Genomic DNA, 107,893 nt, shown 5'->3' with positions numbered 1-107,893 from the left:
CTCTAAAACCGGTTGAGGTGTGCAATAAGACATAGTTGGTGCACATGTTTTGACACCCAATTAAGAATTTTATATTCACCATTGGCGCGCGTACGGGTAATAGTCTAAAATTTTTGAAACAAAAAAAATAGTACACCACTGAGATATTTCAAATTAAAAATTATTTTTGAATTCCCTGTTCAATTTTTGACAAACAATCTATCTTCATGTTTGTTCATACGATGCTTCGATTTCATGCAAAATTGCTACCATTAATTACAAGTGAAATTTAATAAAAAATTATCTTCTTGGTAAAAGGTATATTAGTTGATACTAATATACATTTATACAATGACAATGTAGGTAATAACTATTAACACCAATATAAAATAAAATTTTAAACCTTTCACTGCAGGAAACCACCCCTTCAGTAACAGTAAATAATGTTTGTGTCTAATAAACGCATAGACGAGAAGGAAAAAATACTCAAGTCAAATACATAATCATAATTCATAGATTTTTGGTTTCATTAAGGGTAATTATCATAAATTCGAGTAAAAGATTCACTTTAAACGGGCTCCACACTCGTGGCGAAGTTACTTCGCCAAAGTTGACCGAAGTCCGAAGTACCTCTCTACACACCGGTTCTACTTCGCGAGGAACACTTCGCGAAGATCCCTTTGACTCGGACGCGCCAGACCGACAGAGAATGGAAGTAGAACGAAGTGAGGTAAAGTTGCACAAGGTGGCCGTCTACACTCCCGTACTTGTTGAACCTCGATCGACTTCTGCGCGAGTGTGGAGCTAAAATTATACGAGTAAAACTGCTTGATCCAGCAAGTTGTGTATCATCATGGGTGAGGGATGGGCCGCGAATATGAAAAACATCAGAAAGTGGGTCGCCAGACATATAAGGTTGGGAACCACTGGTTTACAACATAAAATCGATTGGATGGTATGCCAAGCGTCATTCAATCTACTTCAAAGAAAAAAATTAGGAAGGAACAACAAAATGTAATATATTTTTGATGGAGTAAGTTCAACATTTCAGGACGGGAATAATTATATTTTCAGTAATAACACAATATTTGATTTTTGAGATTTCTCTAGCTGTTCATGAAATAATTAAAATTGTATTTAAAAAATGATTATCTCATTTAAAATAAATATTTCTTATTTACCAAACCTTCGGTTTGGCGCCCCTTTGGGGTTACGCCCGCGTGCGCCGCACGCGTTACACGCCCGGTTACGGGGGCCCTGAGCATATGAATGTAAATGTCGATATTTTATCTCCTAAACATCTAGATTGATATTTTGAATCACGATCTTTATCCGAATGTGTTATATCACAATAAAGCATAATAACTGTGTGACAATTTTATTTAGGTGAAACATCAAGACCATTAAACGTTAGAATAAGTGAACATCAGTCTTATATTAAAAATACAGAATTTGATAGATCTCAAATATGTCAACACGCATGGGATAATGAACATAGAGTTCAGTGGAGAGATTTAAGTATAGTCCTGAAAGAATCAGATAGTAAAAAGAGAAAAATCAAAGAAGCGGCTCTAATGATGCTAAATGAAACCAATTGTGTCGCAAATTCCTCGGTAGAATGCTGTAGGATATGGTTACCCATACTGAAAGAGGAAGTCAATAGAAAGAAAATACCACGATTAGTAAGTCAATAACATATCGAGTTAGTAAAAATTTTGTATTTTATTATTACTTATTGTGTATCTATGTATTATTAATATTATTTATAATTTAAACATATTAAAGTCAGAATTTTGTATTAGTTTTTTGAAAGTCAATTAAATGTAAGACCAAATACTTACGATGTCGGGATAGTATCACGAGGTTTTTTCCTGGTTTTCCCTCGTGATTTACTATGGAATCTCTAACGCGAGAATTTTACTGTCATCGTTGCATTTGGTTGTCTTTTTAAAGACAGATCACATGCTATGATTTTTTTGTGACCGATATTCTTGAGTTGGGATTGATTTCATGTAATCGAATGAACTATCTTTTAGTAAAGTCGTCCCAGGAACGCAACTCATAAATATGGGCGATATCCTTTTAAAGTCTTCTACTTTAAAATGTATAATATACGTCTGAATTGCCAATATAAATGAGTCAGATTAAATAAATTATTAGAAGAATTTTTTTACTTAGCAACAACATTTTTGTTTATTTTAGTAGTATTTTGTATTTTGACAACGAAACCCGATTTGGGCTTCGAAACGTTAATAAAATAATTTTTTTGGTAAAATTGTGGCTTATTTCCCATTGAAAATAGTTGATTATAAAAATGCCACAAGGAAATAGCTTCAGAACAACATTTCTGACAAAATTTGGTATCATGGCTTAAAGCATCAATTCTGCTGGACCAGCGTGTATTAGATAAATGATTTAAAGCCAGACTTGCAAAGTGTTGTTTTGTGATATCCCAACGTTTGGTAGAAAGTGTAAAAAAAATGGGTAAGTGTTATTTTGGCCCGCCTAAAATTTTTGTGAAAACTCTAGTGGCGCCCCTTAATTGCTGGCGCCTGTGTGCGCCGCACACATTGCACACGTGGACGGCGCGGCCCTGGTTGTACAAGTCATGTGATGATAGTGATCAAATGTCAGCTGTTATTTAACAAGTGGTGACTGATAGGTAATATACCCAACAGAGCATCCGGGTCTTGACTCGCAATACGGAAGTAAGCCGTACAATTGCTATCAGATCCTTCTTCATATTTAGCACTTGAAAATCAAAAATTAACTGAATACGCAAAAGAGATTATAATTAGCAACTCGAGTACCGTAGCGCACGAAATGGCAGGGGGCAGGGGAATGACAACTTGGGCTTGAACGCATCAATCACAGGGAAGCATCGCATTAAGCATCCACGTAAAAACAAATTTATTTGATTTTCAAAAGCATCGATGTAAACCTCCTCTACTAAATTTACAATCAAGATGCAGTAGAAATAAACAAACCAAGACACGTTAAATGCTACTAGCAGTACTCCCGAATCATAATTTACAGTGTATAAACTTCGGAAATCATGATTTGGGATTTGAAATGTGTATACATTGTAAATTATGATTCGGGAGTGTTTCTAGTAGCGTTTAACGTATCTTGGTTTGTTTATTTCTACTGCATCTTGATTGTAAATTTAGTATAGATGGCATCGCATTAAACCTCCACCGCGACTTATGTGCTCTGTTCTCTTCCATTCACTACAATGTGCTTGTTTTACATAAATGTCGACATCAACCACGACCACGACATCCACCTCCACCGTGACCCACTTGTTCTTTTCTTAACCTTACACACTTAAATATTTTGAATACGCATAAAAAATTAAAAGTAGCAACTCGAGTACCGTAGCGCACGAAATGGCAGGGGGCAGGGGAATGACAACTTGGGCTTGAACGCATCAATTACAGGGAAGCATATCATTAGGCATCCACGTAAAAACAAATTTATTTGATTTTCAAAAGCATCGATGTAAACCTCCTCTACTAAATTTACAATCAAGATGCAGTAGAAATAAACAAAACAAGATACGTTAAATGCTACTAGGAGTAATCCCATTCATAATTTAGAATGTATAAACTTCGGAAATCATGATTTTAGATTTAAAATGTGTATACATTGTAAATTATGATTCGGGAGTGTTTCTAGTAGCGTTTAACGTATCTTAGTTTGTTTATTTCTACTGCATCCTGATTGTAAATTTAGTATAGACGGCATCGCATTAAACCTCCACCGCGACTTATCTACTCTGTTCTCTTCCATTCACTACAATGTGTTTGTTTTACATAAATGTCGACATCAACCACGACCACGACATCCACCTCCACCGTGACCCACTTGTTCTTTTCTTATCCTTACACACTTAAATATTTTGAAGAGTTCAGAGATTTTTCTGCAAAAATGTTCTTGAAAATAATGATGTGAAGTAGATTGAAATACTTTATATCAGCTGCTTCTTTATGGCTTTTTTAGGTGCCGTTCGGTCTAGATCAGATCATCTTCAGTGCATAGAACGAAGTATTTCCACGTTAGAATGAATTTAACCTTTTGCATTCATTCTAACGTGGAAATACTTCGTTCTAGGCACTGAAGATGATCTGATCTAGATCGAAATCGTTTTGCGAATATTTTTGGATGATTTTTTAATAGTTCTTTGATAAACTTTTTATACCATTTTACAAACGAAGTTTTTACTTCTGTATGATTTTTAATTATGGTATAATATACCACTGCTAATGCTATAATATATATTATAGCCAGCTACTGGGATTTTCCCATTGATTTTGTTAATTTTATATTACTTGTTCATGATCGACATTATCAAATGCTTTTTTAAAATCCACAAAGCACAAATACTACTCTCGTTTCAACTGCTTCCGAAATCGAAAACTGACATATATCGATATTTATCTCACAATTATTATCATATTATTGATCTTTTAATGATCTTGGTGAACTACTCGGTGGTTATCACAGAGTTGTACATTTAGTTTCTTCTAAATTGTAACAAATGTCGATTGCAGCCAGTCCTCCGGGATTTTACAGCTATTATAATATGTTGCTAACAATAGTATGTATGATAGAATTGATCCAAAAGATGGCATAACCCAGACATCCAAAGTGAAAGTTATCCTCCAACACCAAATTGTTCTATATGGTCCACATAATGTTCAGAAAAAAGTCACACCATTTTGAGCGTCGGGTAATCGGTAAATTCGTAGTTTTTTAAGTTTTTCGTCAATATTTCTAAAACTATGCGGTTTAGCATGAACAACCTTTTATACAAAAATGTTCTACATTAAATTTGAAATAAAAAAGGCCCTATGCATAATCCTTCTAAAATGAACGGTTCCAAAGTTACGGAGGTAGTATTGTATAATTGGTCCAAAAAAAGGCCTAACCCAGACATCTAAAGTAAAAGTTTTTCTCCAACACCAAATTGTTCTATATGGTCCGGTCCACATATTGTTCAGTAAAAAGTTACACCATTTTCAGCGTCTGGTTTGGGGGGGGGGGGGAGATGGGGGAGAAGTCGGTAAATTAGTAGTTTTTTTACGTCTTTCGTCAATATTTCTAAAACTATGCTGTAGCGTAAACAATGTTCTATAATATAATATAAATGAGTCAGATTATAGTTATTTATGTACCAAGTCAGTAAAGTTACTCTTTATCCAACGAGTCTGATATTATGAGCAGAGCGAGCGTTAGCGAGCAAGGCGAATAACAGACGAGTTCGATAAAAAGTCTTTACTGACGTAGTGCATACAAAATTTTATCGCCAATCATAAAAAACATTAACACTTACTTAATTACATCCTAATGAAAAAAGAGTCTGTGTACTCGGTACGCACGTAAGACGTTATATTTCTATTATTAAAATTTCAACGAAATAAATATATTTTAAACAGTTTAATCGTATTTTTATTTATATTTTAAACCAATTTTAACACTTAAAATAAAATACCAAAAATTAAAAATACCGTTAATAGTTACGTTATTGTTTATGAAGTGTAGCCTTCACAGCGCAGTTGCTTTTCCCTTGATGAATAGTAGAAAATCTAAATAAATATATTTGCTAACAAATTATCATTAATATCTGTCACCGTCCTATATATAATCGAGTTAACAGACACACCATTTCATAATATATTTGCATTAATACAAAACTGAAAAGATTTAAGAATTTTATTAATTTTAGACGAAATAAAAATTTCGTATGACAGTAATGACGAGGACAGAATGCTTTTGCATGATGGCCGATTTCGATGTTTAATCGATAGTTTTTCAAGTAATCAATATTGAATAAGTACCTAACTACTAAATCTGTAAAATTTTGATTTATATTTTATGAATATAACTGCAAAATACTACAGAATATCACTTTCGGACATAAATTTAATTAATAATAACGTAAATTTTGTACAATATTTTTAATAATTAACGTAAATAAATTTTAAGTTCAAACAAATAAATAATCGATTACTGACATCGACCGCTTACATTCAATCGCAGTTACTTTGATTAATCGCGGCAGGTAAAGTAAAATTCTTCTTTCAGTGGAATAAAGTGTTACTTTACTGCCGCAAATGGCGTCAAATGAGTACCATAATGAATGACTTTAGTGACGGTTGGCGATAAAGAATTTTTTACTTAGCAACAACATTTTTGTTTAATTTAGTATTATTTTGTATTTTGACAACGAAACCCGATTTGGGCTTCGAAACGTTATTAAAATTTTTTTCCAATTTAATTGTGGCTTATTTCCCATCTAAATAGTTAACAATGTTGTATACACAAATGTTCTATGTACATAAAAATTAAAATAAAAAAGGTCCTATATATAAAAGGGCTGCACTCCACTTGTGATTTGTAGTCGCGGCGACTAAAAAATCGCTGTCGCAGAAAATCTGATGGGAGTGGTGGGTGCCTCCACTTGCGATTTTTAAGTCGCAGAATTAGAATTACATCAGTCTTGCAATGGATAACATCGAAACTACTTGTGTTATCGCTCTTTTGCTTCGGGAGAGAAGTAAACGGTAAACATTAATATAATTATTTATACATGGTGTCCAAAAAATGTTTTTTTTAATTAAATTAATTGGTACAAAAAGATGCATGTATGTAATTTGTTTAACTCTAAATATATTTTATTCGTGCCAGAAAACATAAAAATGTTTTATTTAAAAAATAAACATTGATTTTCGTTTAAGCGTAATGTCACAGCCTCCTATAAACTTTAGGAGGCTGTGGTAATGTTAAACTTCCAAGAGGCAGGTGGGTGGCAGCTCTAACATTGAATTTAAGCGAAAAGAAATATTTATTATTTGTCAAATAAACATATGCACATCTATTCCTGTTTTCTGACAAAAGTAAAACGAATTTTGAATGAAATAAGTTACATACATTCTTCTTTTTGTCTCAATTAATTGAATTAAAAAAGTATTTTTGGACACCCTCTACAAATAATTATGTTATTGTTTGTATTAATAAATAGAGAATTACATACCTTTCCAAATGAGCTATCACATTACCCCTATTCTCATTTAAAAAAATTCATCGATTACGTTATCAAGCCCAGATGGATGACGTCACTAGTATGATATATATGCCAAAATATTGTAATTTAAAAATAAAAGTCGACCTGTTTCGGAATTTTTCCTTAAAGTCGCCGGTTTAGGAAATAATGAATTTGTCCGTTACTTTATGGACGCACTGTACATTTAAAACACATTCAAATTTTGACAGGCGACATTTTGCGCCTTTCCTTTGAGTGAATAGAACAATTGTTTTAGTCAAAATGCATTAATTTTGGAATAAAAATTTTTAAAATCCCATTGTTTTTTATTTATACGCCGAATCCACTTATTAAAAAATTGACGGACATTTGTCTCGTTTGCGAGATCGTATACATTTGTATCTTGTTCCAAAAATTGTAGAATTGCTAAATTTATCTGAACTCATTTAACAAGTCTGGACAAAATATTTATATTAACAATATCATGTAACAGTGTTTCTATGAATCAACTGTCACTTCTGCTGATTAGAAGTAGAAGTTAACTGGTAGTGGTATATGGTATATAAATAGGTATGAAATAATTATGACGAATGCCTATGCTGGTCCGTATGATCCATTTCGATCGAGTGGCAATCGCGTCGCGGTAAAAAGCGTTTTTTTAATCGCTGTGATTATTTAGTCGCAAATGGATTGACTCGTATTTGAAATAATGTGTTTAATATTCGCGACAAAACAATCGCGCGACTAAAATCGCAAGTGGAGTGCAGCCCTTTACGGAGGTAGTATAGTATAATTGGTCCAAAAACAAACATCCTAACCCAAACATCCAAAGTAAAAGTTTTCTTTCAACACCAAATTGTTCTCTATGTTTCATATATATTGTTCAGCAAAAAGTTACACCATTTTGAGCGTCCGGTTTGGGGGGGAGATGGGGAAGAAGTTCGTAAATTGGTAGTTTTTTTACGTTTTTCGTCAATATTTCTAAAACTATGCTTTAGTAAAAATGTTCTATACAAAAATTTTCTACACAAAATTTAAAACCAAAAAAGTAATATACATAACTGTTATAAAATCAACGGTTCCAGAGTTACGGAGGGTGAAAAGTGGAGGTTTTCGATACTTTATATTTTCTGGGCAAATTTTTAATATTTTTACTGATGAAAGAAATTTTCATTGACAGGATTGTGTTTTGTAAATAAAATTTGCTATTTCAGTGGCCGATGGTATGTTAGTGATAAGCCCTTGAAGGTACGTCAACATCACCACCCAAAATCATCATCAATTGAACAAATAGTATAAAAAGTATCGAAAACCTCCACTTTTCACCCTCCATAACTCTGGAACCGTTGATTTCATAAAGGGCTGCACTCCACTTGCGATTTTAGTCGCGCGATTGTTTTGTCGCGAATATTAAACACATTATTTCAAATACGAGTCAATCCATTTGCGACTAAATAATCACAGCGATTAAAAAAACGGTTTTTACCGCGACGCGATTGCCACTCGATCGAAATGGATCATACGGACCAGCATAGGCATGCGTCATAATTATTTCATATACCTATTTATATACCATATACCAGTTAACTTCTACTTCTAATCAGCAGAAGTGACAGTTGATTCATAGAAACACTGTTACATGATATTGTTAATATAAATATTTTGTCCAGACTTGTTAAATGAGTTCAGATAAATTTAGCAATTCTACAGTTTTGGAACAAGATACAAATGTATACGATCTCGCAAACGAGACAAATGTCCGTCAATTTTTTAATAAGTGGATTCGGCGTATAAATAAAAAACAATGGAATTTTAAAAATTTTTATTCCAAAATTAATGCATTTTGACTAAAACAATTGTTCTATTCACTCAGAGGAAAGGCGCAAAATGTCGCCTGTCAAAATTTTGAATGTGTTTTAAATGTACAGTGCGTCCATAAAGTAACGGACAAATTCATTATTTCCTAAACCGGCGACTTTAAGGAAAAATTCCGAAACAGGTCGACTTTTATTTTTAAATTACAATATTTTGGCATATATATCATACTAGTGACGTCATCCATCTGGGCTTGATAACGTAATCGATGAATTTTTTTAAATGAGAATAGGGCTAATGTGATAGCTCATTTGCAAAGGTATGTAATTCTCTATTTATTAATACAAACAATAACATAATTATTTGTAGAGGGTGTCCAAAAATACTTTTTTAATTCAATTAATGGAGACAAAAAGAAGAATGTATGTAACTTATTTCATTCAAAATTCGTTTTACTTTTTTTCAGAAAACAGGAATAGATGTGCATATGTTTATTTGACAAATAATAAATATTTCTTTTCGCTTAAATTCAATGTTAGAGCTGCCACCCACCTGCCTCTTGGAAGTTTAACATTACCACAGCCTCCTAAAGTTTATAGGAGGCTGTGACATTACGCTTAAACGAAAATCAATGTTTATTTTTTAAATAAAACATTTTTATGTTTTCTGTCACGAATAAAATATATTTAGAGTTAAACAAATTACATACATGCATCTTTTTATACCAATTAATTTAATTAAAAAAAACATTTTTTGGACACCCTGTATAAATAATTATATTAATGTTTACCGTTTACTTCTCTCCCGAAGCAAAAGAGCGATAACACAAGTAGTTTCGATGTTATCCATTGCAAGACTGATGTAATTCTGCGACTTAAAAATCGCAAGTGGAGGCACCCACCACTCCCACCAGATTTTCTGCGACAGCGATATTTTAGTCGCCGCGACTACAAATCGCAAGTGGAGTGCAGCCCTAACTTTGGAACCGTTCATTTTAGAACGATTATGCATAGGGCCATTTTTTATTTCAAATTTAATGTAGAACATTTTTGTATATGTATAAGGTTATTCATGCTAAACCGCATAGTTTTAAAAATATTGACTAGTTTATCAAAGAATTGTTTGTTTGATTCACTCATAGGATCTATAGTATTTCACAGTGTACGGATCTACTGCTTTTTTATTTTTTAGTGCTGCAGTGGCATATGGAATGAATAAAAGTTTAGCCAATAAAAACATTGTATTTATATACGTAATAATCTAACTAATATATAATATATTACATTATATTTAATAACATCAATTTGGCCTAATATTGTTATTTTTGCATGTTTTTTTTTTAATTTTTAAAACTATTTAAAAAAAATATATAAATAAATAAAATATGTAGTGTGCTTAATAATTTCTAGTTCACGGTTTTGGTTTTAATATCAATGCTTCATTTCCATTTAAAGTTAAGGATTTTCCATCAACAACATCTCTGAAAATAAAAAAAAATATTTTAATAAACAAACATAATTGATTTTAGGTACATACTTGAAAGAATGCATTATTAGTAGGTCAAAATGTATTAGTAATGCAGTATTAGTAGGTCAAAAATTTTGACCTACGTAATAACGTTTTTGTAGTAAAAATACTATACATTATATTTATAAGGTTTTCCATTTGTTTCTTTTCGGCTATTGCAAATTGTACAGCTCTAAATAAATATTATATGGGTAGGCGCCAAAACTTGGTCCATTGCTATTTAAATGCATTCATTTTTTTTCGAATCCTGAGAAAACAAATAAGTATTTTTGAAAAATTTAAACGCAGAATGAAAGGTTACATTATTGCCAAGGACCGAAAGTCACTGAAAACTTCTATAATATTTAATACAGGGAAACGAGAAAAAATGTATTGTGATTTTTAATTTTAAATATTTCAAAATATTTTTTATTTATTCTAAGAAACTTTCGGTCCTCGGTAATAATGTAATCTTTCATTATGCATTTATATTCTTCATAAATATTTATTACTTTTTTTAGGATTAAAAAAAATGAATGCAGTTAAATAGCATTGGAACAAAATTTTGGGCCTACCCCCTTAACAGCTATTTTTTTAGTAATTGCATCACTTTTAATGAATACTAGAAGCTGTTTGAACATTAAAAATGGAAAACATAATAACCGTATAACGTAAACATTATTACACGATGGCAATTGGCGAGACAATTGTCAGAAGACAACTGACTGGCATGAAATTATTGTCTTCGTGTAAACACTTCAGGCCAATTGCCTTGCCAACTGCCCTCACAATTGGCCCAAAATTCAGTTGTCTCCGGGAGTAGACTGAGGACAATGAGCTGCGCCCAGTGAGCCCCCCACCACTCGAAATCTCAATTGTCGCGACAATTGGCGCCGTGTGAACGGTGTAGGCCAGTAGTGCTGTCTTGTTTGTTGCCAGTTCCCTCTAGATGACGAGCAGTCGGCCATGTTTTAGCTGTCTACTGCCATGGCAGTAGTTGGCCCCGTGTAAACATCTTCTCTTTCAACTGGACTGGCCTCCGACAATCCGCAACCACGTGATGACAATTGTCCAATGACAATTGTCTCGCCAATTGCCATCGTGTAAACGCGACTTAAACCAGGATTCTCCTGGATATACCAAATCAATACTGTGAGGGTAATAATAATAATGTAATAATCAGTTGAATGGAACACACCCTTAAGTCGCGTTTACACGATGGCAATTGGCGAGACAATTGTCAGAAGACAACTGACTGGCATGAAATTATTGGGTGCGTTCGGACGACCACAGCGGCTGAACAGCTGAGCCAGCAGTAGCTGTCAGACGTCACCGCTGGAAGTCAGCCGCTGAGAGATTTACTAAACTTTCCCTATCACGGCTGGATACAATCACTCAGCCGATTTCTGCTGACAGTCAGCCGCTATGGTCCTCCGAACGCACCCATTGTCTTCGTGTAAACACTTCAGGCCAATTGCCTTGCCAACTGCCCTCACAATTGGCCCAAAATTCAGTTGTCTCCGGGAGTAGACTGAGGACAATGAGCTGCGCCCAGTGAACCCCCCACTACTCGAAATCTCAATTGTCGCGACAATTGGCGCCGTGTGCACGGTGTAGGCCAGTGATAGTGCTGTCTTGTTTTTTGCCAGTTCCCTCTAGATGACGAGCAGTCGGCCATGTTTTAGTTGTCTACTGCCATGGCAATAGTTGGCCCCGTGTAAACATCTTCTCTTTCAACTGGACTGGCCTCCGACAATCCGCAACCACGTGATGATAATTGTCCAATGACAATTGTCTCGCCAATTGCCATCGTGTAAACGCGACTTTAGGTACAGTTGAGTCCGGGAATCTTTACCCGTGCGTCATCATTTAAAGCATAAGAAAGAAGTCGATGATAAGTCGGAAATTGAAATTTACTAAACGCAACAGCAAGTGATAGTAAGTGACTTGCTGTTGGGTTTAGTAAATTTCAATTTCCGACTTATCATCGAGTTATTTCGTATGCTTTAAATGATGACGCACGGGTAAAGATTCAGGGACTCAACTGTATACATGGTTTTGTCGATTTCCAGCGTGCATTTGATAGCCTATCTCATGCTGCTATATGGAAAATTTTAGAGCTAAGAAACATCCCACAAAAAAGCATTTCCATTATAAAGTCACTGCACAATGAGCCGAAATGCAGCGTGGCACGCAATAGGAACAATATTGATGAATTTAAAATACTTATTGGAGTCAGACAGGGATACGTACTTTCTCCGTTGTTTTTTAACATAGCTGTATACTATATCATCTATAAACTAGACTCCAATAGAGTCTATAGATGAGATATATAATGAAGGTTAAACACACTCTCAAGAGATCCAAAATACGCTGATGATATATTTGCCTCTTAGGACAAAGGTTCCAATAAGTGACTGACCAAATGGAAACACTCTCCACTGAACCAAATAAAATTGGTTTGAAAATTAATATAAATAAAACCAAATTCCTGACAATAAATGCAAGGAACATCTTATAGTCTAAGAGCTAGTGAACCCTCCGACTAACGGTCGTCCTGTAATTCTAGAAATTTGTCTAGTGATAATTCATAGCATACCAAGACTAAAAACCATGACCTGGCAGGCATCAGCCGTGCACGTGTATCTACCAGGTGAATCGAAAAGTGCAAATTTAGGGGGTAAAATAAATTTTCTCCTGTAAAGTTTAAATTTAAGTATGTGTTTGAGTAAGTTATTTAGAAGAAATGTGTACAATGACAGGCGATTCTGAAGAGCATAAGACCTTGCCAGGCGAGGGGAAAGATTAGGGGTTTTTCCTAAAATTATCTTTTTTGCATCGAACAAAGTTTTTTTTAGGTTTTTTGAATCATTCCAAACAGAAAAGGTCTTCGGTGACTTTTCTCTTAGGATAATAGTTTTTGTTATATAAGCGATTAAAAATTTTGAAAATTGCGAAATCGGTCATTTTTAACCCCAAATCGGACATTTAACTAAAAATTTCAATGTTGCCAAGGTAGGTAGATATTCTTTAAACATTGATTGATGAAATCCCGAAGAGTTTTCTGCCATACAATATCGAAAACCACTTTGTTTTTTAATTGCTAATCAAGCGGGCGCGACACTGTAGTATAAATGAGGACGTTTGAATTTGCATAAATTCATTATCTCGAGAATGGGCAAATTTAAAGAGAAATCCTCGGACAAGTCGATTTTTATTTTTAAATTAGGACTTTTTGGCATATATATAATACTAGTGACGTCATCCATCTGGGTTTGATGACGTAATCGATGATTTTTTAAATGAGAGTAGGGGTTGTGTGATTGCTCATTTAAAAGGTTATTTAATTCTCTATTCAGTAATATAAACCTTAAGAGAATTATTTATACACGATGTACAAACAAATTTTTTCTTCTTTTTGTCTAAATTAATTTAATAAAAAAAATTTTTTTGTACACCCTGTATAAATAATCATGTTAATGTCTATATTACTGAATAGAAAATTAAATAAACTTTCAAATGAGCTATCACACAACCCCTATTCTCATTTAAAAAATCATCGATTACATCATCACGCCCAGACGGATGACGTCACTAGTATTATATATATGCCAAAAAGTCCTAATTTAAGAATAAAAATCGACCTGTCTACAGAATTCTCTTTAAATTTGCCCTTTCTCGAGATAATGAATTTATGCAAACTCAAACGTCCTCACTTATACAACAGTGTCTCGCCCGCTTGATTAGCAATTAAAAAACAAAGGGGTTTTCGATTTTGTATTGCAAAAAACTCTTCGGGATTTCATCAATCAATGTTTAAAGAATATCTACCTACCTTGGCAACATTGAAATTTTTAGTTAAATGTCCGATTTAGAGTTAAAAATATGGCCGATTTCGCAATTTTCAAAATTTTTAATCGCTTATATAACAAAAACTGTTAAGAGAAAAATCAGAAAAGACCTTTTCTGTTTGGAATGATTCAAAAAAGCTAATAGCCTAATAAAATAAAAAAAAGTCAAAATGTAAATTCGTACAGGTTAAAATAAATTTTATATCAAAGTTTAGGTGGGTACAAAAGATATTTTCAAGAAAGTATCCAAATCATACAAGGGGATCATTGTTTAAATAATTAAAAAGGGGTCATTTTTGCAAAAAAAAATACTTTTTTAACTGCTGAGGTAATTCACTTCTTAATGAAGGTCTATGGGATTTTTTTCTGCAAAGCTGAAGGGTAAATCTTTCATGTAAGACTTACTAAATTAAATTTGACCCCCTATTTATTTAAATAATTGTATATAAAACTTTAAAAACAAATTTGCAAAAAATTATTTTTAGCGTTTTAAATAAGCACTATAAAATATCTTATTTTACAGACTAAGTTGCGATATATGTTACTAGTATTAAGCAAAAAAAAATTGGTCAGAAAATATTTAATATTTTTTGAGATATTGAATTTGTTTATTAAATGTTACTATATTTTCAATGGCAAAAACGCGGTTGTTGCCAAAGAAATATTCACCTGCTTAAGATCTCATTATTTTTATTTTTATGTAAGTTTTTGATAAATGTATTGATAAATTCAAATTTCAATTAAACTCCCCCCTAAAATGGCATTTGAAAATTATTCAAATTTGTTTATAATTTGTTTTTTTAATAACGTCGCAAGGATTAAGTATTTTGAAATGCCGTTTCGATAATTGGGTTCCTGGGAAATTTTTACTAATTAACAAAATTTTTTGTCGTTTTTTCTTCTTCTTTTTTCTTAGATATTACTACGGGCCCTTGTAGGGTTAAATTTTATTAAGAATGTCGAATCTCTGAGTTGTAGATTCTAGACCTAAAAATATTAAGATTTAACTAAAATCTCTTAAATAAAATGTGGCTACTTATTGAGTTACAGGGTGTTTTATTTAAAAATTTAAAAATTATTGTTACCAAGTACTTTAAAACTATTTGACGTATCCTTATCATACTTGGCAGAAAGTGTGGCAATTATACACCCTACTAAATTGTGATTAATAAACGTTTCTAGCTAGTGCCAGAGGCGTGCGACAGGGGATAGTGAATGATTGACCCTTTCCAAATTCTACGCCACTGAGTGAATTACTATTGTAGCGAAATTTTTCGATTCTCCAATACTTTGTATGTAAATAACTTTATTGGTATCGATAAAGTCATCAGTTTGAGAGATATTGGAAGTTTAAAATGAATGAATGGATGAATCAAAATAACTATGCCGTTTCATTTTTAACGTCCAATATCTCGAAAACAAATGACTTAATCGTTACCAGTAAGGAGTATATTATTTACATAGAAAGTATTGGAGAATCGAAAAATTTCGCTAAAATAGTCATTTCCTCAGTGGCGTAGAATTTGGGAAGGGTCAACCATAAACTGTCTCCTGTCGTACGCCTCTGGTGGTAGCTAGAAACTTTTATTTATCACAATTTAGTAGACTGTATAGTACTCACACTTTCTGTCAAGTATGATAAGGATAAGTCAAATAGTTTGAAAGTTCTTGGTAACAATAATTTTTAAATTTTTAAATAAAACACCCTGTAACTCAGTAAGTAGTCACATTTTATTTAAGTGATTTTAGACCGATCTTAATATTTTTAGGTTTAGAATCTATAACTTAGAGATTCGACATTCTTAATGAAACTTAACCCAAAAAGGGCCCGTAGTAATATAATTCCAAGAGAAAAAAAGAAGAGGAAAAAAAGACAAAAAATGGGTTCCTGGAAAAATTTCCAGGAACCCAATTATCGAAACGGCATTTCAAAATATTTAATTCTCGCGGCGCTATTAAAAAAACAAGTTATAAACAAATTTGAATAATTTTCAAATGCCATTTTAGGGGGAAGTTTAATTGAAATTTGAATTTATCAATACATTTATCGAAAATATACATAAAAATAAAAATAATAAGATTTAATACAGGTTAATATTTCTTTGGCAACAACCGCGTTTTTGCAATTGAAAATAGAGTAATATTTAAAAAACAAATTCAGTATCTCAAAAAATATTAAATATTTTTGCAACAATTTTTTTTTATTAATACTGATAACATAGCGCAACTTATCCTGTAAAATAAGATATTTTATAGTGCTTATTTAAAACGCTAAAAATAATTTTTTGTAAATTTGTTTTTAAAGATTTATGTATAATTATTTAAATAAATAGGAGGCCAAATTTAATTTAGTAAGTCTTATATGAAAGATTCACCCTTCATCTTTAAAGAAAACAATCCTATAGACCTTCACTAGTAATTGGATGACCTCAGCAGTTAAAAAAGTAATTTTTATGCAAAAATGACCCCTTTTTAATTATTTAAACAATGATCCCCTTGTATGATTTGGATACTTTTTGAAAATATCTTTTGTTCCCACCTAAACTTTGATATAAAATTTGTTTCAATCTGTACGAATTTACATTTTGATTTACATGTAGTGTAATTTTATTTTACTAGACTATAAAAAAACTTTGTTCGATGCCAAAAAAATAATTTTAGGAAAAACCCATAATTATTCCCCTCGCCTGGCAAGGTCCTATGCTCTTCAGAATCGCCTGTCATTGTACACATTTCTTCTAAATGACTTACTCAAACACATACTTAAATTTAAACTTTACAGGAGAAAGTTTATTTTACCACCTAAATTTGCATTTTTCGATTCACCTGGTAGATACACTTGCACGGCTGATGCCTGCCAGGTCATGGTTTTTAGCCTTGGTCGGCTATTAATTATCACTCTACAAATTTCTAGCCTCACAGGACGACCGTTACTCGGAGGGTTCACTAGTTCTTCGACTATTATTTACTATCGACAACATGCAGATTGAAAATGTGGAAAAAGCGGAGGTACAGAAGACGATATTCGTATGAGGATACGAAAAGCTCAACAAGCATTCAGCATTCTCAACTCCATTTTAAGGTCTTACAGTATACTGGCTAAGGAAAAAGAAGAAGAGGTCACCCATCACAAACTTGAGGAAGGTCAGCTGAAGGATTGGATCAACAATAGCAAAAATATGTACACACCCGTTGATTATTAATCTTTGAAGAAGCCGCAAAAATAATTAAAATTAAAAAACTTACCCATCATTCTTTGGTGAATTACCACTGCTTATAACTACTTCGTAAGATTTTTCTCTATTAAGATCAATACTTTTAACTGGTTCAGATCCATAGTTAAATACAAATTGTACTTCATTAGTTCCCCCTTTGTTATACCGAAGTGCTTGAAGTACATTCTTTGAATTGTCCAAAGTTTTTATTTCGTATTCACTTTGACGCCATTGAGGTCGCAGCCTTTGGAGTTTTTTATATATATTCAAATGGCTTCTTTCGTCATTAATTTGATCAGCCACATTGCATTTAGTCTTTTTCGAACTGACAGGCAACCATGTTTTATTTCCACTGGTAAATCCTGCAAACTCACTGCTGTCCCATTGGAATGGTGTCCTTTGGAAATCTCTGGAGATCCTGTAATAATCTGAGCAATTTTCAGCGTGATCTAGACCTTGTGTTTCGCAGTTTACTTCTCCGTTTTCCATTCCAATTTCTTCTCCGTTGTACGTGATTTGAATGCCAGGGAGGAAAGCCATCAACATATTTAGACCATCCACTTTTTCTGTACCGACTTTTGTTGCTATCCTGTGTTGATCGTGATTTCCTAGCTAAAAAAGTTTTATGCATTAAACATTTATGGTAGGGAAGGCAAAGCGGGGATTTTTGCAGTTACTCGAGCGCGTAGGATTATCACATGGGGAGAAATCTTGTACCCTGTAATTGTACCTCTACCATATATTGGCTCTTAATCCAGGGGGTTCGTTAAGAGGGGCCCGAAAAAAAATCTATCCTTAGAAAAACTCGAAATTGTTAGATTAAGATAGGGTAAGTTAACTACATGCAGAACAGTATATATTTCAAAAATTTGACGGTTTGAGCGGGGCGTAAGGAAATGGGTGAGTCAAAAATTTCACAAGAAAAAAGCGAATATTTCGAGAAATAAACTTCAGATCGAAAAAATAAAAAATACGTGTTTAATACTTTTTAAAAATCTATCGAATTATACACACACGACCACCCACGGAGAGGGATGGGGGATACATTTAAAATTTTAAATAGGAACCCCGCAAAATTTGGCGAAATAAACATAAAATCGATCGAAAAACTAAAAAATACACGTATTAAATATTTTTGAAAAAACTATGGAATGACAATAAACACGATCCCCCACGGAGGTGGGGTGGGGGGTTACTTAAAAATAATAAGTAGGAGCCCCCATTTTTTATTGCAGATTTGCATTCCTTACGTAAAAATAAGTAACTTTTATTCGAGAGATTTTTTCGCATTATTTTTTTCAACCTTAGTCAATATTTAAATGTTGCTGTAATTTATTAGGTTGTTCAGCATTGATGATGATTTGTAATCAGATCGAAAACGTTCTGTATATGCGATGTAGCACTTTTTAGGAAATTTTAATAAATTATTATACCTTTTATAAAGGATTTTACTTAAATTTTTTGCTGAAAAATTATTTCGCTAATTTTGGCTGTGTTTAGTTTTGGTCCGGTCACCCTGTATATAAATTTACATTCTTTTATGTTTGTCTAGAAGGATAGGATAAGTTAAAAAAGTCTGCTCTTTTAATACTTAACCGTGTGTTTTTTACGCTTCAACCTTTTTTATGATAAGACTAATTAGTCCAGAAAGCCACTGCGCATCCGCTAGGGAAAATATTCTAATTCAAATTTTTTGCACAATCTTACTCAAAAAGGACCCCTTTTAACAAATTTGCATGTTGCCAGGACCAAAAGGTGGTCAAAAATTTTTTAAACGTTTTTTTTTGTTTTTTTCCTAAAATTATTTTTTTTGCATGGAAAAAAGTTTTTTTTAGGTTTTTTGGATCAATCCAAACAGAAAAGGCCTTTAGTGACTTTTCTCTAAAAATGTTAGTTTTTGACATATAAGCGATTAAAAATTGAAAAATTGCGAAATCGGCCATTTTTAACCCTCAAGAACTATGTGAAAAACTGAAAATTTGAATGTTGCCAAGGTAAGTAGATATTCTTTAAACATCGATTGATGAAATCCCGAAGAGTTTTTTCAATACCATATTCAAAACTAGTTTGTTTTTTAATTGGTAATCAAGCGTGCGCGACACTATTTTCCACCGACAGTATGGTGCAAATGAAAGGAATAAATTCGTTATTTCGTAAACCGACGACTTTAAGGAAAAATCCCGAAACAGGTCGATTTTTATTTTTAAGTTATGATATTGTGGCGTATATCGTATACTAGTGACGTCATCCGTCTGGGCGTGATGACGTAATCGATGATTTTTTTAAATGAAAATAGGGGTCGTGTGGTAGCTCATTTGAATGGTTCTTCAATTTTCTATTCAGTAATGTAAACATTTACATAATTATTTATACAGGGTATCCTTCTACTTACTTTTTGGTCAAATAATTTATTTTAATAAAAATTTTTTGGACACCCTGTATAAATAATTATGTAAATGTTTATATTACTGAATAGAGTTGAAGAACCTTTCAAATGAGCTAGCACACGACCCCTATTCTCATTTAAAAAAATCATCGATTACGTCATCACGTCCAGATTGATGACGTCACTAGTATACCATATATGCCACAATATCATAACTTAAAAATAAAAATCGACCTGTTTCGGGATTTTTCCTTAAAGCCGCCGGTTGACGAAATAATGAATTTATTCCTTTCATTTGCACCATACTGTCGGTGGAAAATAGTGTCGCACACGCTTGATTGGCAATTAAAAAACAAAGGAGTTTTGAATATTGTATTGCAAAAAACTCTTCGGGATTTCATCAATCGATGCTTAAAGAATATCTACCTTCCTTGGCAACATTCAAATGTTCAGTTTTTCACATAGTTTTTGAGGGTTAAAAATGGCCGATTTCGCAATTTTTCAATTTTTAATCGCTTATATGTCAAAAACTATCATTTTTAGAGAAAAGTGACTAAAGACCTTTTCTGTTTGGAATGATCCAAAAAACCTAAAAAAACTTTTTTCCATGCAAAAAAAATAATTTTAGGAAAAAACAAAAAAAAAAAAACGTTTAAAAAATTTTTGACCACCTTTTAGTCCTGGCAACATGCAAATTTGTTAAAAGGAGTCCTTTTTGAGTAAGATTGTGCAAAAAATCTGAATTAGAATATATTCCTTCAAAATTGAACAAAATGAATTTTGATATAATACTTTTGTGTAAAATAACCAATAGGAAAATCTTTATCATCAGAATGTTTTCTCTGTTTCTTGATCTTTCAGAAGTTTCAGAAGAAAGATAACATTAATAAGATAGTGTTGAAATCAATATTCAATTTTTAACAAATATCTTGTTAGGATTGAACTATTGATCATCATGGTCAGTATATTTGTCTTTATTTATATGCTTCCCTATTTAAGGTATTCTGTATATGTTTATATCTTAAACCACACCATATTAATATTTTTCAAACCAACGTCTTATCTAGCTCTCTCCCAGTGGCGCACTCAGAATTTTCCTCTAGGGGAGTTGGCTTGGGCGGGGCTCGGACAAATAATCCCTGACAAAAAATCTCCACAAATTATCCCTGGACAAAAAATCCCCAGACAAAAAATCCTCGGCAAAATAATCCACGGGCAAAAAATCCCCACAAAAAATCCCGGACAAATAATCCCCACAAATTGTTTTCGACAAAATATCTCAACAAAAAATTCCCATGAAATATTTGCTACCGAATAGTTCTCTAAAATTTTCCCGGGAACGCAATCAACTCAAATGTTTTTCAGCCTCAGTGCATAAGAGTTATAGGCAATGGCCATGAAACCGCTTTTCGGCATGACGATAATGATTATTAATTATGATTAAGCATGAATTGTAATTTCGATTAACAAAATTTCATGCCGAAAACTTCAAAGTTTACATGACAAACGAGTGTGAGTTTTTTCAAAAATCGTGGAAGATATGGGGAATGAGCTAAGGCTGTGGGAATCATGTTGTAATTATTCGCTTAAATCTTTTGCTCACTCTGCCTTGAATAACTAAGTTCAAAACATTGCCTATTATCTGTGTGCATCGATGAAAAAATTTTGCGCTATTAAGGATGTTTACCTTTGTTATGAACACTCAGAACACAGGTTTTGACATAGCTTTTGAAAGCTGTTGAAGCAGGTTTCTAAAATGTTGCTTGCAGTGAATTGAAACTGATGACAAAATATTTTCGTTATGTATTACTACAAAGATTACTACCATACGCCGAAGAAATAGTTGGTGACTACCAGTGTGATTTCAGGCCCTGAAGATCGATTGTTGATCAAATATTTTCTATTAGATAAATGCTTGAAAGGACTGGGAGTATAATCAAGACGTGCATCAGATCTTTATAGATTTCAAACAGGCTTACGATTCAGTTAATCATCCTACACTATAGCATACAATGGTCTAGCTGAGCGTACTTAAGAAACTAACTGCGGTAACGCAAATGTGTGTAAGTAACTTCTTTGCACAAGTTAGAAGAGGTGGGGAAATATCAAATGCTTTCTGCGTAAATTCTGGACAGAGACAGGGAGATCCGTTGTCCCCATTTTAGTCTTAGAATATGTCATGCGAAAAATTAATCCAAAAATCAAACCAGACATAGCTGCTCGGGGAGAGGCCAGATGGGAGAAAGTCTGTAGGACGGCCTAGAAAAAGGTGGAAAGAGGCAGTCTGAGATGATTTGGAGAAAATGGGAGTGAGGCAATGGAACAGGACCAACAAACATGGAAGGCACTAGTAAACCACTCGCAAAGACACTCGAAGAGTTATAACGCCATTGATAATGATAATGACTAAATATTTTTGACGTTAAATTTACAAAAAAGAAACAGGTTTTCTTGCATTACAATCAAGATTATCGTTTTCAGGACCAGAATTATCATCAAGAATAGGCAATATTTTTAACATAGTTCTTTAAAGCAGGGTGTAAAAGATTTAAGCGAATAATTACAACATGGTTCCCTTTATTGCCAATCATTATTTTCGTGCCGAAAAGCGGTTTCATGGCGATTGCTATAGATCTCAGGCACTGAGGCTGAAAAACATTTAAGTCTATTGCATTCACGGGAAAATTTTTAGAGAGCTATTCGGCAGCAAATATTTTTTGTCCGGGGATTTTTTGTCTGGGGATTGTTTGTCCAGGTATAATTTGTGGAGATTTTTTGTCCACGGATTATTTCTCCTAGCATCGCTTGGGCACCGAAATTTTTTTGTATTGTTTCTGAAAGACAAGTTACATTTTTCTAATATTCTTTATATTTTTTTATATGCCACGGGAAGGGTTTTAACGCCCAACCCCCCCTGCGTCTCTGCTTTAGAGCAAAAAAGGCGAGCCACTCTGCAGCGCTACTGAGTGGATCCACAAAGTGGCTTAAACAGGCGATTTCGTAGCCCCAATGATGTTGTAATGGACGCCACAATGGCGAGGATCGGCGACAGTGGCTGGCGCCGATCCTCGCCACTATGGCGTCCATTACAAAATCATTGGCGCTACACAATCGCCTGTTTAAGCCACTTTGTAGATACACAGAGTAGCGCTGCGGAGTGGTTTGTCTGTTTCTGCGCTTAGTGTTTCTATCCTACTTCTTCCAGGAACTTAACACTCAGCAATTACTTACATTGGATGATTATTATTTCAGCGTAAAACGGGATCTAACTTATTTAACACATTCACGGATACGACTGCATATGAAGTCACTTTCTCCATAAGAACACGTGTCTATATCTGAAGCGTGTCCGCAAATATATTATGATTGCAATGATATTATGTTTTGATTTTCAATTTCATTAGCATTTTTATTTATAAAATCCCAAAATCGCATTCTCTTTTTTATCTATTTCTCCATTTTTAAATGATAGGGAAGTAACCTTATATTTTGGTTCTGCTAAGTTCTCAACCCTTTAGTTTAAAGTACTTACCACCCAATTAGATGTGTATATTTTAGGGAGACTATCCATCCATAAGTTTATTAAGGTAGAAAGGTCACTTGCTGTGGAAGTAGTGTTCAACACAAGCAAGATGAAATTAAACGAGAAATGAGCACCTAGTTTTGAACCATCAGGTGTTCCGTAATATGGTATTATGTGCTTCAGGTCAACCACAGCTTCTGTCATGCATACTCTGCAAATAATAAATAAGTAGATATAAAAATACATAAAACACATAAAAAAGAAAAGGGATGACACTAGCTTTCAGAATAAGCAACCTAAGCAAATATATTAGAAACAACAAGAGGCAAAAGAAAATGCATTTACACAGGGATGTGTACGTGTACAAATTAACATATGGTGACTTTTCAAAAGCATACATCGGTCAAACTGGTAGAACTTTTAACAAACGTATAGCAGAACACAAAAGGGCTTTCAATAATGGAAAAACACATTTTACGTACGCACCTCACCTTCTATTCTTCTTCTTAAGGTACCGAGACCGCTTGTCGATCGTTGGCTCTCATGTTGCGCAGCATATTAACAATCATTGTCTTATTTACAGCCGCACGAAATAGTTCAGTGCTAGTTTTCCCAAACCATTGGCGTAGGTTTTTAAGCCAAGAAGTTGTACGGCGGCCCACACTTCTTTTTCCCATTATTTTACCTTGCATGACAAGGTGAAGTATGTCATATTTTTCTGGGTGACGCATTATATGACCAAAGTATTCCAATTTGCGCCTTTTAACCGTGTTCACTACTTCGCAACTTTTATTCAAACGTTGCAAAACCCTTTCGTTTGTGACTCTTTCTACCCAACTGATCTTCAGAATACGGCGGTAGACCCACATTTCAAATGCTTCTAGGTTTTTTAAAAGCGATTCTGTCAGTGTCCATGCTTAACCCCGTAAACTAGTACTGGGAATATATAACATCGGACCATTCTTATGCGAAGTTCCAAATTTAGATCATTACTGCACAGGATTTTCTTAAATTTCATAAAACTTGTTCTTGCTTTGGCACTTCTACTTTTTATTTCTGTACTAGGGTTCCAGCTTTCATTAATATGAGTACCCAGATATACAAGTTTACTTACTCGTTCAATTGAGTCATTACCGATTGTTACGTTATAGTTATTATTATTTACGGCTGCCTGTTTACTAATAACCATAAACTTTGTTTTTCTTGCGTTGAGTTTGAGTCCATATATCGCGCAGAATGCCACCATTCGATTCAATAACGCTTGAAGATGTTTAATTGATCCATTCAGCAACAAGGTGTCATCTGCGTATCTGATATTGTTCATAAGCATACCATTAATGAGTATTCCCTCTTTTGCGTTTTCCAAGACTTCATTTAAGATTGTTTCAGCGTAAAGATTAAACAACATTGGTGACAATATACAGCCTTGTCGAACTCCGCGCTTGATTTTTATTTCTTCAGAGCACTGATTCGCAACCCTAATATATGCAGCCTGGCCCCAATACAAATTTGCGATTATTCTAATGTCCCTACCGTCCAGACCGGTAGTTTTGAGAATATGTAGCATTTTTTCATGGCGAACTTTATCAAAGGCCTTTTCAAAATCAATCGCGCGCATGAAAACGTCATGATTTACATCTCTGCATCTTTGAATTAAAACTTGGGTTGCGAATAGTGCATCACGCGTTCCAAGGCCACAGCGAAAACCGAATTGAGTACTTGAGATTCTTTCCTCAATTTTTCTGTATGTTCTTTGATGAATGATTCTAAGAAACGTTTTCAATACAGGACTCATTAGGCTGATGGTGCGATAGTCGCTGCATTTTGTGGCTCTGTGTTTTTTTGGTAGTACAACAAATGAGGATTTAAGCCAATCTTTAGGAATTTTTCCGCTTTCATAGATTAAGTTGAACAATTTCGTAAGTATCTTAATGCCCTCGACACCTAAAAGCTTTAGTGTTTCTACGTAAATCCCATCTGGTTCGATCGTCTTCCCGTTTTTTGCGTTCTTTATAGCGTATTGCACTTGTTCCTTAGTTATTGGAGGACCGCTTATGTCATTTAGCGTTTCTAGTTCGCTTCTTTCATCATCGAATAATTTTTTTATATTTATATTCTGTCCATCGTATTAGTTGACCTTCGATATCGATTATAATTTTTCCGTTTTTATCTTCGATTAGTGGAGGATTACATTTTTTATTCAGTCCTGCAACTTCTTTCAGTTTTTTGTGCATATTGAATGCGTCATAGATACGCTCGTAGTTCTCAATTTCTTTACATTGTTGTTTATGCCACTCTGATTTAGCTGATCTTATTTTTCTTCGAATCATACTGTTTAGCGTTTTGTAGTCTGTCAGATTAGCATTCTTATATTTTCTTCTTGCATCCATTAAATTCAATATCTCTTCTGTCATCCACTGTTGCTTATTCCTACGCTGATTTTCCATTAGATGGTCTTCTTGGACTTTTTCCAATGTTTCTTTGCATGACTCCCATAATTGTTTTTCTGAATTTTTATTTCCCAATTTCTGAAACTGATCTTCTAATTTATCGGTTACTATTTATTTCATTTCCGCATTTGAAAGTTTATCTTTGCTGATCCTAGGAGATATTTTGGGTTTTTTAATCTTTTTAAATTTAAGTAATACTTTAGCTGCTAGTAAGTTGTGGTTGGAGGGTACATCCGCTCCTGAATATGTTTTGGAGGACAAGAGAGCATTTCTATATCTTTTTGATATACAGATATAATCAATTTGATTTCTTACTATTCTTCCATAAGTGTCCATAGGAGATTTCCAGGTGTAAAGTCGTCGCTTAGGCAAGTCAAAAAAAGTGCTGGATATTACTAATTGTTTTTCTACACAAAATCTAATCATTCTATCTCCACGGTCGTTTTTCGTTCCTAAACCAAACTTGCCAACGACATCTTCTTCACTACCTCTTCCAAACTTGGCATTGAAATCCCCCAATACAATGTTTATATCTTGGCTTCCTGTGAGTGATAATAAATAGTCTAGATCTGAATAAAAGCTTTCGACAACTTCATCGTCATATTGTTGTGTAGGTGCATATACCTGAATGATGTTTAAGTCTGTACGATTTGTTTTTATTTGTAACATTATTAACCTATCTGAGTATAGCACGATATTTTTTACTGATTTTGCGACATTTTGTTCTAAAATAAATGCCACACCATTTCTATGTTGCGGACCTTCTTCACCAGAGTAGTAAATTTCATAATTATCTATCGTCATATGGCCAGAACCCGGCCACCTTATCTCGCTTATACCTAAGATATTTATATTTAACCTTCGCATTTGCTTGATCGTATTGTGAATCTTTCCAGATTCAAACATACTTGTAATATTCCAAGTCGCTATTAAACATTCCTTATCTATTACCAAATTTGATGAATTACAGGGAATTCGCTTGCTGACGACTGGGGAAACCCTGCTGTTTCCCACGCCGAATCTTGGATTCCGAGTCCCATGATTAGTAAATATATTTACATTATTAATATCTGTCATCATGAGTTACTAGGGAAGTTATAATCAGGTAGTTTCCCGTTGCTTTTCTGATTCCACTGCCGTTGACTGAATTTTCAGCTCATCCGCCTTCGGGGCCAATTTCTCAACCCCAGGACAATAGAGTGCCCTTCCGTACCTCCTGGTAACGGTTGATTGCTTATACCGGCGCACATTCGGTTTTTATTTAGGTTTAGGTTCGCAGTATCGCAGCCGGTTAAATCATTATTTGATTGTCGCCTGCGACTTTATGGCACCGCACCTGGTAGGAATTGTATTCCTTAGCCGCGAGCCATTAATGACACAGCTGCTGTCCTCTGTCATGTCCTCAGTTGATCCGCCGGTACTTATTTGGCGAAGCCTTATTCGTACCTGTCCTGTATATCTACAGGAACGTGCCCTATCAGCCATTGGGACGCGCTTTGTTGGGGTTAAGGACTTCCCCATCCAGGTCTGTCTTTCACAAAGTACTGAAAAACCCCTACCCAATTCAGAGCTCTTCCTCCATGCAAACTAGACCTAGCACAGGACCTTCTATAAAAGGACTTAAACTATCTTTATTAGAATCTATGATTATTAATAAATAACAAAATATAATTCTGATTGACCAACTTCAATAAAGAGTGAATGCACAGTAAAAATACATCAATAGAGAAAGATACACTGCTGAAATAGCTGTAGTAAAAGCAAATTGTAATAAATTCTGTAGAAGCACAGAAAACAAAAGTTTTAATTTTTTTTTATCAGAAAACAATAGAGTAGGTTGCGAATCTAATGTTGCTTTTTTATTTGAAACCTTTGAAAACAAGAAGATGAATCCAAAATTAAAATAACTATGATGTTAGCTAACGTCCGAAGAAAGTAACTGACGAAGAAAAGGAAGAGAACCCATTTCTATTTTGTTATTTTGAATACAATGACTGTTGTCTAGTAAGTCGCCTACCACGATCAGGATATAATAATAAAAAAGACCAGAACTTAACTACAAGGGACAAATAAAATAAGATATTGCAATTTTACAAATGTTAAGATGCGAAAGGCGAAATGCCCTCAATCCAAAAATTCAATTTTTTAATTTTTTCCTAGTTCTATGTGATTAAACTCAATTTTAACCCTCCACCCCTTCCCCCTCACTCCACCACTAAAAAACGGTATTTTTTCGTTTTTATTTTAGTTTGTTAAAAAATATGTCTATTTTTTATATATAGACCCGTAGGTTGAGTGTACGTATGTAACATCAAAATGCAGTCTCGTTTTTTATTTGGAAAAAAGGATATAATAACTTATTTTTAAAAATGGCTGCGGGTCTAATTTTTTTATTTTGTGTATTTTATCAAAAACTATTTTTCAATTTTATTCAGATTTTTCCGTAACATGATCACCTTTAAAAATCCTAAAAATTGATTTTTAAGAGGAGTTTTGGGAATTTTCCCCATTTTGGGGACAAATTAAAAAAATTGAATTCTGGTTTTTAGGGCATTTTGCTTATCTTGACGGGGATACCCTTTCAGCTCATTAAGATAAATGAGAATGACATTAATTAGAAAAAAAAATAATTACTTGGTGTTCGACGTATTTTTAGATATACCATCAATGTGTCTTCTCCAGTCGTAGATTATGTCATAGCTTTCCTTTTGACTTCGTGAATAGATGTGATCCAAATATTCATATTCATCTTCGGATGCGCTTGGATCATATGATCTAGGTTCATCTGGCCAAGTTTGGTTTTCAACCAAGTAAGGCATAGAATCTATTCTGATCCCATCTATACCGTATTCTTCCAACCAGTAGTTGATAATATCCTAAAATAAGTAATATATGTATATATGTATATATGTAACAATAACGTAAATTTAAACACATGTATAAATAACCTTTTCAAGCTTAGTGGTTAAACATAAGAAAGGATAATAAGGCATAATGTTCTCAGCTCTGTAAATAGTAAGAGTAGTAGCATACATAACAACTTTCAAAACAACTAATAGACGGAGATCTATTCTGTTTAACACCAAACCAAACAGCACTCAGGAGGGATCAAAGAACTGTATCTATAGAGTACCTTATTAATGTAATAAATATTTTTCCGGAACTAGCCGCAAGACCGCAAGTAAAAAGATAAACGAGCGTGAAGTAAAGGTACGTCAAAAATGGACAAATCCAAAGTATGCAATCATACTTGGATCTAGAGCATAAGCATATATTGTAATCGAAAGATACATCAAAGGTAATAAAAGAACAAAAAGAGAAAAATCATAGAAGCAGCCCCATCTTACTTGCCGAAAAAAATATAGCAGACTCTAATTGTCAATACTAAAAGAAAAAGTCAGCAACAACAATATACCAACATGAATTGATTAATAGAAGGTTCGAAACAAATCACTTACAAGTATTTATACTTAATACATAAACATGATACATAATTTATTTTTTCTTTGTTTTTTGGATTTGGTTTGAAATCTTTAGCCATACATAAATTAATCATTATCATCATCATCATCATCATCATCATCATCAACATCATCATCATCATCATCATCATCATCAGTAGCTCGACAACCCTTTTGGGGTCCTGGCTTGTTCTGGATTTCCGCCATTCTGTTCTGTTCCTTGCTCTGTTCTTCCAGTGGGTAATCTCAAGTGTTTTCAGATCCTGTTCCACTTGTTCCATGTATCTAAGTTTGGGTCTTCCCTTTGACCTTCTCCCTACTGGTGTTTGTCTCATTATATGTTTTGGTGTTTCGGTCTCTGTTAAGGGCCATATTGAACATCCGTTCAATATGGCCCTTCCAGCGCAGACGTCCGATCTTTATGAATGTTATGACGTTGGGTTCGTTGTATGCTGCGTATAGTGTATAGTTCAAAATTATACCTTCTGCGCCATACGTCATTTTCTTTCACCCCCTTATATATGAGGATTTTTCGTTCAAACGTACCTAGTAAGTTCTCATCGCTTTTTGACAGTGTCCATGTCTCTGATCCATATATAAGGACCGGTTTTATCAGGGTTTTGTATATTTTGCATTTGGTTTTTCTCGTGATGTTGTTAGATCTTAGATGGTTAATTAGTCCATTATATAATTGATGGATTCGACCGTTACTTGATGGAAGTTCATTTTATCTCACAATAAAACACTGAAAAACGTTTGTTTTCTATACTTTCTATATGTAGGTGGAAGTAGAAAACAAACCTTTTTCAGTGTTTTATTGTGAGTCCATTATATATTTTATTAGCAATATGTATTCTTCTCTTAACTTCTTCGCTGACATTGTTATCTGTGGTAACTAGTGAACCTAGATATGTAAAAGTTTTTACGCTTTCGATGTTATAGTCTCCTATTGTCAGATTATGTAGGTTTCTTTGGCCTGTCGATTTGCTGGCCTTCATGTATTTGGTTTTAATTTCATTAATATTTAGGCCACTGTTTTGTGCCGCTCTTTCTATCGTACCAAATGCTTCTATCATTTCTCTTTTGCTTCTAGCTATGATATCAACATCATCTGCAAATGCCAATATTTGTACACTTATTGTTATTATTGTTCCTCTGGTGTTGACTTTTACTCTCTAATTATTTTTTCCAATGTGATGTTGAATAGAATACAGGATAGTGCATCTCCCTGTCGTAGGGCCGTTCTAACATGGATTGTATCTGTTAGTGCGTTTTGAATTCGAATTTTGCTTTGTACTTTAAGTGTTTCTTTTACTATATCAATGAGTTAAGTTGGAATATTAAACTCTTTCAGGGCGTGGATCAGAAATTCTCGATGGAACTATCATAGGCACTCTCAAAATCAATGAAGAGATGATGTGTGTCTATATTAAATTCACTAGTCTTTTCCAAGATTTGCCTCAAGAGGAAGATCTGATCTATTGTGGACTTCTGCCTGCAGAAACCACATTGATATCCCCCAACTATTTGTTCCGCATAATAGGTCTCAATCGCTTATACAAAATATTTGACAGTATTTTATATGTCACAGTGAGTAGCGTTATTGCCCGGTAGTTTTTACATTCAAGCTGATCTCCATTTTTATGTAGTGGAATACTCGCGGTATTCCAGTCTTGTTTCAGTTGTTTATTATTCCTTATATTCACTATTAGTTCGTGAATCGCGTTCAATAGAGAGTATCCGCATTCTTTTATTAATTCTGCGCTAATATTGTCTACTCCTATACTGATTACTATACTGCTATACTGTCTAATGTATAATAGTCTGGTAACTGCTTCTTGCATTTCAGCTACTGAAGGGGGGGGGGTTGTTTCTCTGGTATCCGTTTGATCCAGTATAATTCCATCGTATAGTGGATCTCCGTTTTGTGCAAACTTTTCTTTGAAGAATTCTCAGTCCATCTTAGTAGTATTTCACTCTGTTGAGTTACTATATCTCCTTCTTTGTCTCTACACATCATTGTTCTTGGTTTAAATTCTTTCTGCTTTTGTTTCTGGTAGAATTTTCTGGTTTCTATTGGTTTATTTAATTCTTCAATTTCTTGGAGTTCTTTTTCTATATGTTCTCTTTTTTTTCTGCGATGTATTTTCTTCTCTTCCCTCTTTAGCATTCTATATTCCTCCTCTGCCTATCTTGCTCCATGTCTAAACTTTTCTTTGAAGAATTCAGTCTATCTTTGTAGTATTTTACTCTGTCGAGTTACTATATCTCCTTCTTTGTCTCTACACATCATTGTTCTTGGTTTAAATTCTTTTCTGCTTTTGTTTTTGGTAGAATTTTCAGGTTTCTGTTGGTTTATTTAATTCTTCAATTTCTTGGAGAGTTCTTTTTCTATATGTTCTCTTTTTTTTCTGCGATTATTTTCTTTTCTTCTCTCTTTAGCGTTGTTTTAATCGTTGATATGCATTATTTTTTCTCTCTGTTATATTACGACATTCTTCATCGAACCACTTCCCTTCAATTGATTTGACCTTTTTTTGTACACGCAAGGTCTCTTTGGCAGCGTCTTGTATGATGTCTTTACAAGCTTCCCATTCTCATCAGATTCATCTGATTCACATCAGATTTCAATAAAGAGAAATATATTGGTTAGAAAAAAAAAAATAAACGGTAAATGATGGCCAAAGAGTATACATACTCACCTATATTCTGAGATAAAAAATGGAACAAGGGAGACCAAAAAAGTGGATCTTGCTATCCAGAAAAAATGCATGAAGGATAATGATTGTAGAATTAGATCAAGATCTGTTTATTTACATAAATGGCTGAGATTCTTTAAAACTTTTACATGGGAGATTAAAAGTACATTTCAAATCGTTAACGATCAATTTGCTCTTCATTTTCTTGTTAAGTACGAATATTTTTTGTACATTTCTAGTGATAAAATATCTGTAGACGGATATATTCTTACCTTCATTTCTTTCTGGACTTGATCATTAAAAAAGTTAAGATCTGGCTGTTGCTTGAAGAACTGGTGTAGGTAAAATTGCTTTCGTTTATCGCTCCATTCCCACGCTGAATTTTTAAAGACACTGCGCTGTGAAAAGAAAAAGATTAAAAAACATGTACCTACTATGCATCACATCATTATTAGATTTTTTTAGTTCATCTATAAGTTTACGTACTAAAGTCGCCGTGCAGTCTAAGTCCTGGTATATTTAGTGTACCTACCAAAGTACCGGAAATAAACCTTTAATTTATTGAAGTTATACTTCTTTAGGCACGAGGGTGAATTTTTACATTCCCTGGCGCATGCGCACACCGAGAGTATGGTATTAGTCGCTACATCTTTATGTAGCGCAAATAAGGTGTGCGTGAAAAGAATATATTATTAGTGTTTTTAGTAAATATATTTATTATAATTTTTGTGTCTTTGGATTTGTCTTCCTCGGGAATAAGATATTTTATAATAATAGTAAGTATATTTAAAGTATTTTTGTATACTTCACTTGGTCTATTAAATTTGTCAGTACGTATGAGAAATCTTGTAACCTGTCAAAGAAAAGGAAATATAGCTCAGTGGTAGAGCGTGTGACCGGAAATCGAGAGGTCCCCGGTTCGAATCCCCGTGTGTTTTCTATTTTTTTTTATTTTTGGTATTGTTTTAATAAAAATTTTTGGAAAGTAGTAAGTAAAAATTAGTTTAATCTTTAAATAAAATACAAATAACCTGTTGAAAGTACATTTATTTCGTTGAAATCATATAATAGAAGTATAACTTCTTACGTGCGTACAAAGTACACACACATTATTTTTTAAACGCTTTTCTTTACTTCAATAGTTTGCATCAAATCTTTAGACGTTAATTTGACTGACTTTTCTTCAATGCAAATGAATGAAAATTTGCAGACATACAAATACACGAATAGTCAATAAAAAATATTTTTTTTGTTTATTAATTGTTGAAATAAAAAAAAAACGATTTTAATGGAAAATGCTTAAATTATCCTGTTTTTACAATGTAGGAACTTGAAACTTTTACAGATTGTAGCTAATGATATAAACTATACATAATTTCACTTTTTACGTTAATCGTTTACGTTATGCTTCATAAATAAACAATAAAATTTCAAATTTTGAACGCTCATATATTTGTTTATACAGGGTGTTTCATTAATAATTGTCCATATAGTAACTGGAGAAACCTTAGCTCAAAATACGACGATTTAACCTAAAACAATTAAATAAAATGTGGTTCCTTACTGAGTTACAGGGTGTTTTATCTAAAAATTTAAAAATTATTTTTGCTCAGCATTTGAAAACTATTCGACATATCCTTTTCATACTTGGCAAAAAGTGCGATTACTACACACCCTACTAAATTATGATACACAAACGTTTCTAGCTACTACCAGAGGCGTACGACAGGGCATAGTAAATGGTTGATCCTTCTCAAATTCTATGCCACTGGAGGAATTACTATTTTAGTGTCATTTTTAGATTCATCAATACTTTCTACGTAAATAATACACTCTTAATTGGTAACGATAAAGTCATTATTTTTCGAGATATTTGAAGTTAAATATGAAACGGCACAGTTATTTTGATTAATTTATGATATGATTCATATGATTAAAATTTAAAAACTATTTGTAGCCAGAACTTTAAAACTATTTGGCCTATTCTTATCATACTTGGCAGAAAGTGTCGGCACTGTACACCCTACTAAATTAAGATAAATAAACGTTTCTAGCTACTACCAGAGGCGTACGACAGGGGATAGTGGCTGGTTGACACTTCCCAAATTCTACGCCACTGACGAAATTGCTATTTTAGTGTAATTATTTGATTTTCCAATACTTTTTACGTAAATAATATACTCTTCATTCGTAACGATAAAATGATTAGTTTTAGAGATATTTGAACTTAAAAATGAAGGGATACACTACATTAATCAAAATAACCGTGTCGTTTCATTTTTAACTTCAAAGATCTCGAAAACTAATGACTTTATCGTTACGAATAAAGAGGATATTATTTTCATAGAAAATATTGGAGAATCTAAAAATTAAACTAAAATAGCAATTCCGCCAGTCGCGTAGAATTTGGAAAGGGTCAACCTTTCACTTTCCCCCGTCGTACGCCTCTGGAAACAGCCAGAAACGTTTTTTTTAACATAATTTAGTAGTTTGTACAGTACCTATACTTCCTACCAAGTATAAAAAGGATGCGTCGAATAGTTTTAAAATGCTGAGCAAAAATAGTTTTTAAATTTTTAGATAAAACACCCTGTAACTCAGTAAGGAACCACATTTTATTTTAGTGTTTTAGGTTAAATCTTTGTATTTTGTGCTAAGGTTTCTCCAGTTGCTATATGGACAATTATTAATGGAACACCCTGTATATAAATCGGCGTTTATTCGTGTCAAATTTCAATACGATACGAAACAAAACTTTAACCAAAACTCGAATTCAAAAAATTCGTGTTTTTATCGTAGTCTTGCTACGATAACCAACGGTAGAGACGTTTTGTGCTACAATTAACATTAGAATTCGTTTTGTCGTATTAATTAATTAAACGCTTTTCTTTAGTTCAATCGTTTGGGTCAAATCTTTGGACGTTAATTTGACTGCCTTTTCTTCAATGCAAATGACTAAAAATTTGCAGACATGCATTCGCGGGAACAATACAGGAATAGTCAATACAAATTTTTTTTTGTTTATTAATTGTTTAAATAAAAGAACGATTTTAACGGAAAATGCTTAAATTCTCTTGTTTTTTACAATGAAGAAACTTGAAACTTTTACAGATTGTAGCTAATTATATGAACTACACATAATTTTACTTTTTATGTTAATTGTTTACGTTATGCTTCCTAAATAAACAATAAAGTTTCAAATTTTTTGCCGATTTCCACTACTTTTCATGTTTGTACATCATATGTTTTATACATATTTTAATAAACATGACGATATATTTTAATGTTTGAAAAGTGTAAGACTAAAAAGTAAAAAATAAAAAGTATGAAAAAAATATTTTTAAGAAACGCTTTTCTTTAGTTACGAGTGACTAAAATTAAACATATTAAAAAATCAACTAAAAAGCAAAAAATAGAAAAAATTGAAAAAAATCTAACACATTCCTTAAAGAAAAGCGTGGTGCGAAAACCGTTTATTCGATGAAGACCCGCCGCGCTTTTCTTTGACGAATGTGTTAGATTTTTTCAATTTTTTGCTTTTTAGTTGATTATTTTATAATATGTTTAATTTTAGTCACTCGTAACTAAAGAAAAGCGTTTCCTAAAAATATTTTTTTCATATTTTTTTATTTTTAGTTTACTTCTATCTGTCTGATGTCTGAGATGGAACTTCTGACTTAAATACTGATTTCTGCAGCATGCCCCAAATGTACGCATCAGGTGTTGTTGGATCAGATGAGCAAGCTCGGTACTCGAAGCCCGTTCAACGAGAAATTATTCAGTTTTCAAAATGTTTGGGAGGGAAGGCTAAGATAAAGGCTTTTATAACTCGCTAACAAAAGGTGTAATAATAATATCTTTATAAAGGTCTTGGTTAACACTAGAAGCACCAGAGCGGTCATTTTGATTGCTTCCTATTTTTGACCCTCTGTATTACTTATTCCTAGTTGTTTTAGAAAGTTGATAATTTAGGACTTTTCCTAGATCTGCTCGAGGATTGTAATTCCTCCTTTACAGGTACTTAGTGTAATTACTTTTTGAGATGTGTTAATATATACCTAGAAGCACAAGAGCGGTTATTTTGATTGCTTTCTATTTTTGTCCCCCTGTATTACTACTTATTCATAGTTATTCTAGAAACTAAAAAATTTAGGACTTTGCTACATCTATTTAACGATTTCAAATTCTCTTTTGCAGGTAGGTACTTAGTGTAATTAATTTTTGAATATGTTGATGTCTAACCTAGAAAAGATGCGGTCCTTATTACGGACGAGAAGTACCAGATCTGAGCGATGATAAACAGATTTTGCACTTGCGTCGGCAAAATAGAACCTATTTATAGAGAATTGTATATTTTGATACACCTACAACTGGCTAAACTATTATATCTATTGACGAACAGCTTTTTCCCACAACGGCATGATGTCACTTCACTCAGCACATGGCATATAAACCCAATAAGGTTGGAATCAAATTCTGGCTTACAGCTAATGTCTAGTCCAAATATTTATTGCACGGATTTCCTTACCTACGGAAAGATGAACAACGACCAGACAATCAACTTCTAAGGGTACATGTAATTAGCCGTCTAATGGGCCCATTTATGAATAAGGAAAGAAATGTCACGACACATAAAAAGTATTACGAAAGAAGGCTACCAGCAGCACTGGAACAATAAACCGAGCAAGAAAGGATATTCCTCCGTCAATAAAAAACGAATAGATGGAATTATACAAATCAAAAATTTTCATACACGAAGACTTGGAAATCAGGTGTACCAGAGAAAAATGATCAAAAATGTTGTAGCGTTGAATTCCCTATACTCAAACAATATTGAAATAGGCATAGACAAAAAGGAGAAACCTAACTATATAACTAATACTACAACCATACAAAATACGGAGTAGACGTTGTAGATCAGATGGCCATACAGTGCTCAACCAAATCAGCTTCAAGAAGATGGCCGTTGCAGGCTTTTTTTAATATCTTAGATATGGTAGGAAAAAATGCTTGGATTTTGTATAAGGAAGTTACTGGTTGTCAAATATCTGGGCAAACTTTCCCACTTCAGTTAGCAGACGAATTGCGACAAGATCATCGGACTAAGGGCAGGACAACATCAACGGAAACAAATCAGAGATACAACACCTCAATCAAATAATAAACGTAGGCAGTTAGTCCTGTCGCCAGGTGGGGTACAAAGGCCTTCTTAATTCAGATGGACTTACCCAAGTTTTTTTTATGTATTTTGGCCCGTAGAACACGAATTTTTTGGGTAACAGTTGATCTGGATGTCGATAAGATTGTTATAAACAAAGAAGTTGAGGAATTACATAACAGCGATTTCTCGCAAAACAAAACATTTTTTTGTATTTTTTGGGTCATTCTAACCAAAAAATGTTCCTACAAGTTTTTTTGTAGGATGCATAGTTTTCAAGATAAACGCGGTTGAACTTTCAAAAAATCGAAAAATTGCAATTTTTGAACCCGAATACCCTTTAAATAAAAAATAAAATAGCAATTCCGCTTACTGCCTTTAAAAGTTTGAGTCAAATTATATCTGTTTTGAATATTTGCATTGCTAAAAATTTATTTTTTGATTGTTAAAAAAAGCTATAAACACATAGTGTTTCCCGTGTCTAATACATGCGTTTTAATGCATGCTACGTAGAAATAGGCCCGGTTGCACTTTTACCTCCTCTAAATACTCGTTTGATTTTAAATGAGAAATCATTGAAAACATCACTCAAGCACTAGGTGTTTATAGCTTGGTTTAACAATAAAATAATAAATTTTTAGCAATACAAATAATTAAAACCGATATAATTTGACTTAAACTTTCAAATGCGGTAAGCAGAATTGCTATTTTATTTTTTCATCAAAAGTTATTCGGGTTCAAAAATTGCAATTTTTCGATTTTTTGAAAGTTCAACGGCGTTTATCTCGAAAACTATGCATCCTACGAAAATATTTGTAGGAACATTTTTTGGTTAGAATGGCCCAAAAAATACAAAAAAATGTTTTGTTTTGCGAGAAATCGCTGTTATGTGATTCCTCAACTTCTTGGTTTATAACAAACATATCGACATCCGGATCAACTGTTACCCAAAAAATTCGTGTTCTACAGGTCAGAATACATAAAAAAAACTTGGGTAAGTCCATCTGAATACAGGAGGCCGTTGTACCCCCCCCCCCTGGCGACAGGACTAAGTGACAAATGCTACCATATCTCGGACATGTGATGCGGAGCGAGAAGTATGGCATCCTATGACTCATAATGCAAGGAAGGGTAGGTAGCAGAAGAAGCATCGGAAGAAGACGAATTTCATGGCTGAGGAACCTGAGGCAATGGTTTGGATGCAGCTCAAAAATTAAAATAGCTATGATGATTGCCAACCTCCGTAGCGGAGATAGCACCTGAAGAAGAAGAAGTGGAAAACTGACAACTAAAACTAAAATAAAACATGTGAAAGTCATATACCTACCTATGTAAAAATTTGTGTACAGGTCTAGGTCTTGTACAAGTCAAATAAAAAATTTTGTTACTCCATAAATTATGCTTAAATAATTAAATAATTTATTTAAATTAACTAAATGTCTTTTGCTAGTAGGAATTAACTCAATATAGGTTTTTTTCAATTAAAAACGATACGAAAACGACTGGCGATAGAAAATTCTAATACCCGTCATATTAACCGCTCCGGTGCCTCTAGTGTCAAGACTGACTTAATAACAAGTTATAACTCTGGAATTGCCCGGCATTGGCCTATCAGAGGTGACAGATCCTGGTTCGGCATTTATGCAGCCGAGCCAGGTGAGGGAGTAGCCGTTGAAGAGATTTCCAGCTTTCTGCGAAGCCATAAGGTTGCTGAACGATTAGACGTTCGGGGCGGCAGAAGGATCTCAAATATGCAGCTCCTGTTGAATCTGACAGACATGGGAGGCCGGTGCAGACTGGGCCCCAGAAAGGCCCATTCTTATAAACCTAATCGGTATGATAGGGGTGGTACAATGGACCTGCAGTAGAAGGTCAAAGTGTCTGAAGGGCTCACAAGTGGGCTCTACCCCGATGTACCATACCATACCAAGAGTGACATTTAGTTCATAATTTTGGGGTATCTCACGAATTTGATTATGCAAAAATATCTTAAAAAAATAAAAAATATTTTTTATCTTATCTAATAAGCACCTTATTAACACTTAAAAAACAATGTAACTCTTCATTAACAATTAAAAAACAAATACAATAAACCCAAAATATTCACAGGAATCTTAACACATATAATAAGGTTTGACCTTGAATTGATGCACTTGATAATTCAAAAATGATTTTTCCTACTTGTGTTTTTGACCCTTGATAATCGTCATTTCTCGTGTTTGTTGTCCAATTATTATAAACAAAAGTTTCTATCTACTGCCAGAGGCGTACGGCAGGGGATAGTGAATGGTTGACCCTTCTCAAATTCTACGCCACTGGAGGAATTACTATTTTAGTGCCATTTTTATATTCTCCAATACTTTCTACGTAAATAATATACTCTTCACTACTAACGATAAAGTCATTACTTTTCCAGATATTTGAAGTTAAATATGAAACGGAACAGTTATTTTGATTAATTTATGATATGATTTATACGATTAAAATTTAAAAATTATTTGTAGCCAGTACTTTAAAACTATTTGGCGTATCCTGATCATACTTGGCAGAAAGTGTAGGGACTGTACGCCCTACTAAAATAAGGTAAATATACGTTTCTTGCTACTACCAGAGGCGTACGACAGGGGATAGTGATTGGTTGGCCCTTCCCAAATTCTACACCACAGGCGAAATTGCTATTTTAGTGTAATTTTTTGATTTTCCAATACTTTTTATGTAAATAATATTCTGTTCATTCGTAACCATAAAATGATTAGTTTTCGAGATATTTGAAATTAAAAATGAAGCGACACAATACATTAATCAAAATAACCGTATTGTTTCATTTTTAACTTCAAATATCTCGAAAACTAACGACTTTATCGTTACGAATGAAGAGTATATTATTTTCATAGAAAATATTGGAGAATCCAAAAATTGAACTAAAATAGCAATTCCGCCAGTGGCGTAGAATTTGGAAAGGGTCAACCATTCATTTTCCCCCGTCGTACGCCTCTGGTAATATCCAAAAACGTTTGTTTAACAAAATTTAGTAGTTTTTACAGTACCTATACATCCTACTAAGTATGAGAAGGATACGTCAAATAGTTTTAAAATGCTGAGCAAAAATAATTTTTAAATTTTTAGATAAAACACCCTGTAACTCAGTAAGGGACCACATTTTATTTAAGTGTTTTAGGTTAAATCTTCGTATTTTGTGCTGAGGTTTCTCCAGTTACTATATGGACAATTATTAATGAAACACCCTGTATAACATAAGATGCAATCATCAAATATCAAATTTAATTAATGTTATACGAGGTATGCCAAAAAAAAAATTTGGATTTCACTCAAGAGTAAAGTACCTTTACATTATAAAATATCGAAAATTGTTATTAAGAAAAGTTGTTTGAAATTAAAAACTATGTTTTGATATTCAATTACATCCTCCTAATTAAAATATTGTGAATAATAAAGACACAACTCTTAAGAAAAATTAATATTTTTTACATACCTCGTATAAAATTAAAAAAGTTTGATATCTGATGGTTGTATCTTAGATTTTAGACCAGGGAGAGCATTTTATGAAGAATAACTTTTTTTCGTAAAAGTGATAATAAAATAGTTATCATAATTGTAATAAAATGATGATGAGTATCCGTAATTTGAGAAAAAAGTGAATTTTTTTTTCGATTAGAATGATGTAATTGTATATTTAGAAATAGTTTCTAATTTCAGACAACTTTTCATTATAGCATTTTTTGATATTCTGGAATATAAAGGTACTTTACTCTTTAACGAAATTCATATTTTTGACATAACTCGTATAAACTTGATAAAATTTGATATCTGATGGTTGAGTTTTAGATTTTTGACTATCCAGAGCATTTTATCAGGAATAACTTTTTTCGTAAAATTGATAATAAAAAAGTTTTCCATGTTATTCTTAGCTACGTAGACACACTGTATAAGAGCTTCTGTATAAAAATTTTCAAATTGCAATGTCATATTCGGATTCAGCATAATCATAAACAAAATAGAAACATATTTGATCAAAGTAAATTTAACGATATTTTTAAAATTATTTATACAAAACAATTGTTATTGTTTACACAATTAATAAACAATTAGCGGCCAAATCTGTGTAGAACTTTTTACTTTAACATGTATATAAACCAACAAAAAAAGTTTTAGAAAAATATAAGCTTCTTTGGATTTTTCCGAAACAATGCATGTTTTCGTTCTAATTGCACTCCCCTATACGTTGAAATCGATCGACCGGTCAACGTGTACTGAATGATTGCCAGTAAAGACTGCCAAACCGCCTGACTTGTTTTCAAGCGGCGTGCACGTGGTGATGTAGCAGAAACTGGCGTGCTCTCGGTCCACGCAGCTTGCAAGTCAGTTGCACGCGCGCCGCGGCTCAGCTCGAGTATGCAGTGATATAAATTCAACTCATGCTGGTACCTGTTTAGATCAATTTTCAGCTTGCCACAATGTATTGCCACGTGGATTGCTTGGAGAAGAATCGAAAATTATGGTGCAACGTAAGTGAGACTTAAAGCGGCCCTATCTATAAGCTGAGCTGGGCTAAGCTGGAGTTTAAAATTTCTTGGCGCAACTAGGTATTAGACCAATTTTCAGTGCGACCTCTTAAACCTTATTTTAGGGTATCTTATGAAAATGATTAAACAAAAAAATCTCATGTGGATATTTTCCCCAACGAACCCGAGCTTTTCGCCTTGTCTATGATGATATTTACATTTTGCATATTTTTCTAAAGTTTTCTATTTTGAGATTCTTGTACGTTCTTTAAAGGTAAAATATTGCAAAACCTCTAAATTTTAAAAAACCGCTTGTAGGGGAGTGCAATTAGAACGAGAAGATACAATGTTTCGGAAAAAATCAAACAAGGTTATATTTTTCTAAAACTTTTTTTGTTAGTTTATAAATATGTTAAAGTAAAAAGTTCTACTCACAAATTTCGCCGCTAATTGTTTATTAATTGTTTAAACAATAACAATTGTTTTGTATAAATAATGTTAGGAATATGAGTGAATTCAACATCTTATTTTGATAAAAAATGTTTTTATTTTAGTTTTGATTATGCTGAACCCGAATCTGACATTACAATTTGCAAATTCAAAATGGCGGATTCAAAATGGCGGATTTTTTCCTAAAATTCCTTAAAAAGCAGTTGTAAAATCCGATTTTTGTTTATAAAACGTGTTTGTTTACATATATGTGGATATTTTTGAGAGGTTGCTGAACCTGAATCAAATTTTGATAATTTAAATTATAAAATGGCAGATCCAAAATGGCGGATAACTTAAAAAATATTTGTAAAATCATAATTTCTTTACAAAATGTATTTATTTCTACATATATTTATTTTTGAGAGCTTTGATAAACCGAACTTAAATGTTAACATTATAAACTATAAAATGGCGGATCCAAAATGCGGATTTTCTAAAAAGAACATAAAAAAGAACATTTTTCTAAAACATTTATTGTCTTTATTTTTAACAGGTTGTTGAATCTGAATTAAAGATTAAAAATTTAAATTTCAAAATGGCGGATCCAAAATGGCGGATATTTAAATGAAAAACAAGTAGAATCCAATCAAACAAATATGGAATTTCATTCTTAAAAAAAAGATAAACAAATAATTTTCACCAATATATTAAAAATTAAAATGTATTAGAAAGAAAGAACCAATTATTTAAAATCTATCTCTTCAATATTCAAAAAATTGTTGCAATGGAATCATAAATAAAAAGTTATTCTTAGTAAAAAGCTCTGCATATTCTAAAACTTTAAATGCAATCATAAAATATCAATTTTTTTCAATTTTGTACAAGATATGTCAATAAATAAAAATTTCAGTTAGGAGTCAAATACCTATATTTTTCATAATACTGAAAATTGTTATTATGGAAAGTTGTTCAGAATTAAAAACGATGTGTCAATATGCAATTACACTTTTATGCAATTTTTTTACATAATATCTCGTATAATATTGATAAAATATAATATTTTATATTTGCATATTAAGTGTTAGACCATGCACAGCTATTTATGATGAATAACTTTCTTCATAAAATTAATAATAAATCAGTTATTATAAATAATAAGTGAAAATTTAATGATGTTCGGTATAATTAACTTGAAACAATATTAAAAAAAAAACAAATTTTCGATTAGAAGGATATAATTACATATTGGAACATAGTTTTTAATTCCAAACAACTTTTCTTTATAAAAATTTTCGATATTGTGAAATATAAAGGTACTTTACTCTTGAGTGAAATTCATATTTTTTGACATACCTCGTACAAAATTAACAAAATTTGAAATTTGATGGTTGCATCTTATGTTATATACGATGCAGAGTATTTTATAAAGAATAACTTTTTTTCGTAAAACTGATATTAAAAAAGTTATCAATAGGTTCCTAGTTACGCAGACATACTGTATAAGAGCTAAAAAAATTTTTTTGTTGAACATTTATTATTTTTGAAGCTTATTATTAAATTAATTTTAGGTAAGTTTTACAGAAAAAAGTTTTGATCACTCTGTATATACATTTTTTGAGCTGGTAATTTTCGGTTTTTGTATTACATTTTTGTTATCTTTCTTAGTTTTCTCAAAAAGAAATTATTTATTTCATTTTTAATCTAAAATAATTCAGTGTTTTTTAAAGATTACATCCTAGGCTTTAAAAAAATATTAAAAAAATTGTATTAGATTTATTCAAACTTGAGTAATACCGTCTTAAAGTGGTAGGAATTCTGTAGAACTACGAAGTTTTCAAAAATTACATTTTTTGAGACGGCGTATTATTTGAATTAAATTTTTGAGATTTTTTTTGAATGAAAAATTGTTTAGTAAGATGATTGAGAGGTAAGTTGTGCAAATTTGAGAGCTTTGTAAGTAAAATTGTATTAGTTACACATTTTTAAATCATTTTTAAACAAAATTCATGTAAGTCTCATTTTCCGCCCACACCGTACTTATGTCCATACATTTTATTTCTTTTTATTACAACCATAAGATAGCTTATTTTATCTTCTTTCATGTCCAATTTGTAAAATGTCTTTTGATCCATTAGTTAAAGAATTACATTTAAAAAACTCAACCGTGCTCTTCTTCCAACTCTAGTTTATATTGCGCCAATGTGTGTGAGAAGGGTGACTTTAGCGTTATAAATAAAAAATTACAGAAGCTAGAGATTTAATTTTAGAAAAATCTTTATATGAGATTATTTTTGTAAAATTTTCTGAATTTTTCAATGGTTAAGTCAGTTTTTTTCTAAAAATTATATTTTCGGAGTTATTTAAAAAAACATCTAACTTCGCTGTTCATTTGTTTAATAAAAAATGAAGCACCCACTTCTCGAGTAGAACTTTTTGATATGTTGTTTATTAAATATTTCTTAATGAAATTACAAAAAGTTTTATCTTGTTTGATTTTTTCCGAAGTGAAAATCTAAATGCACTCCCCTATTGGATTGGCATGAAATTTGGCATACACATAGCTAACAAGTCAAAGAAAAATAGTGGTATTTTGCCGATGTGTGCTTTTGCCCTAGGGGGGAGTTTCGCCCCCTATTGGGGGTGTAAATGTATGTTCCAAATAAGTCCGGAAATGGATATAATGACTAATTCTAAGCAACTCTTTTTCTATAAAGTTTTTTCACCAAAATAATACGTTTCGAGTAATGTGCGAGTGAATATGTTAATTTTTTTTACAAAATAACCACGTTTTCAGACGGTTTTTCGCAAATAACTCAAACAGTAAGTATTTGGTCGAAAAAAATTCATATCAAAAATATAGCACGTAAAAAAGTAAAAAACATGGTGTATATGTTACAGTCAAATCCCGAATTTCAGGCACTCCTAGGTTTGACTAGGCAATCCTCAGGTCTGACTGACGGTCTTAGTCAAAGCCCGAAATAAATTACAGTTTCGGCCTTTGACTAGTCAAACCTAGGAGAGACTAAGTTGGTCAGGCAAAGGTCGAAATTTAATTTTATGAAATCGGGGTTTGACTAGTCAAACCCCGATTAGGTATTAAAATGTCGTAATTTGTTAGATTAGGTTTAAAAAAACGTCATTTTTTAATTTTAGTGTTTATTATTTTTATTTTGTTCTAATTAAAATTAAAAAATTTGTGTTTATTTTCACTTGTTAAGGCATTATCGCAATTAGAATTGCACAATACGTTAGACTTTTTACACTTATATAATTTTGAAGAGCATTTCTTATGACAATAGCATTTTATAAAGCCTTGTCCTCCAAATTCAGAATCTTTTGCACTAATTTCTCTTATAGACAGCTTAACGTCTGAAACATCTTCGAAATTAAGAGAATTCTCTTTGCATTGTCTTATTTGATTTCTTGAAAAAAAGTGTGTTTATTGTTCCGTATTTCATACCAACTCTATATAAACCGTTAATTTTTTTATCTTGTATGATACAAAAATTTTTTCGAGCAGCTCCTTTGGCTCTATCAAAGCTGGAGGTACATATTGTTGCCGTTTTTTTCGATCCGAATTGGAGGACATTTTTTCACTTAATTGTTTCTTAGCATTAGCCTGGGCATGAAGACCTTCCACCACCTTTACTTTATTTTTTTAAATTTTTTCTGTCTGTGTACAATGCATGCATGTAACTTTTCTTTCAAAACCTTCATAGTATGCACCTAGTGTGCTGTCAGCGCACACAACATGTACCACTTGATTACAAATTATGCACGTATGTGCGTCAGAGCTCCCCTTTTGGCAAATACAACAAACCACATCTGAAGAAGTAATCTGAATTTTTTGACAATTTTCTTTCTCTCCTAGTGACGACGGTCCAGGGGCTTCGTTAGTATTATGATGATCCTAAGATTTTTCTCCGATTGAAATATCTTTTTTCACAGTTGACGATGACATTCCTATTCCATTTGTTTTTGCTAGAATAAAATTCATATACTTAGTCAAATCAAATTACGTGTAAATAATAATCAAACTCCGTTCGCTCCACTCAGACGCATTTTGACAGATTTAGACTAGAAAGAGATTAAAATAAAGGAAAGGTGATTGAAGGTCTTCATGTCCAGGCTAATTCTATCAAACAATTAAGTGAAAATAAAAAATTCCTCCTAATTCGATCGGAAAAACTGTAACAATATCTATCCCCAGCTTTGATAGAGCCAAAGGAGATGCTCGAAATATTTTGGGTATAATACAAGATAAAACAATTCACGGTTTATATAGAGTTTTTACGAAATACGGAACAATAAACACACTTTTTTCAAGAAATCAAATAGGAGAATACAAAGGGAATTTTCTTAATTTTGAAGATGTCCAGGCTGTCTCTAAGAAAAATTAGTACAAAATATTCTAAATTTGGAGGACAAGACTTTATAAAATGCTACTGCAATAAGAAATGCTCTTCAAAATTATGTAAGAGTAAAAGATCTAACGTATTGTGCAACTATAAATGCCATAATGCCCCAACATATGAGAATAAACACTATTTTTTTATTTTAATTACGACAATATAAAAATAATAAACATTAAAATTAAAAAATTGCGTTTTATTAAACCTAATCTAACAAATTACGACAGTTTAATAGCTGATCAGGGTTTGACTAGTCAAACCCCGATTTCATAAAATTAAATTTCGACCTTTGCCTGACAACCTTAGTCTCTCCTAGGTTTGACTAGTCAAAGGCCGAAACTGCAATTCGTTTCGGGCTTTGACTAAGACCATCAGTCAGTCCTGAGGATTGCCTAGTCAAACCTAGGAGTGCCTGAAATTCGGGCTTTGACTATAACATATATATTAGGTCACTATACTTAGTAGAAGCAGAGTTATAGCTATTGAAAAATAGGTTTATATTCGTCAAATTCCAAATCGAATATTTTAACGTGCCATAACCAAAAAACGAAGCACTTTCTTGGGCAAAACTCATTTAGCTTTTTTAAAGTGTTTAAAAAATGCTTATTTTTGTTTTAAAAAAAATTTTTAGCATCAAAAGTAGACAAGTTACCCTGAAAATAAAGTTGGTCCCTTTTTTTTGGTAAGAAATCGGAAAAATCACCCCCTAATTAGCATTTCAAATGAACTTAATTGTTACCACTTCACAAGTTTTTTACTCGCGTATGTATTGATCATAGGATCTGTAAGTTTTATCGGTTCAAAGTCCTTACTTTTGAAAGAGCTGTAGTTAAAAGGGCTTGAACGAGTCACTTATAACGAGTGTATGCAAATTTAGAAACACGGAATCTTAACCAATTTTTGTTTTACAGAAAAACAAAAAAATACAAAATATTCAAAAAAGTAGAGTCGACTTTTTTTATTCATTAAGATTTTTGGCATCTCTAACAATTTTTAAGTTATTTTGAAATAAAGCTTTTTTTCAAAATTAAAATTTTTTAAAAAATTTACTTTAAAACTAAATTTTTTCAAAAATAATCACTTTGAATCGATGAAACTTACAGATCATATATAAACTCAACATAAGTAAAGTAACTTGCGAAGCGGTAACAATTAATTTCATTTAAGTTGCTAATTGGGGGGTGATCTTCCTGATTTTTTTGCCAAAACAAAAGGGACCAACTTTATTTTGAGCGTAACTTGGTTACATTTGGTGCTAGAAATTTTTTTTTATAACAACAGAAATAAAGCTTTTTTAAACACTTTAAAAAAGTTGTAATGTGTTTTCCCCACGAATGCTTCATTATTTGGATATTTCACATTGAATTATTCTATTTGGAATTTTTCGAATATGAACCTATTTTTCATTAGCTATCACTCTGCTTTTGCTAGGTATAGAGACCTAATATATATACCGTTTTTTCACTTTTTTTTAGGCTATAGTTTTCGTAAGAATATTTTTTTCGACAAAATGCCTACGTTTTGAGTTATTTGGGAAAATCCGTCTAAAAACGTGTTTATTTTGTTGAAAAATAAACATGTTCACTTGCAAATAACTCGAAAAGTATTGATTTGGTGAAAAAACTCTATAGAACAAAACTTGCTTAAAATTACTCAGTTTATCCATTTCGGGACTTATCTTGGACATATATTTTTTCACCCCCGAGATATGGTGAAACTCACCCCTAGGGCAAAAGCACACATCGGCACCATATCACTTTTTTTCTTTGACATCTAGCTATACGTGTGCTAAATTTCATGTCAATCCAAGCGGTTCTTTAAAATTTACAGCAAAAACCGTGAAAGAATGTATTATCTGTATTAATTGAGAATGTATATAGATAATTTTGATTATCTAGCTATACTTACCCAATTATTTGGAGGTTCATTCTTATCTCCATTTTTCCCATCGACCCAAACAAAAAAGTCTTCATATCCTTCTTCTCTATTTTCTGATTTCGTAAACCATGGGTGCTGATCGCTGGTATGATTTGGTACATAATCCAGCACGATTTTTAGTCCACGTGAATGTGTTTCATTTATAAGTTTAACGAAAGTCTCCAAGTCTCCAAATATCGGATTAATGTCTCTAAAATCACTGATGTCGTATCCTTCGTCCACCAATGGTGATTTGTATATGGGTGAAAGCCATACTCCCGTTACTCCAAGATCTTTTACGTAGTCTAATTTCTCAATAATACCTATAACATTAAAAAAATATGACAGACCCGAATTTATGGCATATAATGCAAATATTGTCAACCGCGATGTGTATACATGTTTCATTAATTTCGAGAAGGTATTTGATCAAGTCCTTCTTCTTCTTAACGTGCCCTATCAAGTCCCCTTGACGTTGGCGATTAACATGGCGAAACTGTCTCTGTCTCGAGCTATTCTAAATAGGTGTTCTGCTTTCTTTATTCCTGTCCACTCCCGGATATTCTTCAACCAAGAGGCCTGCTTTCTACCAATTCCTCTGCGTCCTTCGATTTTCTATCGAAGGCCATCTTTCTATATTTGATGTTATCAAGCAGCTCGCGGGTAGCATTTGCTCTCTTAAGGACTGCCACATTTGTCAGCATAGCCGTCCATGGTATTTTCAGAATACGTCTGTGCAGCCACATTTCAAAAGCCTCCAAACGGTTAATGGTGGATATTTTTAATGTCCATGCTTCGACATCATACAAGAGGACTGACCAAATGTAGCATTTAATCATGCGCTTTCGAAGTTGAAGTTGCAAGGTATCATTACAGAAGAATGACCTCATTTTTAAAAATGTCGTGCGGGCTATCTCGATTCTACATTTTATCTCTTTATCTGGATCTAGTTGTTCAGTAATATGGCAACCAAGATATTTAAAACTGGGTACTCTTTGAATTATATGACCATCAATATATAACCGTGAATCTTGATGGGCCAAACGGCTAAATACCATGTATTTTGTTTTTGAACAGTTTATATTTAGGCCAAACTCTCTTCCCACTCTGTCAATGGCATTTAAAAGGTGTTGTAATCCATTCATATCATCACTTAAAATAACTATATCGTCTGCATATCTGATTGTAATTATCACAATTCCATTAACCTTCACACCCGATTCCAAATTATGCAGCGCTTCCTTAAATATTCTATCTGAATACAAATTGAACAACAGTGGGGACAGTATACAACCCTGTCTGACGCCTCTTTGTATTTTGCATATTTTTGTTGATTTTCCATTAATGCAAGCTGTCGCTGTTTGACGCCAGTATAATTTTTCTATGATTCGTACATCTTGACTATCAACTCCTTTATCCTTTAGTACTTTAATTAATTTGTGATGTTGTACTCGATCAAAGGCCTTCTCATAGTCAATAAATACAGCAAAGACGTCTTTGCAGCAAAGAGTGCGTCCAGGGTTCCCAGTCCATTTCTGAAGCCAAATTGTGTTTCATCCTGGTCTTCTTCGCATTTATCTCTGATTCTAGTGTGGATGATACGTAGAAAGATTTTCAAGGTGTGGCTCATAAGGCTTATCATTCTATAGTCGCTACAGTTTTTCGGACGTTGTTTTTTTGGTAGGGTTATGAATTCGGACTTTAACCAATCTTCAGGGATATCACCAGTCGAATAAACATCATTGAAAAGTTTGACTAGTATTCCAATGTTTTCCTCATTTATGAGCTTTAACATTTCTGTAGGTATGTTGTCGGGACCAACGGCTTTCTTGTTTTTTGCCAATTTTATAGCATGTTGTATTTCTGATTTTAGTATTTCTGGTCCTTCACCTTCATCTAAAGTGTCCAGTTCTTCGGGTCTATCATCATTATACAGTTCATTTATATAATTATACCAGGTAGTTCGAATTTCGTGTTCGTCTATTATCATTTTTTCCGACGAATCGGTTATAGTATGTGGAGTTTTCTTATAATAAAGACCAGCTACTTCTCTAACTTTTTTAAACATATTAAACGTATCATGTTTTTCATTCAACTTTTCTAATTCCTTGCATTTATCCTCCATCCATGTTTCTTTAGCTACCTTTATTTTTTGTTTAATTAGTTTTAATTAATTTAATTAGTTTTAGTTTAATTTTAATTAGTAGGCAGGGGTGAGCATAAAAATATATGGAGTTTTTTTTTTGCCGTTCGTGATTGAGAGAGTGCACCAAAATTTGGGAATAAGTAGATCATGACATTACTAAATAAAATCTCCAGGGGCGGAACGCTGCGGGGGAGGGGGACAAATGTTGTGCCGGGTCACAAAAACATAATACACACTGCGACTTTGACCCCTTAAAACAACCCTCATCCCCAACTCTGGTTTCCGGCTCTGGGGATTTTACTTAGCTAAGTCATGGTCTACGTATTCCCAAATTTTGGTGCACTATCTCAATCTAGCACGTCGCAAAAACCCCTTATATTTTTATATTCACACCTACCCCCACCCCTTTATCGGCGCCACGCAGCATTCCACCCCTCGAGATTGTACTTAGTTACCTCATGACCTACTTATTCCCAAATTTTGGTGCACTATCTCGATCATGAGCCTCACAAAAAAATAATAAAAACGGCGATTTTGATCCCTTATACACACACCGGCAAAATTAGCCGAACACGTTAAAAATGGGACATGTTTGATGTCTCGTATTTCATAAACCAGTAGTCCGATTTGAGTGATTCTTTTAGTATGTTATAGCCTTATTATTTAAGAATATCGGTGTAACAATATTGTTGCTAGACAGGTAAATGTCATTTTATACTGGGTGTAACAAGCATACTGTGTTTTTTTCTTAAAGTTCGGAACACCCTGTGGAATATTCCAGCATATATAAAATATTAAAATTAAAACTCGATTGTAGAATTATGCTTTCTTAACATTTTCTTTTTTGATTCATTTGCTTATGTTGGAAAATAAAAAAGTTATGTGCTTTAACAACTAGCCATGTTTTTTATCAATAAATCCTCATAAATTTGCAATTACTCGAGCGTTCTTGTGACCTGAAGTGGATTGTGAAGAGTGGGTGCTACAACCAAAAAAAGTTAAGTTAAGTTTTCCATAAAGTGTGGGACTCTCCATTTTTCAATTTAATTTTCCATTTCCACCAATCGTTTTTTCCGATTATAGCGCTATTTATCCATAATAGGAAAAATGTTGCGAATAAAAGTTGCTTATTTTTACGTCAAGGATCCAAATCTGCAATAAAAATTGGGGGCTCCTATTTAATATTTTAATGTAACCCCCACCCCACCTCCGTGGGGGGTCGTGTTTGGTGCCATTCGGTAGATTTTTGAAAAATATTGAATAGGTGTATTTTGCAGTTTTACGATCTGATGTTCATTTCGGAAAATATCGCAGGGTTCGTATTTATAATTTTTAATTTACCCCCCACCCCTCTCCGTGAGGTGTCACGAGCCCCTACGGAGGTGGGGTGGGGATTTAATTTAAATTCTTAAATAGGAGCCCCCAATTTTTATTGCAGATTTGGATTCTTTACGTAAAAATAAGCAACTTTTATTCGACATATTTTTGAATTATAGATAGCGCTATAATCGGAGAAAAATGATTGTTTCAAATGGAAAATTAAATTAAAAAATGAAAAGTCCCCCACTTTATGGAAAACTTAACTTAACATTTTTCTGATTTTAGCACATACTCTTCACAATCCAATAGGTTCCCATAACGCTCGAGTAACTGCAAATTTAGTATACTTTCCTCCCCTACTATGAGGATTTATTGATGAAAAACATGGATAGTTGTTAACGCACGTAACTTTTTTATTATCGCACATCAGTAAATGAATCGAAAAGGAAAATGTTAAGCAATCCTAAGTCTACAATCGAGTATTAATTCTAATATATTACATATGCTAGAATATTCCACAGGGTGTTCCAAACTTTAAGAAAAAAACACAGTATGATTGGTACACCCGGTATAAAATGGTATTTACCTGTCTAGCAACAATATTATTACAACGATATTCTTAAATAATAAGGCTATAACACACTAAAAGAATCACTCAAATCGGACTACTGGTTTAGGAAATACGAGACATCAAACATCTCCCATTTTTAACGTGTTCGGCTAATTTTGCCGGTGTGTGTAACTACCCTCATGCCCAACTCTGGTTTCCGGCTCTGAGGATTTTACTTAGTTAGGTCATGGTCTACGTATTCCCAAATTTTGGTGCACTATCTCAATCTAGCACGTCGCAAAAAACCCCTTATATTTTTTATATTCACCCCTGCCTCACCCCTTTGTTGGCAACGCAGCTTACCACCCCTAGAGATTTTACTTAGTAACGTCATGACCTACGTATTCCCAAATTTTGGTGCACTCTCTCGATCATGAGCGTCTCAAAAAAAAAATAATAAAAACAGCAACTTTGACCCCTTATAACTACCCTCATCCCCAACTCTGGTTTCCGGCTCTGGGGATTTTACTTAGTAATTTCATGGTCTACTTATTTCCAAATTTTGGTCCACTATTTCAATCACGAACGTCGCAAAAAACCCTTTATATTTTTTATATTCACCCCTACCCCCACTCCTTTGTCGGCCACGCAGCGTTCCACCCCTAGAGATTTTACTTAGTTACGTCATGACCTACTTATTCCCAAATTTTGGTGCACTATCTCGATCATGAGCGTCATAAAAAAATAATAAAATCCACGACTTTGACCCCTTATAACTACCCTCGGCCCCAACTCTGGTTTCCGGCCGTTGGTGAAAGTTATGTACACAACTTATTCAACGTATCCCCGTACAGTTTTTCCATATTACTTATCACGCACAAAATCCGCTTCTATCTCTCCGACTATAAGAGGGAGGCAGATAAAGAAATAGAAAAGTACTTGTTATTTGCTTTGTTATCCTGATAAAGGCTTTTAACATTTTCACTCTGCTTCAAATTACAATTTCTAAATGTATCTTCTGTTATCCCACAATTAAAAGGTTACTAGCTCAATGGTAACATACTCACAGTCTTACTAAGGAAGTAAAACTTCGCTTGTAGGTAAATGTTATATAAATTTTTTATTAAAATTTTATCTAAAATGATCCAAATTGTATAAAAGTGGGTACATCTATAGTACAAAATCACACAAACGTTTTAGGACCAATCAGTCCATCATCAGGTGGTAGAAACCTAAAATAAGCAAACCACTGCATTAAAAAAAGGCCAAGATGAAATTTTGACTGTTTGAAAGTTAGGAAAATTAGATCATGTGGTTACTTACTTTAGATCCAAAGTAGTTGGAACTAGCTACATAGATAGGTCAAAAGACCTTCATTTTACAATATTTATGCCATTTCAGCTACAACAATGTCGACAATAAGTCGATGTTTAAAGGATTTAAAAATGCAGCATTATTATAATGTGGTCTTCATCTTGGCTTCAAACTGACAGACTTAAATATATGACATTAAACGAAAATTGACAAGACCGTCTAGATAGGGAATTTTATGTGTATGCAGTTATTTTGTATTTTAGAAATGCAAAATATTATTACTTTAATATATGAATTTAATTAGCTATTAAATAAATGAGTGAGAATAAACAATTTGAATTAATAGTAACATAAAATTATTTATGATAATTTAATGATGATTGAAAGCGAAAATTTTGCCAACAAGGTAATGACGTCACTTGTTCGAATAGAAGAGCAGAATAAAGAAAAATAAAAATAAAATAAACAAAATAAAAGGAAATTTATTATATGATAAATATAAGGTAAAAGAATTGGTAAATAAAAAAAAATATTTACCAATTTTTTTACCTTATATTTATCATATAATAAATTTTCTTTTATTTTGCTTATTTTATTTTTATTTTTCGTTATTCTGCTCTTCTTTTCGAACAAGTGACGTCATTACCTTGTTGGCAAAATTCTCGCTTTCAATCGTCATTAAATTATCATAAATAATTTTATGTTACTATTAATTCAAATTGTTTATTTTCACTCATTTATTTAATAGCTAATTAAATTCATATATTTAAGTAATAATATTTTTGCATTTCTAAAATACAAAATAACTGCATACACATAAAATTCCCTACCTAGAAGGTCTTGTCAATTTTCGTTTAATGTCATATTTCAGTCTGTCAGTTTGAAGCCAAGATGAAGACCACATTATAATAACGCTGCATTTTTAAATCCTTTTAACATCGACTTATTGTCGACATTGGTGTAGCTGAGATGGCATAATTATTGCAAAATGAAGGTCTTTTGACCTATCTATGTAGCTAGTTCCAACTACTTTGGATCTAAAGTAAGTAACCACATGTTTTAATTTTCCTAACTTTCAAACAGTCAAAATTTCATCTTGGCCTTTTTTAATGCAGTGATTTGCTTATTTTAGGTTTCTACCACCTGATGATGGACGGATTGGTCCGAAAACGTTTGTGTGATTTTGTACTATAGATGTACCCACTTTTATCCAATTTGGATCATTTTAGATAAAATTTTAATAAAACATTTATATACCATTTACCTACAAGCGAAGTTTTATTTCCTTAGTAAGTTTTCTATTATGGTATACAGCCAATGAGAGGAATCTTTTCCTTTTTATTATACTCAGAGTCACCCAACATGCGATGGAAAAAGCAATGCTTGGCATATCACTTAAGGACAGGAAAACAAACACATGGATTAGACAGAAAACCAAAGTCACCGATGTGGTACAAAAATCGTTAAAATTGAAATGGGAATACGCTGGACATGTAGCTAGGAGCGATTTAAACAAATGGCACAGAACAATTCTAACCTGGCGACCATACCAACACAAAAGACCCAGAGGCAGATCTCCTATGAGATGGGCAGATGATCTAAAACAAACTGCCGGGAAAAATTGGCAGGTAGGAAGTAAATTAGAAATAGGTATAGTTACCGTGAACTTATTTTATTTTAAAATAAAACTGTAATCAATCCTAATAAATCCGTATACAGTAAGATGAAGAGAGATAGAGAAATAAAGAAGTACTTGTTATTTGCTTTGTTATCCTGATAAAGGCTTTTAACATTTTCACTTTGCTTCAAATTCCAATTTCTGGATGTATCTTCTGTTATCCCACAATTAAAAGGTTACTAGCTCGATGGTAACATACTCAGAGTCACTTAACATGCGATGGAAAGAGCAATGCTTGGCTTATCACTTAAGGACAGGAAAACAAACACATGGATAAGACAGAAAACCAAAGTCATCGATGAGGTACAAAAATCAATAAAAATGAAATGGGAATAGGCTGGACATGTAGCTAGGAGCAACCTAAATAAATGGCACAGAACAATTCTAACCTGGAGACCATACCAAAACAAAAGACCCAGAGGCAGATCTCCTATGAGATGGGCAGATGATCTGAAACGAACTTCCGGGAAAAATTGGCTACAAGTAGCGTACAATAAAAAACAATGAAAAGGAAGACTTGAAGAGGCTTATGTTCAGATGTGGACGTGAATGGCTAGACGAAGAAGAAGAAGAAGCTCGATGTTATGACATTAGGATACATAGTGGTCTTTTTATCATGTGATACAGAATTGTTATATATCTGTTATTTGCTCATTATTTTTGTTTTTTTCATTGTACAGTGGAACCCTGAAAAGTAGGCCTCCGATAACCCAGAAGTCCGGCTAACCCGGACCGATTTATTTTCGTCAGACAAACATTTCAACAATAAAAATGTATGTAATATAATATTTGAGAGATAATGTGTGTTTGTGTAATTTGAACTATACGATAGTAAAAATGACTCATGGCACACGGCGCCGGCAGCAAAGTGACGTTATTATCGGAAACAACAAACACCTTTTATTCCTTTATTTATTTCAAACTGTCTTAGCATTGTTTAAAAAAGACTAAAAGACTATTTAAATAATTCTCTTTTAAACAATGGTCTTATGTTTTCACTGTTCTTAAATAACATAACATCGTTCCGATTGTGACTGTATTGTGTGTATCACAGTCTTGTATTGTTCGCTTCCGTTTGCTTAGGTTTGTGTTTGCGTGTTTTTAGTAATTTAGATGTGTAGGTACTGTGCATATATATATTTCATGTTATTTCAATTATAACGGAGTTTATCTGTAAGTATACCATGTTTTATTAATTTTTACCATATTCTCCGGCTAACCCGGATTCTCGATAACCCGGATCAGCCGCGATCCCGATTAATCCGAGTTAGCGAGGTTCCACTGTATGTGTTGCGGTCTCGGATATTTCGTTTTGTTGTTGTAACATTTTTCTCAATTTTAGATTTCACGATCTCTAGATTTCGTTATTGTATTTTCTATTAAACTATTTTATCAGAACATTTAAGGTGGTTTAAGTATGCTCCATTTATATCTATACCTTTTTGAAGTTATACTTCTTTAGGCGCGATTGAGGGTGAAATTTTATTGATCTGCGCGCATGCGCAAACAGAGAGTATGGAGTTCGTTACTAAATGTTTTAATTTATGTATGTATCAGTCCAGAAAAGGTATGGAAATAATATATTAGTGTTTTTAAATATATTTTTCTACAAACGTGTTAAAAATGCAATTTATAGCACTCCATAGAAGCGTTAAAATGCTAATTTAAAGCACCAGTGCTTTAAAAATTTTAAGGCCCTGCAGTTAAAAGTGAATTGTCAAACTGTGAAACGTCAAAATATTTATATTTCATTTATTAACATTAATATTAATAATACAACTTGCGCAATTTGAAAAAGGTGGTTTAAAAGGTTTTTTAAAATTTAATATAAACTGTATTATTGCATTTTCAATACGTTTGTAGAAAAAAAAAATAAAATTTGTTAGAATATACAAAAATAAAAGTAGATTCTGATGTTATTCTATAGTTATGATTTGCGTATTTACAGTATAGGCAGTTTTGATGTAATGTCAAGAAAAATATAAAAATAGAATGTCAGTCAAGTTCAAGTAAAAGTTTTTGTAGGTATTGTCCTGTAATTGAGAATGAATAAATTATAATTGGTGATATATAAGACGTTTGTAGAAAAAATATTGTATGATATACGTGTTAAAAAGTACATTTTTAAGGCACTCATGTGCATTGCAGAATGAGCGAAGCGAATCTTTCACACGAAAGTTTCACATACGTGCCTTAAAATTGTACTTTTAACATTTATATCATAAATAACTATTATAATTTTTGTGTATTTGAACTTGTCTACCTCGGGAATAAGATAATAAGTAATATTTAAAGTATTTTACAATCAACTTCGTCTGTTTGTCACTATGTCGGAGAAATCTTGTAGCCCGGATAAAGAAAAGAGTATAGCTCCGTGGTAGAGCGTTGGACTGGAGATCAAGAGGTCCCCGGTTCGAATCCTGGTGTTTTATAATCTTTTTTAATTTTTACAAATGAACTGTCCGAAAGTATATTTATTTCATTGAAATCATATTTAGAAGTATAACTTCTTACGTGCGTATAAAGTACACACACATTATTTTTTTTTATACCAGTGTAGTTTTGTATAAATGCCTTTAGGGCCAAGCTCTTAAATGGTTTGGAGAAAATTTGGGTGAGATAATATATTCTTGTCTTATACATACTCTACGCTTTCATAATCATCATCATGCAACCTCTGCTGTCCACTGCTGGACATAGATGTCTCCCATTTTTCTCCATTCTCCACGGTTCTGTGCATCTTGTTGCCATTTCTTGGATATTTGTTTAACGTCGTCCATCCAGCGTGTTAGTGGTTGTCCTATGCTACATTTGTTTTCTCTTGGGTGCCAGTCAATTAGTTTCCTGGTCCATTTTGAGTCTTTTAGTCTCACTACGTAACCTGCGCAATTTCATTTCAGCTTGGCCATACGTTCGACGACATTAGTGATACCCGTTCTTTTCGTTAGGTCCTGGTTTCTTATTTTGTCTTTTTTTTTGTCACGCCGAGAATCGATCTTTCCATGCGCCTTTGTGCTACTCACATTTGTAGTGCTGTTGTTTTTGTGACCGTAAGAGTGTCTGTTCCGTATGTCGTAATAGGAAGACCCGTGTTGAGCTGCCCCTCCCACTTGCAAAAATTAAAAAACAAATAGCGCTGGTTTATGAGCTATTTATGAGCTTTCTTATTCCGCACACTAAAAATTTTGAGCTCGTTACACTGAGCAGGAATTTAATATTTTAGTGGGGGGGCTCACTCAGCCCCCCAATACTTAAAAATAGGGATAATGAATCGATCTTTGCGGCAGAATTACGAGCTCTTGAAATGATATAGTTTCGATTTTTGAGCTCATCCCCTTCACCCCAAATAAACTTTTAATTGATTTAACTTAAGAGAAACACGCTGAAAAAAATTAAAATATATCGTATCGCGGGTAAAATTCCTATAGCTTATATAATCTAAGAATAAACTCTTAAATCACGCGCATTTCGATTTTTGAGCTACAAACCCTTCGCAAGAAAACCACCACATCTTCCCGGCTTAAGAGAGAGTTGAACTTAAAATGCATTAAATTAATTATTTGGCGACTACAATATCATTTAATAATTTATGAGCTCGGTGAACATGCATCGATTTTCATGAAAATTGGTGAGTGGTTATAGGATACCTCAAGAAACAAAGGTGACATGGTGCTATCTTGCGCCTTTACCCTGAGGGTGGATACCGCCCCTTCTCAGGAGTGAAAATGATTTTATTAAAAATAACTCCACAAATCGATAGAAGGACAAATTATAAGCATTTTTTTTTTATATTGAGTTATTAAAATATGTCAATACTTTTTGAGTTATGAAAGTTCAAAGATTTTAATTATTCGTGAAAAAAATGCATGTTTTAAAGCGGTTTTTTTGTAAATCACTGAAAAACTGTAAGTTTTTCCAAAAATGTTAATAGTAGTTTAATTCGTATAGCTTATACTCTAAGAATAAACTCTTAAATCACGCGCATTTCGATCATTAAGCTGCAACCCCTTCGCAAGAAAATCACCCCATCTTATCGGCATAATAGAAAGTTGTACTTAAAATGAATTAAATTAATTATTTGGCGACTACATATCGTTTAATAATTTATGAGCTCGCAAAATATACGCATTTCAATTATTGAATTGCAGTTTTCTTTTTATAGTGCACTCACTAAAGGTAAAAATCAACTGCGACCTTCGATTTCGATGAACCTCCATTAGTTTTCACGGAAATTGGTGAGTAGACAGAGGATACCTCAAGGAAAAAAATTAACATGGTACTTGCAGTTTTGCCTAGGGTAGATGTCACCCCTTCTTGGGGGGAAAATTACTTTATTAAAAATAACTCCAAAAATCGATAGAGGGCCAAATTCTAAGCAAAATTTGTTATACAATGTTATCAAAATAAATCAATACTTTTTGAGTTATTAAAGATCAAATAATTTAATATTTGTTAAAAAAATGCATGCTTTAAAGTGAGTTTTCATAAATAACTCAAAAACTGTTTTTACAAAAAGTCTTCATCCCTAAAATCGAAGTTAATAAAAACTATAATAAATTCCTGACTTGTAAAACCATTGTTAAATGTAAACATGTTAATTTAAAGTAAGTTATATAGGTAATTGAATATATATTTTTTTCTATGAGTATTTAAATCTAAGGATCCAAGCTTAAATAACGGGAACACGATAAATTTTACAACACTTACTAAATACCTGTCAAAGTACTTAGAAATGCTTATCAAATGAGCTCCAGAAAAAGTTGATAACATCAAAATTTATACTCCAAAAGTTTTTCCAAAAAAAAAATATTGTTTTTTTTTCGAATAACTCTGTTAATTTTTATGGTATCAGGCACATCCAATTATTTGAAAGTTATATGAAAAAATATGTTTATAATTTGTCCTTCTATCGATTTGTGGAGTTATTTTTAATAAAATAATTTTCATCCGCGAGAAGGGGCGGTATCCACCCTCAGGGTAAAGGCGCAAGATAGCACTATGTCACCTTTGTTTCTTGTGGTATCCTATGACCACTCACCAATTTTCGTTAAAATCGATGTATGTTCACCGAGCTCATAAATTATTAAATGATAAGTAGTCGTCAAATAATTAATTTAATGCATTTTAAGTTCAACTCTCTCTTAAGCCGGGAAGATGGGGTGGTTTTCTTGCGAAGGGGTTGTAGCTCAATAATCGAAATGAGCGTGATTTAAGAGTTTATTCTTAGAATATATAAGCTATAGGAATTATACCCTAGATACGATATATTTTAATTTTTTTCAGCATGTTTCTCTTAAGTTAAATCATTTAAAGGGTTGTTTGAGGGTGAAGGGGCTGAGCTCAAAAATCGAAACTATATCATTTCAAGAGCTCATAAATAGCTCGTAATTCTGCCGCGAAGGTCGATTCAATATCCCTATTTTTAAGTAGTGGGCGGGCTGAGTCAGCCCCCCCACTAAAATATTAAATTCCTGCTCAGTGTAACGAGCTCAAAATGTTTGATGTGCGGAATATGAAATCTCATAAATAGCTCATGTATCAGCGCTATTTATTTTTTAATTTTTGCAAGTGGGGGGGGGGCAGCTCAACACGGGTAATAGGAAGAACGCATTCGTCAAATGCCTTCCGTTTCATAGCTATCGGGATGTTGCTCTTAAAGATGTCTATTAGTGAACAATACGCCGCCCATGCAAGTGTTATTTTTCGTTGAAATTAAGGTATGGTTATCCTTGCTTATTGTGATTTCATGACCGAGATATTTGTATTTTTCTGTCAATTCTACCACTTGATTTTGGAGGGTTAGGTGTTCGCTGAGAACTTAATTTGTCATAAATTTGGTTTTACTGATGTTTATTTTTTGACTTATTGTTGAATATAGGTTTTCTAATTCTTGTAGCATTTGTTGTGTTTCATCCAGATCTTCGGTAATAAGTACTATATCGTCAGTAAAACGCTGATTATTGAGCATTTCGTCATCTATTTTTATTCCTCTATTTTCCCACTTAAGCATTTTAAAGGCGTATTCGAGGGCTGTTATAAATAATTTAGGTGAGAGAGTGCCGCCCTGTTTAACACTCATTTGATATGAATTTCTTGGTGTTATCATTGTGACGTTTTGGTACAATGTTTGTACTAACTTTGTAAACAGCTTTGGGATATATATATATATATATATATATATATATATATATATATATATATATATATATATATAAATTGTGATAGTAAACAAAAGAAATAAGTTATTCAATAAAATATCCCTATTGGCATATTTTTGATTTCAGCAGGGCTTTCGACACGAGTTAATAAGCCATCTACCCCTGGGTTTCTTGTTTCTTAGTTGGTTGATTGTAGCTACAGAGATATGCTAAACAAGGCGCAGAGGAAGCCTCTGCTGAACGTATGCAGTGCATATCGGACGGTATCAACCACGGCCCTGCAAGTAATCGCGGGCACCCCTCCTATCCACCTGCTAGCCAGCGAACGTAAACCAACTCTACAGCCAGCTCTACAAAACACCGAACGGTCAATTGCCGGAAGCAAGATCGGTCGTCAGAGAACGGCTTCTGGCGGACTGGCAGGCGGAATGGGAGGCGGAGCATAATAAGGCCCAGTGGACGAAGAAGTTAATCCCGAATGTGAGGTCGTGGTTCGCTTTTGCAAGTTCAAGAGAACCAACTTTTATTTTACACAATTTTTAACAGGACATGGTCCATTCCGACCGTTCACACACCGCATCGGAAAGGTTAACGATGACCTGTGCCTGACCTGCCACGTGAAGGAGGACGCGGAGCACTGTGTTTTTCGGTGCAGCGTCTTTGCTCGCGGGCAGGCCAGGCTCAGAAACCGATTCGGGGATATAGGTCCGGACCACCTACGAATACATAATTGACGTCGTAAATAACATAATTAAAGAGAGAGCGATGCTCGAGCGCACAGAGCAAAACGGATGAGGGGGTTTTCTCACCATCCTCATATAAATAAAAAAATCGCTTTCGATTCTACTCAATGACCCAATCTTGATTCTTGATTCACCTAAGCCCTATCGCTTAACGATAGGCGCTTAGCCCACTTTCCACTTCAGGAAAAGAACCTCCACCTATTCCAGCCGCTCTCAGGCAGACGAATAGGACATTTACATCCTAGACAGCGAGGAGTATTCCCATGTATCATTATCTAAAGAACACGTCCAGGGATATTCTGGGTCGGAAGAGGGGGTGGTTTTAGTTGGTAGGCGGCTGGTTATGGGGGGCACGCAGGACGCATGGACCATACTCTGGTCTGTGGGCCCTAGTGTATTCTCCTCTCCTGTCCGAGTCCAACAGTACTAGGGATACCTTCCCTAGTCTGCTAAGAGCGTTCCACCTCAATCCAAAAAAAGTTAAAAACAAAGAAGAATATTTTTAAGAATATTTAATGAATAAAATTAATAATGAAGGTATAGTGGAGTCTAGGAGTGGCACCAATTGACGCCAAAAGGGCTTGTAAAAGTGGAGATGGAAATCCAAGTCGACTAATTTCTGAGTTTAAAGTTCCTGGAGTAAGACAGGAAGATCAGAGAAGGCTTATATCTTGAGTGCTTGAAAAAAAATTCAGAGAAACACAATGATAATAAGAAAAATCTCAATATAAATCTAGTAAATTTTAAATGTACCTATTGTAAATGTTGGGATTATACCAGGGTAGTCTGCTACTTCTACAGTGTCTATGGAACACAATGAAGGTAACAGGTCCAGTGCTACCCTTCAATTGTCTATTACCCCTGTTTAACCAAAGGTTAGTACTCATTTTATTCAGGCTTAGTCGACCTGGTGCCTGTAGATATTTTAAAAAATGAAACACTTAGGAGTTCGGATTTAGACAAGACGAAAACTGCGGGTTCTTTGGAGAAAATACTCTCATGAGATTTTTTTGCATAATCACATTCGTGAGACATTCCAGAATAAGATTTAAGAAGTCGCCCAAGCGAAAATTGGTCCAATTTTTTTTAACATTTTTTTTTATTCAAATTGCAAAAATCAATCTTTTTGGCCCAAACAATTTTTTTTTTAGATTTTTTGAACTATTCTTGATAAAAAAGGTTTCTTATAATTTTTGTCTAAAGTTGATAGTTCTCGAGGCAAAAGCATTTTAAAATTGAAAAAAACGAAAAATGGCGATTTTCAAGGCTTAATAACTCGGTTAAAAGTTATTACTATGAAAGTCAGAAAGGGACTAAATCAAAGTTTAAAGCCTCTCCTACAAGATCCTAAAAAATTTTTTGTCATTATTTGATTACTAAGCTGTTATTTTTAAGTAAAAATAATGAGCACCATGCACGTATTAGGCGGCCGTCCATGATGAGTGCGAAAGAGATGCCATTCAGGCAGTCTAATGGCGCATATCACTCGCACTCACATTTACAGCCGCATCAATACGATCTTACCGCTCATTATTAATAAATAAAAATAACAGCGCAGTAATAAATTAATGACACAAATTTCTTCAGGATCATGAAGGGGGCTTTAAATTTAATTTAGTCTTTTTCTGACTTTCATAATAATCAGGGACGTATCTTGCCATTCCTGCGCCCTTGGCGAAATTCAATGCTACCGCCCCCCCCCTCCCACAAAAAACGAGACTCCCATTAATTTCAACCACAATTCACATTCACTATGCAGTGGGACTGTAATAAAATGTGTTAGGCCTGGGTTCAAAAACCAATAACAATAAAGAAGGTATTTTTGAAACATTATTTATTTTACTTACTTATAAAATATTTAGTTCGTTTATTTGGAAATGCACTCTCAATGCCAATTTCATCACATGTTGATACATCTTTGGAAATTATATCATCCACACCATCATCACGCCGTTTCTTAATCTTCTTCGCAGGGCTGCCGCGAGGGCGGTACAGCCGGTACATTTTACCGGGGCCCGGCGATGTAAGGGGCCCGGCGTCGACCAGACCAAAGACGTAATTTTTCCTGTTTTTTTTTGCCCTTCACTTTATGTCCATAATACGTTTAATTAATCCTTTAGTTGATTTGGTGTAAAATTTTAACAGCAATAAATCACAGAAGTTAAATGCTGCAGTACAGTCAGATAACTATGATATAGAGATTAAAAATATATCAGGGTTTCTAGAAGATTTACAAAAAATCAGAAATTGATTGAAGGATATAAAGGGTCAGAATCTAAAGGGATTAGGTCTTCCATTGTTGAAGAATCTAAATTAGTTACCAGAAATTAAGGAATAAATCCAGAATTTACATAAAATAAAGGAAAACGGCGCAAGAAGCCTGTAAGATTTTTTGATGATTGCCTCGGCCTAGTAGTGATGAGACTGATAATTTTGAGCCCGACGCAATATTTCGCTGTGAACTATTTAATATTGTCAAATAATAAGCAATTTAACCAGAATATTTAATGCGGCAAATGAAATTCATTCGCTATTTAACATTTTGTGGACATTCCGAAATGACGATGACGAGAATAGTAAGAAAAAAATTGATATAGTGCACGAGTTTTATAAAGAAGACATCAGTGAAAAATTGATAGATGAAATTTTTTATTTGAGAGCGATATACAAGGATAATATTGGTAAATCTCAACTTTCTCCAATCTTCTTCTTTACGTGCCATCTCTGCGACGAAGGTTGGCAATCATAATTGCTATTCTAACTTTTGACTACAGCCCAAAAGAGTTCAGTTGAGCTGGATCCAAACCATTCTCTGAGATTTCTCTGCCAGCACATTTTTCTTCTACCTATGCTGCGCCTTCCTTGAACCTTTCCCTGCAATTTCTCCAATAGATTTACTTAATAAAATTAAACATCTCAAATTAGATTCATTATTTCCTAGTGTCGTTATTGCGTTAAAAATATTTTGCACATTGCCGGTGACAGTCGCAGAAGCGAAAATATCCTTTAGTTTTCTTTCCCGCATAAAGAATGCTGTAATATCTACAATTAAACAGGATTGATTAACTCACCTATCAACTTTGTGCATTGAGAATGATTTGGTAAAATCATGCGATTTTTCGAAAGTTATAGACATCTTTTCCAATCAGAAAACCCGAAAAGGACCTATATAATAAATATTTTCACTATTATAAATATAATCAAAATTTAATAAAATTTATATTTGAAATGCTTCAATGTATTACATATTTTTACTATTGATAATTTTATTTCTGTAAAAGTTGAACAATTTTTTTCGCTATTCACTTTTTGTCGGGGGCCCCATCGTCACTTCTTGCCGGGGCCCGCTCATCCCTCTCGGCGGCCCTGCTTCTTGGACATGCCATTCAACAGTTTTGATGCAATGTCAAGAGACGTGTCTTTAGCTTGTAATGACTTGTTTGTACAATCAATTGATATTAATATTTCAGACCACACATAGAGCAGGCAGATAAACTTAAAATCAATGTTTTTGATTATGCTTGAAGCCCCAAAACCCGTTTCATTATTCCATTCATGATTGTTGGTAATCTCCTTTAGAGCAGTGTATAATCCCATAATGTTTTTCTCAATAGAAGTGATGGCCTGTCTTTTTGTGTGAAGACCATCGTGTGTCACTGTGTCCCTTCAGAGTGCTACCCAAATACTTGTTAAAACATTCCCATCGTATCGTTGAACAACTGGCAAAACAGAATAAAATATACTCTGTACAATACCAAAAAAAGTGATCATCATTGGGGATACTGCTGCTGCATGAACACCAACCAAATTCAAGCTGTGCGCGGCACATGGCACAAATCTAGCTAAGTCATTGATGTTGCCAATGTGAGCTTGTACGCCGTTGTAAATTCCTGCCATGTTCGATTATCTTATCATATCTTTTTTAATTTTGCTAGAATACGGCATCATATTTTTTCATCGAAAGTATGAAAAATGCTTAGTTTATAAAATTAAAATCTTGGATTTCCTAAAAGTTTTTCTTCCACTAATTTTGCGCCCCCTCACTCTTGCGCCCTTGGCGGGCGCCTCTTTCGCCAACCCCTAAATACGTCCCTGATAATAATTATCTTTAACCCAGTTATTAAGTCTTAAAAATGGCCATTTTCGCGTTTTTCAAATTTTAAATTGCTTATAACTCGAACACCATCAACTTTAGAGAAAATTTACAAGAGATCTTTTCTGTCCAGAATGGTCCAAAAAATCTAAAAAAAAATTGTCCGGGCCAAAAATATTGATTTTTGCAATTTGATTAAAAAAAATTGTTAAAAAAAATTTGACCACTTTTCGCGTTGGCGACTTCTTGAACCTTATTCTGGGGTGTCTTACGGATGTGATTATGCAAAAAATCTCATGAGAGTATTTTCTCCAAAGAACCCGCAGTTTACGCCTTGTCTAATTATGGAAGATCTAAATTCGAAATCAGAAATTCGATCAAGAATAGAGTAATCAAGAGCAGCCTTTTTGAAGATGAGAAAATTTCTGAGTAGCCAAAGACTCAATATGAAAAAACGGCATCGGATGGTAAAATGTTATATCCACTATATTCTTTTATATGGTGTCAAAGCTTGGACAGTTCATGCTGACTTAATGAGAACGACAATGAGAGATACAAAGCTTTTTAGATGTGGCTTTTCAGGAGAATTTTGAAAATATCGTGGACCGATCATATTAGGAACGAAATGGTGTTGCACAGAATGGGAATAGACGACAGAGAACTACTGACCACCATTAAAAAGAGAAAAATAGCATATTTGGGGCACATACTTAGAAATGATAAGCAAGAGTTATTGCAGCTGATTACGAAGGGTAAAATCAAAGGAAAAAGGGTCCTGGTAGACGATAAATGTCCTGGCTGAAAAACATTCGCGACTGGACCGGGTTAAACACACAGACGCTTTTCAGAAAAGCAGAAGATAGAGACGAATTCGCAATGGTCATAGCCAACCTTCATAGTGAAGTCGGCACTAGAGAAAGAAAAAGTTTTGTCAATTTCTAACGGAGTTATATAAGTTTAAAGTATACAATTTAGGTGTAAAAAAACAATCGATTTTTATAATGTTTCTTCGGTGGCACGCGATCAAAAAATGTAGTATTTTGTTAAACGGTACTTTGGCTTTATTGATTAAAACATAAATAAAATATTTTATAACACATCAAGAATAGTGTCAGTAATAACTATATGTAGGGTCAGATAGAATGAGAAACTAAAATTATTACAAAGAATTGCAATTATTCACACAAGTCTTAAACAATTTATTTTCCCTACCTTTTAAATCTCCTACTCCATCACCATTAGTGTCTTTAAATGATTTCGGGTAAATTTGGTAAAAAGTGGCCGTTTTCCACCAATTTTTATCGTTTTCCGAACATACGACAGCTACCACTAATATAGCGGACAGATATGAGATACACTTGAACATTATGTCACAGTCTAACACAATTGTAAATTTTCCAAACGTTTTAGATCTCTTTTATATCTCTGTCATGAATTATTCAAATCGTTTATCTTCTGATTTATTTTATGGTAATGATTAAAATGGTCTGATAAGTTGTTAAGGATTTGATATTGTCAGGTCACTTACAGCATTATCAAGCGAATCGTTTTCTAAACCATTACAGTTCCACCAATTGTTTTGCCAATTATCCTATTGTTGTATATTATATCTCCAGTGTTGTATAATATGCGGTTTTTTATTATACAGCAGGTCAGTACTGAATATTCATCATTGGTTTTTACGTTAATAAACGTTTTTATACCTTTATTTGCTTGTCGTCAGTGCTACTATTATATTTATTTTAAGCAGAGCCGTTCGGTACATCTTTTCAATATGATGCAAGTCTTCGAAATGCCGCCCCTTAAATATAATTGAAACCTAAGTACCTAACTTTTATTTTTATTAAAAGAAACTACACAAAATGAACGAAAACTTCTATTTTAAAACAAATCATATACTTTAAATTAAATGAAATATGTATTAACACTACAGTAAGTGGGTAGGCGCAAAATTTGCATACAATGCTTTTTAATGCATTCATTTTTTTTTCGAATCCTGAAAAAACTATTTAGTATTTTAAAAAAAATTAAATGCAGACTAAAATATTACAATATTACAGAGGGCCGAACGTCCCTCAAAATCTCTATAATGTTTATTTGAATAAGTTACAGGGTGAAAAAAAAAGAGAAAATTGAGTGTAATTTTTAATTACAAATATCTTATTTAAAAAAACCTTTTGTTTATTCTAAGGGACTTTCGGCCCTTGGTAATAATGTAATCTTTCAATCTGCGTTTAAATTTTTTAGAAATTTTTGTTAGTTTTTTCAGGTTCGAAAAAAAGTAAATGCATTTAAAAAGCATTACAAGCAAATTTTGCGCCTATGCTCTTAAGTAACATTTACAAAAATTATAATGTTACTCTTCTGATTTTAATTTTGGCAAACTCGTCAATCAGATTGGTGTAAGTCTAGTTGGGAGAGACAGATGTAGCAGCTATTTGGTGAGAACTCTATTGAAATAAATGCTAAATTTTTTAGTTTTGTTTGTGTTATGGAGCTTCGTAAATAGTTTTTATTTTGAAAAACTTATTTCCACACTAGCTACCGAGACAGGGAGTGTTAATAAAATTCTTAGTTTACAACTATATTTGGATATAAAGAAATTAGATCATTTTGGCACAAATAGTTCAAAACCTCTATAAAGGTTTCATGGAGTATTTATTTATACGGACAGAAAACTACATATTTTTTTCAGTTGTAGACTTTTTTTAGATAAACTTACTTCAAGTGTACCTTTTAATGTTAAAAATATAAATATTTTCATTTGAAAGCTGTATAATTATTTAAACAATCTTCATTTAAACAAATTAAAAATTTTTGTTATAATAAATAAATTAATTTATTATAACAAAACAAAAGCAAGTTTGACAGTTAATAATGCGTTAGTTCAATGGCTCTACTCGAGTTACTTGGGAACAAAAAAAGAATGAAGGAAATTGCTCCATGGGAAGCCGAGAAAATGCATTTTTTTAACGTATATCGATTTTGAACTTTGAGGCTTACATTTTCTCCAATCTAATTTTTGATTGGAATTTTGCTATTTTTGGCAATTTTTACTCGTAATATCGATAGTTTTAATTATAATAATATATGTTATGAATATTCCAAAGATATGAAAATTGGTGTGGAGAAAGAGGACGAAAACGAAAAGGTGATGGTTTGAAAATTATGATCGTATTGTTTATATCTTTGCCGTAAATGCCGGTAAAATTTGACCGGTTGTATCTCAAGAACCACTTATCACAATTAAACGAGTTTTCTTTTAAAGGAAGCGTCCTGCCGCTTTTTTTCCAGTACCGTTTTCACAATTTAATTTAGTTTAATATTTCCCGAGATATTCTATTTGTTTATACGCAAAAAAATTGTGTATAATTTTAAAATATTCCTGAGGCCGCATAAATAGTCCAATTTCAATTATGTAAAGTATATTATATAGGCAAAGTGTCTTTTTATACAAAAATCATAGTTATTGTTATGTATCATAATAATTGTGGTTACTATAGCGACCGTAAGTTTTTAATTAACAATTCAATTGTTGCTAAACTGTCTATTCAGTTTCCATCGGCTTCTGGAATTATAATCTATACGAAAAGAGCTTTTACGTTACCAAGTTATTTAATTCTTGATTAACAATTACTTATCTAAAATTTTAGTAGAAACTTAAAGATTTTGTTGGAAAAACCCGCATTTTCCGGGGAAAGTTTTCGTCGAAGTGAATCGGGAAAAACACGCCTCTATGCAGAATTTAATTGTGGTGAATTTTTATTTGAGTGTTTTTGGCGTAAAGTTAAAATCTTTAGAGTTATAGAGCAAAAATTGAAAAAGACAAACACGATTTTCAGGCGCCATTTTTTTTATAAAAAAAGTAGCACACTATCTGCGGACTTTGCATACCTATATTATTAATACATACAATAATAAGATTCGATCCCAGCAATAAAATTGCTGGTAAATAACTTTTCCCAAAAATGGCCTATTCTCCGATAATCAGCCCAGACTAAAAGCATAACATAAATGAATAGAAATGCCACTGATGTTCTGTTTGAATACGGTACATAAATAGGTTGAAATGTTTTATTCACTTATTAAATATGTAATCTTGGTTTACAAATTTGGCTAAAACCCCAAAACAGCTCTAACAACAATTTCTATATTTATAAAAATATATCAATAATTAAAAAAAATATGAAAAAAATTTAAGAAACGCTTTTCTTTAGTTACGAGTTACTAAAATTAAAAATATTATAAAAAAAATCAACTAAAAAGCAAAAATAAAAAAAAAAAATTGAAAAAATCTAACACATTCGTCAAAGAAAAGCGTCTTCATCGAATAAACGGTTTTCGCCCCACGCTTTTCTTTAATGAATGTGTTAGATTTTTTCATTTTTTTTTATTTTTTGCCTTTTAGTTGATTTTTTTTTTATATTTTTAATTTTAGTAACTCGTAACTAAAGAAAAGCGTTTCTTAAAAATTTTTTTTTCATATTTTTGTATTTTTTACTTTTTAGTCTTACACTTTTTAAACATTAAAATATATCGTCATGTTTATTAAAATATGTCTAAAACATATGATGTACAAACATGAAAAGTAGTCGGAATCGGCAAACACTTTTAAACTTTATTGTTTATTTATGAAGCATAACGTAAGCAATTAACGTAAAAAGTGAAATTATGTATAGTTCATATCATTAGCTACAATCCGTAAAATTTTCAAGTTTTTACATAGTAAAAAACAAGAGAATTTAAGCATTTTCCATTAAAATCGTTTTTTTTTTATTTAAACAATTAATAAACATGAAAAAAAATTTTGATTGACTATTCGTGTATTGTTCCCGCGAATGCATATGTCTGCAAATTTTCATTCATTTGCATTGGGGAAAAGGCAGTCAAATTAACGTCTAAAGATTTGATGCAAACTATTGAACTAAATAAAAGCGTTTAAATAATTAGCAAACAGCAGTTATTTGTAAAATTATTAATATTGCTAAATTTATTATATTATAAATAATTAGTATTGCAGTTGATTGTTAAAATTAAACAACATTTGTTTTTGTTTGGGGGGAAAGTATAGGTGACAACAAAAGACTACAAAAGCCTAGTTGAAACGACATTATAAGTAAAAGAACAAGCAAAATAATATGAACTGTAATAGTGATAAGCTACGGTACTGAAAAATAAAAATATTAAGAATACAACAAATAAAATTCTAGATCGTTCAATTCTCACATTATTGTCTTATACTGAAAAAGGTCAATGCTTTGTTCTTAATTTAGATAAAGTTGAATTAGTGATTACCACTGACATTCACTCCACTCCATACTCATAATAAATCTCATATCTAAACTCCAAACACTCAATTTTCTAGCTTTTTTGACTGTAAAATCTTTAATCATATCGCTTCAAGTCTAAGGCTTGAAAAGGCTCAGCATTTGAAACAAAGCCAAACTAGACAATCTAGAATCTTTGTCAGAAGTCGGGGCCCTTGCCAGTGCGGGTTACATCAATAATTCCCCACATTCCTAGAACTATCCACAATCCACCTGCAATCTGTAGCCTCCTATACCCTGACAAGCGTTAATAGTTATTTTTGATATGAACGTTGGTTATTTTAATTAGATTGTATGTATTGTTTATATACAAAAGTAATGTACTCTATTTACAGTAGCCGTAATTACTAATTAATTTAAAAAAAGAAAAATTCAATTTTTTTATCAAAGAAATTTTTTTTTACAAAATGCTGCGGTCCCCTTTTGCTTGCGGCCCTAGGTCGCGGCCTAGTCGGCCTAGTGGTAAATCCGGCACTGCGCATTAGAGAATTTAAGTATCTTGGAACAACTGTTTTGCCCTCCAAAACCTTATAAAATCGTAACAACTAACAAGACGTACGAAGATAAAAGTGTATAAAACCATCATACGACCCGTTGTGATGAATGGAAGCGAAACGTGGACGATAACAAATGCAAACGAAGAGAGACTACGTGTTTGGGAAGGAAAAATACTAAGGACGATCTTTGGCCCTGTGCTGGATGAAGCATCAGGACAATTATTTTTTTAAATTAATATACGTTTATTCAAATCAATAGTTATTAGAATAATTTAAAATTTTAGTTTACTTACAATAAAATAAACGTAAAAAAAGTCTTAAAGCATAAACATGCTTGTTGATTTAATCTGTCTAATATTGAGAGGTTTATGTTTATTGTGTTTTCTTACAAATCATTATTTTATTTTTACAGTTTCTAATCTAATTTCTATGTTTTCTTATCTAGTATAATTTAAATTTATTAAAAATTTTTTGATGATATTTTTATACTCCATTAAAGTGTTACATTTTTTAAGCCGTACCTTGCATTTGTTAGAGTAGTCATTTTTATTTCTTTAATGTGTAGGGGGACACCCTTGTCCCCCGGCTGCCATCTTGGAAATGGTGTGCAAAGGGGTTTCGCGCTATATCTCGTAAACTACCAACTCTACGGAAAATCTAATTAAACATAAAATGTATTATTAACAATACATACGAATTGCCGAACAACAATATAGGATAAAAAGTAACAAACAGCTCGAAAAACTTTACCCAGACGCCAATATCATAAAAGAAATAAAGTCCAGAAGACTCCAATGGACGGGACACCTCAGAAGACATTCTGACCAAAGAACGGTAAGACTGGTGTGGGAGGAAGTCCCAACTGGAAGAACACCACGCGGACACCCTCGACTCCCTGACATTTAATTTAAGCGAAAAGCAATGTTTATTTTTCAATAAAAGATTTTTATTTAAATATAAATAAGTATTTAAATAATTATGTTATTGTTTATATAACTGAATAAAAAATTAAATAAACTTTAAAATGAGCTAGCACACGACCACTATTCTCATTAGAAGAAATCGTCGATTATGCCATCCCTCCCAGCTAGATGACGTAACTAGTATGATGTTTATGTAAGAAAATAAAAATTACATATCGACCTGTTCAGGATTTCCTTTAAAGCCGCCAGCTTACGGAATAATGAATTTATTCCATACATTTCCACCATACTGTATAGATACGATTTAGGAAAGTGACAATTTTTATCTTCTTTTCTTATCTAAATAAAATGGGAATATCATTAGCGTTATTTTTGCCATACCAATTTTGCAACTAATGTAAAGAATGATAGATACATATTTCTGTATAGAAACTCCTATGAAGCATGAGTGGTTGCAAAGGAGCATGCTCCTGCTAACATCCTTAAAATGTGTGAGAATAAGTAAAGTTTTAGGTACTTGTTTACGTCAAAAAGATAACAAAACAATTTATAATTGTGCAAATAACAACGTGTTCATTTATATCAAATTTTTTCGTTTTTTAAGAGAAATGCTGCAATTTGATTAGTAAATAAGGTGTCGATAGCTCTTGATATTACTTATCTAAATAATCGTTTGAGTCATTAGACTAAACAGCAATAAAAAAAACCCAAAAATTAAATTTAATCCATCTTGTTGTAGCATTGTCTGCTTGATTTAAATAAAAATTGAAAGAAATATTATAATATCTTTCTTTCTTGCTCGTAATCCTTAGTGCCCTTCAGAGCGTCGGATGTCGTGTTCCGCCTCTTATCCATTTCTTCCATGCGCTTCTCTTGGTGACCAGGTTCTTCATATATCTCATACACCTGTCTCTGTCGCCTTTCCCCTATATCCTGGATCTGGTCCATTCATGTCTTCCTTGGTCTTCCCTTTTTTCTTTTGTTTTTTTTTGTTTTCCATTTTGGCTTCATGTACCTGAATTGTTAGTCTCTTTTACTCCATTCGCTGTATCTGGACAAACCAGCTCGATTGTTTGTTTTCGATCTTCCTCATTATCGGTTCTTGTTCCAGCTTTCTCCTTATATCTTCATTTCTAAATCTGTCAAACTTCGTAACTCCAGTTATTCTTCTCATGTATTTTATCTCGGTCGCGTTTATCATTGATTCATGTTTCTTTTGCACAATCCATGTTTCCGCTCCATATGTCATTATCGGATTTATTATGCTATTGTCTACTGTTAGATTAGTTTTGTTGTCTATTTCTGACTTTCCAAAAATTGTATTATTTAGAAAGTAGTAGCTTATATAGGTAATAGTACACGTTAGTAGCCTTCTTTAGTTTATTACTTATAACTTATTACTTATTGCCATGTCCGTTTCACATCATCTGTTATTATATTTCCCAAATATTTAAAAGTAGATAGGTTTTCTATTACTTGTTCCCTTACTATTATATTAGTATTCCTTTCTTTTTTCTCATCTTTATTTATTGTCATAAGTTTTGTTTTATTGAGATTCATTTACATTTTTAAATTCTGTATCTCTTTTTGCCAAATATCTATTAGTTTCTGCATTTTCTCTACTGTGTCTGTGTCTGTTTCTCAATTCCACAAAAATCAAACTACCTTCTTCTTCTTCTTCTTGCTGCTTTAATGCAACTTTTTATTTTTTATATACATTTTGTGATTATAAGTATGTATTATATAATTTTTGTCAGAAAATACGTATTAAGTTAAAATTTGTTCCAACAATTGTTCCGAAATCATGTTTTTGTGGCATTTTTCAATGTGTTTGTATATTTTTTATTGATTATTGGCATGATTTCAACAACCAACTGGCCAGTCAATTTGTTTTGAGTACTCTCATTACAAAAAATAGGGTTAGTATGTACAATTATTAAAACTATTGTATTGTATCTTCTCTTTAACTGTTAGTACATGAAATGTTAGAAACTTAGAGGTTTTTACTGTTTTTTGTTTTAATTAAAAAAAAAATTGAAGTTATACTTCTTTAGATGGGATTGGAAAAATTGTTGAGAGTGAATTTTTATAAAAACGATAGTATGAAGTAAGCGCCCAGGAAAAAATGAAGTTGGTTGCTAAATCTTTTAACTTGGATGAATGACCTACTACGTGGGAAAACCTCATGTTGTAGACTTACTTTTTTTTTAATTTTTGGGATTATTTTAAAATTATACAAAAACTAATATTGCACTGCAAGATACCAGACGCATGGAGAAACAGCATAATGATACCAATGTTCAAGAAAGGAGACAAGGAAGACCCCAATAATTATAGAGGTATAAATCTACTGAACACTGCACTTCAGCTAACCACAAAAGTCCTAACCAACAAAATCAATAAACTAACAACTTTATCAGATAAAGAACAAGGATTCAGATCCGGAAGATCCTGCGTAGACGCCGTATTTGTACTGAGACAAATCACAGAGAAGGCCATTGAGAACAATAAACCAGCATATCTATGTTTTATGGACCTGACAAAGGCTTTCGATCGCATCCAAGTCGAAGACGTCTTACACTTACGGTATAGAAGAAACAAACCATCGAAAACATCTACTTTCATAATCGAATACAGGCAAAAATAAATGGAAAACTAACGCAGTTTATACCAGTACAAAGTGGAGTCAGACAAGGTGACTCGTTAAGCCCACTGCTCTTTAATATAATAATGAACGAAATAATAGAAGCAGTACGTAAAGGTCATGGTTACAGAATGGGGAACAAAGAAATCCAAATATTATGCAGACGACGCCGCATTAATCGCCGAGATAGAAGACGATCTCCAAAGATTAACACACATCCTCAGTACAACAGCCAAGAAATACAATATGATAATATCAGCAGAAAAAACCAAATGCATGACAACATCTAAATACCCACTAAGATGTAAAATCGAAATTGATGGGACAATAATAAAGCAGGAAGCAAGGTTTAGATATCTGGGAACAGATATAACTAGTTACGGAATGTTGAAGAGAAAGTACGACAACAAAGCTTAAGAGCAAGTAAAGCGGCGGGATCTCTTAATGACACAATCTGGAAGAACAAATACCTAAGACCAGACACAAAAGCAAGAATCTATAAAGCAGCAGTTAGACCTATATTGACATACACGGTGGAGACAAGACGTGACACATCTAAAACGAGACGACTACTAGAAACAACAGAGATAAAAATACCCCGACTAATATCAGGGAAAAGTCTGTTGGATAGGGAGAGAAGCGAAAACAAAAGAAGATCATGCGATGTAGAAGACATAAATGGATGGATGACAAAACGGAAACAGGAGTGAAACGAACACATTAGTAGAATGGCAGAGGATAGGATAGTACGAATAGAACGAGATAAGTCACCCAATGGACGAAGAAGTATTGACAGACCAAGAAAAAGATGGTGCGATAACTTAAACTATATAGGAGGCTAATATTGAAGAAGAAACAGGCTTTAAAGCCTACATACAAGAAGGAAGAAGAAGAAGAAGAAGAAGGTATTATTTTAAGTAATAAAATTAGTTTAATATTTAAATAAAAATACAATTAGACAACTGTTTCAAAGACATTTATTTCGTTAAAATCATAATAATAGAAGTATAACTTCGTATGGCACGTCCGGATTGATAAATTTTTCGTGCGTATTGAACTAATGGTTCGTTGCAAGTATTTGCGACGTAAATTTTTATCAGTGATGACGCGGTGCTCAAATCATTTGATTTTCGCTCGAAAACGATAACCAATGGAGGGTGTGCGTTGTTTGCTTAGAAAATTCTTGCGTCCGATTTATGCGACGAACACGTCCACACTATACTAGCACAATTCAATTAATGAGGACGCGCCATTAGGTGCGTACAAAGTACACACACTCTTTTTTATCAAATTAAACATTGCTATAGGTATGTATGTTACCGGCCAAACCCGATTTCAGGACAAACTAGTTTGGCCTAGGCCAAACTAGTTTATCCTAAGCGCGTTAGGATAAACTAGTATGGCCTAGGCCAAACTAGTTTTGTCCTATCGTGCGTAGGCCAAACTAGTTTATCCTGATATAAATAAAGACTCACACTTCAGGATAAACTAGTACGGCCTAGTCTAAACCAATGTAGCTGAGTCGAAAGTGATTTAGCGAACGTGTAAGGACTTTTACATGCGGGGAATTCCCAAATCACGTCCCAACAGGGATGGCAAAACAATTATACGTCGATATATTGTATCATATTATATGATACATCGAATGAAGATATTGATACATGCTATAAATCAATATATTTTTGTATAGGTAATTATAGTCCGTTCTTTAACGGTAAAATATTGCAAAACCTCTAAATTTTAAAGAACCGCTTGGATTGACATGAAATTTGGCATACACATAGCTAACAAGTCAAAGAAAAAAAGTGATATTGTGCCGATATGTGCTTTTGCCCTGGGGGTGGTTTTCACCCCCTTTTGGGGGTGAAAAAATATTCGTCCAAAGAAAGTCAGGAAATGGATAAACTGGCTAATTTTAAGTAACTTTTGTTCTATAGAGTTTTTCACTAAGTCAATACTTTTCGAGTTATTTGGCAGTGAATATGTTCATTTTTTCAACAAAATAACCACGCTTTTAGACGGTTTTTCGCAAATAACTCAAATAGTAAGTATTTTGTCGAAAAAGCATTCTTCGCAAAAATATATCCTGTAAAAAATTTAAAAAAATTGTGTATATATCATGTCTGTGCACCTAGTAGAAGCAGAGTTATAGCTAATGAAAAATAGGTTCATATTCGTCAAATTCCAAATGAAATACTTTAACGTGAAATAACCAAAAATGAAGCACATTTCGGGGAAAACTCATTAAAACTTATTTAAAGTGTTTGAAGAAAGCTTCATTTTTGTTTTATAAAAATTACTAGCATCAAAATTAAACAAGTTACGCTCAAAATAAAGTTAGTCCCTTTTGGTTTTGGTAAAAAAATCGAGAAAATCACCTCCTAATTAGTATCTTAAATGAACTTATTCGTTACGACTTCACAAGTTTCTTGACTCGTGTATATATTGTTTATATGATCTGTAAGTTTCATCGGTTCAAAGTCCTTATTATTGAAAGGGCTGTAGTTAAAAATGGTTGAACAAGTCACTGATCACAAATGTATGCAAATTTAGAAACACCAAATCTTAATCAATTTTTGTCTAACAGAAAAACAAAAAAATACATGATATTCAAAAAAGTAAATCTGACTTTTTTTGTTTTTCGAAATTTTTGGTATATCTAACAATTTTTAAGTTATTTTGAAAAAAAGCATATTTTTCAAAATTTAAATTTTTTAAAATTTTACTTTGAAACCAAATTTTTTCAAAAATAAGCACTTTGAATCGATGAAACTTACAGATCATATAAACACAACATAAGTAAAATAATTTGTGGAGCGGTAATGATTAATTTCATTTAAGTTGCTAATTAGGGGGTGGTTTGCCCGATTTTTTTTGCAAAAACAAAAGGGACCAACTTTATTGTGAGCGTAACTTGCTTAAATTTAAGGCTAGAAACTTTTTGTAAAAACAGAAATAAAGCTTTTTTTAAACACTTTTAAAAAGTTATAATGGGTTTTCCCAAAAAAGTGCTTAATTTTTTGGATATTTCACGTCGAAATATTCTATTTGAAATTTGGTGAATATGAACCTATTTTTCATTGGCTATAACTCTCGTTGTACGAGATCCAGAGACCTAACGCGTACACCATTTTGTTTTACTTTTTTATAGGCTATATTTTTGTTAAGAACGTTTTTTTCGACAAAATACTTACTTTTTGAGTTATTTGCGAAAAACCTTCTAAGAATGTGGTTATTTTGTTGAAAAATGAACATATTCACTCGCAAATAACTCGAAAAGTGTTGACTTGGCGAAAAAGCTCTATAGAACAAAAGTTACTTAAAATTAGTCAGTTTACCCATTTCCAGATTTATTTTGGACATATATTTTTTCACTCCCAAAAGGGGGTGAAAGTCACCCCCAGGGCAAAAACACACATCGGCACAGTATCACTTTTTTCTTTGACATGTAAGCTATACGTATGCCAAATTTCATGTCAATCCAAGCGGTTCTTTAAAATTTAGAGCAAAAACCGTGAAAGAATGGACTATTAAATAACATAAAAAATAATATCTAAATAAAAGGATAAGGTTTTCTCCAAAAATTAAGAAAAAGATACACTTACGAATAAAATCGAGTACGAATTAATATTGTTTTCACCAATTTTGAAAAAATGTGGAAACATTGAATTATCCACGTCCGTCTCTCCGTCCGTACGTACGTCTGTCTGTCTGTCCGTGAACTTAACTGCTTCGTCATTATACCAGGTAGAATGACAAATTAGGTGTCAAATGAAAGCTTATAAACCAAGGATGTTACTAAAGGTGAGAAATTTGACCTAGGCTGTCTGTCCGTCCGACCGCGAATATAACTCAATATTATTGTTTGTTTGCTACGAATAATTATAATTTTAATAAAAATGAGTACATTTTCCAAGAACTAAGTGTTTTATTTAATTTGTCATTTGTATTAAGCCGTACTAGTTCGCTGAATTACTTTCTTCGTCTTTGCTTTTTCCCATTCTCAGATTGCCGTTTTCGTCTTCCATAGCACTCTATTCTCCCAGTAGCCATCTCGGAGGTCTCTATCTATCATAGCATTTCCTATGTGAGCTTTCCATCTCACAGCAGGTCTTCCTCTCCCTCTTGCTCCCCGCGGGTCCCAGTCCAGTAATCTTTTCGGCCACCCGTGCTCCGGCATTCTTTGTACATGCCCGTACCATTTCAGGACTCTACTTTTACTACCACAAATTTTTTGTAATTGAGCATTCTACTTCTATTCTGTTTCATATTTCCTCTGTTCTTACTCTATCCTACCTGGTAATTTGTAGACACCTTCTCATAAACTCCAATTCAACTATTCGTAATTTATTTCATATTATTGTTGTCACTGGCCATTCTTCCGCTCTTGTAGGGTAATATTCAGCACAATGCCCTGAAAAATCCTTTTTTGTTTTCTTTAGTTAGAGTATTCTTCCATATCACTCCATGGAGTGCTTTCGTGGCTTGTCTTCCCCGTACTATTTTCATTTCTATATCTTTCATACAAAAGCCGTCTCGGTTTATCATTTACCCTAAATACTTAAAAGTTTTACAACCCTTAATAGTGTCTGTAATGAGTTATGTTCTTTCGACTAGATTAAATTGATTTAGACTAGGCTAAACTAGTTTATGCTGATATAAAAACATACACTTCAGGATAAACTAGTTTGGCCTGAAGTGTGTGTATTTATATCAGGATAAACTAGTTTGGCCTACGAGCGATAGGACAAATTAGTTTGGCCTAGGCCAAACTAGTTTGTCCTGAAATCGGGTTTGGCCGGTAACATGTATACCTATTACCCACACTAATAGGTAGTAGTACCTCGTAAGTACCGTTCTTTAATTTATAGGTTTTTGCGAATATTTTTTTTATATAATATATTTCACATAGGTTTTTGCGCATATTTTTGTAAATATGGCAAGTAGAGGATATTTTTTTGTTACGATAACAGTAATATCAAGAGAACATAAGCAAACACACTTAAAAAAATTAGGCGAACTGATGCATTAAGTGTAATCATTGTATTTTAATTTGAGATAGGTTTTAAGATAGGATATAGTACTCAAAAAGATAAACATTCAGGAAGATGTAAAGTTTAATATACAAAATTTCCACAGGATATAGTAACAAGAGCATAGATTAGGTTTTTTTATGACAGGATTTTGCAACAAGGTTATTGTCTTGTAATTATTATTTGGAAAATTTGAAATATGTTTTATCTTATTTACGTACAACGTAAAAGTTTTAGAAATCTATCAAAATAGGAGTTCTAGAGATCTGCTTTCAAAGGTATCTAGCAAAATCCATTAAAAAGTAAACTGAAATATATTTTAGATTACATAAAATTAGGGTCATTAACTGTCATATACCAAAAGACTAATCATTATAATCCTTCTCCTCCTCAGTCGTTTCCTCATTGCTGAGTGTCGTGATTCCCTATAATATGAGCAACTATCTCTTTCCATCGGCTTCTGTCCTGAGCTTCCCTCATGGATTCAGATAAGGTTTTTCCACTGGCTTTCTGTACTTGATCCGTCCATCGAGTAGGTGAGCGACCTCTACTTCTGCGCCCTTCAATGTTTCCCGAAATTATAAGTCTCTCAAGATTGTCATCAATCACTTCTTCTTGCAATATGGCCGAAAAATTTTAAGACGGTGGAGAGGCAAATAGAGGAAAGTCGAGTCTGAATATTAAGCTCTTGGAGGATTGAGTGATTTGTTCTGCGCTCCGTCCATGAGATCCGAAACATTCTTCTCCAGCACCACATTTCAAAGGCGTCAATCCTTTTTCTGTCGTCAAATTCAATTGTTAATGAACAATTTAAAGCCGCAATAACAACCAAAATATTCATGAGACATTGATCAAATTTAGAAAGATTATAAAGATGTGATGCCTATTTCATATTTTGTCGACAAAATATAAATGTTTAATTTTTTGCATAATCTTTAAATGTTTATAAAATAGTTATAAACAAATTAACATTTCTCAGAAATCGTTTATTATAATTTTAAAAAATACTTAAAAATGCCTATTTAAAAGGTCTTCAAAATGAATGCTTTAAAAATTGTTTCCAACCATTTGCAAAAAAGTTATGAAACAGAAAAGTAAACATACGATTACTCCGTTGTTTATAATTTGCTTTAATTGTTTCAAAGCTTAAAAGTGAGTTTATGGTACAAACTAATTACTCTCAAAAAATAACAAACATTAGTTCAATATTTATATTTTAATCAAAGATTAAAAATGTTTTTTTTTGTAATTTTTGGCGCGAAACTAGGCTTGATACACAGCCGGAGATGTTCATTCGAAGCGACTCACACGCTTTAAACTCGCGCGAGTTGTGTGTGTGGACGGGTATAATACATAATACATAGCTACGGTACTGTATTAGTCTACTTTCGCGCGTGTAAATTACAAAAAAAATATTTATAATCTTTAATTAAAATATAACTATTAAACTAATAACCGATATTTTTTGTAAGTAATTAGCTTGTACTTTAATCTCACTTTTACGCTTTAAAAGAATTAAAAAAAATTATAAACAACGTAGTAATCGTATGTTTATTTGCTGTTTCATAACTTTTTTGCAAATGGTTGGAAAAAAGTTTTAGCGCATTAATTTTCAAGATCTTTGAAATACGCATTTTACCTACTTTTTAAAATTAGAATATAATAAAAACTTTCTGAGAAACGTTAATTTGTTTATAACTATTTTTTTTAAACATTTAAAGATTATTCAAAAAAATTAAAAATTTATATTTTGTCCACAAAATATTAAATAGGCATCTCATCTTTATAAGATTTCAAAGTTTGATCAGTGTATCATAATTATTTTGGTTATTATTGCGACCGTAAATTATTAATTAACAATTGAATTGTTGCCAAGATATTCGTTTAATTTTCACCGTCTTCTGGAATTACAATCTATACCAAGAAAGCTTTGATGTTACTAAGTTATTTATATATTGATTCATAATTACTTACCTAAAACTTTATTTGAAAATTAGAGATTTTGTTGGGAAACCCGCATTTTCCGAGGAAAATTTTCATCGAAGCAGATCGGTAAAAACATGTCTTTATGCAGAATTTAATTTCGGTGAATTTTTATTAGGTTGTTATTGGTGTAAAGTTAAAATGTTCGGGGTTATGGAGCAAAAATTGAAAAAAACACGATTTGGGGGCGCCATTTTGTTAATAAAAAAAGTAGCACTCTATCTGCGGACTTTGCATACCTATATTATTAATATATATAATCATAAGCTTCGATTCCAGCAATAAAATCGCTGGTAAATAACTTTTGCTAAAAATGGCCTATTCTCCGATAATCACCCCAGACTATTAATACATAGGTAAGATTTCCACAACTAACAGAATCTTTTTATTTTTATTTCTAGAAAATACTAAATATAGTAATAAGATGGCAGATTAGGTTTTTTATGATAGGCCTTTGCGACATCGATATTGTTTCGTAATTATTTTGGAAAATTTCTAATGTGTTTTATCCCATTTACACACAACATAAATGTTCTAGGAATACTAACAAAATGCATTAAAAAGTAAACTTTATTGTATTTTAGATTTGATAAGATAACTATATAGGGATGCCTATTCATTAATAGATTAACAAATTAATTAATTCGGCTAGTCTTATGTTTCAAAACCATTTTAAGTTAACTCGAAAAAGACTCCAAAGTTACAGTACTATTTCTTGAAGTCTAAGTGGTCTACTTCTACAATACGTATCAATATATTTCATAAATATTATAAATTAAAATCAGAAGATCCTGTAAATAATTAATTAACTAAAAAAATGTATAGCGTAGCTAAATGTAGGTAACAAAAATTATTTCCGGTAGTTACATTTCTAAGGTTAACAATACTTTTAATAATATACCAATTTGTTATATAAGTTATAATACTGACAACATTTTTTTAATATATTATGGAAAAAGTATAACACATAACGTTAGTCAACATATTTATGAATATTAAAACTCAGTATAGCAGAAAAAAATATTCATACTTAGCTAAATTAATTCACAATTAAACTAAATAATATTTTAAAAATCCGCAAGGAAGAATTTAATGTAGCTGGCTGTGTACCATTAATTACAAGTAAATTTAATGAAAAAGTTTCTCTTAGTAAAAGGTCTTCTTCTTTAAGTACCGTGCCCAAATTCTTAGGCGTGGGTAGCCTCCATAACAATTTGCCAATATCGTTCTCAATCTTGTGCGGCATGTAACAATTGATCTGCTGATAAGCCAGTCCATTGACGAAGGTTTCGGAGCCATGAATATTTCTTTCGACCAATTCCTCTTTTTCCGTCGATCTTTCCATTGAGTATTAACTGCAGCATCCTGTATCTGCTACCTCTCATTATATGCCCCAGATATTCAAGTTTTCTATTTTTTATCATCTTCATTGAGTCACCTTCGCCTTGACCTACTCTGTTTAAGACTTCTCTGTTTGAAATGCGTTGAACCCAAGATATTCTGAGCATTCTACGATACAACATCCCAAAGGCTTCTAATTTGTTCATCATGTTAACCTTCATGATCCAGGTTTCACATACATATAGTAATACAGGATACACATAACATTTTAGGAACTTGATTCTTAGTTGTAAGTTCAGCTGAGAGTTGCTCAGAATAGATCTAAGTTTCATAAATGCTCCTCTTGCAATTTCTATACGAGTTTTAATTTCTTCATCCGGATTTAGTGTCTCGTTTATCCAACATCCTAGGTATTTAAAATGGTTAACTTTTGTATTGATTCATCACTGACAATTAGTTGCATAGGGCCGACGTTTTGTTTACTAACCACAAGTAACTTTGTCTTTGTTGCATTTATGTTAAGTCCGTTATTGGAACGTTCTCTAGTGACTCGATCTATAAGGAATTGAAGATCTTCGATATTTTCAGCCATGATCGCGGTGTCGTCTGCATATCTGATGTTGTTAATAATTTCTCCCCCGATTCGAACTCCACATTGTCCTTCCAAGGCTTCATTAAAAATTATTTCTGAGTATACGTTAAACAAAGTTGGGGATAACACACAAGCCCGTCTGACACCTCTTTGAATGCAAATTTTGTCTGTTTCTTTGCCGTCTACCAGAATAGAAGCTTCTTGATTCCAATATAGATGTTGTAAAAGTCTCAGATATTTATCATCTATTCCAACCATTTCTAGATATTCAAACAACCTATCATGTTGAACTCTATCAAACGCCTTCTCAAAATCTATAAAGCAGATATAAAATTGGTTTTTGTACTTCCCATGATCGTTGAAGTAATGTTAACATTGAGAACAAAGCTTCCCTTATTCCCAATCCTTCTCTGAAACCGAATTGTTTGTTTCCCATTGTCTCTGCACATTTCTGCTTGATTCTATTAAGAGTTATCTTAAGAAGTAGCTTGAGAGAGTGGCTCATGAGACTAATTAGTCTAAAGTCTTTACATGATGATGTAATAGGTTTTTTGGGAGTTGAATAAATGTAGACTCTAACCATATCTGTGGCATCATTCCAGTCTCGTATATATGGTTATAAATGTTTGTTAGTTGTGAGACATTATCTTCTTCCAGAAGTTTGAGCCAGTCTGATGGTATTTGGTCAGGGCCTGGAGATTTCCCATTTTTGCTCTATTTGATGGCTTTCTCTACTTCCGCTTTTAAAATACTAGGACCAGTAATCGTATACTTTGTGGTGTTAAGTGGTGGCCTCGTATCCAGGAAGAGCTCTTTTATATAGTTAGTCCATTCTTCCTTTTTTCATCCAAGTCGAGAATTATTTTACCTTTGGAGTTTCTCATAAAGTGAGGGGTTCTTTTTCTCTGAGTGTAGGTAATTTCTTTAAGCTTTTTATGTATATTAAACTCGTCATGTTTTCTTTGTAGTTCTTCCATTTCACGACATCTTTGTTCCATCTAGTCCTCTTTTGCTCGCTTAACCTCGTATCTTATTTGTCGATATCTCTCTCTATACTGAATCTCGTCTTTGTTTTTCCAATTTCTTCTTTGTTGAATAAGGTCTAGTATTTTATCGGTCATCCAATCCTTTTTCTTTATTGGGTTTTTTCTGGTTTCAAAACTTCGTTTGCTATGGTGACCATAGCGGAATTCATGATATCTAGATTTTGACCGATATTTTCTTGTTCAGATCTTTCTAACTGTTTTTTAATCTCACGATTTATCTTATTTCCGAACTCATCTGCTATTACGGCATTTCTTAGGAGTCGAGTATTAGGTTTCTTCTGCGTTGTGGGGGCTTTTATTCTTTTTAGTTTTAGTTTGAATCCAGCAAAGAACAGATTATGGTTAGTTGCTGCGTCTGCACTTGGGTATGTTTTTGCAGATGTAATACTGTTTCTAAACCTTCTATTAATGATAATGTAGTCAATTTGATTTCTGACTATCTTTCCCCCTTGATCAGCTGGAGATTTCCAGGTATATAGTCGTCTTTTAGGTTGCTGAAACAAAGTATTTGCTATAATGCATTTCTCTTCTTGGCAGAACTGTATTAGTCTTTGCCCTCTTTCGTTCCTTTCTCCAAGTCCATACTTTCCGGTTATATCTTGTGTGATTTCGGCACCAACTTTTGAGTTGAAGTCTCCCATAATAATTGTAGCTTCATGTTTTTTTGTGCTCCGGAGAATTTGTTTAATTTGGCTGTAGAATTGCTCAATTTCTTCATCTGGTTTGTCAGCTGTTGGTGCATAGACTTTTATTATATTAATATTCACTAGTTTATTTTGCAGCTGAATCATCATGATACGATCATTGAAGGGGACGAAATTTCGGATACAGTTACAGTTTTCTTCTTTGACAATGATTGCGACTCCGTTACGTCTGGGTCCTTCTGCCTTTCCCGAGTGGTATACAATGTATCCATTACTCTCAAATATGTTTGACCCTAGCCATTTCGTCTCGCATATACCTAGGATAGGAATGTCTAGTAAAAGGTACTTATATTTATTTAAAAAAACTCTTAAAAGAGCCGCAAATATCAAAGAACGTTTTCGCTCTTTAAAAAGAGCATCATCAGTCTTACCTAAAATAGGTATAACTGTAATAGTAAAGACAAAAGTTAAAATTAAAATGGTGACCAAGGTAAAAAACAAAGTTTTATTATACTTACAAGCTTAACATGCTAAGCCACCTAAAAACACAAAGGTTAAAACCCTTTAAATGTTGACTAAATGTCTTACATTACATAGTTCAATCAATTATGAAATCCCAAGGATAGATATAATCCCTATGGAAAAGACCCTGGGGAACTATATAACTCCCACGTAGTGGGCTGCTAGGTTATAATTAATTCTTCACAATGAGAGCAGTGAATGACAACTAGAGTAAAAGTTTGAGAGAATTTCCGTCTTATACCAGAACGAACATTGTCAATGCATCTTGAAATTTTATAAAATAATGATATAAAGTTACACTATTTACTAAATTTAAAAGTTGTTTATGATAAAAAAACAATAATAACAACAATTAACACCGATGTATGTTGTTATTATTGTTTTTTACCATAAACAACTTTTAAATTTAGTGGATAGTTTAACTTTATATTATTTCATAAAATTTTAAGATGCATTGAGAGTTTCCGTTCTGGCATCAGACGGAAATGCTCCATTCTATTTTGCGTTAAGGCCTTCTCCTCATTTCAAAACTTTCCTTGACCTCTTATCTCGTCCAAGATGGGTTCTCCAAGTTTGTGCTGGGCGACCTCTTCTTCTTTTTCTTTGGGAATTCCACTCTAGGGCAGCCTTTGCTTTGCTTTTCTGCCACTCTAGGGCAGCAAAGGTTGCCTCAGAGTGGAAGTACGACCGTATAGAAGACACTAAAAGAAAGGGGAGTCGACAGGAATAAAATAGAGGTAATAAAGGATACGCACAAAGTAATACAAATACACTAAGAATTAATAACGAGGAATCCAGAGAATTTACTTCAAGTCAACTCGTCAAACAGGGATGCGTGTTGAACCCACTGCTATTCTCAATGGTACTGGATGAAGCAATAAACAAAGCCAAGAGAAGAATGAGAAAACTAACATTAGGATACTGGCAAATGAAATAGACTCAACTATTGAAGCTACTGGATTTACAGCAATGATTTACAGAACTTAATGCAAAGGCTTAATGAACGCTGTCATGAGTAGGGAGAGAAGATGAATTTAAAGATAACCAAATGCACGAGCATGACCAAATCAGCACACGAAAACATCCAATTGACTATTGAAAATACTGTAATTGAGAGTGTGGATAACTATAAATACTTAGGAACATGTATAACATCAAATGTAGACCAAACCAAAGGATTTAAAACACGTAATGAAATAACACGGGCATCATTCATTAAACTTAAAAAGCTTCTTTGTTGTCGGGATATAAGGTTAGAACTACACCTAAGGATGCTTCGATGTTACGTGTTCTCTACTTTTCTTTATGGTTTGGAAGCGTGTATATTAAAACAAGTCCATCTGAATAAGTTGGCCGTCTTTGAATTTTGGTGTTACAGAAGAATCCTACGAATATCATGGATTCAAAGAATGTCAAACGTGGAAGTAACTAGAAGGATAGGAAATAAACCGGAAATAATATTAACACGTTGACGGACAGAACGTCTACAGACGTCTAATTTCCATTGATGTAATGTGACACAACGTCTATAAACGTTGCATTTTTCCCTATTCTACTTTGCAAAATACATATAGTGTCACAATACTTACTTATAAATTTGACGCACTGTCCGTCAACGTGTTAACTATTAAAAGACAAAGACTTGAGTACTTAGTATGCAAGGTAAAATCCGAGCAAAGTGTAATGTGGTAAGACGAAGAACATCCTGGCTTAAAAGCTTAAGGGAATGGTGCGAATAAAATAGTGCAGAGCTATTTAGAGCGGCAGTCAACAGGGTCCGCATTGCCATGATGATTTTCAACCTTCGATAGAAGATGGAACTTAAAGAAGAAGAAGATGGGAGCTACTATTTGCAGACCACATGGCCATTTTGTAACATCCTGATCATAACAAGACCAGGGCATTAAGCAACACCACACTGTTGGGAGAAACGATGGGAGGAATTCCTCGAACATCCCTTAGGATATTCAAAAGAAAAACGTCCACCGTTCCATCCATCAGAATGGTGCTCTGCCCGACTGCTCAGCCCTGGGTTCGTTCCCTGTTCATTCTTCCTTCACAGCCATCCCAGAAAAGGTACAGGAAACAAAAAGTCTACCTAATCATTTTTAAATACGCTATAGAAAAAAGAGAAGACTTACAGAACAATCTTAAGATCATAGTTGAAGAACTATCAAACATAAATATGAAAACAAATATGTACAGAGAAAACAAAACCAATGATAACTGCAAATACGAGGAAGGCACACGAAATAGAATTAGAGGAGAAACAACTAGAGCAAGTGGAATATTTTAAATACCTAGGAGTAATATTGAATCAAATGATAAACAGAACAAGGAAATAAATTAGAGAATGGGACGAACAGGAAGCTTATTTAACACTATGAAAAGTGGGTAGATAAAATCAGAAAAAAAGTCAAGAAGAAAATATTGACATTAGAGAGTGCAAGAACCTAACACAAGATCGGAAAGCATGGAGACAACAATGCAAACTCAACTCCACCAGCCTTAGACCTAAAAGTAGAAAAGCTTAGGACTAAGTAAGTAACTAAGTATAAGTATAATAAAATATATAATGATCATCAAAATAAAGTAATTAAAAATCATGATGAATACCTTCTATACGCTCTGAGCTTCGCTGGTGGCGCTCCTAGCGGATTACTAATTCAACTTTCACCGGTAATTTTTAAATTTATTATTTAATTGTTATCGCTTAACATTTACAAACCAAAAAAGTAATTCAATTGTAATCGATTTTTTTAAGATTTTGCTAATCATTTTGACGTTCTATTGATAAAATATGAATTTCTTACTTCGGATACTTTCACAATTATCGTGTAGATGGCGCTAAGATTTTTAGATTAAATTATAATTACATATTACGGAACATTAAAAAAACTTAAATTCAGTATTTAAAACGTAAGTATATTTAAGGTAAAAATATATACCACAGCTTTGACCAACTAATATTTTTTATAATTAATGTTTTTAATTTTAAATTTAACGTATCCCCTCTACGTACGAGCTCACAGCGTATACTACATTTAACACATTTTTAAAATTACTAAAATCATTAAAAATAGTTTTAAAGAAAAAATATTTTTGAAATTTTATATACCTATCTTAGACGTGTGCTGTTATTATCAAAAAATATTAACAATTCAGTATTAAGCAGACATAAAATTTCAATAACCCACATAGGTCAAAAACGCGCTATTGGAAAGAATAGGCCTGGATCACGCGTACCAAAAAAAGTTGATCAATAGCAAGCTGAAAATTTGTCAATAGCTTAACGGTGTCTAGTCGGACAAACTTTGATGTACGGGAACACTGGAACAGGGGAAGTTTTAATTGTGGAACAGTTTAAAAATTTAGAACCTCAAATTACGAAAACGTCCCATGTATTTTATCGGACACAACATCCAATTGATTTGTTACCCTTTCATTAAACTCTCATGCAAAAATTAGACTGCTATTACTAACCAACATGATTCCTGTCATTTGACATGTTCTTCGTGTTCCACTCATTAAAATGCCCAGTTGGTGATAAACACCAGTCTGATTTTTGCATGAGAGTTTAATGAAATGGTAACAAATCAACTGGAAGTTCTGTCCGACAAAATACATGTAACGTTTTCGTAGTCTGACATTCCAAATTTTTAACCTGTTCCACATTTAAAACTTCCCCTGTTCCAGTGTTCCCATACATAAAAGTTTGTCCGACTAGAGACCGTTAAGCTATTAACAAATTTTCAGCTTGCTATTAATCAATTTTTTTTGGTACGCGGGATCCAGGTCTAGAAGTTAGGGATGGCGGTTGTTGACAAAACACTGGTATTCGGTTATACCGGTTTTCCTTACTTACGGTTTAACCTGGCGGTTATAACCGGTCAAAAAACCGGTTATTTTAAAAACCGGTGTTTGGTTTTTTTAATCAATAGCCAATGCTCATTAGGTTACAATGTTAAATTTACATTGCACTTTATTTTGCGATACTCCACTCGAATCAATATCAATATTATCGATATCGATACTATTGAAAGAATATATCGACGCCAAGATAATCAATCAATATATATGTAAACGGTTCAAGATGGATCGAATCAAGGCATATATGGATTCATTTCTCATAATGTGTCCAAAATATTGTAGTTTTCGAGATTTGATAGCGGTTTCGGTTATTTTTTTCCTCTGAGGACCTCATCCTACGTTAACTCGGCAGTACACGAGATCTTAAGTATTTTCCAATGTTCGGCACATATCTTCGTTCAATATCCACAATTCAACACCGTAAAAGGGACAAAAAAACAGACAAATGCATCATTGCCACATTCCTACTTTGTTACCAAAAAGCGAGGCTGTGGCTTTTGGAGGAGGCCATATCTGGTTGAAGGTGGGTCAAGCTTTTCCCATGAGTACTCTTATATCCCGGTTGTTGGTCCATTTTTTCATTCGTTATGGTGCCGAGGTAGCTGTACGCTGTACTTCATGACTAGCTTTATTGGGGTTTGTTTGGCGTAGATTTTACCTTCCTTTATCTTTTTCTTGCTAATTGCCATGAGCTTTGTGCTCTATATTTAGAGTAATCCACAATTTTGGCACGCTAATGAAAAGACAGTCGATCTATATTAGTCAACTTCATGTATATCGTCTAGCCAATATTAGAATTGAAGAATTATATACATATATGTACTAACTGTCTACAGCTTATAGATGCTTTTATATGAACCTATACGCTCTGAGCTTCGCTGGTGTCGCTCCTAGCGGTTGCTAATTTGACTTTCACCGGTAATTTTTAAATTTATTATTTAATTGTTATCGCTTAATATTTACAACGCTAAAAAGTAATTAAATTGTAATAGATTTTTTTAAGATTTTGCTAATCATTTTAACGTTCTATTGATGAAATATTAATTTCTTACTTCAGATACTTTCACAATTATCATGTAGATGGCGCCAAGATTAATTTCTAATTACATATTACAGAACATTCAATAACGCAAATTCAGTATTTAAAACGCAAGTATATTTAAGGTAAAAATATATACCACAGCTTTGATCAACTAATATTTTTTATAATTAATGTTTTTAATTTTAATTTTAAATTAATCACTTTGACATTTATGTCAAATTTCCGGTAAACGTTTACAGACTTATCACTACTGGCCCTCACAAATTTATAAATATCCCCTCTACGTACGAGCTCACAGCGTATAGACGTTTTTCTGTAAATATATGAGGATGGATTAATATATATTGGCCCCATAATATATAAAAAACTTCCCATTTTTTCTCTGAATTCATTATTTTTTCCAGAGGTAACTTCTCCGGTTTTCACCGGTTATTGCTTTTAAAAGATAAAACCGGTTATAACCGGGACAAAAAAAAAACAACCCGAAAAACGGATTGTTGCCGAGTAAAAAAACCAGTTTTAGGTTATAACCGGTAGGTTTTTCCCATCCCACTTCCCATATCACTTCTGTCGGGACTCTCCAAGTACCACACGCCGTTTTTTAGGCACATTTTGAATAGTTTTTGTGCAATCTTCTTTAAAAAGACAATCGAGACTGTCGTATGATATTTGTTTACGTCATTGCCAAAAGATTATTGATTATTTTGATAAGTATGTATTTTGTTTGCTAATAAATTTCATGTGACAATGTTAAGATAACTAGGTTTTAAAAGTAAAAAGCATTCAATATAATGAATGAATATTGAGTAATACACTAAAGTACTATAGTTTTAATGAACATTTTGTAAACTTTAATAGAAGCCGGCAAAAAACTGCAAAAACTATTTTAAAGGCAATTTTCTTTATCATCGTAGGTCTACAAATTCCTCAAACCAACTCTATCGGATCGTATTAACAGTGATATGGAGGTAGTCGTAGTACCTAATGTTCTTGCAGTAATTTGGGTCTAGGAAAGTTGGTCGACAACACTTCGTCGACGGAAAATTAGTCGACAACATTTGGTCGACAAACAGTTGGACGAATGCACAATTCATCGAATGTACAATTCGTCGACGAACATTTGTTCGAATGGATTCTTCGTCGACTTTTCGTAAACAACTGTTATTTATCTGTAGGATAAAGGGATTAATAGTGACAAATGACGGATTACTGGTTTTTATTTTGTTAACTGAAATATTGTATTATACATAATATCTGAATTTATTTCTTTATTGGGGTTTTGTTAATTTTTTTTCTAAAACTTAATTATTTTTAAATTTAATGAAAAAATTGGCTGCGGTGGGAGAGTAGACAGCAAATATAAACCGATATTTTAATTAGTGATGTACCGTTCTTCTTTTTGGTGTCGGCGCAATTGCGAACGGAGCATATCCGGACAATTGATACTTATCAACATTTTAGACTACAGCAGAAAATTAAAAAAAAATCTTGAAAAAAAAAAATAAAAATCAATAATTGCTCATTTGTCACCATTATTCCCTTTGGGTCTTTGTCGACGAAAAATACATTCGATCAAATGTTGGTCGACGAATTGTACACTTCGCGTCAAAAAAAACTGGTACAAGTCTTAAAACCGAAAATCGTGTTTTTCTAGTTGTGTAAATTGGTCTTGTCACATATGTCATTCTAATTTCTAGGCAACGTTGCCAGTTCAACTAAAATATATCAAACCAGGTAAAAGTAGGGCTGTGCGGCAGACCGCAAGTTTTTAGTACGTTTACTAAAAATTAAAACAACATCGAGCATTCTCGATTAGTCAGTCACATTTATTTAAACATGCATCCTAAAAAATTTTCTTATTAATTTTGTAATGTTCCATCATCTCAATTAAGTACCCATAAATTAATTCGTGTTCTAATATAATTTATGACAGATATGTCAGATATAATTTATGTCAGAGAAATGTGAAGGGTTTCTCGTAAAGTTGTGGGACACAAATAAATTAAACACACTAGAAAAATTAAAATTTGAAATTAATACAAAATGAATAACTTTTACAGTGAACAATTGTGAAACTTAAATATTATGTATTACGATAAAATTCGAAACTGCTGAAATATTAAGCACATAGGTGGAAAATGTCGCCTGTCAAAATGTGCAATGTGTTTTATTAAATGTATTCATTTTTTTTCGAATCATGAGAAATATAATAAGAATTTTTCACAGAAATACGCCAAAGTTAGGCCACACACATTACCATAATGTGTATCGGTTGCGTTCCGTCACAGTGAAGTTATTATAAATATTGACAATTTGAAATGTCACAATTTTTATTTTATCATTTCTTGTTTAAAAAAATAATAAAATTGATAAGATAGCCTCAGTTGAGGAGAAAGTAATAATAATAAAGATGTTTTATTCAGTTAATAGTGTGCGAACAATAAGGTAAATAATAACGTGGGCCTAACTTTAACACATGCCTACTGTGGCAAATGTAGGTATTTTTCAAAATGGTGGGAATGTGTGTAAATCCTAGAACAATTTTAGCTTTTGTTTTTAATACAGATTTTAATCCCATACAAATAGCTTCTCATGATTTTTGTTGTAAAATGATTAGGGAAGCAGGAATTTAACAGTTTAGAATTTTACATTGAGTTACCCATTGCCCGTTTTACGATTCACCACCATGATTTTTGAACGTTATTTTTTGTATTTAGATTTAGTGCAATTGCATTATCTGTGCTGGCAACAACGCCGTGATTCACGAGCCATTGTGTCAAGTCTGAACACAGGTTTACATTGGAAAAAAAAGTGTACCAGTTTTTTTTGACGCGAAGTGTACATTCGATGAATTGTGCATTCGACCAACTGTTTGTCGACCAAATGTTGTCGACTAATTTTCAGTCGACGAAGTGTTCTCGACCAACTTTCAGACACCGCAGTAATTTGTCTGTAACGTACTTAGCGTTTTATAGCTTCTTGTTGCGACGAAGCAATATGCATGGGTTGTTGTCTGTGGTAGTTTAATCCTAAACCTAGTTTAATCCGGGGATTCTTAGCACCCTCTACCCCGTCTTTCTTCCGACCGTTACCTTGGTCGGAGGTAGTGGAATTGCTGGGCACTGAGTAGGCTATTGATTATGTACTATAGAAAGGAACTACAACGTTAACGGGGTTTTATTATTTCATATGGTCAATGAATCTCTCTATATGAAAAAACCGCGGAGTGCTACCATTTAAAGGGGTGCGTTTTTGAGAAATGGGTGAATTAGTCCCTGGGCACAGGTTACATTAGGGTGAGTTCTATGCACTTTTGGTACAAACACGTCTACATAAAAATTGTTCCTGGTTAAATTTCCTATCTAAATATAACTTTTTAAAGTCAAAGATCCTTTTTTTTACAAAAATATATTCAAAAGAAAAAGCACAAAGAAACCCAAAAGAAAGAAATTTTGTTTTTTGTCCCATAACTTTTGTCCACGGGGATATAGTTATAGATATTGCTTCACAGAAAAAAAAGTTACATATTTTCTCTTTAAAATGATGTTTGGTAGAGGTCATTAGGATTTACAGTTTTCGAAATATGATTTTTCAAAGTTCGTCACTCACAGCAATTTTGGGCAATTTTCCTTGTTATTTCGCAAATATTGTTCTGTAACTTTTTTCTACGTAACTTTAGGTATATGCAATGGTACATGTAAGAGGAACAGAAATCAATTACCTTTAAAATGGTCTACTGTATAATGTTGTACGACTTCTTTTAAAGAGGTTATCTTTTTCAAGACTTTTAACGAGTTTTTATATTTTTACGATTATTTTTTAAATTTCCCATTATAACTTTTTTTTCTATATGGTATATATTATATAATAAAAAAGAAAGCTTATTCTGTTTACTTTAAAATGGTGTATTAAAAAAATTCTAGGGTTATTTTTGAATAAGATATGCTTTTTCAAATTGTAATAAGTACTTGCAACGATTTTTGATTTTAGGATTATTTTTTAAATTCCCCATTATAACTTTTTTATGTGATTGTGTGTTATGATTGAATCTTATTTTTTATAGGTAATACTTTTGATCCACTTGACTCGGCCGGGCAAACTTGAAAATATGGATTAATTCCAATATTTACTGTCAAAGCTCCTGCACCACAAGCTTTGATTGAAAAAATAGCATGTAAATGTACCAAAGGATGTACAAAAAACTGCGGTTGTAGGAAGATAGGAATTAGTTGTTCAATATTCTGCAAAGGGTGCATGTGCATGGGTACTAATTGTGGGAACTCTAAGATAACTGAGGTGTCAGAGGAAGATATTGAAGCTAATGCTTACGAAGAGAAGGACTTTGATTTTGAAATTTTTTTAAATGTCAACGTTTAAATAATTTTAACTGTTGTGATGTTTTTTAAGACTAATGTTTTTGTAATTTTTGTAAAAGAAATATTTTAAATAATACAGGTAAAAAAATATCAAAGAATCACTCGGTTTCCATTATGTATTTAAATATAGCTGATACACCATTTTAAAGAACAGAAAGTAAGACCTCTTTGTTGCGCAATATATAGATAGTATATTCATGTACAAGAAAAAAGTTATAATGAGAAATTTCAAAAATAATCGTAAAAAATGTAAAAAATAATATTTTTTTTATATTAGGTATTATATAATATATATTATTTTATATAATAATTTTGCTTTATTTTTATATTATAAAAAAATTCGTTAAAAGTATAAAACCTTGACAAACCACAATCTCTTTAACCTTTAACTACACGCGCTGGCGTATTTTGTACGCCAGATATAAGAATTTTACTGCAAATATATTTAAAAATTTAATTTTTGACCTTGTTTATGTCTCTAACCTATCAGTGGAATATGATTTACAATTTGGTTTTAGCTTCGTTATAATCGGCGTTCTGGGAAGATCGTAATTTACAGTTTATTATTTGTTGTTTCCGGTGGTGCACAATATGCGCCACGATTATATTAATATAAGTAGTAATATAAGTAGGTACACATTTCAATGGTTTTTCAGTCATTATGGCACAAAATATATTTTTCTTTATAAACAATACTTTTTCTCCCGTAAAAAATCACATTTCAAAAAATTTTTTATTAGCAATTTTATGTATCATGGAATCCAGTTATTCCGTAATTCCAGTTATAAATCCCAATTGGCTTACTGAGAAGGAACTCCAAGTATTCTCTGATGCCAAATAAGGTTGATAACAAACAACTAAATGTATTTTTTCAAAAAAAAATAAACAAATCCGATGTTATTGTGTATTTCCTTGTGGCGTATAAAGTACGCCACGCGTGTAGTTATGTCATAACTTGATGCGCGGGTAGTTAAAGGTTAAAAAAAGTCGTACAACGTTATACAGTAGACCATTTTAAAGGTAATTGATTTCTATTCCTATTACGTGTGCCATTGCATATACCTAAAGTTACGTAGAAAAAAGTTACAGAACAATATTTGCGAAATAACAAGGAAAATTGCCCAAAATTGCTGTGAGTGGCGAACTTTGAAAAATCATATTTCGGAAACTGTAAATCCTAATGACCTCTACCAAACATCATTTTAAAGAGAAAATATGTAAGTTTTCTTTCTGTGAAGCAATGTCTATACGTATATCCCTGTGAACAAAAGTTATGGGACAAAAAACAAAATTTCTTTCTTTTGGGTTTCTTTGTGCTTTTTCTTTTGAATATATTTTTGTAAAAAAAAGTATCCTTGACTTTAAAAAGTTATATTTAGATAGGAAATTTAACCAGGAACAATTTTTATGTAGAAGTATTTGTATCAAAAATGCATAGAACTCACCCTAATGTAACCTGTGCCTAAGGACTAATTCACCCATTTCTCAAAAACGCACCCCTTTAAATGGTAGCACTCCGCGGTTTTTTCATATATAGATGTCCATTGACCATATCAAATAATAAAACCTCGTTAACGTTGTAGTTCCTTTTAGCTATCTTATTTTGAATATAATCAATAGCCTAGAGGGCCACATTTTCCATACATGAATACAGGCCATTTCACTACCTCGCGGGCTAGTGTGTTTTGGTATAGTGGGCTAGGATGTAATATGGATATGTACGAATTTGACGGAAAAGTTTGGTAAGGACATGACTTCTCCATGGTAGGGGACTGCGGAGAAAATCAAGGCTTGCTTAAGGCAGGGTTGCGCCCCTTTAGCAGATCTGCCTTCTGCCGGGGTCGTAGAAAAGTATCTACTTGCTACCTGGCTGATTGCAAAGGATTAAACACCTTTGGGCGGTGGGATGCAATTGGTATTTGGATGCAAACAGCACAAAACAGACTGAGACAAAACATGGAAAAGACTGAGGCAGACGTATATCCAGCAGTGGATAGATCCGGGTTGAATGATGATGATGATGATGATGATTGCGACGAAGATATAATAGCTCTATTTTGCCGGAACCTTGTTGTTGTTCTTCTTCTTTGTCTTTTTCCTATTATGAATTTGCCGTTTTCGTCTTCCACAGCACTCTATTCTCCCAGTAGCCTTCTCTGAGGTCTCTATCTATCATAGCATTTCATAATATGTAAGTTTTTCATCTCATTGCAAGTCTTGCCACCTGTGCCCGGCATTCTTTGTATTTGTCCGTACCACTGCAGGGCTCTGTTTTCTAACTGTTGTGTACATACCTGAGTAATCTACTTCCCGTCTGTTCCATATTTCTCTGTTTTTAATTTATCCTCTCTGGTGATTTATAGATATCTTCTCATAAAGCCCAATTCAATTATTCGTATTTTATTTCGTATTGTTGTTATCAATAGACGTACTTCCGCTCCATATAGGGAAATATTCAGCACTATGCTCTGAAAAATCCTTTTATTTTTGTTTTCTTTGGTTAGAGTGCTGTTCCATATCACTCCATGGAGGAACCTTTTTCAAAGATTCCATTTCTTATTTTTTTTCACAACTTTTCTATCTTCTTCTATCTTTTTACAGACGAATTTTTTAAAAGGCTTCTTATTGAATCATGATAGTCTCCACTCTTCGATTTGGTGGTAAATATTAGTACAGCATCTTCAGCAAACTCATCCATAGATCCAGCATTTAATACAGCGAAGTGTTTACCAGTATTTTTGTGGCCTTTTCTGATGCTGTTTATATTGTCATCTTGCTCTGAACTTTTATTTAGATAACCCTCTCAAGTTTCATAAAAAACGAATTGAAGTCAGCTTGGATTTAAATAATTTTTCATATATTATGTAGTTGCTGAAAAAGCACAACCGTTTATAAACAATATTTTCGTTTTTGCAAAAGCGTCTCCATTTCTTTTCTTTATTTTCAATATTGTATGGGAATCCACAGTATTTTAAAAGTCCATAGAAATTTAATAGTTCCAATAATTCAATTTATAAAAATCATATATTCTATATATTTATTTTTCTTAAGGTGATACAGTAGCGATCAACAGGTAGCCAAAACGCGTTCCAAGATTGCGGCTGTAATTTTGAATATTTTTTCGAGATATTTGGCACACGTATTCGTAATATAATAAAGAATGGCGGTACAGAACCCAATTTGAAAAATATATTAATATCTGGAAATTACTCTGTAATTAAATACAATATTAAAAAAACGAGCCTGTACCGCCATTAAGATGAACAAAAAAATACACTTTCTTCAAATAAACTTTTTTATCCGATGTCTAGATTTTGTGTCATTTTAGAACTACTAATGAAATAAGAAATTTTAGTAGTTCCAAAATGACACAAAATCTAGGCATCGGATAAAAAAGTTTATTTGAAGAAAGTGTATTTTTTTGTTCTTCTTAATGGCGGTACAGGCTCGTTTTTTTAATATTGTATTTAATTACAGAGTAATTTCCAGATATTAATATATTTTTCAAATTGGGCTCTGTACCGCCATTCTTTATTATATTACGAATACGTGTGCCAAATATCTCGAAAAAATATTCAAAATTACAGCCGCAATCTTGGAACGCGTTTTCGCTACCTGTTGATCGCTACTGTTTCCTCTTAATATTTATGTATGCGAGTTACTGTAAAATATGAATAGGGTCGTTTCCAACTTGGCGCATATGCTTTTTGGATGTATAAAAATTGCGCGTTAAGTTAGCCGCATTGAAGACAGTTGAGATTTTGGGATCGATCCGTAAATGTAACGTATTGCTCTTATTGCTCTTACACTTTTACCAAAGAATATAGACGTTAATGGAAGGGTACTGCCCTATTAATATATTGTCTTTAATAGTGCATAGGCAACACAACAAACATTCAATTATAACCAAAATTAACCGGTTTGATGAGGTACACTCTTGTTTACAACTGAAATCATTGATTTTTTTTATTAAAAGCATAGGGACACTCCAGAAGGAACTAAAACGTAGATTTGGTCTAGCCATATGTATACCAAAATATGCGTCGGCCCTATGCAACTAATTGTCAATGGTGAATCAATAACAAAAGTTAACCATTTTAAATACCTAGGATGTTGGATAAACGAGACACTAAATCCGGATGAAAAAATTAAAACTCGTATAGAAATTGCAAGAGGAGCATTTATGAAATTTAGATCTATTCTGAGCAACTCTCAGCTGAACTTACAACTAAGAATCAAGTTCCTAAAATGTTATGTGTATCCTGTATTACTATATGGATGTGAAACCTGGATCATGAAGGTTAACATGATGCACAAATTAGAAGCCTTTGAGATGTGGTCGTATCGTAGAATGCTCAGAATATCTTGGGTTCAACGCATTTCAAACAGAGAAATCTTAAACAGAGTAGGTCAAGGCGAAGGTGACTTAATGAAGATGATAAAAAAGAGAAAACTTGAATATCTGGGGCATATAATGAGAGGTAGCAGATACAGGATGCTGCAGTTAATACTCAATGGAAAGATCGACGGAAAAAGAGGAATTGGTCGAAAGAAATATTCATGGCTCCGAAACATTCGTCAATGGACTGGCTTATCAGCAGATCAATTGTTACATGCCGCACAAGATCGAGAACGATATCGGCAAATTGTTATGGAAGCTACCCACGCCTAAAAATTTGGGCACGGTACTTAAAGAAGAAGAAGATACCAAAATATGGAAAAATCTCTGTATTTCAAAAATCCTAAAACTGAGATCCCTGGCAAATCATCTGTGTCTCTTATATATTATGAGCGACGTGGCACGCAATGTGTTAATATGTACTTCTAGTACTGACATATGGATGGGTCTTGGATATTAAGGCAATCAGAAAGGAGAAATATATACGATATTGAAATGTTTTATTTAAAAAGAATGGAGCAAATTTCATGGACCGACCATAGAACAAATAATAATAGTAATAAGTAAGAGACTTTCTTTCAAACCCCAAATGCAACATTTGAAATATTTTGGATATGTCATTAGCTCATAAGTAAATAATATGGAGAGACTCAATATTCAAGGTAGATAGAAGGCCAAAGATCACGAGGAGGATCTCCTGATCACAGGAAGTTGAAAAAGATCTATGCACGATTTAATAATACTTACACATGACCAAAGAGAGAAGTTTATGGAGATATCATACATGGTATCACGACCACTGCTCTCTCTCCAGGGGAAGACTGAAGAGAGAGGAGAGAGAGAGAGAGAGAGAGAGAGAGAGAGAGAGAGAGAGAGAGAGAGAGAGAGAGAGAGAGAGAGATAGCTGTAACACTCTGCGCATAAATTTGTTTAAAGAGTTCTGCTTATTTTTAATTTTAATTTTCAATTTTACGAACACTCATTTTTAAAGAGTTGCAACTCGCTGATGCACTTATGATAACGGTAGTAAACGTTCATAGATTTTCCTCTTCTTAAAATACTTAAAAATAGTTTGCGAACAAATTTTCGAATTTCTTCAGAAGTAGTATTTTCAGGTATCTTTGTTATTGCACTAAGTAAAAAGTTTCAAAAACTGTTACTGGAGCTTGACATAAAAGAAAATACTTTATACTTAATCATTATAATGGAACTTAATTATAATGGATTTAATAAAAATATTAGGCAACTTACAATACCGCTATTTAATTTAAACTGAAATTCTTCGAAAAACGAGCCGCATCTAGACTTCAACCTGTCTTTTTATTTAAATCAAATAGAGTGTGGAAACCTAAGTAATTAGACCAGTGGTCACATATGGATTTGAAACGTGGACCTTCTCAACCACTGATGAAAATCAACTGGGAATATTTGAGCTCAAAATACTAAGGAAGATATTTGGATCAACACATTGCAGCGATGGTTCGAGGAGAATTAAAATGAACCACGAGCTGGATGAACTAATGAAGAGCGCAGATATTGTTAGATTTGTAAAGTCTCAAAAAATAAATTGGCTTGGTTACTTAGAGAAAGAATGCTAGATAATCCAGCTGTGAAAGTAATCCTTTTTTTGTCGATTTTTAATCCATTTTGACCGTGTCTTAAGACCAAGTCTCTACAATGCTATGAATGAGTTAAGAATTCCAAACAAACTCATATGTATGATAAAAGTGACAATGGCGAAGATGATATCAGCAGTAAAAATTCAAAACAACTCGTCAACCCCATTTGAAATGCATAGGGGGTTAAGGCAGGGAGATGCGATGGTGTGTCAACTTTTTAATGTAGCATTAGAAAAAGTCGTACCAGACGCTAATTTAGATAGCAGGGGAACAATATTCAATAGATCTGTCCAAATTCTAGCATATGAAGACGACGTGAACATTATAACAAGAACCAGAGCGAGAACTGCGGAAGTCCTAACCGAGCTAGTAGCAGCAGCAGAACGAATGGGGTTACATATAAATCGAAATAAAACCAAATTCATGGCGACTAACACCACAAACACAAGAGCTGGAAATGTTGGTGCAGATCTAATCATCAATGACCAAAACTTCGAAGCGGTCAAAGAGTTCAAATATCTAGGGATATCGGTAAACCCCAATAATAAGACATCATGGGAGATAAAAAGACGAATAATAATTGCAAACAGGTGTTATCATAGTCTATAGAAGTACAGTCGGAAAAATGAAAGAATACTCATGAACGAACATATAAAACACGCAGTATTTTCCTGTCACGGTGTCACAAAGAAAATTGTCCAGTGCAATACATGTAACAATAATTATTACATGTACTTGCGCTGGCCAATTTTTTGTGTGACACGGTTACAGGAAAATAAAGCGTGTTTTATATGTTCGTTCATGGGTATTCTTTCATTTTTCCTACTGTACTTAGCTAACAAACGTCTGTCTGAAAAAACTCGTATAGGGCTATATAGAACATTGATAGTCCCCATTCTCACATATGGATCAGAAGCATGGACGCTAACTAAAACAGATGAATCCGCTCTATCGATTTTTGAAGGAAAGATGCTACGCAAGATATTCGGAGCGGTATGTGAGAACGGAATATGGAGGCGTAGACATAACATTGAACTGCAGAATATCTACATGTATACGTTTGGTGGAAATGATATTATCACTATAATTAAGCGAGACCGCCTGCAGTGGGCAGGACATGTAGCCCGGGCCCCTGAATCGAACACGATAAAAAAGATTCTAACAGGTGGATAAGCTGAGGTGGATTGACTGGGTAACACAAGATGCCGAGAAGATCGGAGTCGGCAACTGGAAAATGCAAGCAAGGGACAGAACAGAATGGCGTAGAAAGCTTGAGAAGGTCGAGGCCCTCTAAGGGCTGTAGCACCAAGATGATGATGATGATGAAAGTAATCCAGAGATGGAAGCCCCAAGGAAATAGAACACGAGGAAGGCCCCGTAAAAGATGGATAGACGACGTAGAGGGGGATATTAAAACCATGAACATCAGGCTGTGGCGAAGGAAATTATCCGACGGGGCAGAATGGAATAACAGTGTTAAGCAGGCCAAGACCCACAAAGGGTTATAGGGCCATTAGAAGAAGAAGAAGAAGAAAAAGAGTGTGGAAACCACTTATGGAAAAAAATTGTTTATGTCATTTAGAAAATTATAAAAAAAACATTAGAACACGTCAACTTTTAAATTCAAATGTGCTCTTTTTAATCATAAATTTAAATCTACAGGGTGATTCACGCAAATCTAACACAGCCCATCATATTTATTTTTTACGAAAACACCCTGTGCGTTTTTATTTTTTTAGAAGCTTCATCTCAAAAAAGTATAAAATTATTATACTGCTATATAAAATATATATAAATATAAATATAAATATAAAATATAAATATAAATATAAATATAAATATAAATATAAATATAAATATAAATATAAATATAAATATAAATATAAATATAAATATAAATATAAATATAAATATAAATATAAATATAAATATAAATATAAATATAAATATAAATATAAATATAAATATAAATATAAATATAAATATAAATATAAATATAAATATAAATATAAATATAAATATAAATATAAATATAAATATAAATATAAATATAAATATAAATATAAATATAAATATAAATATAAATATAAATATAAATATAAATATAAATATAAATATAAATATAAATATAAATATAAATATAAATATAAATATAAATATAAATATAAATATAAATATAAATATAAATATAAATATAAATATAAATATAAATATAAATATAAATATAAATATAAATATAAATATAAATATAAATATAAATATAAATATAAATATAAATATAAATATAAATATAAATATAAATATAAATATAAATATAAATATAAATCGACGGGTTTCAATATTTTTTGTAATATGTTGAAACAAGGACAGAAATAATTTTATTCCATACGTCAGCGGTCGGGGAACTTTTTTAATCATTACCCCAAAATATTTTTGTGTAAGTTGATATTACCCCATAGCGAAGAGCAAAAAAAAACGAAATCGCCTCGTTTTAGCATCTTTCATATTATAGCACCCATGATAATTTTGAAAAGAAAACCATAACTAAAAATTTAATTTTTCTACAACCGTGTTAAAAATGCAATTTTTAGCACTCCATACGAGCTTTAAAAATGCTACTTTAAGGCACTAGTGCTTTAAAATATTTTTAAGGCACTGCAATTCGTATTGACCGTATAGACAATTTTGATGTAATGTCAAAAAAATATAAAAATGGAATTTCAGTCACGTTCAAGTAAAAGTTTTTGTAGATATTGTCCTGTAATTACGTTTGTAGAAAAAATATTGTATGATATGCGTGTTAAAAAGTACATTTTTAAGGCACTCATGTGAATTGCAGAACTCGCTATCGCTCATTCTACAAACTTTCACATGCGTGCCTTAAACGTGTTCTTTTAACACTTATATCATAATAGTTATTTATGATATAAGTGTTAAAAGTAAACGTTTAAGGCATGGATGTGAAAGTTTGCAGAATGAGAGATAGCGAGTTCTGCAATTCACATGAGTGCCTTAAAAATGTACTTTTTAACACGCATATCATACAATATTTTTTCTACAAACGTAATTACAGGACAATATCTACAAAAACTTTTACTTGAACTTGACTGACGTTCCATTTTTATATTTTTTTGCCATTACATCAAAATTGTCTCTACGGTACTACGAACTGCAGTGCCTTAAAAATATTTTAAAGCACTAGTGCCTTAAATTGCAAAAAATTGCATTTTTAACACGGTTGTAGAAAAATAACTATTAAACATCATTTATTCAATTTATTAATGTAATATTGTTCGTCCACTATAACTTTTCCCATGCGTCACGATTCATTTTCAAACAAATTAAATCAAAACATAAAGTAACACGTACGCCGATGTGTGTAATATATAGTAGGTATACAAAATGTACATACACATCTACTTTCGTTTCACTTTATGTTATGACTTAATTTGTTTGAAAATGAATCGTGACGCATGAGAAAAGTTATAGCGAACGAACTATACCTAGTAATACATAACGGTAATAATAATAGTATTAGTATAATAACAAATTGAAACCCATTGGGGTACAATTGAGAGTTGACAATTTGGGGTACTGTAACAAATTATAATAATAATAATGGTGGTAAAAACAAAAATTAGAATTGGAAAAATTAAAAAAAAAGAATGATTGAAAACATTCTTCCTTCACGTTTTGGAGAAATGATGTTGTTTCATGTTCGATACAATTGCTTCAAAATTGGGACTTTTTGATGTAAATTGTAGCAATTTCATATTTAAAAGGATCTACAATCCAACTGACAGTACGTGTATCAAGATCTGGAAAGTAATCTGAAAACCGCTTTCTGTGTTTGATAAGATGTCTTACAATTGTATCGTTGATGTCAGCAAAAGTAATATTTTCGCAATCTTCCAAAAACAAAGCTAACCTTGAAAAATAAGCTATCTTGTTCTGTTATACTTTTTGTCTCCAATATTGCAGCTTTAATCCAAACGCTGACACTATGTCTCTTGCTGAAATGATATTAATATTCTTTCTTTACAATTCTTTGTTTAATATATTTATTATTTTTTATACTCTCAAAAATGTCCACTAAATAGCGGTGGGGAGTGAAATAGCGTGGCCTGCATATGTCGCTAACGCCCGATTTCATAATAAAGTTAAAGGAGACTTTAAATTAAAGGAGGCTTTAACTAATTCATTATGTATTGATTAAAACCTCCTTTAATTTAAAGCCACTTTTAACTTTATTGTGAAATCGGGCGTATATTGTTTAAGTTGAAAAAAATACACAGGTTTATAAAATAGCAAATTAAAAATATATACTTTTTACTCACAAAAGTTTCATTTTTACCCCTAAAAATTTCATTTTTACCCCATTTGGGGTAATTTACCCCGGTTCCCCGACCGCTGCCATACGTGGTTTCCACACAGTATACAAATGTGCGCTTTTTAAACATAAACTTAAATATACAGTAAATCTGAGCTTATACCTTTTTTGTCTTTATTGTTTGTAGCTTTATAATCTGGTAGCTCTGTCGAACTTCTTCTTCCTTCCATTAACTCCAATGTTCTGTTTTCACTTTCACCTATATTAGGGCAGTCAGTGAGGGTATGTGGCTCCGAATTTCATCCTACTATATCGATTTACGTGATATTTTCACAGTAAGTAGGGAATAGCCCAAGAAACAAAGTCTACCCTATGCCGATGTGTGCTTTTGTCTTGGGGGCGGTTCCCACCCCTTCTCGTGGGTGGAACATTTTTTGCTTAAATAACTACTTAAGTTGCTAAAGATCCTAATACTAAGCAAAACTGTTCTATAATTTTTTTTTCGAAAACTTAATACTTTTTGAGTTATTCCTGGTTGAAAATTGGCTATTTTCATTGAAACATAACACCTTTTCAAACGGTTTTTTGCGAATACCTTAAAAACTATGCATCTACCTAAAAAACCTATATAAAACATATTTGTAGCTTATAAAATAAGAAAGGGATTTTTTTCTTTATGAATCTTCTAGTTATAACACAAAAAGAGATATGGTAAGTGAAAAAACTTGTTTTCTTGGTGCATGCTCAAATCAGTGTATTTAACTTGAAATAACAGAGAAACGGTCGATTGTAGGTGTATAATGACACCAATAACTTTTGTTGTGCTTGAAAAGACCTATAAATTAAGCAATATGAAATGTCGATTACACTCAAACTATGCGAGATAAACTGTAAAAAATTTGACGACTAATTTTAAGATTTTAAGAAAAAAATGAGAAGTATATTTAACCCCTCATCCACAAGAATTTAAATGCATCGTTTTCCTTCTACAATACATTTAACTATAGTGTTATTTTTATGTTCAAAAAGTTGGGCGGGTTTAAAATTATTGAGCGCATTTTTAAATTTTTTTAAAAATCTTCCTATTTCTCCATGTAACTCGAAAATGATAAGAGATGCCAAAAAAAAAGATGACATACAAAAATGTAGGTTTCTTCTAGATAAACATTTTGATTTGATTTCTTATAACAGTATCTCTTATCATTTTCAAGTTACATGGAGAGAAAGGAAGATTTTTAAGGGAATTTAAATATGCGCTCTATAATTTAATCTTATATTTTTCAAAAACCATTCATTTTAAACCCGCTCAACTTTTTGAACATAAAAATAAC

At 32.8% G+C, this 107,893-nt stretch overlaps 1 protein-coding gene across 1 annotated transcript; it reads right to left on the bottom strand.

Moving 5' to 3' along the window:
• Positions 1–10,060: 10,060 nt before the first annotated feature.
• LOC114325812 (maltase A1) lies at positions 10,061–68,052 on the bottom strand. The gene is made up of 7 exons (XM_028273936.2): positions 67,587–68,052; positions 48,364–48,695; positions 32,203–32,328; positions 28,405–28,646; positions 23,330–23,531; positions 17,443–18,023; positions 10,061–10,319 (listed from the first exon to the last, which is right to left on the bottom strand). The coding sequence occupies exons 1-7, from the start codon at positions 67,738–67,740 to the stop codon at positions 10,250–10,252; spliced, it is 1,707 nt and encodes a 568-aa protein (XP_028129737.1). The 5' UTR covers positions 67,741–68,052; the 3' UTR covers positions 10,061–10,249.
• Between the last annotated feature and the right edge of the window lie 39,841 nt (positions 68,053–107,893).

Source organism: Diabrotica virgifera, chromosome 3 (genome assembly GCF_917563875.1).
Source record: "Diabrotica virgifera virgifera chromosome 3, PGI_DIABVI_V3a".
NCBI lineage: Eukaryota > Metazoa > Arthropoda > Insecta > Coleoptera > Chrysomelidae > Diabrotica > Diabrotica virgifera.
Note: the sequence above shows the minus strand (reverse complement) of the source record. Positions and strands in the feature narration are given on the sequence as shown.

Excerpts from the sequence above, each read along its gene's own strand:
- LOC114325812 (XM_028273936.2), bottom strand. The coding sequence starts at position 67,740 with ATGTTCAAGTGTATCTCATATCTGTCCGCTATATTAGTGGTAGCTGTC. Across the intron at positions 23,532-28,404 it reads AAAAATACGTCGAACACCAA|AGTATGCATGACAGAAGCTG; the intron begins GTAATTATTTTT and ends TATTATTTGCAG. Across the intron at positions 18,024-23,329 it reads TATACACATCTAATTGGGTG|CTAGGAAATCACGATCAACA; the intron begins GTAAGTACTTTA and ends AAACTTTTTTAG.